This window comes from Protomyctophum bolini (genome assembly GCF_963924005.1).
Source record: "Protomyctophum bolini genome assembly, chromosome: 10".
Lineage (NCBI taxonomy): Eukaryota > Metazoa > Chordata > Actinopteri > Myctophiformes > Myctophidae > Protomyctophum > Protomyctophum bolini.
Window position 1 is genome coordinate 11,219,113 of NC_137871.1, and position 144,179 is coordinate 11,363,291.

The 144,179-nt window shown below is 43.4% G+C and overlaps 5 protein-coding genes across 5 annotated transcripts in view; 2 read left to right on the top strand and 3 right to left on the bottom strand.

Moving 5' to 3' along the window:
- Nucleotides 1–11,713: 11,713 nt before the first annotated feature.
- Nucleotides 11,714–70,296, bottom strand: LOC308323073 (progesterone receptor-like). Its single transcript, XM_080774675.1, has 9 exons — nucleotides 69,278–70,296; nucleotides 61,851–61,993; nucleotides 58,976–59,092; nucleotides 50,938–51,072; nucleotides 44,306–44,524; nucleotides 42,129–42,273; nucleotides 34,770–34,900; nucleotides 32,649–32,803; nucleotides 11,714–13,125 (listed from the first exon to the last, which is right to left on the bottom strand). The coding sequence occupies exons 1-9, from the start codon at nucleotides 70,228–70,230 to the stop codon at nucleotides 12,961–12,963; spliced, it is 2,163 nt and encodes a 720-aa protein (XP_080630801.1). The 5' UTR covers nucleotides 70,231–70,296; the 3' UTR covers nucleotides 11,714–12,960.
- Nucleotides 70,297–72,556: 2,260 nt separating this feature from the next.
- Nucleotides 72,557–102,585, bottom strand: LOC308322488 (moesin-like; the record flags this gene model as incomplete). The annotated part of the gene is made up of 15 exons (XM_080773767.1): nucleotides 102,531–102,585; nucleotides 101,568–101,615; nucleotides 101,077–101,160; nucleotides 100,242–100,337; nucleotides 99,895–100,017; nucleotides 96,422–96,573; nucleotides 94,787–94,870; nucleotides 91,286–91,432; nucleotides 88,001–88,097; nucleotides 86,258–86,421; nucleotides 85,956–86,086; nucleotides 84,345–84,505; nucleotides 81,482–81,574; nucleotides 77,879–78,112; nucleotides 72,557–72,721 (listed from the first exon to the last, which is right to left on the bottom strand). The coding sequence occupies exons 1-15, from the start codon at nucleotides 102,537–102,539 to the stop codon at nucleotides 72,557–72,559; spliced, it is 1,788 nt and encodes a 595-aa protein (XP_080629893.1). The 5' UTR covers nucleotides 102,540–102,585.
- Nucleotides 102,586–115,456: 12,871 nt separating this feature from the next.
- zc4h2 (zinc finger, C4H2 domain containing) lies at nucleotides 115,457–131,541 on the top strand. Its single transcript, XM_080774093.1, has 5 exons — nucleotides 115,457–115,707; nucleotides 117,405–117,576; nucleotides 118,319–118,491; nucleotides 126,183–126,345; nucleotides 130,751–131,541. The coding sequence occupies exons 1-5, from the start codon at nucleotides 115,655–115,657 to the stop codon at nucleotides 130,862–130,864; spliced, it is 675 nt and encodes a 224-aa protein (XP_080630219.1). The 5' UTR covers nucleotides 115,457–115,654; the 3' UTR covers nucleotides 130,865–131,541.
- Nucleotides 131,542–133,391: 1,850 nt separating this feature from the next.
- Nucleotides 133,392–138,015, bottom strand: LOC308322731 (uncharacterized protein). Its single transcript, XM_080774138.1, has 5 exons — nucleotides 137,964–138,015; nucleotides 136,147–136,291; nucleotides 134,681–134,910; nucleotides 134,399–134,551; nucleotides 133,392–134,186 (listed from the first exon to the last, which is right to left on the bottom strand). The coding sequence occupies exons 2-5, from the start codon at nucleotides 136,229–136,231 to the stop codon at nucleotides 134,034–134,036; spliced, it is 621 nt and encodes a 206-aa protein (XP_080630264.1). The 5' UTR covers nucleotides 136,232–136,291; nucleotides 137,964–138,015; the 3' UTR covers nucleotides 133,392–134,033.
- A 3,905-nt stretch (nucleotides 138,016–141,920) lies between these two features.
- The window catches only part of asb12a (ankyrin repeat and SOCS box-containing 12a), a 99,874-nt gene continuing 97,615 nt past the window's right edge, over nucleotides 141,921–144,179 (top strand). Inside the window, exons 1-2 of the mRNA XM_080774092.1 lie at nucleotides 141,921–142,060; nucleotides 143,417–143,766. Coding sequence (XP_080630218.1) covers nucleotides 143,503–143,766 — 264 coding nt within the window. The 5' untranslated portion in view covers nucleotides 141,921–142,060; nucleotides 143,417–143,502. The remainder of the gene's footprint in view (nucleotides 142,061–143,416; nucleotides 143,767–144,179) is intronic.

Sequence of the window (144,179 nt, forward strand, 5' to 3'; positions counted from 1 at the left end):
AGTCGGTACGGTCATATTTTAATAACTCTCTGTGTCTAGGATTATGTGCTGTGGGGTTGTAATATCACACCATCGGGGCAAATCCCTAACAGATTCTCTTAGGCAAGAAAAAAAAAGAAAAAAAAAGAAGAAGAGAAACAGACACAGTCTGGGGGAAACGCCAAAACATTGTTTTCAGTTCTTGCAGCACTTGTGAAAATGTGAGCTCCCACATGATTTGAGTTCAAAGGTACGGGGGGGGGGGGGGGTTCTTGAACGTTCCGTCTGCCTCAGCACGCAGGGCTCTCTCTCTTGCTCTCCTGGCTACAGCCATACTGAGCTCCTGGTTTAATAGGCCTAAAGTACTGTAGTGCACCCCTCCTCTCTCTTGCCTTTGAAGAGCTAAAACGCAACTCACACACACACACACACACATAACACACACAGGCTTATAATACGCACGTTTACACGAACCCACACATCCGAGCACATACACGTGTACAACATGGGCTGTATACGCACAGACTAGTGCTGTGCTCGCAGTAAAACGGTGGAACGGTGGGGCTGGACGGTGCTCTCTCCCTCTCTCTCCCTCTCTCTCTCTCTCTCTCTCTCTCTCTCTCTCTCTCTCTCTCTCTGGCACGTCACAAAGCTGAGCCGAGGGAAGTAATGTGTGGAATGATGTGTGTGTACAGCAAGACCTGGATGCCATTCATGGTTGTAGCGTTGTGGTTTTTACCCGCCCCAGGAGGCTATAAGGCTGTGGGCCAGCAACTTCTATAACAGTAGTTTCTCAGACACTATATACACGCACTTACACGCGCGCACGAGACTGGACACGGCACATGCACATGCATACACACACACACACACACACACACGCATGCAGTGCCCGCTGCAATCTGGAGAACGTTGTTTGTGAGCGTCTTTACAAAGATTGCCACTTCAGAGCTTTTGTCTTGGCTGAACAAAGTGCAGAGAATGAAGCTCGACGCGACGCGACTCTCAAAAGCATTTATCAAAATTGCAGCAATATTTCTCCCGACGCTCCGTGTGGGTACACAGTGTTATTATGCCATAAAGTTATAATGACCATAAACAACGTCGAGGACTCGAGGCACACCATATGTTTGCCAGCATAGAAGGAAAACAGAAAGATTAGATGGAGAGGGAGAGAATTGGGTTGCGTGCGTGCGTGCGTGTGTGCGTGCGTGCGTGTGTGTGTGTGTGTGTACGTGTGTGGCTATATGAGCTATCATATAACACGGGCACTGAAGGGGAAGCAGAGTTACAATTAGACTTCCGCTGAAAGCGTAGCCCCCTCCTATAAGGCGTGTTTAGGCTTTAGTCACGCAGTAATTACATGTGTCTGCTTTTGTTTTCTCTCTACCCATAAAGAGGAGAACATAATGAGGGAAGAAGCAAATTAGAACAAAACAGAGATGCCACACGCGGTACTCTTTTTGTCTCCAACCTCATTTAGGCCTCGGAGAACACGATGGGGTTTGAAATGGATTGGGGTGGGGGTGGTGGTGGTGGTGGGTGGGTGGGCGGGGGGGAGAACAGATTGTAAACAGGGTCTTTGCCTCTCCAGATGGAAAACTTGTGTTAAGCCGTAATGAGCATGCATGATGACGCAAACGATCTTGATGGAGATGGACGTCGAAATGCATGCAGCCCTCCCTTTGCTCTGGAACACACGGAACCAAAACATATTCCGTTATATTTCTTCCTTCTTCTTCCCCCGCCATTCACTTCTTCTTTTAGAATTATAATCTATTATTGCCGGGGGCCAGCGGGGTGGGCTATATACATGTTAGGGAGAAATGTCTCCATTAAATGTTTCATCGAACATGTTGTCTCCCCTTCCTCCCTCCCCGCCCGCCCGCCAACATCCTGTGGTTTCCCAACAGGGAGATACGATGAAAAGGCAAGTACAAATGATAGAACAACAAAGCACGAAGAGTGAACGCTCCTAGCGGACGAGCTTTCAGCAGCTGCATTAACAAGGCTGTTTGAGCTGCCATGCCATGAGCCCATGTTGCCCCTCGCTCTCTCTCTCTCCTGCGCGCCGCTTTTGGAACCGTGGAAAAGAGAGAGCCTTGTGTTTTCTGGCACGGGGCTGATAATGAATGCTAACGCGGTGACCTTACGTCTCTTTTCTCCTCGGTGTTGTTCTACAGTCATTCTCAAAACAGAACCCCAAGAATCCTCCATCCATACCGAGCCGCCCAGGGTCAAGAATCTATCACCGGAGTTTTTACAATAACACACATTTACATACTGTGCTCTGTGAGAAATAAGGCCTGGGGGAGCACCCGGCAAACTGCTGTCGGGCTCTGGTGAACTTCTTCTCTGCAAATATTTTCACATGAACAAAACGCGGCGTGTATTACTTTCAGTTTAGCCTCTTGTGTGTTAAACAAGGTTAAAAATCTATATAGGGGCTCCCCGAGTGTGCCACTTTACATATGTTAATGTGAATTGTCTGCTTTAATTTCCATAATCTGAATCAAAGCGTCTTAGATCATCCCTCGTCGATTTCCTGTAATTGCTCCAAAAAAAACACCCGAAATCCATATACCTGGCAACTGTAAATAAGGGCAAAGGTGACGTCGGTGGCACGCATGAAAGCTAGATTATATGCACATGAAAGTCGCATGCGCTCGGAACGCGCGCGCACGCCACATACACACAATGCACGCGTGAGCAGTGTATCGTGAAAGTATGTGATTATGATTTGCTCCCATCGTGGTATAGCGTTTTGATGAAAACATATTGCTTTGTCCTTGGGAATGTGGGACAGCAGTCGATATTGTGTTATTGGACGAGTAATATCCTCCATTCTGAGAGGCAACGGAGTAAAGATGCTCTCTGCACGATGAAACAATAGAGGGGGGGGGGGGGGGACGGTCTTCTGCAGAGTCGGCATTATTGGATTTGGATTGTAACATGGTATAGTATCAAGTTAGGCCGGGAAGGGGACCCATGAGTATCACGTTGGAATCACAATAGACAAGGGACGATTGTTATTGCGCCACGCTTCCATTAATAATTCAATCATTTGACCTGTGACATGATTTCCAGTAAAACAATCTGATCCTTTGAGGGTTGATAGCGATACATCAAATATCTGTGTGTGTGAGTGCGCGCGTGGGGGGGTCTGTTGACCTTCATAGTAATACGACAACAAAAACCCAAACCCCGAAAGGCAAACGGATACGACTAACAACTTGTATTTGTGGAAGTGTAGAGGGGGACGAGAACAGAGGAGAGGAGGGACAAGCATAGAGGACATTAAAGGGAGAGGAGGTTTAGATGTGAGAGGAGAGGAGAGGACACTGTATATGAGAGGAGGAAAGAGGAGATGAGACGAGGAGAGGAGGACACTGCGGAAGCCGAGAGGAGACAAGCTGAGAGGATAGGATAAGAACAAGGACTGGAGGAGGATACTGGATAGTATATCCACAGGGGAGGAGAGGAGAGGAGAGGAGAGGAGAGGAGAGGAGAGGAGAGGAGAGGAGAGGAGAGACGGAGGGCTTGGAGGATGTGGGTACACTGCAGCTGAAAGTATGCTGCAGTGTTTCTGTAGCTGAGATATGTCTGCCTCCAGGGGTGCTCCACCAAGCACCAATAACACTATGGGAGGCCCCTATACACAAAGTATGGAGTTAAGACTAAGCCGCCACTAAGAAGCTATATACTATAGCAGAGAATCTCTGCACCATGTGCATATACCGACCGAGTACATTCAGTTATTAATGACATAAGTGGATACACTGGTAATCGCATCACACATTCTGCCAGGTATATCACTACTGACGAGAGAATACAACTGGCACTCAAATATACATTTAGTATCCACATACAGTTCTCACAAAGTGCTGCAAGACAGCACTTTTTTACTGTGATTATCCCTGTCAATGTAGATTTAGTATACGGTATAATGGGTCGAGTCTGTGTGGTTCCTTATTGAACTTGACATACTGACAGTCTTTATTGAACTTGACATACTGACAGTCTGTGTGGTTGAATATGAACGTGAACAGGTGTGAGATCTGTGTGACTAACAGGAAATCTGTGTGAGTGTTCTTACTGTTTTATTAGTATTGGGTTGTTTTTTTTCAACTTAAATTTTATTCATTTTTCATGAACAGAAATGACATACACGGACATACAGAAAGCAAAAAGACAAACAATCGAACATTACAATATGTGTTTATTAGTATTGTTTTAATGTTGACCTTGCCTCCTTTTAATTTGTTCTTGATCATGTTTTTGATGTTATTGTTTTTAATGCTTTTATGTTAAGCCCTTTGGGGGTGAATTTGAAAGGTCATGAAAGGTGCCATACAAATACAGTTTATTATTATTATAAGTACATGCCAACACACACACACACACACACACACACACACACACACACACACACACACACACACACACAGGACCCACATACAGGCACACAACAATTCTCACCCATACATCCACAGCATCATGCACTCAACCTACCCCACACACACACTCACACGCGCACACACGCACGTGCGCGCAATGCATGGGCGCCATCTATCAGGGAGCAGACGAGAGCCTGCAACAGGGGAAATCTGTCCTGTGACGGCAGTAAATGAGAACTGTGGCCTGACTGTCACATCACGTTTGGCTGAGCCGCGGGAGCCGCGAGGGGCCGCGGGAGGCCGCGAGGGGCCGCCGCGAGGAACTTGCAAAGGGGGGCCACACGAGAGGCGGTTGTGACGTGCGCAAGGCCCAGGAATACTGTGTGTGGCGGGCGGTCCACTGTGGTGGACTTAATGAACTGAAAGATGGCTGGCAGAGGACACACTGAGTCTGGTTCATGGGATTCTGTCACAGCGACTGGGACTCACGGATGCTATAGAGAAAGGTAGCCTACTGTAGAGAGGGAGAGAGAGAGAGAGAAAAGCAAGGAAAATAGTGAGTGAGGAATAGGAAGTTGCAGAAGCCAAAAGTGGAGGGAAAAATCGATAGGCGGAGAGAGAGAGAGAGAGAGAGAGAGAGAGAGAGAGAGAGAGAGAGAGAGAGATGCATGCATGCCCCTCCGTTGCATGTCGGTGTGTTGCGTGCCGGAAAATAGCACGTATATGTAGCAACACAACGCAGCAGCACGTTCAAGGTCTTTATTAATGTCCCAGAAGGGCAATTATAGGTTTACAGCAAGAGTAGTGTTTTAAAAACATACAAACAATACGTTGTGAGTTTGTGGATATTGCTGTTGTTGTGCAATGTATTCTAAATCAGCCTACAGCGAGGCTATACGCAGGGCGGGAATGAGCAGGGAGGCTCGTTGCAAAGCAGTAGGACCAGCAGCATTCCACCAGGGCAATATTTACTCTAATTAGAGCCGGCTAATGTGTCTCCAGGTAAAGAAAAGCCGCTGGCACTTTCCTTTACGAGTAATTGGAGGCATAGAGAAGGCATTGTCCGGGGCGAGCAACAGAAAGCTCCCTTTGTACATCATTAACAGTTCGGTGACAACAAAAGCGAAACTAATAGAACATAATGCGGTCTCCTCCGCCCGCCCGTTTACTCAAACGGTCATTAAGGAGAGTAACGAAGGCTAATTCTTTCCTGCTGCGGTGTGCAAACCCCAAAAAAACTTGGGAGAGAGACTCCTCCCCGCAACTCCCTGCACGGCCCACACATTTCTGTTCCTAAACTGCTCCGCCGTATTTTCATCTTCACATATTTCTCCCTCGACGGGGACGGGGGGGGGGGGTGTAGTCCCCGAGGACTGAGTACTGTGGATGATAAACATGATTTCACGGTGCCTTACAATCATCACTCTTCATAAAAAACACACCAAATCTCTTATAAAGGAATTAATTCTCTGTTGGAGAGACATAACCAAATGTATGGATTTACTATCTCTCTCCCCCTCCTCCTCCCCGACCCCCATGTTTTAATGCATCATAAACACTTGGTGTTTGCTGCTCTCTGTTCCAATAAAAACAGAGAGCAAGCGGGGGTGTAATATCTGGAGCTGGGGGAAATTAAATCTGAAAGTTGCTCTCCTCCTCGGTGTGCTCCCAGCACGCACACACACACACACACACACACACACACATGGACGGATTGACGCATATACTGTACACACACACACACACACACAGACACACATGGTTAATCAGCAGCCCTAGGAGAAATCTAAGACCACATCTACACCCAGTGGAGGGAACCCGATACAACCGCCTCTCTTTTCCCCTCCTGCCTGCATTCCCTCGCTTTCTCTTAATCATCAGTGCACACGATCTCTCTCTCCCTCCCCTCCCTCCCTCCCTCCCTCTCTCTCTCTCTCTCTCTCTCTCCTTCCTCCTCGGATGGATTTGACTGAAAGGTTCAGAAATCTTCTGATTACACAGAAGTTCATGATGACTGAAATCGATCTCAAACAAGGACATCCGTGCGTGGTGGAAAGGGGCTATAGGGAGGTTTGGGGGGTGGGAGGGTCGAGGTTATCATGAAAACATGAAGGGTGTGTATTATTTAGAAGCAGAATTCTGCCTCTGCCCCTGCTATTTCCACAAGTCCTTTCAGTGTGCGGTGACAAACATAACCCTATACTGACTGGTGGAAAAATAAATCATACTTTCAAGTGAAGACAAATGCCTTATCCGTTGGGAATAGCTGGAGGCTATAGTCATAATGGCCTCTCTCTCTCTCTTTTCTCTCTCTGTCTCTGTCACTCTCTCTCTCTCTCCCCAGAAATCTATCTCCCTCCCCCCTCTCTCTATCTCTCCCTAGCATTGTGTCTCTGTCTCTCTCTCTCTCTCTCTCTCTCTCCAGCTCTCTCAATCCAGTTCTCCCTCTCCAGCAATCTCTCTCCCTCTCTCCACCTCCCTCTCTCTCTCTCTTTCTCTCTCTCTCTCTCTAGTCTCTCCACCCCTCTCTCTCTCTCTCTCTCTCTCTCTCTCTCTCTCTCTCCCTCTCTCCACCTCCCTCTCTCTTTCTCTCTCTCTCTCTCTAGTCTCTCAACCCCCTCTCTCTCTCTCTCTCTCTTTCTCTCTCTCTCCACCCCTCTCTCTCTAGTCTCTCCACCCCTCTCTCTCTCTCTCTCTCTCTCTCTCTCTCTCTCTCTCTCTCTCTCTGGGCAGGGAGTTTCCCTGGAGCTAGTTTTAAGTGTCCACCCAAGCCCAGCCCAGCCCAGCCCAGCACAAAGCCAGCTCAGTACAGTACATTAAGCTCACAGCCATTGCTTCTCCCCTGAAGCCATATTCCATGATGTGGACGCTCGCTAACATCTTTAGAGAGGGAGCCGCCGCTTCTTGGCCGCCATTTTGAATAAACAAGAGAAGTTTTCCCCGACCATTGGGCCAAGCAGCTCTTAGGAGTGTTAAAAGACGAGAGCTGTTTTGAGCGCGCAAAGCACAAGGTCTCGTGTTCAATCTTGTGACTAGGCCATAAAAACATGGATTTCCCAAATAACTGCCCTGAGTTTCTTGGACAGAAGTCAGACGAGACTGGCTGGGCTCATGGCAGGCCAGCTGCAGAGGTCCGTCTCCCATCTCTCTCTCTCTCTCCTCTCCTATAGTGCTATCAGATTGCCACTCCCCCTCCTTTAGCCCATTACACAGGCCTCTTTATGCTGTGCTAAAAGCTGCTCATGTTCAAACACTCCTGGGAAAAGCTCCTTAAAAACACGTCAGGATGAGAGGCCCTGTCTGGTAAAATATTAATAGGAAGTTAATTGGTTGTTAATGGACTGGTGCTTGGGTTGGAATCGCTAGCCATTAGATAGGCCACAGAAACGGTCCCATTCAGGGGTGTCAGCTTACTGCCTACAAGGGCTAATTGTTTTCCGGTCACTGTGAGCGCGGGCTTGTGGTAACCGAGTGTTAAAGTCATTACTGATGTCTGACTTTTATGTATGGGCTTGTGCGGCTTTATTGTCCCTCGTGCCCATGTGCCAACCACATTTCCGTGTAAGCTTGGCATTGTGGGTATTCAGTTACTGTCCTGGCACATTGGCTTTCGTCCACCATCGGACCTTTCATACCATCTTACATATGGTCGTCGTGGAAGATTCTAACGTAATCCCCCTCCGGTTATCAGGATCGAGTATAGTCCTTTGTTGATTAACCCGCGGGTATAGTTTTAACGTTGCTGTTTGCGGGCAGCATGTTTGTGCTCTCTGTGGTTGCTGCTCTGAGGGGGAAGGGGAGGGGGGGGGGAAAGAAAAGCTCTTCTGCTAGAGTAGGCATGTAATATTGATGTGGAACAGACTTGGAGGAACACAGAAATCAAATGGAATCTAAACTGAGTCCAAATGTTGACATCAACACATGCATTTTTGATCATTGCAAATATAAAGATGCCGTTCCTTTTAAAAGGAAAAGCCGCCGGGAATACGCACAATACGAGAAGAATATATTTAGAAATGAGCGATATTTCAGAGATACTGTATAATTCCCGTTATCCATTCGGCTTCAGTTCATTTGTGAGGGACGACAAAGTACTTCGTTCAAAGTGTTTGTTCAGGAAGTGGTACTTAAAATGGCGGTTTGGAGGTTACTCAGCGAGAATGCTTTTTGCAGTTAGAGCTTTTAAATGTTGCCTTGGAACTGAAATAGACCCATCTTTCAAAGTATGTATACTGTATACTGTATGCTGTTTGCTAATGTTGGCCTGCGGACATATGAAGCCAGACTCGACTATGATGGATGGACCACAAAAACAAGATGAACAACTGGTCTGCTAAACTTTTCACTATTAATCTGACCTTCATAATTGTATACAAAAACATTCAAGAGTTAAGGGTATAGGATATAAGTCATTTGTTTATGTCAAATAAATGTTAAATAGCTCTATATTTTGGATAATCCTTTCGACATCCTTCAGTGTTTGTTTGTTCAGTAAAACAGCTCTTTATAGTAAACAGAAAATGCATTTCCAGGTCGGGATACCAATTGCATCCAATTAAGAGATAGAATTCATACGGGATTCAGAATAAACAACTGAAATTTAAATTATATGACACATATACTGTACATGAGCAGACAGAATTAGAACTAGAACAGTACAAATTGAAGCTGATAGATGGGTACTCTCTCCTGAAATTTCGACCCACTTGAAAATGTATTTTGTTTATTAAAGAGTAACAAAAATACATCGCATGGATGCACCTGGGACGTATCCTCAGTGATGTATCCCAAGGTCTTCAGGTGACCCAGCCGGGGTGATAAAGTCCCGATTTACGTCCCAGTAGCTACCCTCGATCAGTCCCATTAGGGAAAAACCAGGGCCACACAATCCGTTCCTCCTGAACTACTCTGCCGGGACTGGGAGGTACCATTCTGGCGCGTGGAAGGACTATAGGCTCTGTGGGTTGACTCCTGTCCGGGCCCCTCCTACGTCTCACCAGGTCCTCTCCTGCTCTCACTAGGTCAGGCCCTGTGCGTTGCACCAGACTCCCAGCACCAGGCACTTTATTCAGGAATGGTGGATTCTCGAGCCGCAATGGTTTCCGCCGGCTCCACCTTGCCCTTGGTGGTGCCGCAGGCTCCACTTGAGGCTTGAATGGCCCTCCTAAAGGCCTCACCGCTCACAGCTAATCTCTCAACACAGATTCTGCTAACAGCATAATCTGTCAGCAGCACCACTGCCCCAAACATGTACTGTAGTGTTGCTCTTAGCAGGAATAAACACAGAAGCACGCCCGTGAGGAAGTGGACTAAGAAATGGGGGAAACTGAGTTCCTGGTTCGAAGGTAGGTGGTGCCTCCAGAGTTAAGAATCACACCTGTGCGAAGTGAGCGGTGCAACTGTACCGTGTGATGGTCCCCCTGGGGGTCCCCGCAATACTAAATAGGTCATAGCTGGGTAATCTATTTTCAGGCAAATTGTGTTTATTGTATTTTATTTTACTCAGCCATAACAATTTATTTTCTGTTAACCAACTTGCTGGCTGGAAGGCAGGCAGACAGCTACTCATAGACAGGCAGACAGACAGACAGCTACTCATGGAGAATTGGACAGGCAGGCAGTCAGACAGCTACTCATAGACAGGCAGACAGACAGCTACTCATGGAGAATTGGACAGGCAGGCAGACAGCTACTCATGGACAATTGGACAGGCAGGAAGGCAGACAGCTACTCATAGACAGACAGACAGCTACTCATGGACAATTGGACAGGCAGGAAGGCAGACAGCTACTCATAGACAGGCAGACAGACAGCTACTCATGGACAATTAGGCAGGCAGGCAGACAGCTACTCATAGACAGGCAGACAGACAGCTACTCATGGACAATTAGGCAGGCAGGCAGACAGCTACTCAGACAGGCAGACAGACAGCTACTCATGGACAATTGGACAGGCAGGCAGGCAGACAGACAGCTACTCATAGACAGGCAGGCAGACAGCTACTCATAGACAGGCAGACAGTAAGACAGCTACTCATTGACAGACAGACAAATAACTACTCATGGACAGACAGACAGGCAGGCAGGCAGGCAAAGAGCTACTCATGTTATGTTATTATGTTATTATAACAGCTACTCATGTTATGTGCAATAATTTGTGCAGTTATGGAAACAGCTCTTTGTGTTTATGCAAGAAAATGTAACACATTTATTTATTTACATATTGTGTGCATGCACATTGTACTTTGATACATTTTGCGAAAATAAAGCAATTGAAAGAGAGAAGTTATCAAGTATCATTAATGTCGTAATTTTATCTACTGGCCCCTGGCCCCTTGCCATTTTTGTAATGTGGCCCACAGGTAAATCTATTTGAGTATCCCTGGTCTAGTCTAACTTGGACTCAGGGGGGTGGACGCCTCTGCCTTGCATAGTCCCCAGTGAATAGGCATGTTGCCCTTCACTGTTAACCCTATTTTGGAATTCTTTTTAGATATATGAAGGTATTGTGGGCTGGGATTTTACAAAAAAGCCCCCCTTTTAAATACATACATACATGCATACATCTCAGAAGTTGAAGCAGTTTTTAAGGACCCACTTTTAGGCCAGTGCAACAGAGCATGGTTTTGCCTTTTTTTAACCCTATACCCATTTTAACCACATACATACATACATACATACATAGCTACATATACCTAGGGACACACATAGCTGCGTAATGGAGCGGAGGCACCACTCAAAAAACTTTTAGTTTTTCTAACAAAAAAATATCACTTACCCTACATTTAATGCTGTATTTATTCATAGGACACTTCCAAACTGAAATGATTGTACTTTATTATTTGGCAGTTACCCAGTCCCATAATTCCACGCCAAGCTTGTTTAAATGTTAAGTGCTTTTGTGTCTGATTACATTTATACGTGGGAAAAATGTCAACACATTCACCAGGCAGACTGACCCGCTGAGCTGGAATTAACCACTATTTGCAGACTACACTACCACCACCACTAGGTGGCAGTAAAACACAGGAAGGGATTGTACGACCTGCAAAACAAGCCTCTTTCTTTCACAGGAGGCCATTACAGTATAGAGCAGGCCTCCACCCATGAGCAGTCAGCCCTCTGTGGGGGTACTGTGTTGGAATCTAATACCCGCTGGGTGGAGAAAGAGATGAGTGTGAACCTAGGAGGCAATTTAGTAGCAGAAGAAAGGCCTGTCTGTTTGTTTGGTGCTTTGCTAAACCTGCCTGTCTGTCTCGCCTGCGTCGGTGGTGGGAAGAAACAAAATCCACTGTGAACTCACTCAATTGTTTCTGAAATGAATCCAAGACACAGAGACGCAGAGACATGACTGTATTATAATTAATTGAGCATTAAAACGAGACACCTTACTGTTCCTTGACAAGTGGGAAGTGTGTGTGTGTGTGTGTGTGTGTGTGTGTGTGTGTGTGTGTGTGTGTGTGTGTGTGTGTGTGTGTGAGAGAGAGAGATTGAGTAATGCATTTCAATCTGCGTACATTATTTACAGCCAAACTTGTACTTTATGTATAAAGCTGGATGATCTAACTAACATAGGCAGTCTCTTAGCTAGACCTTTATGATTTTCTAGGTAGCAAAAAAAAAAAAAGGCAGTACCTAGCGATAGATGTATGATACACAGAATATAGCACTGGTAAACAACACTTGAGTTAAAGTGTAAAAAAATAAAATGCTGTAAAATGTTCATTGAGAGAAAAAACATGCTAGAAATATTACACTCAAAAGAACAAACAAAACAAACAGTAAGAATTACCTTCTGCTCGGAAGTTGGAAACCTAGTTGAGATTTATTTGATGTGTGCTCGGACTTTGAGTCAAATCTCTCTGGACAGAAATGGAGAGAACCCCAATTGAACATGACTTGATTGCTTGATTAAATCAGCTGTCCAGTTAACTGGTGAGATCCACCTGTCGACCGAATATGGCCTTAGCTACAGTAGGCCTCTAAAATCCATTCATGCATCTATAAAAAGTAAAGCATTCCAAGAATGGACATCCACTTGGAGAAAACACTTGCCTATAGTGCCAGCAAACCAAATGTTGAACACCACCCTCCGTTTGCATTCATAGTCCAGAAACCCAGTGCAGAGGTGATAGTGCTGCACAGACAACATTTTCGGACGCGTGGAATAGAATCATATAGGACTCTTTTTGTCTTGTGTGTACATTTCTAGAGTCAAATGACTCATGCAGACACGTACTGTCAAAGGCTGAATGCAACTCACCATGATGTAATAATGCATGTTAAACAGCAGTGAAATAGTTAGTGTGAGAAACTTGAGTTGAGAGGCTATTAGATTACTAGAGATTAGAAGAATGTGCGCTGCTGTCCAAATGTCCATCCGTGCCTAATTTCATCGTCTACAAACGTGAAGAAGTGATGTGATAAAGGTTAAAATTCCGCCTAGCCTTCTGACACGCAGGCCGGTAACGCCGGGTGACATTTTCACTGCACAACTTAACCCCTTCACTCTAAGGCTTATCAGAAAGTGGCCAGAGGATTTATCTGTACAAGTGCCATTATGGAGGTGAAGACCTCGGTTTTCATTAGGATGTTTTGTGGAAGAAGATGGGCCTGACCATGCCTGTGAGGATCTTGGGAACGTGAACGCTGACAATCTCAGCGATCATCTCTGGGAAGCTGACGCGTGTCTGGAAGGACTGGGCCTGGAGGAACAGATCGTATGTGAACTGGTGAAGTTTCCTCACAATCTGAAAAACAGAGAGAGAGAGAGAGAGAGGCGGGGGGGGGGGGGAGAAGGAGAGAGAACAGAGGTTAACATACAGTAACTAGATAAACTGCCCCTCGGGGCACAGGTCTCCACCAGGGCAGGTCAGGTTGTGGCCTCCTGGTGGCGCTATAATAGGCCAATGTGAAAAGGGTACCATTTCTTCTTACGCAATTGGATGATTTGAGGCATTTTGTTCCAAAAATGTGTTTAGCAAAAATCCACCTGTTGGTGGCGCTATAACAGGCCAATGTGAAAGGGGGGGATATATTCCTCAGCCTAGTATGAAAGTCTGTGAAAGATTTCACGTAAATTGCACCCTGCATTCATGATTTGAGGCTTTTTGTTCAAAATGAGCCATTCCTGCAAACTTTGAAAGCCAATGTTAGCCAATTAGGATGGAATATGAAATATCAGACCTATCTGGCTTGAACACATGACTATAGAGATAGTGTGTAACGATTTGCGGGATTTTTGGACAGAATCTGGAGGAATAATATAAACAAATGTGTTTTTTCAAAAGTCGGCCTCCTGGTGGCGCTATAACAGGCGGCTCTGGAGAATTTGGGGCAGAGGTTCATCGTTGGCATCCAGGGAGTGTGTGTGCAAAATTTGGCGTCGACCGGGTTAAAGGTTCCGGAGATTAGCTGTTAACGGACGGACAGACGGACACACACACACGGACGGAGTGCAAAACACAAATACTTCAAGTTCAATTGTCATACAACAACATATCAGTGTAGTAACCCACCCACAAATTATAGGCAGTCAAATTACAATGTTGCAAAAGTATCGCATTGTCTTCCGAGAGATAGTAAAAAAATGTCACTATCAACCATCATCACCATCATGATGAGCTAGTCCACCGCTACCACACCACTGACGGTGCCAACATGAATTACTGACGGCTGGATGGAAACGGGAATTACAGTACCTGTTTTTATTAGTTACGGGACATTCACACGTACCAGATGGTAACAGCTTGTTTTCAAAGTTCAGAGGAAGGGATTCCGAGGGAATTTATTGAGCATCTGCTTACTAAAGTGGTTCAAGCTACTAAATTGCACCCTTCCAATCCCCCCCGCCCCTCACTATCTTATCTTAGTCCATTCTTCTCTCACCAGCAGGTAGTCTTTGGTATCAGCATCAAAATGTACTTAAAGTACTAAAAAGTAAAAGTACTCATATTGCAGGGCCACCATACCACCATGGCCCATCACCATTACTTTTTTTTTAACCGATATTGATAACATCCTGCTTCTCAAGACCGATAACTGAAAATAAATTCAAATTATTCAAATTATAAAGATATAGGCTATTTGTAAATGTATATTAATCTGTGTAGATTTAGCACACCTGAAGACAAATTACTAGTAGTGGGCAAAGATGGATTTAACATAGCTTTGACTTAACCAAATACAGTATATCATTATTCATTATCATGAATAATGACTATTAAAACAAAACCCAGAATAGTTCTGACTGAACATATATATTTTTTTCAAGTCCTATGACAGTTTTCCCCACAAGCAGGATTAAAAACCTATGGGTGCTTTGTCACTTAAAATAAAATGGACAATAAAAATATGGTACTTTCTGAGAAGGGCACTTCTCATTGAGGTTTTTACACACTAAAAACACGAGTGTTCATTTAAATCTGACTCAGAGTTAAATTAACTACTGAGGGAGTGTACGGGAGAGGTGCGCGAACGCATCTGCGATGTATTGTGGCGAACCAGCTGTTGTAAATCACAGATGAAGAGACTCTCCGAATCAAATCTCCGCTTTGAAATTGTTTTTACGGAATAATGACTTTATGACTCTCGTCTTTAAGAGTCTCAGTCACTCGATCTGTCCCAGACTATAGTCGCTGCCTCAGTCAGACAGAAGCAGAAAGCGAACGCAGGCAACAGGCAACATTGCCTGGATCATGGAATGCCTTCAGAGGAGAGGAAACTGCAAACATGTGTTCTCTCTGCAGTAAATAATTAGAGGTTTTATGTTGCAGGCTATAGTTTGTTGTGTATAGCCGAGCTTGACTCTCATTGACTGTCGCCGTCGGTCGGAGATATTAAATTATTAAATGGCCGAGGTGGTGGTTTGACAGAAAGATGGAGCAGCAGGTAGGAAATGGGTCGCCGATCTACTCGCACACGCAAATGTATAACGTGTGTGAGATATATGAGAGAGACAGAGAGAGAGGGAGAGAATTGTAGATCCATAATATAGCGCGAGAGAGAGAGAGTCACACTATTTTATCCCCTTTATTCTGATTGTTATTTATTACCTTTATGGTGAGAAGCCTACTTGTTGTATTTCACACAACAGCATTGGCTACTCAAGTAGGCTTAATAAATCCCATTTTGGCGAACTGAAAGAGCTCTATAGCACTGTGCACTATAAACACTCAAACACCAACTTTATACACTTGATGCAGATCTAATATGTAGGGCTTGTAGGCCATCACAATCACAATGGCGCCGGTAGGCGTGACAGCCTACCGTGACGTCAGCCTTGCAAGGCCTATCATCTTTCCGGTGATGAAATGGCCTCCAACGTAATCCAAAAAAAGTCAACCAAAAGAACAAGATTCCTTTACAGGATCTCCTCACTGGTCAACAAAAACACCTTGAAGACCATAACAGGAGCCCTCGTACAAGGTTTCTTTGACTATATGCATGCACCTCTTGGTACCACAGCACCTCAAAGGCCCTTAAAACAAGGCTCCAGACCTCCCAAAACAAACTGGTCAGGCTACTACTTGGCCTCACTCCCCGAACCCACCTCACCCCTGCCAATTTTGACAGGCTGGAATGGCTTAGGGTTGATGACAGAGTACAGCATCTTGCAATGGGTCTGGTCCACAAGATTCTCTACACCAGGTGTTCCCAAACTTTTTTGGACCAGGTACCCCTTTTGGGGTAGATATTTTTCCAGGTACCCCCTCATCCTCGCAACACGGATAACAATATATTTACAACCACAAGCAGTGTTTCCTGCAGGAAAAAGCTTTGGCATGGTGCTGGGCACAGGCCGCAATTTTAAATGTAGACGTCTAAATGTAGACGTCTAAATGTAGACGTCTAAATGTATACAGACGTCTAAATGTGTACGTCTAAATGTGTACGTCTAAATGTAGACGTCTAAATGTAGACGTCTAAATGTGTACGTCTTCTCTTATGGGGGTCCCTGGCATATCTTTTCAAATGGGGGTCCACAGGCTAAGTAGTGTCAATTTGGGGGTCCTTGACATGAAAAAGTTTGGGAACCACTGCTTTAAACACTTTAGCACTTTATGAACATGAACAAAATAGATGGGTCCCCCCTGGAACTCCCTCAGGTACCCCTGGGGGTCCCCGGACCCCACTTTGGGAACCACTGCTCTACACCACCAAGATACCCATGTACCTGTCTCTAAATACTTCCTTAATGTCAACGAAGTTCACACCCACAACACCAGAGGGAGTTCAACAAACCCAGATTCGGCACAAACAAGGGACTAAATTAATTTCGCTCCTATGCCACCAAAATGTGGAACGCCCTACCAACAGCCATTAAGACATGCAAATCCCTTGACTCCTTCAAAACTGCTCTCAAAAGGCACCTACGGACGGCTGCAATTCCAAACTGGCCCCCATGAAATCTGAATACCCCCACCCCTTTACTGTATAATGTTTCTTTTCCCTTTTTTACCTCCTTACATGATTTCCGATTGTTTTATATACAGAAGTGTATATTTGTACGTCTTTAAATGTTCTGATTAATTGAAAAAGGACCCTGCTGTGGTGTAATGCTTTATCAGTGTGTCGTCGACTGCCAGACTGGATTACCAGCCAACATTCAACTGTATTATTCTTTCAACACCAAATGCCCTGCTGATGTTTTACATGAATGTATATCAGCCATTAAGGCTTGGATGTCGGACAACTTCCTCTAGCTAAATGAGAGTATTGTTACAGTATTGTTACAGTCCCTTGGGTAGTGGACTGTATTGGGCCCCTTAAACCCAACGTGCATTGTGCGGACCAACAATTAGAAACCTTGGTATGTTCAGTTTGATCAATCAATGCACCTTGACGCTCATAATATGAGCGTCAAGTGTGCCGGTTCGAACCTGACTCATATTATGAGTCAGGTTCGAACCGGCACACTTCTACTAGGTATACTACGGATATCATTTGACTTATCCACTGGGCCATTGAGGCACACAAACATGGTGAATTTCTGGGCTGCTTTAAAGTTGTCCTTCTGGAAATCAGTGTGTAAAGCAAAGTTTCACAGTTTTGACTAGGATTTGAACCCTGGACCTGTGGCTCTCTATGACAGCCTCTCATCACAGTGAGCTAACTGCTGGATACTACTACAAAGCTTTTTTGTTTGTTTTCTTCTTCTGAAATCGGTCTTGAACGTAAAGATATGTGACAGGTGCCAGCACTTTGGTCCTCAACTCGATTTTTACAGATTACAGATTATTACCGATTATTAAAGTACAGAATGTAAGCTTTCATATGATGTATCATTCAATGGAATTGGACAATAATTGAAGGAGATATGACCATCTAAAACTTGTTCAAACAGATAACAGATACAGATGCAAAGTAGATCATTTGGCCTGCAAAGATTCATCAGATTTAGCACCTCTGGAATGGGTGTGACAATAGATGCTTGTCCACACCCCTAATGTCTTGCATAATCACTCCCCCACCCACTAACCACTCCCCCACTAGGTTACCTGTCAATAAACCCTTTTGAAAGTACTAAGTATTAAATACTAAGTATAAGTATTCAAGTATTAAATACTAATTTAAGTGTTCAGACAATTGACCCAGTATTTTAAATAAATAAAACCGACGCATCAGGCTATGATGCGTTGTGCGCTTGTAGATTTGCTATTCTTAATAAACAGATCCGTTCACATGCCTGGTTTCTATTTAGTGTGCAAGGTTAGTGTGCAAGGCTTACATTCGGTCTAAAGCCCACCCACTGTATGCGCTGATTTCCCTACACAATACATACACGATCCGTATCCTCCCCTCACCGGATGTTGAATTAACAGTACTAACGGCCATATATTTGACGATAATCTTTTACACAAAATGAATTCCCGACATTTCCTTTTCACTTGATACCGTTTCGTAGAGACGGCCTACACAAACGATCTATATACCAAATGAAAGCCCGAATTTCGTAGTTTATATAGAATTTTTTTAAATGAGCAAAAAATGAGCGAGTTATAATTTAAAGAAAAGACGAGTGTTTTTGGCTCTTTGCGCCGCGGGTGGAGGAGGAACAAGCAGCAACAAGCAATAACTTCCATGGCTATGAAGCGATATAGCACTAACGGGCAACGTTTCACATGTATTATTAGTTTTATACATTTTAGGAGTGAAAACATGTGTTTAGATGCTTATGACAACATCTCAGCAGTTAAGACAATGTCCCTCTGTTAACACACGACAGCTAGCTAACTAGGCTAGCTAGCTTTTAGCCTGTTGTTGTGTGATGGTGGAAGTACGGTAGAAATAGCTTCCAGGCTGGGAAGCGTATTTGAGCGAGTAGCTACGTGGTTTTGTTTATTTTCCTGTAAAGTATAACCCAAAAGCTCCTCCATACTATAGCCATGTAGAATAATTATTTGTTTACAAACACAAGCACGCTAATGGGCGGTGACCAGAGCGTGAAACCTCAGGACAAAGAGATCCCAGGACCAATCGAAAACAACATGCAAATCTCAGAACTGCGCTTCTCCGGTCCCAAAACATTGTTAAAAAACAAGCCTACTTTGACATATAAATGTATACGTTTAATTTGCCCAAATGAACAATCTGTTGGAATAAAAACCTTCTTCAACATTCAAACTGTCTTAATATGAAAAAAAAAACGATTTTATTTTGACCATTTAGACCATTTCGTTCTGGCGAGTTGAGGCACTTTTAGCTGGCACCTGTCACATATAAAAGCTGTTAGACCTACATGTTTCTTTCCACCTTGCCAAACTCAGATCAATTGTATCACACACTGAATCAGAAATGATTATCCATGCATTTGTCTCCTCACGGCTCACGGCTGGATTATCGTAACTCACTTTTCACTTGCCTCAATAAAACCGCCACGGCATGGAGTCATGGACCGCCTCCAACTGCATTTATTGTCGATTTCAGCAAATGTAAATAGGTCAATACAAAAACTGCTACGAGGATAAAACCAGAAAGGCAGTAAAGGCACTTTACATCAGAAGGAAAACGTGACAACCATATGGAAAAAGGGGCAGAAGAACTGGGAGGCGGAGCGGGACAGTGTGCATTGCAAGTCCTCGCGTCCTCCTGGCCTCCTTGCACTGGCTTCCTGTTCATTTCGGGGTCCAGTTTAAAGTCCTAGTGCTCATTTTAAAGCTTTGCACGGTCCAGGCCCGCGGGTTATGTGCCCAGAAGGGCCCTTAGGTCTGCCAAACAGGGTCTGTTAGACCCATCCTCCACTAAACTGAAAACCAAAGGTGATAGATCCTTTCAGGCTGTGGCTGTTAATCTTTGAAATGCACTCGCACTTGTTTTGAGATTTGCACCCCCTGCGGACATTTTTAAGAAGGGCCTTAAAAGTTAAAACTTTTCTACTTGAACGAGCGTTTGTTGATGGTTCATGATTTTCTATGTTTGTATTATTGTCTTGTTGAGTTGAATTGTACAGCATTTGTATCTGCTTTATGCCCGTTTTGTTTGTTTTCTCACTGTATGTAAAGCACTTTGAGAGATCTCTCTGTGAATGGTGCTACTGTATATAAATAAAATGTACTTACTTACTTACTAGTAATACTGTTACTACCATTATTGTTACTACCACTGCCCTGTAAAGCTCTTTGAGAAAGGTGCTATATAAATAAAGTTTATTATCTTGCCACACTAATTGGTGCGTGCCCTTTTTTCTTTTTTTGCGCAATTCGGATTTTGTGAGGAAACAGGACTTGTGCTTGAAGGAGGTGGATTTTGGGGCTATATATCGAATATAATTTAATGTGCAAATGGGGTAAGGAAACACTTATAGGGTTATAGGGTTTGATTGAGAAAGCATTGAATATCCAATAGCGCTTTTGCACAGTTGGAAAAAAATACAAATGAAATAGAAACACACGATGGGGAGCCAGTGGAGTGAACGTATAAGGTTCGTGGCCAGGGTGGGTGTGATGTGGACACATTTGAACCCCTCGAGTAAGACAAGCCGAGCAAGGGCCGCACTGATGGCTGCAATGTCAACTCAGCACCTAATCTGATTAGGATATATTCTGCCAGGTTCCTGGACTACAATTCCCATAATGCTTGGGTGCACTGCTCCTCCTTGTGGATAGGGGGAGGGCTGTCTCACTGAGACAACATGTATAGTCCATGAAGCAAGTGAGCCCCAGTGTCCATGACATCAGAGACACTGGGCTCACTGCTAAAATGTAAAATATCTAAAACCACACATTACACACAGGAAAGTGTTCTAAATCTTCTAAACATATTAACATATATTTTTTGGGCAAAAAGGGTGAAGGTGTCCCTTTTAAAGGCTACCTTTTAAAACGGCTTATGAAGAAATTGTTATAAAGATGACACCAATTTTGCCAGCCAAACTCCTCCGGTATGGCATTCCGGAGTCACGCCAGGATGAAAGATGAAATCCCCCTTTGGTCTTTAGCTTTTGGAACGGGTGGTGTGTGGACCCTGACAGCTCCAGCTAGGCGTGAGACCGGGCTGAACCATGAAGTGAGATTGAGTAAGATCTTCACACTCTATTCTAGAAACGGGCAGCAAAGTCGAGCTAAAGCCGCGGCAATGTGATCCCCTGACATGCCTTTAGTCTTCGTCAGTACTCAAACCGGGTCACTTGGCAAGAGAACAAAATCATTACAGCCGTCAAGTTGGAAACATTATGTAAAAAGGTTGTAAAACACAATGTAAGAATCAATGCATAGTTTGTTTGAGGTTCCAGAATTCTGTGAATTCTGTGAAACCTCGTGTTACTTGAGGTTTAAACTATATTGAATAATAACTATCTTAGAGTCCGAAAAGTACACGTGTGACAAATATATAAGACTATTCTGGCGTGCCGGTGCAGTTAAATATCTATTGCTATCTAACGTTATTAGTACTGCGATAACGGATACTATACACTTGGTATCCTAACCAGGGGAGGATTATCCAACGGGAGAGAGGAGGAGGGGGGGGGGGGGGGGAGAGAGAGAGAGGGGAGTTGCACCACTCGGTTCACACGGGTGTGATTTTTAATTGATACGGAAGGGTCATTCAAAGCTGCTACTGATACACAGTATATATCATTTTTTTAACAAGGATAGATCCCATTGAGATTAGAGATGTCTCGATAGCGATAACAGTCTCGGAAACACTGCCCGATATTTGGTCATATCGGGTCATATCAGGATCTGCGAATATGCCGGTCTAACCACGGATCCGACACAGGGGTAAGGGGTTGTCAGACACTATATGGCAGGTAAATAAAAATGTTTGGGCATGTGGATTTTGCTTGGAGTTGGAGTTGCTCAAACTGCAAGAGCAAGTTTGAGTGAGGAGTCTGCTATAAATACAACACGAGATGCTAGATAGCAAACACAACATGAGATATCCATCTCTAAACAAACACCTCCGCTGTTCCTTCTCTCTCCCTCTCTCCACACACAGTATAACACAGCACACGCACGCACACACACACACACACACACACACACACACACACACACACACACACACACGGAGAGTGGCTCAAACGTCAACGTCAGTGGCTCAAAAAGCTCATTATCTCTACTACGATATATATAGCGGTATATAAAAGAAAACACCCACAGACTTTTGTTGCATGTTCTGCGGTTCCCTACTAGTGCACAATGTGTGAAGAATGCAACGCAGCTTAAAGGAGAATTCCATGCTAGAAGGCTTTCTTGTATACCTTTATTTGTAGTCCCCACCAAAGAGGTCCAGGTGCAAAAGCGCATTATTGGCTATTTCCCATACCATATGCCCTCAATGAATTGCATTGAATTGAATGGGGCTATGGGGTGTTAAGCCAATTCGCTTATTTATGTATATATCCTCTCTTCATAATGTAAATAGTATCCCAAGCGGCACACTTTACTACTTATTTCGATGGAAATAAGCGAATTAGCACAAAAACCCAACCCCCATTGAGGGCTTATGGTAGGGGAAATAGCCACTAATGCACTTTTGCACAAAATAACACTTGGACCTCTTTGGTAACAACTACAAATAAAGGTAAGAAAGCCTTCTAGTTTAACAGTCAAAGCTTAGCATAGCATATGTGTCAAGTTAGACTAATGTCAACCCTTGACTTCCGGTCGGTGGACTTCAAGATTAGTTTTCCTTTCTTTTTCTTATTATAAATATTATTCTCTGGTATCGGTATTCAGTATCGGTATTGGCTACCACAGAAGTTGTGGTAACGCGATCGGATCGGGAAGGAAAATAATTGAGATTAGACTAGGCCAAGATAGGCAGCAGCACAAAAAATGTTGTTTTAAACGCAACAAAAACCAAGACTTGAACGAGCACAGATCTCCACCAGGAAAGTGTGTCCTATCTGTCTGTGTGGTGCATGTGATGACAATGTTGTGGAGGTTGTGAGATATGTTCTTAAATGGGACACTGAGCAGCGAGATGGGCCCGTATGACTTCGGGGCCTTCCGCATCTTTATTTGGCTTCAGCAGAGCTATTACAGAGGCGCGTCGCCAAATCCTCGGGAGCTTTACCTCTGGTAGCATGATGTGAAGAAAGCACTGAGCCAGCCAGATGTCGTCGTGCTCTGGTGGATGATGAACTCCGGGTGGATGTTGTCACGACCCGGATATTTGCCCGTCCTTGCCCCGAGAGGTTGGAATCGACACTGACCGCTCTTGAGATGCATGAAGGCACGTCAGTTGAGCAAAGTCTTTGTCTGCATCTGGGAAGCGACCATTCTTCAGGACGCGATGGCATCTGCTGTGACCGCATGGGCATCTGTGGGTTTTATTTCTGCCTGTAAGCTGGCTGATGGTCTGCCACGCCTCGCGACTGGAGTGGGTGAAGTCGATTGATTGATTGACTCGACTACTTCTGTCCATCTCCAGCCTCTAGAGCAGTCACGTCCACTTCTTCTCTGGAGCTGACTCTTTGGTGGTCATACAGAAGGCGGCTGCACTCCTCGTCCCAACCCGGGATGACGTTCCTGTTTGTGGGAAGGTTTTCTTTGCCGCACCCAGGAGGCCTCGGCAGTAGGCTGCGACCACATTGGCTGTTTCTGGGTCTGGCTGACCTTCTTTCCGTCTCCTAAGCATAAGACTCCCAGTTGGCCTTAAGGGAAATTCCATCGCTTGAAAGGTTTCCCTGGTCGGTGGTGTGAGCGGGAAAACCTGTCCAGGATGTGTCTCTCCGGTTTCGGTCACCTATACACATGCACGTGTTTGTGTTGTCACTGTTGTTCTATCCTACCGACTCACCTGCCAGTGAGGAGCCCCCACCGGGAAGACGTTGGGCCTTCGTCCTACTCCTTCCACCCAACACTCCCCCGCTGACAGGCTGAGTCCGTAGGAGTATGTGCTGCAGCCTTTCTTATCACAGTCTCCACGTATGCTACTCTGTCAAATACTGCTGGAGCAAACCAAGTGAAGGCTACAATTGGAGGGGGTTCAACACTTGCTTTCCTGATGTAAATCATTTGAAAATGGGAAATAAGAGTCAGATCTGTCAAGTTTAATGAAAATCATACCAATATGTTGTGCATAATCAAACCGAGGCATACAAAGTTGTAGATATATTGCCAGAATGAACCAAATGTTCAAATCTTGGCAGAAATAGTTACTTATTGATATTCCAAATTGCTTTATTGAATTCCTTGAACCCCAAAAACATAATTTGACACCAAGATTGACCTTCTAAGAGGCTTGGAGGCCGAAATATTGACACTTATAGATATTACATGACGGCCAACTTTGAACGCCAAGATGGCCGCCTTCTGCCATCTTGATGATGTGGCTCCCCTTGAAATGAAATGTGTGGTTATGGAGAGAATGTGGAAAACATTTGGCGCTTTTGTCCACATTTTTTTGCTAAGCTACCTAAGGACTACTAAAACTGGAGTATATGAATTGGACTTTGGACGATTAGCTCCACCGTTAACTTAAGTCCTCCATAACGAGCTGGCTGAATAGCAGCTGGACCTAACCATCAGTTGAGTTGTAACTGTTACAGCACCCATGTTGTTCTTCGCTATTTTACCTGCATGTCTAGTATGTTGAAATTGTACGAATGCACGTGCACGTGCTCTGCTTTCCAAAACACATGGCACGTGTTTACACACGTTTGCAGTCAAAGATTCACAATGGAAATTAGCTCTTGAGCTTTTTTGTGTTTTTTTGTGTTTTTGGTGGAAAAAGTACTCACATTTACTAAAAGTAGTCATTGTGCAGAATGTCCCATTTCAAGTTTTAAAAATGTATAAAAAAAAAATCTTTTGAAAATAACAGATATGCAAGCTCACAATTTGTCACATGTGTGACTTCTGTGATCTGTTATTTTTAAATGGCCGAAATGTTCATAGGGATGAATGAAGTGGTTAATATATGTTTTGTAATATCAAAATCTGTAATGTACTTGGTTACTTTCCACCACTGCTTTTGACTAATTCTGCAATATGTATAAATATCCAATGATTCCAGATTGCACTGATGATGTGTCCAAGTTTGTGCGGCAGAAGTTTAATTCACTATAAGCAGATTATGTAAACTATGTTTGCAATGCATTATAGACATGGACTTGATGGAAGGAAAAAACCCTCATGGCCTGTGATCCTATATTCTTCTTCTTTTCAGAATGATGCGCTGTTCGTCGTAAGGCCATTTATAGTAATACCATGATTAAAACTAGACTGACGTAACTGTGTTTTTGAACTACTCCCTGACTATAGGTCCACTCACTGCAGTTAAGTGGAAACTTTGTCACAAAACTGAACGTAATGGACTCAGTTGCCCTCATGGAAAAAGAGCTCTTTAGTCTACAGTGGCATCACAATTTCACCCAGAGATATTAGTCTTGGCATTTATGAAATAAGTTAAATAACATAAGCTTGATTTTATCAGCATCGAGCAACAAGTTAATAATAGGGAACAAGTTAATATGTTCTGAACAACATCAAAGGCAAAAGTGGTGGATTCTCACTGTGGGGGGTTTATATGACGGGGCTGTATGAAATCATTTCACAAGTTAACTCTGGAGTTTGGCCTCCAAACATGTACATTCTGGCAATATTCACAGTTGAGGCATTTATTGTTTGTTGCTTGACAGTATCAAATTCACTAAAGTATGCGGGTCAGACGGAAAACAAGTGAAGTGTCTTATGCGCTTAAACCAAAAAATGGAGAAGGATCTGCATCTGACTTTCAGCACGCATGTTTCTGCAGAAAGTCTGCAAATATGTCTAAAGATGTTACACTTTCACCCTTGTTCTATTGGACACCACTCATTTTATGAATAGCTTCATTCATAATGATCTCGTTTCATGAGCAGATTATAATGCAAGTATGTGTTTAGAATGCATAGATATAGGCTTGATAGAAGGAAAAACAAAACTGCATGGTCTGCCGCCTTAAGGGCTACACACACACCGTCTGCGAACGCCGCGCGTCAAAACAGCCGCCTCCGTTATTTTCAATGAACCTATCCCACACCGGCTGCGTTCACGCCTCGCCCGACGCTCCGATACGCCACTGTTCTATTTTCACAGTAACAGCCCTGCGGTTTGATGTAATTTCGCAGTAAGCCCTGGTTTGATGTAAGCAAGCTGCAGCGGATGGAATGGGAGACACGTTTCTTACCTGTCTGCTGAAGAAATAAATAATCATGTATAAAAAAAATCATATATTCCAGTCTGGTTTCGTCCACTCCTTTTTTTAAATGTCTTTTTTTTCCTGAAAAACCTCATGTTTCAGTGGTTCTCAATATTTCATGTCAAGGACCCCCAAAAATATATGAAATTGGCCGCCGACCCCCCCCATCTGAAAATGTGCTGTTTCAGGGACCACCTCCCAGAAGCAAAGATTTGAGTTAAAAACGCTCGCTCTGAAAGAGTATATTATTCAAAGCTTTGCGGCACATGTTCATGATTTTTCAAAAAATAGCAGACCTACAAGCTCGTAGCGCGCCACTCGGTGGCGCGCTACGAGCTTGTAGATCCATCAGAATAATGTGCGGCATCCATCCATCCAGCTAATGCCGGGAGTGACTATCATTCACGCGACTGGGGGGGGGAGGGGGGTGGGGGTCGCCCGCATCATCAGCTCAGAACTGTGTGAAAAGTTGAAAGCAGCTGAATCTTTGGAGTCTTGCTCTTTGACAGATTAGAAGACATCAACAAAACGGAGCAGGAGATCGTGTTTACATTGTGATACCGTATCGGCGAATGTGGTTTAGCGGGAAGACGAAGTTGGTCTGCATATATGTGTGCACGGACGGGGCAGCTCTCGACGTGGGTGTATACAACGGCGTCATTCCTGAATGACGTCAGAGGGCGCTCGGCGGCGATTCCCTCGTACACGTTCTGTGCACAGCCCACAGGAGAGCTGCACCAAGTGAGCTGATTCGCATGGTACCTTAGCAGTGTTGTTTTTGGCAGCAAATTTACATTTTAGTTTTGGTCATTATAGTCTCATTTTAGTCACCTGGAATGTTTTATTGTATCATAAGATTTTAGTCGACTACAACTACGGTTGATTTAGTCGCCTTGTAACATTTTAGTCTAGTTTTTATTTGTTGACGAAATATTAGTCAGTATATTTAGTCTTAGTTATCATAGCTTAGTTTTCATGTAGTTTCCATTTCGTTTGGTGTTGGTGGAAAAAGGTAGTCAACGGAAAAAAATTGTCTTCTCTTTATTTGCGTATAAAAGCAAGCATGGCAAGTGGTAATGTTTCTATATACCTATGTAAGTTGTTTGGATGTGGAAAACGTGACAACCTAGCGGGAATACTGTACTGTACAATACTGTACTGTGCTATTGTCCTCTGTAGTCTGTACTGTACTGTGCTGTTCTTCTCTGTAGTCTGTACTGTACTTTACTCCACTGTGTACAATGTACCGAATTGTAGCATACTGTGCCGTACAGTATCATACTGAACTGTGCCATACTGTATGGTACTGTACTGTACCATACTGTACAATACTGTACTGTACAATACTGTCCTATACTGTACTGTACTCTACTCTACTGTACTGTACCGAACCTTACCATACTGTGCCATACTTTACTGTAGCGGACTGTACAGTACTGTACTGTGCCTTCCCATACTGTACAGTACTGTACTGTATCGTACTGTAGCATACTGTGCTGTACCGTGCTGCTGTGCCGTGTGTGTGTGTGTGTGTGTGTGTGTGTGTGTGTGTGTGTGTGTGTGTGTGTGTGTGTGCGTGCAAGTGGAGGGGGCATTTGTGATGTAATTAGCTTGGTCATAGAAATGTATATTTATTTATATACTGTTTCATTCTGTACATGAACTGAAGACCAAAATAAAACATTGAAAGTAAAAAAAAAACAACAACTATGTGATGAGAATGGCATTGCCTGTGTAAAACTAGGACAGTTTCACAACATTACATGGTCTACATGGAGACAGTTGAAAATAAGGAGACTATTGCCTGCCATTTAAATTCAACTAAAAAAATGAAACAGTTCCGAGCTGTCGGTCTGCATGACGCATCCGGGAAATTGGATTATGTGACTGACCATTTTTATCTTGGACTGTGGACGTGAAGTGAAATGTTTTGTAGGCTACAAGCGATGACAGTGACCCAAAACATGTATGCACAGGAGCGTTTTCACTGTTTCCTATAGCCGACATGCTTGATACTGGGGAGATCTTATACAGTTTCTCTCCCTTCAATTGGGCATAGAGTAGCGCAAACATCGCTCACTCTCTGATGATCGTCTGCACCTTTGTTAAATTGACACACACACACGCACACGTGTACAACTGTACACACACACACACACACACACACACACACACACACACACACACACACACACACACACACACACACACACACACACACACACACACACACACACACACACACACTTATGCTTGACAGTGACGGCAAGTATGGGAAAGAGACTGTTGCAAATGCTGATGCTGACAGGGACAAGATGAATGTACTGAGGGGTCTAATTCAGGAGTTTGAAACCAGATATGATCATATGAATCCCTCAGGGCATGTAATTCAACTTGGCCTCAGGAAATTAAAGACCTCCACAGTTTTGGCAACACATCACTTAGTATAGCCTCCTCTAGAATTATACGAGGCCAGCGAGTCTGTTGACAAAGACTCCACTCTTAAGAGAATGGATGCGTTTAAGGGCTTTGCAAGAAAACATTTAGCAGATGTTTAGTGTATGACTTGGTCAAAATAGTGAAGGCAAACAACCCAGAGACTTACTCCAAGTCTCCAACATTCAGAAAGTCCTTGTGTTGTTACGCTGCCCTTGAGCAGTGTGGATGTGAGAGAGGCTTAAAATCACACCCGTGTGAAGTAAGTGGTGCAACTCCGTGTGGGGGGTGGGGGGCGGAAGTTCCAGACCAACAGGAACGCATCCAGGGTGCCGGCCCGATTCCGGTGAGCCGCCCCGCGTCCGAAACGGTTGAGAAATGACAGAGTTACCGTCTAGGTGTCCCTCTACTGTATACCCTCCTCTACTGTACTGTACTGTATTGTCACTAATGTACTGGCACCCCCAAAAGCATCATACTGTATATACAGTCAATACGTGCATGTGTGTTTGTGTGTGAAAAACAACCATGCTGTTTACGTGCTCATATACCCAGACACCCAGACACCCAGCTATACCCAGGCAGCTACCCAGCCACCCTCACACATACAGTCACTTAAGGAAGTGGTTGCACCACTTAAAAGGTACAGATCCAGGCTGTCAGATTCTGACCCAAAGCCATGGCTGTTGACTTGTGGATGCAAACGGCTGATGATGCAAACGGCTGAACATTCACTTTGAAAGAATATATTCAAAGATTTGCGCCACATTTTCACGATTTTTCAAAAATAGCAGATCTACAAGCTCATAGCGCGCCACTATGAGCTTGTAGATTAAAAGCCAGTGGTTCTCAAACCTTTACCTGTCTACAATATTTTGCTTAAACGGCAAGAGAAAATGATAGCTATAGCACACGATGCTGAATGATAACCTACCTTTTGAATAATGGCCTTTAACAAAATGTGTGAAAGAGTCGCACCAGGTGAATACTAGAGATGGTGACTGTCATATTGTGCACCTTATGTGTGCCTATGTTTACTATTCAATATCCATATTGATTTCCATAAAAGTCTGATATCTAATAAAAACCGACTACATCACAAATTATTCTAAATTGTCAATCTATTTAATCCCACTTCAGTGGAACACTCTCTCTCTCTCTCTCTCTCTCTCAGACACACACACACACACACACATGCTCACTAACAGAACTACAAGCTAAGGCGTCGCATACAGCTTGGACAGACAGATAGACAGACAGACAGACAGACAGACGGAGGAGATGGTCCGTAATTAATTCGACATCTGTCGAATTTTAAAGATGGAGTGATTTATTTCTTCTCCCCTAAAACATGATCATCGGGTACTATGAGTATACTAGGAGGAAGGAGGATTTCGTTCAGAAAAGTGTACAGAAAGTGTTAACATTATGTTTTTATGTGGCCACAGCCACACCCACCAGTTCATTAGGTAGCCTATACCTGGCTTTCACTATAGCGCCACCCACCTGAACTTAAGCCTCGCCAACACACCTGTTGTTGTTGTTGTTATGATAATGTGGGAGGGGTTAGGGTTATGATGTCACTAGAATTGGTTTGACTCAAAGGCTTTCAGCTTTCAGGAAGACACCAAAAATACACAGGGAAGACCTATTTGAATATTAACCACACCTGGGGGTCTATTAGAGTAATGTTAACTCCATAGACACATGCAAAATAGAAAAAGTACAAAAATCACGACACCTAGGTGACGTTTGGGTTGTCTGGGTGACAATTTCACCCAGAGATACTGTACGTCTAAAACAGCCTGCATTTCTTTCCAAATGGTAAGGACTGTTCAAATGAGGGTCAGCTCTCCTCGTGTTTACTCTTGGCATTATAGGAAACAACAAAAACGTCTTCTTCTTCAGCATTGAACAAGTTAATAGGGAAGAGTATGTCCTGGACAACATCAAAAGCACAAGTGGTGGATTCTCACCGTGGGGGGTTTATATGAAGGGGGCTGTATGAAATCATTTCATAAGTGAACTGGATTTTGGCCTCCAAACAATCCTGGCAATATTTACAGTTGAGGCATTTATTGTTTGTTGCTGGACAGCGTCACTAAAGTATACAGGACAGATGGAAAACAGTGAAGTGGCTTATGCGCTTAAACCAAAAATGGAGAAGGATCTGAATCTTTCAGGCAACGCATGTTTCTACAAAAACTCAGCAAATATGTCTAAATATGTACATTTTCAACCATTTCTATTGGAGACCATCAAGGCTATGTCTTAAGAACTACTGAAATGTATGTTTCACTGGGATATTTCACTTTCAAAAAAACTTTTGGTCATTTTATCATCTACTCCCCAGACGGTTTTTAAGTTACTTGATTCAGTAATTAGATAATGTGATATTCATTTTAGCTGCCCTGCCCCGCCCCCTTCCTATACAAACCCATTATAACTCCATAATCCATTTTAACTATCATAGATTCATTGAAAACACCCAACCTTTTTTCTGGTGACTGATAGTGTCCTTCCAATACATGAGGTGGCCTTGCTTTTTCATTTAATGTTATTTATTGTTGAGGGGCGCTAGCCACACCGTTGACAATGGTGCGCTCTGCTTGCACACTAGTAGGCCATTTATGGCCTACTTGTGTGGGGCACTCGACAGGGTGCCCCACACAAGTAGGCACTCGACAGAGTGCAGTTCTAGTTTACAATAGGTATTAGTAGGTATTAATAGGCATTACTGTGCTTAACTGACCAGTCAAGAGGAAGGTGTGAGACGGAGACATGAGACTCAACAATACAAATGCATTTACGGCTGTTATCAAAGCAAACCTGGGCTTCCATAACACCTCAACAGTGCCACAGGCTGATCACCTCCATGCCACGGCCCATTGATGAAATAATTTGTTCAAAAGTAGTCCAGACCAAGTATTAACTGCAGACATTAATATACTTTTCAGATGGTCGACATGTTTCGTATAAATATTAGTGGTCTCGTAAAATATTCTAATATTTTGAGAAAGGATTTTTTGATTTGCATGAGCTGTACGCCATAATCATTAAAACAAAAAAGGTTTTAAAGTTTCACTTTTTTAATTATATTACGGATTTTGAGTGACTAAAAAAACAGCAAAATTGCAACCCGCAAGGTTTCATAGTTAACTGCGACCTTCGTCGCAGTTAACTATGAAACCTTGCGGGTTGCAATTAATAGCTTCATTCAGAATGATCTAGTTTTATAAGCAGATCATAATGCAAGTACTGTATGTTTAGAATGCATTATAGACATACTGTAGGCTTGATATAATTAGAAAACAAAAACTCTGCATGTTCTGCCGCCTTATTGCTGTATTTAATGTCAGCCATTAATAATAAGTTAATGAGTCATACCACGATTAAAACTAGACTGATGTCACTGTGTGTTATTTAAGGGATGCACTACTCTACTGCAGTGCACACGGACGGACACACGGACGGAGTGCAAAACATACTCTCTCCCCATGCCTTCGGCCTGGTGGAGACAATAAGCATATATCTTGAACACGGTTAGCAATATTGCTAACATGCTAATGTGAGATTGTTGTGATGTTATCCCTAAAAACTGATTGAATTCAGGTACTCATCATGCCTCACACAAAGCATATGGTCATTAGCACACTAACTGGCTGAGCTACCAGGCACCCACGGCTGCCAATTAAAAATAAAATAATATCAGATCTTAATTGGAGAAAAAACACTGCGAGTGATTTGTGTACTTCCTGCACAGTAAAAGGTAAAAAGCTAGAGCGAAGAAGACCACCATTTACAGGAACATGAGGACAGTGTTTCAGAGCAGGATGTCATTAGTCATGAACAGCAGCAGTGCTTCATAATGCATATACTGTAGGCAAGGTTCGATATTACTCGCAGAAAGGGATTTAATGGCTTTCCGAAACCTGTTTGTGTCAGCGGTGACAGAAATAAAACTTAAGACTTTGCCTTTGTGATTAGAAAAGCACAGCGAGCCATTATTTATGAAAGGACTAATTAAATAACTCAACTCAACCTGTCTATACGTCTGCATGTACCGTATGAGCCAGAGGCTTCAGGTCAGGAAGTGGGTGAGGTATTGGCTGTTAAAAAAGATATGTCGGCGCTGCTTTGGAACCAGGGTACTAACGGCAGAGGAGTGTTTTGTGTGTGTGAAGTGAACTGTTGGGTCCATTACCGGTTGGAGGGAATCCAGCAGCTGTGTGAGCTGGAACAGCCTCTGAGTGCGGGTGGTCTCCCCTCCACTGTGGCTAGCCAAGCGGTCCAGCTCCTTAATGTAGGAGGTCCGCAGCTCATCGAAACATCGCTGGCTCTTCAACCCGTCTACTGGCACTATGGGGGCACACAGAGCCAGAACACACAACAGTTTAATCAGACGAGCCACGACAGCACACCTAATCAAAATATTACAATTCACCACATCCCCGCGTGCGCCAATAATCAAAATAACGCACACCCCCCTTGTGTAATTATTGCTTAATTGCACTGCAGATTTGGGCAAAAATATAGACTAGGTTATTTCCATATTCTAACTAATTGTGTTTTTCCTATATTAATGCTCTATTATTATTATTATTGAAAGTAGCAGATCTACAAGCTTGAAATGTGGCATCAAGTAATGCGTTTTGAGCTTGTATATCTGCAACTTTTGTTATTTTTTTAAAATTTGAATCCTGAAAAGTAACGGTTTTAGACATTTCAACCGACAGAGACGATTATTGTTGTTCTCGGGTATAATCCGTGTATGTCCAAAACTATATATTTTTATGAAATGAAATATATTCATGAATTCATTGACCCACCTCTTGTTGACTGGTTCTCACAAGCCCATTGCTCAGCCAATTGATGACACAAGTGCATTCAGGGACTGAGTGAAACTCCAAGATTTACTACAGTTCCATGCAAGGATTTCCAGTACAGTATATACTCTGGAACAGGTGCTACAGTATGTACAATTAATTGTAAGCTCTTCCTGATTCCCAACAACCTCCAGCTTCCAGTCAAGACCACTAGGGAATGATACCTGTGAGTTAACGTGTGTACCAGACTTTTCCTCCAGACTGCATTCTGACACTGACTGCAGTGTCAGATACTGTACAGTAGTTTGTACAGCGAATGTGCTTGTGCAATATATTCATGCATGGAGGTACAGTAGCTGCTGTGGCTCAGTATGACCCTTCTGCGATACAGACAAACCACAGCATAGTTTGTTGACTTATTTATTGGCTAACTTCAATACATAATAACTGCTAGAGTGCGACTGCTTCAATCTGTCAGTCGGTGACTGGGAAACAAACCATTCTGTCCCAAGGTTGCCGTTTTCTGCAGCTGTACTGAATCGTCCTTCAACAATTTGAAGTGGATTACTTTTTGACCCTCGCCACAGTAATTCAGACACTGAGAAGTTCCGTTAGCAGTAACTGTATCGGCGTACGTGTAGTCTGATATGCAAAGAAAAGACAATTGCAACACCTAGTGCAGAGAGATCTGACGACTCACCTCTTCAGACTCCACCTCACCACCTAGCACCTCTCCTGATATCCCTCTGTTCAGCTCTTCTAGATAGATGCTAGTTTAGGGAGATATACTGTACGTTTTGCTTGACCACAAATAGTGGTGAACAGATGCTAGTTCACTGTTTACCTGCATCACTAGGGTTCACACTTACACTATGCTGATGCTAGTTTTCTTGGTTTACCTGGGATGGTAGTTTCTTGAGACACGTATTGTAATAGCCTCTGCTAAATACCTAAATTATAAATTTCAATTGTAAATTGTACTCTGCTTACTCCGATCTCACACTTGGTGGCTCAGAGGGTCTTGTAAAATTGTAAAATTTCATCAAAGTCATTTTGAAAGTGTCATCTTATTGGCTGGGTTTCCCCGAACGCATTTAGTGTAAGACTTGTAGTGCCGCACATGCTCAGATTCGTTCGGGGAAACCCAGCCAATAGCACTCTCCAACTCCACTGAGCGACACCAGCTCATTGTTGAAAAAAGAATAGCGCCAGTTCGAGACTCGAGAGTAAAAACCTACGGTAAAAAGTCAACATTAATTTGATTCAGTATAGTCCACTGTCGGGTTCAGTAGTACCAAAGAAACTCAAGGCTGTGTGGGGTGAGTTTAGTGAGTGATATGAGGGGACATTGCAGGGCAACAGCAGTAGCTGCACGATGCGACATCAAACTGGTGTTATTTTTCCCCACGGAACGCAGCGAACCAGGCTATTATATAGACTGGCTGTTTTTGAGGCATTGAGGCCGGGGTTCAAGTGCTTAAAGGTGGCATTGCACTCACTGATACTGAAGAGCAGCAGGGCCTTCATGCACAGGAACTCGTCCTGAGTGACCCGCAACACGCAGAACCTCTGCGATAGAAGCTTCATTCTGACACAGTGGTCGTACATGCTAGACACCTGCATCCGCTGGCTGAAAGGGAGAGAGAGAGAGAGAGAGAGAGAGAGACACACACACACACAGGGCATCATTTGGGGTCCCAGGGGATGACAATTGGTACCCCCTTAACCCATTTAGGCCTGACATTAAAAAAGAAGTCTTCTGAAAGAATATATATTAAAAGATTTTTGACGCATTTTCACGATTTTTCAAAAATAGCAGACCTAGCTATGAGCTTTTAGATCTGCTATTTTCCAATAGCTAAAGTATAACATAAATACATAATGCTTAGTTAAAACACCAAAAAAGGGGTTCCCAATCCCGGCCCGGAATGGGCTAGTGCAGTCAGTGGTTCTCAAGCTCCTTTGTGTCAAGGTCCAAGGACCCCCACATTGATATGCAATTGGCCACTGATCGTGTTGTGCCAGGGAACCCCAGAAGAGAAGATTTATGTTTGGAGATTTTTTTTTTCCAAGACTATTCAGAATGTTCCAAATATCTTAGATATGGTCCCCGTCAAGGACCCCCTCGGGGTCCCCAGACTCCACTTCGAGGAACCACTGCATTAGCGTTCGCTTCTCAAATGAAGTTATTTTATGGATATCTTTTCCACCTCTGAACATTTTCTGTGCAGATGAATAAGATTTTAGTGAGTGGAGCTCAACCCACGCCTGTGTCCATCCCATCTTCATGTGACATGTCGTGACACACGTTATGGACAGTCAAGGTGCTTACTGTATACTTATCTGCAAACATACATTAATTTGCCACTTTCATACCTATACTGTAGTGTCCCTATTTTGGGCATGATGTTATTATAGGCAGACAATGGACATTGAAAAAAGAAATCATGGCGTAAATAACAAATCTACCAGCGCATCACAATGAGTTGTAGATGTGCTATTTTCAGGTTTTGAATAGGGCTTATGTTATGTGGTAAGTTTTCTTGCCACCCTCTACTTTTTTCTTGAAGTCTGGGGATTTAATCTTGCTCTGGGGAGCAAGAAAGAGAGAGCGAGAGAGAGAGAGCGGAGAGGAGAGGAGCGAGAGAGATAGCAGGCAGAAAGAAAGACAAGGATGGATGGAGTAGATGGATGGGAGGAGGAAAAGAAGAATTGGAAGGCGAGAGAGTGGAGGGGAGAGGGGAAAAAAACCTGATAGGGAGGAGGGGCCAATAATGGGGGGGGGGGGGGGGGTAGGAAACTTGGAAAGTGAAACGAGAGGGAGGGGAAAAAAAAGGAAATGAGTGAGACGGATAATGGAGAAGGGTAAGGGGACAGAAAGACGGGGAGACAGAGAAAGATGAGGGTCAGAATGTGGGTCAGGCGTATCCATTACCATGCAGGTCAGCAGCATAGCCAGCCAGCCAGCCAGCCAGCCCGGAGTGGCAGCAGGGGCCTAATGCAGACTGAACGAGAGTTTTACTAATGCTGCATGGAATATCAGCCAGATTGTAACCTGCTCCTTTAGCATTCCACGCTAGCTCCTTATCGACTTGTCTCCTCTCCCGCGAGCGGCCCGGCGGCGCGCTGCCGTCGCTGATAAGACGCGGCGGGATTGCGCTTCGTGTATATATCGTCATCATGTAAACGGGATGTCGCTCCCGGCTGAACTTATACGCTTGTATACAGCCACCAGCGTGACAGTGCGATAAAAGACACTTGGGATTGTAGTAGGGGAGGTATGTGTTTGTGTGAAAATGTGTCTTATTTACAATTTAGGCATTTTTTTTCCAATTTTCTCTGGATTCTCAAAAAGCTCAGGAAGAAAACCCATTGAGTATTGACCGATGATGGTGATAAGATGGAAATGGGACATTGTGCATCTATTGAGTACTTTTACATTTGGTACCTTGAGTATATTTCGACGCCAATACTTTTGTAGGCTGCTTTTGCAGTGAAGTGATTCATTGTGTCATTTCTGCTACTTTGAACTAGTAATGAGTAATAGACAAATACGTGATTTCCCCACCACTGAGCAGATGTAAAGCAATAGATAAGAAAAGTGATTGTCCCCACGATGATATAAATTCCTAACCTGACTCCGCCAGAGGGGGCAGCAGAGAGGTTAATACATTCCATGGGAGGATATCAAAACCAGATTCAGAGGCATGGAATCACCCCACCCATCCCTCCAGCAAATCCGGTACAGGCTTTAGTTTCCGACTGTCGGATCTGCGAGTGCATCACAGAAGTTGGGAACATTTTAAGTCGGGAATACTTGCCCACCTTGTTGTACAATACTCCTTTATCTGATCTATAGTCATTGTCTGACATGTTTGAGTCTCATAGGGGGGTAATACCGTCAAAGGATTAACCAAATTGTTACTTACGCGGCGGATAAAAGCAAGAAATGTATGTCCCTTGGGTCATCCTAAAACATTCTAGAAGGGGTGCCCAAAAAAACTTCAACTTGTAGCGTGGGCAAAGTATTTCCGCCGCTTGACACCCCTGTCTACACCACTGCCACTGGTTAGGTAGCCGCACGGCTGTTGGTGATTATGATTATGATTACTATCACACGCGTCAATAATGTGCTGCTATGCTCCGCAACCTGTTTACAGCCTGTGTGTGTGTTCCACTTAAGACACCCTAGAAGGGGTGAGTTATTGACTAAATTGAAAATGACCGCCTACAGCGTTGACAGATGAGGGAAAAGACACCTGAAGAATCTCTCGGCTAATTGGTCTGGGTCATCCTATAAGACATTCTAGAAGGGCTGGCCGAAATAATCTGAAACAGCAAGTGAGTTAATGAAAACAATTTAAATGACCGCCTACGGTGTTGACAGATGATGAAATGGACGCCAGTAAGACGCCCCCCCCCGAGGGAGAGAAGCGACCTCACCCTTCGGGGCGAGGTCGCGTTGAAACGGCTTCTTAATACGGCACAGTTAACTCCTTTTCTGCTAAGAGCAAGATTGGAGGAGTTATATTTATGGTCACAGATTCCCTAGGACGGGATCGAACGAGTCCTTAGTTTATAATGTTTAATTGCCTCCACCAGACCAATCTTTATCCCACGATTTTGCAACCCATTTTTGACCCAGTGCCAATTATCTAATGTATTCCTGGGCGCTACACTTCCTCTGCCAACCTGGGGGGGGGGCAGCGGACTGACCTCATGCCTCCTTCTATGCATGAGGAGTCCAAGCTGCTTCTTTTCACCTGACAGGGGGGAATTTCCCTGGCCGGAACACGTTATTGTTCAGGGGGAGGTCGTTTTAGAGACCAGGATTACTGCATGTTTTTGTGAGGGCACCGCCACCTACCCTAGGGGACACGGGGAGAACTCCACACAGAAAGGCCCTTTCGCCAACCCCGCCTCGGGTATGGGGCACTGATGACGCGGAGGAGGGAACACGCCCCCCCAGCGCCCACAGTGTCCCCAGCGGGAATTGAACCCAGGACCTTCTAGCTGTGAGGCGACAGCACTACCGACTGTGCCACCCGTGCCCCCTCTGTTGTTTTTAAATGTGCTCTATAAATAATAAAATCGGTTTGGATATTTATTTGCACTCTATCTTCTTATTCATTTTCCTCCAGTAACTGTGCAAACTCCTAGAATCTCTCTCTCTCTCTCTCTATGTCGTTCTCAGACGAGCCCTCATCGTCCGGCTTCCAGTCATCACGGTTCTCCGTGCATCTGGCCAGCTCGCCGGTGCTTTGCGCTCCCACGCCGTTCCCGAGTACAACCACATATGTTAAATTAATGTGGTGCGTCCCCGTCGTGGCCGGTGCCCGTGTGTTGGTCGGTTCCCACCACAGCACTATAGTTTGCTGGCTGGCAGCTCTTGGTGTCTTTTTGGCAGTGTCCTCCTGCTAGTCTCGCTCTCCTGCGGCTGGCCATTTTCTGGCTCACCCTTTGGCATTCCATCATGCAGATTCTTGTTGGTAACGTGTGCTCTCGCTGATGTCACGTACTGCAGCGCAGCATTCTGGTGTGGCGCCCGTCTAGAGACTCTACCGGCGCATAGAAGAAGCCGAGTTTGGTTTGACGAGGGAAGGACGGAGTTCCATACGCTGCAGGCCATGCCGTTCAGCTAGGGCCCTCCTCACGTTAAGATCTTGCTCATTGTTGACCCATTGAGCGCCCCTCAACAATTATTATGCCAGGCTGTTGAGCATAAAGGTGCAAATATAGGAGCCAACACGGTTTCAGAGCCAAAAGGTGTGTGTGCTTTTTACTCTTTAGCTTGAATATGTATACAATATTTACATTTGGACAAACTGTGTGCAGGGCATACAATAAAGCAAAAACAATTAAGCCACTACCAAGGGACACGGGTGTTAAGAGAAAGCTGTGATTGGATGAGGGTGGAGTCAGGTAATGGGCTGATTGTCAGATGAGGTGATTGGTGACTTCAAAACTGCAGAGAATAATAGAGTGGAGAGGGACGGAGAGAGAGAGAGGGGATGAATACAGAGAAACCCAGACAAACCTACACTACGTGGCACATAACACCAATCTTCGGCACACTCTGATTCCACTGTTCAGGAGCTCCTGAGCCTTTCTGTGTGGAGTTTGCATGTTCTCCCCGTGTCCCCTAGGGTATAGGTGCCCTCACAAAAAACATGCAGTAAGCCTGATGGAGGGGAAAGGAACTAGTTGGAATAACGTGTTCCTTCCACGCGCTACGTCCAACCAGGGAAACTCACCCCTGTCAGGTGTAAATAGGAGCAACTTGGACACTCGTGCATGAAGGAAGCATGAGTTCCAAGTCTGTTGCTCTCCCCAGGTTGGTGGAGGATGTACATAGAGCCCAGGATCACATTAGATAATTGACACAGGGGGTGAAAAATCGTGGTATAAAAATAAAGAAAAAAAGAAAAAAAAGAAAGGGAGCTTGTTACAGAGAGCAAGCTGATGTAGTCCAGGTCTGTCAGGAGTCAGGACTACTGTGGGGTGGCACCTCGACCTCCGTGGTGTTAAGAGTAAGGCCTTCCTTAACGCCTAGTCCAGGACTATGATGAAGAGGAAGGGGGCTAGGGTGTCCCCCCTTGCAGTAAAATATCATTTTACCATCTGAGAAACATTTCCAAAGTCCGACCATTTCTGTCCCAAAATGACACCGAAAAACTCATACACTGTTTCATCACCAGCAGGCTTGACTATTGCAACGCTCTCCTGTCTGGCTTACCCAAAAAATCCATTGGACGGTTACAACTGGTCCAAAACGCAGCTGCCCGCGTGCTGACAAAAACCAAACGCAGAGCACACATTACACCAATTTTAAAGTCCCTGCACTGGTTGCCTATACATTTTAGAATAGATTTTAAAATTATTTTACTTGTTTTTAAAACACTAAATGGAAATGCACCTATTTATTTTTCAGAAATGCTTCCTAAATATGTGCCAGGCAGACCACTTCGTTCATCGAGTGCTGGTCTCCTGGAGATACCTGAGACCCCAAAAACAAAAAAATATGGTGAAGCCGCTTTTAGCTACTACGCCCCTGTGCTCTGGAATAGCCTGCCAAGGGATCTACGGTTCTCTGAATCTGTTGACATTTTTAAACGAAATCTTAAAACACACCTTTTTAGCATCGCTTTTACCTCCTAGATCATGTCCTTTTCCTGTGATTAGTCTCTCCTTTTTACTATTGTTTTTATTACTTTATAGTCGATGCTTTCCTGCTTTGTTTTGCTCCTTGTGTGATATGTACATGTGTATATTTGTGTATGTGTATGTGTATTTATATATATACATGTATGTATATGTGTATATATATATATATATATATTATTTTTTATTATTATTACTTTTTTGTTCTTACTGTAAAGCACTTTGAACTGCACTCGCTGCCTGAAAAATGTGCTATATAAATAAAGATTGATTGATTGATTGACAGTACCCCAGCCAAGATGTCAAACTCCTCACTGTTGCCGTCCGGGGTCCTTGTTCCTGCATACATGATCTCTATTGCCCGGAGTAAGTTGGGAGGGACACCATAGGCCTAATATGGATCTTCACCATCGTATCTACTACACTCTCTCGAACAGAGGGGCTCTGCTTTACAGCCACACTTGAGGAGATCTCTCTGCACACGTTGGCAACCTCTGGCAAGAGTGTCCACAGAAACTTTAAATCAGTCCATATTTTTCAGGAGATGGTAGAGATTGCACATCTTTCAGGCTTCTGGACCAAAAGCCTGATTTTAGTAAACTGCTCAATTTGAATGTTGTAACAGTGCAGCATTGAAAGACATTTTTGAGCAAACCGGTCCTTCCTTAGATCATTGACATTTCCAATGTAAAATATCTTGCCATACACGGGCGTATATGTCAAGCACTGCTAAACTGTTTGATTCAATGACTCCTGCTTAAGCGCCTCAAAGGGATATACCATCCGTTCTTTTGTATCACATGCTTTAGGTGGACATTTTGAATTTAGCCCAAAACTCACTTCCAAGGGACTTTTGTACCACATGTCATGCCTTTATGAGATTATTTAGGTGTCTTTTGCATCATCTGTCAACACTGTAGGTGGCCTTTTCAATTTAGTCAACACATTTCAACACGTTTCATCCTTCGAGGATGTCCTAGGATGACCCAAGGGATACATACGTGGCAAATTGTATGCTTTTGAGATTCTATAAGCTTTTTGAGTCAATCGCCAACACTTGTAGGCAGCCATTTTCAATTGAATCAATGATTCACTTTGAGATTTCTTTGGGCACCCCTTTTCATTTCCCATGTCATGCTTTCATCCGCCGTGTAACGGATTTAGACGGTATTACCCCCTACTATTGGGCTAATATCTCACATTGTCTGTCCTGTCTGTGTCTCTTTCAACCGACATCGACAACTGAATTTTGCCCGCTGAATCAATATAGCTCTGTCCGTTTGCCTACTGTAGCAGGGAGAGGTAATGTTTGTTTTGCATCATCATTACATCACCTAATCATAGCAACATGAGTTAGACTTTGATATATTGGCGCCCCTCACTTCACACAGGGGTGATTTCTATTTTTGCACACATCACCAATATAAGTGCTTATATTGGTGATACGGTACAAACCTAATGCAAAGCTCAGCCAATCAGTGAAGCCAATCAGATCTACAAGCTCATAGCGCGCCACCGAGTGGCGCTACGAGCTTGTATAGGTCTGCTATTTTAGAAAAATCGAAGAACGGCGTAGAAACATTTTCAAACAGACATTTTTAGAATCTGATCTCAGGTCAAAATGGGCTAATAGATTGATTCAGAGATGAGGGCGTGGATCGGATTCTCCAGAAACATGCTATGATTGTGATACTTACTCGTTGAAGACCAGGTCTGGGGCAAAGTAGAGCATGGCGCCGTTGGTGAGCGTGTAGGACCTCCAGCCCAGGGCGAAGACCATCACTCCCATCCATGACGACTGGATCACCGACATCTGGTCGTCCACGTGGAGTTCACGGAAACCTGCATTAGGTTTGGGTGAAAAAGAGAGGGAGGACATTGTGGTGATTTTTTTAACTAGGCCTATTGTACACTCTGGACAAAAAAAAGGTTCTGGAATTTGTTATATAATTGTTATCAAGTACATTTATCTGGAAAATAAATGACATGGTTCTTCATGAAGATATGACCTTGTTATAGAAGCACATTATTCCATTCTAGAACCTTCATCTGTAAGTGTGTGTGGTGTGGTATGGATGGATCAGAGCTCATAGTGTTGCCTTTGTCACCTGAGTTAAACATGAAGATGTCTCCCTCTAGTGGTGAGCATCTGAACTGGTAGGTTTAACACAGCATGGGATATTTTCTCCAGAAGTGCTGACTTGCTGACAGTGTGTGTGTGTGTGTGTCTCTCACACTAACACTAATGGTGTTTGTTTGCACACTGGTGCGTTTGTGAAGCCAGGACTCGATATAAAACTGTCTTGCACGTTTAACTTTTTCAAAAATAATGATCGGATCAGGGGATCGTCTTCACCGCTGCCTGCTCCACTCCATTTCTTTCTGCGAAAACAGTGCTACGAATATACAAAAATAATAGGCATCACACTCGATGTGCAAGGACGTGTCTTTCTTTTTTTTGTGGATTTCGGATCCGCAAAATGCAGCCACCTTAACCCTTACTACGTAAATGGCCATGAATTCTTTATGGCTTTGATCCATGTGGGGTTCGAGTCACCTGGCAGGCACTTCTTCTAGGACAAGTTTCTTATCTGGCAGGCAAGGCCCAGGGCTAGTCTTGCTAAAGGCTCTTGACCCAATGACACTGACCTGACCCGCTTTACCTGGCATTGGCTTTTTTTGTGTGTGCGTTATATTTAGCATTGCCTTGCTCCCTGTGGGTATAATTTATTAGTATTCATGCAAGTGTGTGTGTGTGGTGTGTACATAAGGTACATCGTGTACCTTAAGTTTATTTATACATTAGTGCACAACTCGTTTGACATAAATGGACTGCACAGTAAAAAAAATCCTGTGTACAAAAGTGTACAAATCTAACCAAAATGGACCCATAATTTGGTTTCAGACGGTGCTGGTTAAATGGTACCCTTAGCATTATGATGAGCCATAAGAACTAGGCCACCTAGTTGTAAAAGCACTATAAATGTCTAGTACGCATCTATGAGATATGACTACACATTTGGGCAAGGTTTGGGCAATAGCCCCATTGTCTTCCGTAAAATTAACATTAAATATTTCAAAACGACACATAATGTCACACACACACACACACACACACACACACACACACACACACACACACACACACACGTGAATGCGTGTGCACGCACACACACACACATGTGAATGCGTGTGCACGCACACACGCTCAAAGGTAGGCTACACTAAGTAGCACTCTGCATTACTAGTCAGTTGAATGAAACCCAGTCTGACATGTAAATAACACACAAGGTCATGTTTACGATCTACAGAGGGACCAGATGGAAACACAGTCAGCACGCACAGACACGCACGTGCATACTCGCACACACACACAAATAGGGCCTCCTTTTTTTTTATACTATTTTGATAAACGTTTTTTGAATAGTTCAAATAGCCGATCTACAAGCTCACAACATGTCGATAGATCAGCTATAGTTGAACGATTTTAAAATGTTTATCAAAATAGTAAAAACAAAGTCAAGAAGTGGAATAAGGCAATAATTCTTGCCTTCTGGGCCTCTAATTCAGCCTGGGAAATGGAGTTGGAGAGGCCCTTGGCCGCACGCCGGAAAATAATATTGCCCTGCGGCGGCGCAGACCCATATACTGTATACTACTAACCGAGGAACGGTGACAGTGATTTGGCCTCTCATTCAGCCTGGGAAAGGCACAAGGCCAAATTATATCACAGGCCTATATATATAAAACACACACGGCACACACAACAGCTAGCACCTTGCAGAGCCAACAGCAAAATAATTAACATTATCAGGGGATTTACTGGTCATAACTTTGGCGCTGCGTGGCTTTGCTATGCTCCAGACTGGTTTACCTGGTAAGCCCTTGGCCCAGCGCACCACATTGACCAACTGCCTCTCTCCCAGCTCGTTTAGGCTGGTTAGCAGCGACGAGGAGCTGTCGGGCAGGGCCTGGTTGTGTCCCGCGTTGACCACGGCGGGTTCGATGGAGTGCAGGATGCCGAGCAGGGACAGACAGGAACGCATGCTGGGAGTGGGAGCTATAGTCATCACCTGGGACTGTGTCGCGTAGTCTGCAAATCAGGAGAACACCACAATGTCAAGTTAAATACGACTAAAAAATGACTTACGACTTACAATTTTTGAATTAAACAAAAACTAACAAACAATATTGTTTGCATACCAAAATACAACTAAAACTGCATTGGTGCAGCTGATGAAAGTATTATTATTTTTATTTTTTTACTGAAATAAGTCAAACCCACTATGGGAATAACAACAACAACAAAATACAAATGACCTTGGTGAGTACAGAAGTTATGAATACAGTACAGCTAAGATAGGACAGCTGTTACTTCACCAACACAGGCAGCGTGCTATTTAACGTTACTTATGAGTTATGAGCCATGCATCTACTCTAAATAGATGCTCGCTGAGGATTAAATTCATATGTGGATTAGTGCTGGGAAAACAGCAGGGTTTTACTGGAAGTTCTTCACTATGACCCAAATAACAGATGCCAGTTCCGAACAAAGTTTTCTGTCTGAATACGATATAATAAATAGAAAAGAACTAAATTGGCGTGTGTTGCCTGCCTTTGTTCACATTGTACCCCTTGTCGGCAACGAGTATGATTAGTGTTGCCAGATCTGGAAAGAGAAACAAGCGGCCAGGACTATGAAAACAGGCCCAAAGGAAGCCACTCTCTCTTTCAAAAAAAAAAATGAGAGAAAATGCCAAAGTGAGAGACACTATCCCTCTGGAGTGCATTTGGTCTGGTGTTTTTTGAGTTCTTTATCACAATTAGATCCAATTAACTTTCAGAGACAGTCAACAGAACTAACTAGAAAAAGTGCCCTTCTGGGCGTTTTTTTATGAAAGACAAATGGGCTGTGAAGAGCTCGATCACCATCCCGACACGAAGAAATATAGCCTAGTGCATGCACGTATATGCACTGTTGCACTTGCACACAGTAGCCTACACACGCTCTTTATTTGTTTCTATTGAAAAACACCAGTAAAATAACGTTTATTATATTTTATTTCATTCAAGTCACGACGAAGGAATGAGTTGAATGCGTGCTGCGTAATGCTGTGGCCCCGATGGTATGGTCTTCGCTCGTAGCATTTTATTGAAGAAGACTTGAATCGGGTGTGATACAGCGCATGAAAGCAAACTTCCCAAGGATTATGGAGATGTTTTTATTTATAGAGAGCGCTGTTGCCATGTCTCATAGAAACAAGTAAATAGGTCTATTAAAATAATCCCAAAAGAAGCGCATATAACAGGGGTCTGTAACCTATTTTAAATGAAGTGCCATGTTTTTATTTTCTAGATAGTGAGTCTGCCATATCCAGATTAATTTTAATGACACCACATTCAAATAAAAAAACATATTTTGATTGTCCACAAATATAAAGTTCTTCCTTCTTTTTAAATATGTTCTTGCACATTGTTATAATGATCATTATATACCCCCCTGCAGTCAGAGTTCATAGTTTTAATGAATGAATGTGATGCATTGTGAGCTGGTAGATCTGCTATTTTCAAAAGTAATCTTGGAAAAAAGTGACAATTATTTTTGAAACATTGTATTGAAACATTTTAAAACACAAATCTGTCATGGGGGTCACTGGCCCAAAATATTTTTGGATTAGCCGTCCTTAGTTGGGCAAATGCATTCATCTGGGGGTCCTTGACATGGGAATGTGCTGTGTGAGGATCACTGGTTTAAACAACATTAGGAGAAAAGCCCAAATAACCACTTTAGAAACAAGAAAAGCAACCACAACTACCAATATTTACAAGCAACTTTACAGAAGAATGAACAGACATGGCAACACTCCAGCAGAGCCCAGAGCCGCTCAAGTGTAAAATCAAACAGTGCTTTTTGCATTTAAGAGGTGGTCAGACCCACGTCGAATCGTTATGCCCTGAGTGTTTTTAGGTCAAGGGGCTTAATAGCAAATTGCGCAAAGCGAATATAATTAACATTTGGACACTCCCACAATGCTAAAATATTCAGGAACGCCGTATGCCATATGTGTGTGCGTTCAACACGGGCCGATACGGCTTCCATAATACGAAAGGGCGCAGAGCGAGGCCAATTTATGTATTACCACATGGGTTTAGTAATACTGTTCCACTTGCATAATCGACCTATATGACTCATCATGAATCACATTGGTGCGTTCACAAGGGCAGATGAAAAATTGCAAAGACGCGCTGTGAGTTGATTTGGAGCAGCTTACAAGCATCATTCCGTCTTTGCAACGTCAGCGCAACAAGTCCTTCAGCCTCACTGGCGAGAAAGGTGCTGCATTTATTTCGTGTTCATCTGTGAACCAGATCTGCATGATGTTTCCGGATTTCACAGTTAACAATTCCCTGAGGAAGACCTCCTAGGTCGAAACGTTGGGTAACAATAAACATACAGCATCGTGGCGACGTGTGTGCGGCCTTTTTCTCTTTTTTAACAATCTGCACAGTGCCTTGGAATTGTCCCCACATGAGGTTGACTTTAATCCAGCTCTTTTTCTGCCACGTCATGTTGTTTAATTTCTCACATTGTATTCCATGGCTTCATCATCAGTACGATAGTTAAACAAACTCCAATTTCAATCCTGCAAATATATTGTGTTGGTCATGTCACTGAATCGTTATGTGACTGTGTGGAAAACCTGCAGTAATGCAAGGTTTACTTGTGTATATGGGTCGTTGTTTTTGACAATCTTAAGGAAGCAAGCCCAAATAAGAATCTATACTTTAGTTTAGAAACACTTTACAGCCAATCAAGCCCCAAGGTCTTAAAGGTTTTAATAAGCAACTATTATGTAGAATTCCACAAGTAAGACGCAGGAGAGTCTCACGAAACGGGCTGTCGGCTCAAATGCTTCTCTCTCTGAAACGCAGCAGAAATGGAAGCGGAAGAAAAATGGAATCTAAAAATGCATTCAGTCAACCTGTCTGGGATTTTTCAAAAATAGCAGATCTACAAGCTCGTATAGCACACCACCGAGTGGCGCGCTACGAGCTTGTAGGTCTGCTATTTTTTTTTAATCCCAGAGCTATTAGCTATTTTTCAATAGCTAAAGCATAACATAATGCTAACACCAAAAGGGGTTCCCGCCCCAAAATGGGTTAAGACCTGTGACCAATTCTACAAATAACTAGTTCCCCCCAGAAGATTATATTTGTTTATAGATAGCAGATGTACAAGCTCGCAGTGTGTCAGGAATATCACATGTATCTATCTATCTATCTATCTGCTAACAGTTTTCTGAAAAACCTTATGCTGTTCTTCACCGGTTTTACTGGGTATAACAGCCGGGCTACACTGCAGGGGGCGGCATTGGCCCGGAACCGCTCAGTCCACGGGAGTCTGCAACGGTACGCTGGAACTATAATCAATATTCTTTCCATGTGTCTGCAGGGCTAATATGGTTTGTGCCTCGGGTTCGGGTTCTTGGAAACGCCCCCCAGCCACTGCGTTAGTTTTACTGGGGTTAGGTTTAGGTATAGTTTACTGAGGTTAGGTTTAGGTATAGTTTACTGAGGTTAGGTTTAGGTATAGTTTACTGAGGTTAGGTTTAGGTATAGTTTTACTGAGGTTAAGGTTAGGGTTAGGTTTAGGTATAGTTTTACTGAGGTTAAGGTTAGGGTTAGGTTTAGGTATAGTTTTACTGAGGTTAAGGTTAGGGTTAGGTTTAGGTATAGTTTTACTGAGGTTAAGGTTAGGGTTAGGTTTAGGTATAGTTTTACTGAGGTTAGGGTTAGGTTTAGGTATAGTTTTACTGAGGTTAGGGTTAGGTTTAGGTATAGTTTTACTGAGGTTAAGGTTAGGGTTAGGTTTAGGTGTAGGCTGTCAATCACAGCGACTGGCCAGTCACAGCGCACCCTTTACTAGAAGGAAAAAAAACACAGCAAACAATAAATACGGAATAAATAAATAATAAATACGGAACAGCTAGGTTGCAGCCACCTAGCTGCTTCCGTTCCATCCCCAGTGTAGGGGGACCGTTATAGGACCACTTCACCACTTTTCAACCTATCTTCATATACCGGTAATACTGTAGGTCCTCACTAATAATCATGAAAAAATGGCGCAATTTTTATCCTACTCTGTCTGTGTCTCATAGGAGGGCTGTGGGCAGTTCAGAAACCGTCTTCCAGTGACATCATCGATGGGGAATCCAAGCTAATAGAAACCGCAGGCTTTCTAGTCCTGAAAAGTTGCGATGCGAAAATGGAAGCCATCGTTCTCACGATGATGAAAATCTAAACATTTTTGTAAAGAAAATCTTGTTTAAAAAATAATCTGCCTAATGATGACTGGAAGACGGATTCTAAACTGCCCACAGCCCTCCTATGAGACACTGTGGCCCAATCCCAATCCACTCCCTTGCTGATTTAGCTGCGCGTTCATGTGAAGTCTGCGAGGGCTTGAGGGATGTCCCATTTGAAATGGGTAAGTATAATAACGTGTTCCTTCCACGCGCTACGTCCAACCAGGGAAACTCCCCCCTGTCAGGTGTAAAGGAGCAACTTGGACACTCAGGCATGAAGGGAGCATGAGTTAAGTCCGTTGCTCTCCCCAGGTTGGCGGAGGGTGTGTAGAGCCCAGGATCACAGTAGATGATTGGCACAGGAGTGAAAAATGGGTTACAAAATCGTGGGATAAAAAATATTAAAAAGAAAGACATGGGTAAGTCAGTGAGGGCTCAGCCCCGCCCCTTCATGTGCCCTTTGCCAAAGTCAGCGTCGATGCTGACTTTGGCTGACTTTAGCAAAGAAATTACCCACAGTTCATAGCGTTACCAGGGGAATGAGGGGGATCCTCCGAACGTCAATTATTTAAGTATGCAAATGAGTTATGTATCGCGGTTAGAATGTCAACAGACACAATAGTGCTTTCTCACTGTTCTCAAAAGGATGGAAGGATATAGGCTATATATTTAATAACAATAATAATAATAAGGGAAACATGATGAGAAATGACTAATGATCAAAGTAAAAGAATATGGAAATGAAATGTATAATGAATATTATTATATATGAATATTACAACCCATATCACACAGGAAAGTCTATTTATGAAACTAATAATAAATCGATCAGCTTAAATACTAAAATAGACGTGATAGACATGTATAAATAGACCAAGCATGTAGGTAGGCACTGGCTGTGAATAAGGACAGTTTTTATAAAGTGATGCAAAGTGTCATGAATGGCGGACTCATCTTCAAAGTGCTGTCCCATTTCTTTCACAACAATTTGGAGCCCTTGCAGCCTCTCACCCTCAAGCACTTACAGCTGACCTGATTAAAGTCAATGAGGGTCCAGGGCTTCAGGGCTCAGGGCTTGAGGGAAGCAATTGGGATTGGGCCTGACAGACTGAGTAGAAAAAGATCGTGCCATTTTATCATGGTCATTAGGACCTATCAACCACGTAGAGTCTGTGGGGGCCACGGGGCCACAGCCCCCATGAAGACTCCCAGGGCCCCTTTAGGCCCCCATTTACATTACAGATTTTCTGGGAATTCCGAACATTTTGGACCTCTCCGCCGGCAATCTGAGAATCCCATCGTCAAATATTCGGGGAAAACAGCGCCTCCCCTGTTTGTTCCTCAACTGTTGCGAGGCAACAGTATGTCTTGAGAGACTACTCCGCCGGCCGTCCAAGAGGTGTTAAAAGTGTTGGGTGCGGCCACCCAAGTACTCCAATGCTAATCGGGTTTCTTTTGTTTTCACCTAGCCAGATGTCCACAACATCAAAGCGTGTCAGAATGTCATGGTAGTTGTTCTTGAGTCGTGACATAATAACACTGATCAAGAATTCACCAAAGAGACTCGCCTGGTTCAAGGAGCACCAGGATGAAAATGCCCCGTCTTTGAGAGCAATTGTTTCCAACTACACTACAGTGCAATCGTGACATTTCTCGCAGATTTGCGTGCACAAAAAAGTGATTCAGCGTCTCTCTCCCCTGAGTGACCGGCTGCCGCCACCACGCAATCAATCAATCAATCAATCAATCAATCACTCCGCACCGATCCCATGACCTCTCTCACTTTCCCTCTTTCTCTCTCTCTCCCCCTCCCTCCGTAAGTCCGTATATATATATCTCTCGATTATGGCAAGCCGTTTTAACATTTAATCGCTAGACTGGATATGTATTCCAGATATCTGTAATTCAGTTCTTCCTAGTCAAAACTAACGTTGCCATACTCTCTCTCCCTCCGTATCTCTCTCTCTCTCTCTCTCTCTCTCTCTCTCTCTCTCTCTCTCTCATAATAATAATAATAATATAGTCCGGACATTGGCCTATAGAAGCTGCTTTAAAAGTACCAGCGAAAACGGGCCCCCTTGAGGATTGATCAAACTCTTCGGCTCTGGGACCTATTATAATGAAGATAGGTTGAAAAGTGGTGAAGTGGTCCTTTCAAGAGTGAAATACTCCTTTAAGTGGTTTAAGTAACACAACAGACCTTGAGCGGGTACGCTGCTACTGCCAGGTTCCTCCATCGCGGGCCTCCTCGCTGCCCCTTCTTCCAGGACCCACGCAGTCTGGTTCTGCTCTTCCTCTCCGCCTCTCGTCTGCCCGATTCCCTTTGGTCTCCGGCCTGGTTAGCGGCCGCCGCAGACAAATAGGATGCAGGGGAAACACGCAGCACGCATGCCAAAAACCAGATGGGTGGAAAAACAAAGTAAACAAAACAGTTTTGTACTCCAGTTTTGTACTCAGGGAAAAAGGCAGAGAATCGGTGACAATGAGCTCAACTGAGAGAATTAATTTGAGCGGCCATACATGGATATCGGTGAATACTACTTTACTTAGAAGTATTTTTGTTCATTATTTTTCATTTTGTAAACGTATTATATTCAGTCACTCATTGGTGTCTGTAAGCAAAATGTACTGTATGTGGCTGGGACCCACATATATTTTGAAACAAAACAAATTTGAATACATATTTAAGTATTAAAAAAGCATGCACTTTTGAATTCTTAAGTATTTTTTAAAAGCAAGTAGTCCAGTACAGATTCTAAAAAACACCTTCTAAATCCTCACTTAAGTTTTCCGAAAAACTTCAATTATTTATATAGCAGCATAATTATTATTGAATACCGTACATACTGTACAGAACCCCAAGAGTGGTTCCCGTCCAGAAGACAAGGGTTACAAAAAGGAGTTCCCGCCTATAATGGGTTAAGTAAAATAAAAATAATTGACCGAGCAAATTTCACTTCTGTCATATTCAAACAGAAATATCTATATCACCAAGGGCGGTCGGCCACATTTATGACAGTGTATCTGAGCTGGAACATTTCATTAGTTAAGCTCACATCCACTGCATCTGAGGTATTTGACCATCGTGACCTCCTCTGTACTGCACCACTTTTTTGAACGTACACCAAAAAGCTTCACAATTAATTATGTCTCTCCCACGCACGGACACACGGACTCACACATACTGTACACGTGCGCGCACATGTATGAGCAGTGAGCACGCACACACAGGAAGGCCGAAGCTTATTAGTAGGTATAGAGGCAGAAAGATAAGATTACCAGGCGGCCTGCCGGTTCACCTCCCGGGCCAGGTCTGTTATGTTTGTCAAAGTGTCCCATGTGCAAGATACTTAACCAATGAAGTCCTAATAAGCTGCTCACAGATGATTGTGATGAGCACCTGTAGTCCGGGAGCGATAGTTTTTTCTCAACTGATTCTTGTAGCTTGGGGTCACCTCTTAAGAATTGAAGAGGGTGCCCAGTGTTATCCCTTGAGCATTTTTTGAGTTGTGCAACCACTCCCTTATGGAGCACATTAACTGTATTTATGATGATTTCGGGTGTGCCCGTACAGTACAGTACAGTACAGTACAGTACAGTACAGTACAGTACAGTACAGTACAGTACAGTACAGTACAGTACAGTACAGCAGTGATTCCCAACCTGTGTGCCGCCTAAAATGCCGGCAAAGAAATGGAATGAATGTAACACCTCCCCGGACAACAATAGCTGGGCTGCGTTCCATTGACAACTCGTCCATCACGGACACACAGACAATCGCCTGTCCATTTAGTGAAGCTACCCTCGGCTGTATAGGAATGCTAATTTATGGCTTTGAATGGGGCCCATCACGACGAGGCCTTTTCGTGGAGGGGTCAGAATTAAATTTGGACTGTGGTACTTAATTATTGAAGTTTGCCAAACGTAAATTCAAGTGAAGTTTATGGAAAGGAGTCCTGCCTGACTGCACTGAACCAACGGGTTCACCGCGCACACACACACACACACACACTCACACTCACTGAGCGAGGTAGCAGTGTGATGACGTTCTTAGTGTGTGTGGATATAGATATATGGTGTAAAAATAATAATGATATAAGAAAGGCTGGGAAACACTGCTGTAGAGGGACCGGACCCCACACGGTAACCGACCCGGCCCCCTATGGGCGTGTTCCTGGGGGTCTGGATGTTCCGGGGACCCCCCGCATGCATGGTAACTCTGTCATTTCTCTACCGTTTCGGACGCGGGGCGGCTCACCGGAACCGGGCCGGCACCCTGGGTGCGTTCCTATGGGCCTGGAACGTCCGGGGAGCACACGGAGTTGCACCACTCACTTCACACGGGTGTGATATTTGTTATTAACCCCTTAATTAATGCCCGAAACACTGAAAATCCACCCAAAACAGAGTTTTATGGTATTTAATGCAAAATACTTGGTCTAAATGCATCAAATTGGCTTTCTACAGTGTTTATGAATGTGGAAATGCACAATGAATTAGATTTATGATTACAGGTAATGCATTATTAATTAATGCATATTAACGCCTTCGTGCCCGGAAACCCCAACATTCCATAAAATATATATATATTTGGAGATCTAAATGCATCAAATCTGCTTTTTGAAGTGTTTATCCATGTACAATATCAGAATAGGGCATTTTTAGATATTAACCCCTTCATGCTTAAAACGGCAGAATCCCATCAAATACGATAATCAATGCAAATGCAACACATTTTCATTTCATTTCGGGCCTATCGTGAGCATTCTACACCAAAACACCAACGGAACATTGTGTGCATGGCAAACCACATACACATTCTTTGCTTACAGCACGCAACCTTTATAATTGCACACATGTCATCTGGGGCATGTTTTGTATTCTTCAGGGAGATTCTTAGGGCTCAGTGGCTCAGTTTTTCCATCCAAACTGCTCTGGGTCCCATCGCTGGTGGACGTGGCTTTCTGAATTTGCATTCCATCCTCGGTGAACATGGCAGTTAGAACTGGTGCCAGCTCATAGGCGAGGGCATCCTCCACATGGACATCACGGTCACTAGACAAGGAGTATGATGACGAGGACCCTTGAATAGATAGCTCACGGACTGTCATTCATCCAACATTCAGTTTAGACATACTGTACCGTACGCCTGACTGAGTACAGTAGCTGCAGATCATTGATAGGGCTCTTTGAATGTATTTTTCTCATAGCCTGTATCTGCTTAAGCTTTAAAAAAAACCACCATCTTCACTTTAGATGGGATGGTCTTGTAAAATACCTTTTGACCAGGTCTTTTCTAAATCTTGTAAGATTGTGTTCCCACTCTTCATAGTGTAGCCTCGCAGTGGCCAGACGATAAAAGTATGGCCAGGCCATCTTTACAGCACGGTTTACATTGACAACTGATGATGTTCACAATGCTCGTTGTGTCTGATGACACTTGATTTAGCTTCCTCTTTGTGATAGAGATGTAGGCCTACTGTTGCAGTATCCCTGTTGTCCTCTTCCACCTCTTCCATGTCTGGCTCAATCTCGGAGCAGATGTGACAACTCGGGGCCAAAGGTCTTCGCGGTCTCTTGCCTCAACGGTTATTCAAATAATCCATCCTGCACTGTGGCCGCACCTCCTGAAGGTGAACCCTATGAATTGGTTGGTCCACCGACCATTCCATGGTGTCACATAAAAATACCTTTGAACACGTGGAGGTACTTGTCAGGTAGTAGATGAACATGTGGAGGGACTTGTCAGGTAGTAGATGAACATGTGGAGGGACTTGTCAGGTAGTAGATGAACATGTGGAGGGACTTGTCAGGTAGTAGATGAACATGTGGAGGGACTTGTCAGGTAGTAGATGAACATGTGGAGGTACTTGTCAGGTAGTAGATGAACATGTGGAGGGACTTGTCAGGTAGTAGATGAACATGTGGAGGGACTTGTCAGGTAGTAGATGAACATGTGGAGGTTGCTTGTCAGGTAGTAGATGAACATGTGGAGGTACTTGTCAGGTAGTAGATGAACATGTGGAGGGACTTGTCAGGTAGTAGATGAACATGTGGAGGGACTTGTCAGGTAGTAGATGAACATGTGGAGGGACTTGTCAGGTAGTAGATGAACATGTGGAGGTACTTGTCAGGTAGTAGATGAACATGTGGAGGGACTTGTCAGGTAGTAGATGAACATGTGGAGGGACTTGTCAGGTAGTAGATGAACATGTGGAGGGACTTGTCAGGTAGTAGATGAACATGTGGAGGGACTTGTCAGGTAGTAGATGAACATGTGGAGGGACTTGTCAGGTAGTAGATGAACATGTGGAGGGACTTGTCAGGTAGTAGATGAACATGTGGAGGGACTTGTCAGGTAGTAGATGAACATGTGGAGGGACTTGTCAGGTAGTAGATGAACATGTGGAGGTACTTGTCAGGTAGTAGATGAACATGTGGAGGGACTTGTCAGGTAGTAGATGAACATGTGGAGGGACTTGTCAGGTAGTAGATGAACATGTGGAGGTACTTGTCAGGTAGTAGATGAACATGTGGAGGTACTTGTCAGGTAGTAGATGAACATGTGGAGGGACTTGTCAGGTAGTAGATGAACATGTGGAGGCAGCTTGTCAGGTAGTAGATGAACATGTGGAGGCAGCTTGTCAGGTAGTAGATGAACATGTGGAGGCAGCTTGTCAGGTAGTAGATGAACATGTGGAGGCAGCTTGTCAGGTAGTAGATGAACATGTGGAGGCAGCTTGTCAGGTAGTAGATGAACATGTGGAGGCAGCTTGTCAGGTAGTAGATGAACATGTGGAGGCAGCTTGTCAGGTAGTAGATGAACATGTGGAGGTACTTGTCAGGTAGTAGATGAACATGTGGAGGTACTTGTCAGGTAGTAGATGAACATGTGGAGGGACTTGTCAGGTAGTAGATGAACATGTGGAGGCAGCTTGTCAGGTAGTAGATGAACATGTGGAGGCAGCTTGTCAGGTAGTAGATGAACATGTGGAGGCAGCTTGTCAGGTAGTAGATGAACATGTGGAGGCAGCTTGTCAGGTAGTAGATGAACATGTGGAGGGACTTGTCAGGTAGTAGATGAACATGTGGAGGCAGCTTGTCAGGTAGTAGATGAACATGTGGAGGTACTTGTCAGGTAGTAGATGAACATGTGGAGGTACTTGTCAGGTAGTAGATGAACATGTGGAGGTACTTGTCAGGTAGTAGATGAACATGTGGAGGTACTTGTCAGGTAGTAGATGAACATGTGGAGGCAGCTTGTCAGGTAGTAGATGAACATGTGGAGGCAGCTTGTCAGGTAGTAGATGAACATGTGGAGGTACTTGTCAGGTAGTAGATGAACATGTGGAGGTACTTGTCAGGTAGTAGATGAACATGTGGAGGTTGCTTGTCAGGTAGTAGATGAACATGTGGAGGCAGCTTGTCAGGTAGTAGATGAACATGTGGAGGTACTTGTCAGGTAGTAGATGAACATGTGGAGGTACTTGTCAGGTAGTAGATGAACATGTGGAGGTACTTGTCAGGTAGTAGATGAACATGTGGAGGTACTTGTCAGGTAGTAGATGAACATGTGGAGGTACTTGTCAGGTAGTAGATGAACATGTGGAGGGACTTGTCAGGTAGTAGATGAACATGTGGAGGTTGCTTGTCAGGTAGTAGATGAACATGTGGAGGTTGCTTGTCAGGTAGTAGATGAACATGTGGAGGTACTTGTCAGGTAGTAGATGAACATGTGGAGGTACTTGTCAGGTAGTAGATGAACATGTGGAGGCAGCTTGTCAGGTAGTAGATGAACATGTGGAGGTTGCTTGTCAGGTAGTAGATGAACATGTGGAGGCAGCTTGTCAGGTAGTAGATGAACATGTGGAGGCAGCTTGTCAGGTAGTAGATGAACATGTGGAGGTTGCTTGTCAGGTAGTAGATGAACATGTGGAGGTACTTGTCAGGTAGTAGATGAACATGTGGAGGTACTTGTCAGGTAGTAGATGAACATGTGGAGGCAGCTTGTCAGGTAGTAGATGAACATGTGGAGGCAGCTTGTCAGGTAGTAGATGAACATGTGGAGGCAGCTTGTCAGGTGGTAGAGTAACATCAGATGGAGAAGGCAGTCATCTCATGTTCAGGCTAGATGTATGACATCAGCAATTGCAATCTGATCCAAGGCTCTAGCTCAGCCGCAGGGCACCCACACACATTCTGAAGGAACTTCTTGGCAAAAACATCTGACAGAACACCAGAGAGCCCACTTTCAGCTAATAGTTAACCTACTGTATATATATATATATATATATATATATATCAGATATATATAATATATATATATATATATATATATATATATATATATATATATATATATATATATATATATATATATATATATATATATATAACAAAATCATCAAGGCATGCATAGCAAGAAAATGCAAGATGCTCGAGATAGACGGCCTGAAACGGTTATTAACAGGCTCACACACAGGCAGCGGGCACCGCTTCAACTCAAGACAGGACAGACTTTTTTGAGTCGTGCAACCACTCCAAGGAACAGCAATGTCCGTGTTCACCTGTTCACCTACGTTAATGAGCACCAGTATATGACTATGAGTACCAGTAGGGGCGCTGTTGTGCCAGAAACAGAGAGAGGGATAGTGCTGCACTGTTGCCTGCTAAGAGAGAGAGAGAGAGAGAGAGAGAGAGAGAGAGGTGGGGGGGAGTTGCACCACTCAGTTCAGTTTTTTTAGTTTACCAAACTATAATCCACAAGATAGTGACGGTGTGAGCGCTATAGTGAATACCCGTGCGCAGCGCGAGGTAATTAACGCCGGCTGCAAACAATCAACGGTCTTTATTTGTGTGATTAACGGATTATATATATTTTAAAAAATTGGGCCGAATAAATACAATACTGGGCGTTGGGGGGGTGCGTCAGCTCGGTCAACGTCAAAGTCCTCCGCATCCCCAAACATAATCATTCGTGCCACAACCGATTCATGGGTGTATAAGTCAAAGAAAGGGGAGAGATGGTAGGGTAAGCACTATGCCCTGTTAGCCATGCAGCCTATATATTTCATGAGCTGCGGTGGCTTGTTAGGCCTGCACTCTCTCAATTAGGGATTTTCCCAGCGGTTAATTTCACTTCAACCTTTATTCAAATAGTTGCAAATGTATATTCATTCAAAAGCTTAATGTATTTTTGATCTATAAGGCCCAAACCTCATTTGAAAGAATATATTCAGTATAGTATATGACAGCCTTTTAAAATCTATATGACGTTAGAATTTTACACAGCTGTGCTACCAGTCTGTTTGCACGAATCCGGGTCGAATCACTTCAGCAGCGGTGACTGCCTATATAAGCTCCCCTATTCTCAATAGTAAATCGAAAAGACAAAAGACTTTGCCTGCTATGTATGTTTGTTTATCATACCTTTTAATTTTGCACTAAAAAAACATGCTCGACAGGAACTGTAGCCAAATAATGGCCCGGTGAAGACCGGTGCAAAATAAATAACGGCTAGATTGTTGTTTTTTACAGCTGTATCGGTATCGGCCAAGAATTTCCACATCAGCGCACCCCTACTTAATATGCAACCACCTGAAAAGAAATATGCTACCGTTGCACTAATTAATACAGATTGCAGAAAGCAGATTTGATACATTTCACTTGATTATTGTGCATACAATCTCAAAATATATCTTTCATTGGACTTTTGGTATGAAGGGAATAATATGCATTAATTAATAATGCATTTTAAATCATAAATCTAATTCAGTGTGCACATCCACATTCATAGACACTACTAGAAAGCCAATTTGATGCATTTAGACCAAGTATTTTGCATTAAATTCCGTACAGCTATAATAATGAGAACGATTTGAAATGGAAAACTCTTAAAAAAGGCCTAGAAAGGGCCTCATCCACCACCTTGCTCTTTTTCCAATGCATCGAGGCTGAAGGGGAAAGCAATGGAACACGGAGCTATCGCTCGAGGGGAGCTTTGATTAGTAGGGAAAGCAAACTTTATAGTTTTATCATTAATTAGAGCGCTAATTAACACGTTAAAGGCGTCGTTGGCGGTGCGGGATCTCATTAAAAAGACGTTAAAGGAGTCCAAGTTACAAGAATCAGTTGAAAAAAAAAATAACCACGTTCAGCCCAAAAATCACCCTTTCGCTCCCGGACTGTGGGGGGCAGCAAAACAAAAGTTAGCACATTCTACGCACACGCACTCACACCTTTGAGGCTCATCCCTGACAGGAAGCATCTCCTCAAGCGACATGAAGCACAGTTTTTCCGTCGCAACTTGTCGATGGTGCAGTCATTCCGGCTGGCGCACAGGTGGTTCTGTTTACCTGAGGACACACACACACACACACACACACACACACACACACACACGCGCGCACACACTGTGGATGAGGGCAGTGCATTAGCAATGCCAGCGGCTATTACTCATAAGCAACAACATGTGGGGCGTGAACTGATAACAAATTCGGGGAAAAAAGTGCTCCTCGGAGCTCAGGTCGAGAGATAATCATGATATGTATGTACCAATTTGCATGATGTTTGTACGAAATCTATATGAGTAATATCAAGAAATGTGCTTTGCAAAAATCGGTCTCCTGGTGGCACTACTATAAAAGACAGATGTGAAAAATGCAGGGCAGAGGTTACACGCCGATCGGTCCAGTTATATACGTAGGTAAAAACGTGAAATGGCCTGTTATAGGGCCACCATTGCTGATTTTGAGGCCGGAGATGTCCACAGACAGACACACACCCACGGACGGACGGACGGACAGACAGGGTGTATGAAACATAGTCTCTGCCACGCCTTCGGCCTGGCGGAGACAATAATTGCTCTTGAGGTCACGGTGCGCTGTCACAGTCAACCGATCGCGTGGGAGAATGTGGTGCTGTATACAGTACACCCAATGTCACACAAAAATTATTAAAACAATAAGCCCCAAGAGGACACGGTTTACTGTGACTTTAGAACCTGCTAAGCGCTCCCAGCTGTTCTACAATCACTGTAAACCATGGCCTCAGGTGGCTTATTGCTTTTATAATACGGTAAACCAAATACGGCAACATGAAAATCATAGACATGTCCAGGGGCAGAGCGCGTGTTGAATGGTGCATTTATATTAGAACTTTTATCCAAAACGTTTTAGATTGTGCAATACATTCACCCATTCATATACACCGATGGCGGAGGAAACCATGCAGAGGCACCAACCTGCACATCGGGAGCAATAGACCTTGCGGTAAGCCCCACCCACCCGCGCACCTGCCCCGCTACGGTTGCTAAGCAGGACAAGCAGGACTCCACTGAGGACCGTGTTGTGTCGGCGGTTTTTCCGAAGAGGAATAGAAGCATTCATATCAACAACATCCATACTATAATAACGCCATGGTGAAACGTTGCTGTTGGGTATAGTGCTTCGTAGGTACCCCCAGAACGTTTTCTTTTTATTCCTTTCCCCGTGGGTGCGCACATGTCAATGTTTACAATATGGAGGTGGAGGAGGCAGCAGCGGCGGTGGCGGTCACTCGTTCACCCTCCCTGCTACTAAATCATACTATTAACCTCTTAACTTTTACTAAACAATGGTTAAATCAATCGTCTAATAAACAACAAACAACTTACCTTGGTGAAAATGGTGTGCTTTTTTAACTTTCTCCTGTCCACAGTGAGTGGACGGCCACATAACTTCGCCCACAGCCAGTCTGTCTATCCCAAAAAGAACGCTGCTTACCCTTTTCTGCACATTGTATCCAAAAAGTGAAGGTCCGCTAATGGTCTAAACTAATTTGAATTTAGGAACAGCAAAGAAAATCCAACATTAAGCGGTTAAACGAGCGTTTAGATAGCTTGTTTAGTGAGCCTTACTGGGGGCTTGGGATAGACAGACTGGCTGTGGGTGAAGTTATGTGGCTGTCTACAGACTTCACACAAGCAACTGAACGTGCAGAAAGTTACAGAGCACACCGTTTTCACCAAGGTAAGTTGTTTGTTGTTTATTAGACGATTGATTTAACCATTGTTTAGTGAAAGTTAAGACATTAATACTAGTATGATTTAGTAGCCTACAGGGAGGGTGAACGAGTGACCGCCACCGCCGCTGCTGCCTCCTCCACCTCCATATTGTAAACATTGACATTGACATGTGCGCACCCACGGGAAAAGGAATAAAAAGAAAATGCCCCAAACGTTCTGGGTACCTACGAAGCACTGTTGTTGCAGGACGCCCAACAGCAACGTTTCACCATGGTGTTATTATAGTATGGATGTTGTTGATATGAATGCTTCTATTCCTCTTCGGAAAAACTGCCGACATAACACGGTCCTCAGTGGGGGATCACAGATGTTTGTCCTGCTTAGCAAGGGTATCGGGGCAGGTGCGTGAGTGGGTGGGGCTTACCGCGAGGTCTAATAGGGTTCAGAGTCTTCCTTAAGGACTCTAACTCTGGCCATTCTATCGGCCACTCTCTACCCCTGAGCCACTGCCGTGTTGGCGGGGGGGGGGGGGGGCGTTCATGTTTTAAACACTTAACACTGAACCGACTTCCAAAGAGGACATGTGCAAGCAAACTGAACTGTCAGTAACCGCAACATAGCCTAATGTTAAAATACTTTGACCATCAGATAGGGTACTCTGTGTGCACATAAAGAAGTTGCAAGGCAAACTCTGAATGGTACGCAATATCTATATATACATTTAAAGAGTAACGCATTCGTTGTTAAACTCTTGACAGTGCCAGGGGAAGTGCCAGGAAAAGAAAAATGCGAATGGTAATCCACTACACGTGGCCCAGGTGTGTGCTTATATAGCTAATAGTATTTTACAACGGCTTTGAAGCACCAGGAAAGGCAGCAGGTGAGTTTTCAGTTCTGTAGGTGCCAGGCCATGGAGGGATGGAGAGGTTAATTATCTAGAACCTTAAAAACAGATGCTTTATATATAACTGGCAGTGAAGTTAGAGAGAGAGTGTGTGTGTGTGTGTGTGTGTGTGTGTGTGTGTGTGTGTGTGTGTCTGTGTGTGTGTGTGTGTGTGTACCTACATAGTGTCCCCAATGTGTATACGTGTGATACATTTCGTACACACCTGCAGCAGCCCTCTTGAAGAACACCTTGCAGCTGCCACAGGTGACCGCACCGTAATGACAGCCCGACGCGTCATCGCCACAAACCTGGCATACTCTCCTGTCGGACAGGTACACACTTACACCTGGATACAGGGAGTCGTACCTTGACACACACACACACACACACACACACACACAGAACACACACACACACACACAGAACACACACACATACGTTTATTATTGAAGTGTTATCCTGGTATGCAGCATAGCAGGATAAACAGGGTCACTGATTTTTGTGATGGACAAAAGACTTCTAGTCTCTCTATTAACCAATTTAAGCCTGAACTCAACATTTGAAAAAAAAGGAAAAATCGAAAATTTAGAATTGTTTTTTGTGAAAATATTTATTTAGATTTAGAATCTAAATCCTCCAGTTTTTTTTAAATAAATATTTTCACAATTTAAAAAAAAATAGCAGACCTACAGCTCGTAGCGCGCTTGTAGATCTGCTATTTTTCAATAGCTAAAGCATAGCGTAAAGCTAACACCAACAGGGGTTCCCGCCCAACATGGGTTAATTACTTAGCGGCAACAACACTTCAACAAAGGGGGATCTGGAGCACACATAGTCAATTTGGCATCTTCCGCTGTCTAGTGTTTCGCCGCATTACAAATCGCCAAATTGACCGTGCGCTTCCAAGTCTAGAACAATGTACTGGATTTATTCATATCACCGTCCCATTTCAGAACCGCTTCACAGTTTTACAGGTGCTTTCAACTTTCAGGTACTTTCAACAGTGAGTGACATTTTGTTTTTGTGCAAGCTCCATCGTTTTGATCTTGAGCTTGATGGAGTTTTGATGGAGTTTCCCAGGAAGAGAGAGGAAAGTCATAATTTGCGACCGAAGGTCTCAACTATGGAATTGTGCATTTCCCGTGATTCAGTATTTTAGCCGTGACGTGAGCGCCCCCCTCCAGAGATACTTACGGGTCCTACTTTTGTGTCCCCATAGAGTTATACTGTGTCCCTCCGTCGGACTAAATCAGAGACTAAAACAACCACGAAAGTCACATTTTAGCGCTTTCCTCGCAACAACAAAGCTGCTGCTCTCCTAAATCTGGCTGTGGCAGGCCGTCTGCCCCACACTGGATACTATCGCCATTTTATTTCATTGTGTCAACTTAATCCTCATTAATTGCAAACTATAGATTCCTCAACCCTGCACACATTCTAAATCTGCCCCCGAAATATTGTACTGAGCAAATGGACTGTTACCACCTTCAATAGTAATGATAATAATAGTCTTTATTGTCTCCACATCATATATTTTCATTGTCATGGACACTCATTAATAATTCTACTCGAGTTGGAAGCAGTTGGACCCATTTTAACCCTCATTGGCTTTCTTTCTGAATAATAACGTCATTGTAAAAAGACTCACGCGTTTAGATATTCTATTTACAATGAGATGCAGACGGGAGCTGGTGCCACTTGGACCCGGACGTAACGTAGCGCTACAAAATGACGGACTTAAATACAGAATTGTGTTGGTCGGGCACCGTCAGTGTGTTGGTCGAGCACCATATATGGTGGTGCCCAGGTCTCGTGACATCATGTGACATCATCAGGGATGGAGATGTTGAGACCCTGATGTCATAGTAAAGGCGACCTGCTGTCGCAGTTAAGCCCATATATGGAGATCCCTGATGTCATCAATATTGGCCAGCAACCCTTAGATCTCCACATATGGATATATGTTCTCAACAGGCCCACCTGTCCATTCAAACTCTAGCCCGGGACTACCCCAAAGTTATTAGTGCAGCCACGCCCGGCAGCCGGCGAAAACGACAGTTTTCAACAGGCCGGAAAATGAAGGCCCGTCCCGGGCCCTCATCAAACCATACACTCACTGGGCCGATATACCACCCATAGACGTCCTCAGGCGCCCTCAGGCGTCTTACTGGTTTATAGCAGCTTAATACTGCTAATCACAATAATCTCATCTCAAATGGGTACCGGTATAGATCTACGATACAGTATTTACCAAGCATATCCATCCAGCAGTTTATGGGATGGCACGGAAGTACATCTTTGTACATGCTCCGATACCGATACTGGTATCGGTTATACTCGGGCCGACGATACCACCCTCAAGTACTCATACTCGGTACTCGGCCCCCGATACTCTGAACCCGAGTACCAAAACATCCAGTTGACACTGGGCTGAACGAATGCAACGGCAGTAATTCTGCCCCGAGCATAAATGACAAGTGACAAGTGTCGGTGTGACAATGAAATTAAACCGGAGAAAAAGGGGGTAAAAAGAAGTGGTTACTCAACGGAAATAAAAAAAGTACTCGTATCGGCGAGTACTAAAATTTAAATACTTCGGACACACAACGTGTTATCCTGGTATGCAGCATAGCAGGATAAACAGGGTCACTGATTTTTGTGATGGACAAAAGACTTCTAGTCTCTCCATTAATACTAAGCAGCAACAACACACAGTTCAACAAAGGGGGATTTGGAGCACACAGTCAATTTGGCATCTTCCGCTGTCTAGTGTTTTCATGTTTTGCCGCATTACAAATCGCCAAATTGACCGAACATTTTAAAAAAGTACTCGTATCGGGTACAGAAATTTAAATACTTCGGTATTCGGTCTGGGGGGAAAAATGGCAACGGGACACACAATTACGATAAAACTCCTCAAACAAAGAAAGATGCACAGATGGTACACAGTGAACACTCCTTGGCCTAAAAACTGCCATAGCCATATGGATATGGCCGAATTTAGGCTAAGGAGTGTTTTTCATGCAAAACTAAGTTTTGCCCCTAGTTTGACATGCTGCATGCTACTTAAAGAAGAGTATGATGAAATATTTTTTGTTGTCTATGGTGTGTGGGTATACAAAACTTTTTTTTCGCGATATTTCCGGCAGAGCAGACCTCTCATTCTGTTGACCAAGTGAATAGAAAAAAAAAACACAAATAAAAAGTATGTCATGACATCATTCACAGGTTAATCTCTATTCCCTTTTGAGCCGCCCTGTGGCCGCCCCATGGCCAATTCCGTGAAAAATGCGTACGGGCGAACATGCTAATCCATGCTAAATTCTGCTCCCTGCTCAGCTGCACCAAATGGCCCTATAGGGTTAGTGTTAGCCAGGCTCAGGCTTAGTTAAAATGCACACCATCGGACCAATTCACTAGAATGGGCCTCTTGGATTATGGCATGGCAGCGTGCCATTAGGCACAGTGGAGGTTTTGAACCCCAGGAAATGTTAATGGTTGTTGAATCAACACTCAGGATTTCACTTAAGAGGTCCAGTGTGACGAATACAGAGAGAGACAGACAGACAGAGAGAGAGAGAGAGAGACACAGACAGACAGACAGACAGACAGACAGACAGACAGACAGACAGACAGACAGACAGACAGACAGACAGACAGACAGACAGACAGACAGACAGACAGGACGTCTGCGTCATGCCAGACACAACATGGCGATTATAATAAGTATCAGATTAATGATGCTAAGTTTGTCCACTGTTTCAAGCCACCTAATCTAACTTGGTAATGCAATGTTTACCATCGGTAGAGTGCAGGGGATGAAACCGTAGGCCGATTTTTGTACTGCAGTTTTGCTTTCCAGGTCAGCTTAACAAGTACAGCAGGGGGGGTACATGGCAGGCTCTGACATGACCTTATGGGTGCATTCGGAAATATGCAGAGAGAGAGAGAGAGAGAGAGCACTGTGTGATCTCTGGCCGTTGGTAAATGCTGTGCAGTCGGTGCATTTAACGCTCAGAAATACAGTGCACTGTGCCCCAGAAATACAGTGCACTGTGCCCCAGGTGCATGACATCACCCGGAAAACTGTCTAGGACGATTTCATGCCCCTTTAAGCCCTATATTTTTGTCACGGTGTCTACACAAGCTTATTGTGAGCTTGTAGAACTGCTATTTTTTTCCTCTTCAAAGAAAACAAGAACAGATAATTAGGGACACGTACGTACCGCAGGGCTAATGTGATTAAATATCCGATTGGCAAGCATGTTCTTTCGTACAATATTGAGCTGACCATGAATTCAGCCCGTGAACAAGATAGTCTTTGGTAGTGGCTGTGACTCTGTTAACTGAGCATCAATCAAGTAAAAATCCAGTTCATTTTCTCACATTCTTGGCAGTGAATCTACAGCAGGTGCTTTATCTCTTGTTTACAGTGACACTTATAGAAGAAGTCTGAACGCGTGCAAGGTTATAGCCACAGCAGGAATAAAGTAAACTCATAAAATGTTAGCGGGGAGAAGAAACATACTTTGATTCAGTCTAGTTCTGTGTGAAACACTATACCTCCCAAGGCCATACGGCAAGACAGCTTTAGGAGTGCAATTGATTTAAGGTGGCCCATGTGTGAGTGCAATGTAGCCTACCATGTCTTCCTTTTGCAGAAAATGTTTCTCTCAAACTCATTAGACAGACTTCACTCATGTCTCCATATGTCCATAACTAAGCCTTAACTAAGGGTCTAACTTTACTAAACCCTTCCATTGACAGGTCTGACAAGGACAGACAATTTAACCCATTTAGGCCTGCTGTCGATTAAAAAAAAAAAGGCTTCTAAATCCTATCATTTTTCTGAAAAACCCATGTTTCTATGTCAGTTGTGCTCAACCTTTTTCATGTCAAGGAACCCACATAACTATCTCTATTGGGCCACACGGACCCCCATCTCAACCCCCCCCCCCCCCAGAAGCAAATATTTTAGTTAAAAATGTTCGCTCTGAAATATATATTCAATGATTTGCGTCACATTTTAACGAAATTCAAAGTCCAGCCAGCCGTCTGCTGTCCAGCCTCTCCCACCCCTCACTGGGGAAGATTCTGGGAGGAAAACAGACACGGGGCGAGTCTTCTTGTTACCATCTGTACAGTGTACACACACTCTCACAGTACGTTTTAACAGCGGGCGACAGACAGCCAGACGAATTTTCCGGGAAGTGCATTATTTGTCTATATGGGGGACCCGGCAACTATACCGGCGATATCAGGCGAACGGCCCATAGTAAAAAAAGAAAAGTGGGCGGAGGCGCTGCCATGTCATGTCACCACCATCACAACAAGGATTACGTGTTATAGAAGGATCTGTATTCTGAAACTGGGATGTGCATAATCGTTTTCCTTCTTTACATAGGACGCAGGACCACGTTGGTTTCATTAAGCTTTTATGTGTATATATCCTGTGTTCAAGTTATGATTATGATTACTTGCATTACCGAAATAAACCCGAATCAGCGTCGACAGTCTGAGCAGCGGGGACCTCAATGTGAAAGTGGCTATTTCTTACTTCCTAAATGTGGAAAAAGTAAAGAATCAACCTGAGATCAGATTCTAAAAATGTCTTTTACATTCTGACAGTTTTCTGAAAAAGCTATGTTTCTATGTCAGTGGTTCTTCGATTTTTCAAAAATAGCAGACCTACAAGCTCGTAGCGTGGCGCGCTATGAGCTTGTAGATCTGCTATTTTTCAATAGCTAAAGCATAACATAATGCTAACACCAAAAGGGGTTCCCGCCCCAAAATGGGTTAAAGTTATGTTCTGGAAAATGGTATGAAATAATGTAAAGTATACATGATTTGAACATGCACTCACTGTACACCATTATCAGACATACATTTACCCTTCAAGTTGTTTCATGCCATAACACAGGTTTCGCAGCAATTTGTAGCAATTGTTGAAATAGGCCATAAACGTCAAATATTCAAGCATGTTCAAATCATGAATAGGCCCACTTAACTTTGCCTTATTTCAGACCAAAACTAAATACATGTAGCCTATTTATTTATTTTTTTGTTACATTTTGGAAAGAATAATTAATTTAGCATTAAGGTGCCCAAACTTCTCAGGTGTCTTCCGGGTACCACTCTAGAGAGATGGTGCTAAAGGTGCTGCAAGTATAGCTCTGGTCCATAGCTCTAATGCGTTGCATTTAGAGCTATATATGTTACTCTCGACTTCCGCCGCTCGCATGAATGCAGACCAGCCTCTACTCTTTGGCGTAAATAAAAAGAACGTTTTTGCTACTCACCAAAACAAAGGCGGTTTGTGTCATTAGAAAGCCTACTTTCCTTAGTGGTAGCACTCTGAGCCCCCCACCACACGTATAAATGGTACTTTTTTGGCAAGAAAGGGATTTTTTTTCACCGGAGGAAAAATATTCTCTATGAGGCAATTCTCTGGGCAATATCGGTAGACGGCGCAGTGGAGTAACTAAAAGTTTTTTTTCTTTTCCGGTGGAAACAAAATCCCCTTTTGGCCAAAACGTACCGTTTATACGTGTGGTGGGGGGCTCAGAGTGCGTCCACTAAGGAAAGTAGGCTTTCTAATGACACAACCCGCCTTTGTATTGGTGAGAAGCAAAAACTTTCTTTTTATTTAGGCTAAAGACAAGAGGCTGGTCTGCATTCATGCGAGCGGCGGATGTCGAGAGTAACATATAGCTCTATGGACCAGAGCTACTGCAAGTAATACTTTTTTGTGTTAGTGTTATTATAGTAGTTAATATTACCATAGTAATCACTGTTTTGTGTGTGTGTGTGTGTGTGTGTGTGTGTGTGTGTGTGTGTGTGTGTGTGTGTGTGCAGTAATACTTTTGATTTTTTTAATAAGTGTTATAGTAGTTAATATTACCATAGTAATCACTGTTTAATAAGTGTTATAGTAGTTAATATTACCATCTAATCACTGTTTTGTGTGTGTGTGTGTGTGTGTGTGTGTGTGTGTGTGTGTGTGTGTGTGTGTGTGTGTGTGTGTGTGTGTGTGTGTGTGTGTGTGTGTGTGTGTAATTGAGACAAAATTGGAACTGGAACACTATACATTTTGAAGCTGCACGATAGATGGGTTCTCTTGATTGGATGAAATTGGTACAGCCAATTAACCAAAAGCACATGTTTAAGTTGTGTCCAGTATAGTCTGTAAAAAAGTAGGTATATGTAGTCTAATCTATAGGCTATGATACCTATACCAATACCGTCACCTATCGATGCAAAGAAGGCATGCATGTACGAATTTGTACATATGCCTACATAATCTAAAAACTAAGATTCCTTTCAGCCCTATATTAGTTAAAGAAAACACACCACTTGGAATTAACTGGAGTATAGTCAGTAGACCGTAAAAAATATTGTACTGGAAAACTATAAGCAAAGCAATTATACCGTTTAGGTCTACCGTCAAACGCGAGAAATGTATATTATTGTTAATTATTATTTTTGACATTGTGGTAACAAATAGGGTTATTTGTTACAATAATTTAGGCCTATACCGAATTAGAAAGCAAGGTATGAAAGTGTGAACTAGATGTGAAAACCAAATATGAAAGGAGGAAACTATATATAGCAGCCTATGTGGCATTATATTTATATTGTCATCATTTTTACCTGGTCATATCGACCCAGCCAACGGCTTCTCTCTTGACAGGAGAATAGGCGTGATGACTTGGATCTGGATGGATCTCGATCATCTCGCTCGGGTAACTTTCCACTTGGCCGCGTCCCATCATCATCAGCCCCGCATGCAGGGCACCTTTCGCCCCGACGTCCTGCCCGCCTGCAGACGGGACAACACAGCGGCAGTGTTGTTGCTGCTGCTGCATGGAGGTGGAGGAGGAGGAGGACTGTCCATAGTTACAGTGTTTGCACAACGAATTACATGCTGCGCCCGCCGGCGGTCCGCCTCGCTCCGGCTCGAATCGGTCGCTGCGTGCTGCTATGCTGTCATTCACGCACCACACGCCGGCGCCCAGGTGACAGGCGGGGAGCGAGGGGCCGAGGAGCTGCTGCTCCTCGTCACTGCAGGCGGTGCCCGCAGCAGTCATGAAGAAGTTGGACTCCTTCCAGGTGTTGGTGTACCGCGGCACGGCGGCGGTGGTGGTGGTGGGACACACGCTCCGTGCTCCGCCGTCCGCGTCCTCCTCGCTGGACCTCAGGAGATCCATGCAAGAGGTCAGTCGGTACATGTCACCGGGACTCACCCCGGCTGCGAGGAGCGACGACGCCGCCGCCGCAACTGGCCGCGGTGGTGCCGCGGAGGAGTCGCCGCGGACGTGGTGACCTGGCGAGGCCGGCGTGCCCGCTGTCGCTGCTGCTGCTGCTGCCTCGTCGTCGTCGTCCGGGGAACTTGTGTCCTCAAAAGCTCCGTTAATATTATAATTAGAGCAAATAGTGATGTCGTTCTGCTGAGCGCCCAGAGCCAAGGACACGGAGACCGCGTTGCTGAGACTCTCACAAGTGTCTGGAACAATATCTGTAGCAGGACCGCGTTTCTTTATTGTTGTTAATAAAGTGCTAGGAAGTTTATCCAACTCGGCGGCCGCTCTCGACCGAAGAGACATCTTCTTCTTCCCCCCTCGCTTAGAATTTCAGTAATTTTTATTTAGTGGCAAATATGCACGAGAGAGAGCGAGAGAGAGAGAGAGAGAGAGAGAGAGAGAGAGCGCGTGTGAGTTGAGTGAGTGTGTGTGTGTGTGTGTGTGTGTGCGAGAGAGAGAGAGGGGGGGGGGGGAGAGATACAGACAGATGGGGGAGAGAGAGAGAGAGAGAGAGAGAGAGAGAGAGAGAGAGAGAGAGAGAGAGAGAGAGACACGGAGGGAGGGAGCAATACAACATTTCCCGGGGTGTGAGCAAGCATTTGCCCAATGAGAGTTCGGTCATGTGTTTGTCTGGTTGCTCCCCGCTCTCACTAGAATAAAACCAGATCAGATATATAATCCAAACCAATCGCCATAGAGGCGAGGAGGGAAGTCCTGAACGAACGAAGTGTTGCAGTACATCAATGTCACCACTAGTGGGCGCATGTGAACGTTCTCTACCAGTACCTCGAGTGGTTGTCAAACTTTTCATGTCAAGAAGAACCCCGCAAATTAATAATATGCATTTAATTTGCCTGCGGACCCCCCCTTTTTGACAATATTTGTGCACCAGCTTAATTAGGGTGACCAGATGTGTGGGACATTCCCTCATTTCCAAGACTTTTCAGCTGTCCGTCCCACAAATCCGTCCTGTACAAGCCGTTTGTACTTAGACATGCATGCATGGCTTAATCTTTGAGACAAGCATAATGCTGCATGTATACTGGCAGGAAGGATCAACCAGGTATAGGCTTCCTGTTCAGTCACATTGTGGCTCATTATGACTCGACATTGTGGCCTTTGTGACCTTTACTTCCCTCTCTCCCCATTTCCTGTCAGCCTACTGTCTGTCCCTCCATAAAAAATATAAAATAAAAGCGAAAGCCACATTAGAAATATCCCCTAGCAGTCAGCCATATACCACCCATGACCAAAAAACATAATTAGCATTTAAAACTAAATGTGAGAAGCCAGAGGGGTTTAATAACAAAATGATAGGCAATATTGGGCCTATATAGTCGAATATCAAGGCATTTAATAGCAACTTAAGTAATGTATTGCTAACCTTGTCCAATTTTGGATCTGGTCACCTAAGGGAAGATTTGTGTTGTTAAAATGTTTAAAATATTCAAATGTTTTCACATTTTGTTCAAGATTCTTTGAAAATAACAGATCTACAAGCTCACAATGTGTACAATGGATAAACTGATCTGGATGCTATTAACTAACATTGCTAGGGGTGCCTTGGAGCCCCCTCAGGGAGCCCTGGCCTGGGGGTCCCAGGACTGCATTGTCTTAATTTTATAAAAGTGCTTTTAGAGTGCAATTTTGGCTTACACTCCAGACAAGATAAAGACTCACTACCGTAAACAAGAAGGTCATCTCTATACTCGGAGGGAGACCGGCTATTGTATTCCTCTCTGTTTTAGGACAGAGGAAATCTCACAAGATCTCACCATGTGCTCCGTGCACGTTCAACGTCTCGGTCTCATTACCACCAAGCAACGCCTTCGTTCACTCCCCTGAGAGATGAGGCGCGGAATCAATGAGTTGTGAAGTCAAGTGGGACTCGAGGGAATAGTTAACAACACAGTCTCCCTCTCAAAGCCGTACTGTAGTGCACGGAAGGAGAACGTGACATCACACCTTTTGAAAGCAACCTGAAAAGCCTCCCAAGATGGACTAATACTGCGACCGTTGAAATGACGAGCGGATCCCGTCAAAATCTGTACCCATCAGTCACCCGTGTATAGAACGGCACGGTGTTGTGTTGAAAGTCGAGACCAATTGCTATGTTATGTCTGCTTTGACCTTGTAACAGGCCACAATATCTCACAGCATAACAGGACAGAGATGAACACAGGATTGCACTGTGCAAGATATCTGAAACTGGTTATTTATTCATGATTTATTTCCAAGAGACCACATTGACAGTTTCACACTTACCCCCCGCTTAGTGCTTACCCCCACACTTTCTGTTATTAACACATTCTCATGACTGTATCCCACAAAATCATATGTAGGCTATAATCAACTTGATACTAGCTATGTGACCACATAATATTGACACTTTAAACACGTCTTCTGTCTATTTCACAGTGGTGCCAGACTGCCAAACAACACTGTAAATGATAGTTATATAAATGAAGGGATACGAGATAACAAAACCTGTAAGATCACACAGGTTTATACACTACTGTAAAGTGAAGGTGTATGTTAGGTTATGTTTTATAGGACGCCAGGGTTAAAGAGGTCAAGCATCTCTTTCTGCTCCTTCGGGGACTGCTGCTCCACCCTACAGTAAACTCTCTCACATGGACTCAAATTCATCGATGCGCTGCTTGGTGTTGCCCTGGCGAATTTGACGGAGCGTCTTGTATTTGTCACGGCCGTGTTTGACGTTCTCGGCGTGGATCAGGTCGTTGGGCGTCATCTTGCTCTCATCCATGGCCGCGGCCAGCTCTGTGCTCAATTTCTTTTGCGAGGAACACACACACACACGCACGCGCGCGCACACACACGCACACGCACACAAACACACACACACACTTTTTAGCAAAGTACCTTTCACACCGAAGGAATTCCATGTGATTGATTGCTCTCTATGTTCTTGCCAATTATCAAAAAGGGAAGAACCCATGGGCCCAATTATGTTCCAAAGCCCCCCCCCCCCCCCCCCCCCCACAGCACTACCTAGAATGGGCAGTCAGATGGGTACACCAAAAACACTTGACGACTACCCAGTTTTTAAGGCGTTAGTGATTCTAAAAAACCATTTATCATAAATGATTTACTGACTGCCTACAGTATTTACATGATATGTGTGCCCTATAGGAGGGACTGTGGTAAAAGGGCCATAGCTATAGGGCCATATAGGAGGGGCTGTGTATACTGTATAGGCTGAGGGGCCTATTATGTACACCCTCAAGGGTCCTTAGTAGTCAAAGGTTTGTCTATAAGTTTAGAATAGTATAGAATATAGAATATAGCAGGAGTATAGCACAATAACAAGCCTTTCATTTTTTATCTTGCAGTTCCACTCATCTAGTGGGTTTTTTTATACGACTGTATTTGAGCACTCACATTGGAGCAGGTAATCAGAGGAAGTGCACCTGATCTGCATCTTAATAGAATATTGCACTGAGACATTAATATACACAAGGCGCTTCAGGGAGACGCTTCAAAATGAAACTACACAAAATCCCCCTCTGGGATAAGTTTTATATTATTAAATTCACCTCTCTCTAGTCTCCTGAATGTTCGGGAACTCTTAAGTATTATGTTTACTCTAGTGATTTAGCCTATTGATACTGCAATGTGGCAGCTTGTCACCCTCGCTGTAGTTTTTATTTCAAAATAGATAATTATGTCCTATGATAGAAACATAGAAGGTTACAACGCATCACAAAAAGAGGAGGCACGGGTTAAAAATGAGAGAAAGACAATATTCTTTTAAATTATGAATACGCATTCAAATATTATTAAAAAAGAAAGGTGTCACTGGGGATAATAATCCTTTGATATTGCGCGGACCAAGACACTCCACTGCAGGTCCGTGCCGTGGCAGTGTTTCGCAGGTCCTGACGCGGCAGCTGCCGATTACAGCCGCGGCGGCAGTGTTTCCTCGGCTTTCTCAACATGCGTGGCTGGTTAAGACTCACCCGTGTCGACCACGGACGGTTAGCTCAACCGTCTGGGCAGAAAATATTCGGCCGAAAATGGCTAAAAACTCATTTTCGGCCTATTCGGTTTCGGCCCAAATAGGCAGATGATATATCACCGAATAGTGTATGCAGTTAATGCATTCAAAAGAGCGGAATAAATGTTTTCTGGACCCATACTAGTGATTATTATTTAAGTTAAGTTTTGCCATAACCATTTATTTTGCCATAAATCAGGTAGATTTAAGGTACGGCCATGACAGCAATGGTAAAAATATATATAATGTAGGAGCCGTAATGTGTGGCATTCTAATGTGCTATTATGATTGACGTAAGGTATGTAATGGGCACTGTACAGGTAGTGGGCGTGTCACCGGGGCTGGGGCGCTGCCACTCTAGTTTTATGGCGTTACCTGTCACTTGGGTGAGGGAAGTTGGATAGAGAGAGGAGGTGAGCGTGGGAGAAGACAATTCTGTTGACAATGTTGCGGCGGTTTATAGGCCGCCGCGAGGAGCTAAACATGAGATTAAAGAGACGCTTGTATGACGCGCACGCACTGAATTCAGGTCCATTCCAGCTGTAGGTTTTACCATTTATTCTTGTCACCACACGTTAAGTTACAACAGTTCCCAGGCTTTAGATATAACTGAAACGTGGTTGTTAAGGTGAATAAGAGGTGCGATTGATACGGTCAACAGAATTGTCTTCTCCCACGCTCACCTAAGTGACAGGTAACGCCATGAAAACTAGAGTGGCAGCGCCCCAGCCCCTGTGACACTCCCACTACCTAGTAGTGCCAATTAAAGTGACATACCTTACGTCAATAATAATAGCACATAGAAAGCAACATATTACGGCTCCTTCATTCCGGCCCCTAATTATGGGAACACAATAATTACAATCATGCATTAGGCTATGTAGGAGACAGTAAGAAAAACGTTAAAGACGAGGTCTTCTTCTTCATGCCAAAAACGACAAAAATCCGCATAATAAAGTGATATAGTCCATCACTCACTGAGTCCAGTTTGGGAAAAACCAAAGTCATAGTTCGTGTGTGCAAAAAATGTCAATCATGTGTGGCAGTGTGTGCAAAGGTCTATGAAGCGTCACACAAGCGTCTCTTTAATCTCATGTTTAGCTCCTCGCGGCGGCCTATAAACCGCCGCAACATATAATATTAATCATATTCGGATATGCGGTATTCGGTTGTCGGCCAACTGTTTCCTATATTCGGTATTCGGTTTTGGCCAAGAATTTCCCTTTCGGTGCATCCCTAGAAAATACTGTACCCTATCAATTAAAAAGGAAAAAAAAAATGATTATATTAGACTCCAGACAATGCGTTGTCGGTGAAGACACACGCATGGCTGGTTAAAACTCACGCGTGGCTTCCCTATGAGGTTCGTTAGGGTTTGGGGGGGAACACTGCCGCAGCTGTTATCAGCAGTGTGTGACGACGCCACATCTGACGCCGCTGCCGGAGAATGCACTCGCTCTATCTCCGCTCTATCTCTATATCCTCTATCTTCAGGTCATGCCAAGATTTTGTGGAGAGGATGACTCGCATTGTCCATTAATGGCCCGCATCTTATATAGTGTGTGTGTGCATCGCACAACAACAGACTCAACAGTGATTCCGGGGCCTCTCCCACAGTACTAACTATAAGCCAGCCTTCCTCACCGGTTCGTGACCTTGTCCATCACGCCTGTGCCTCCCCAGCAGACTGCAGTGCAGAACAAGATACTTGCCACTGCTGACTGGTAAAACATGTATATAGCATGCTGCTGCGCACACCTCAAAGGATCTGAGCCACCTCAGAAATAAGAGCCTGCTCTGTCTTTTTATAGACCGTCGTCTAGTCTGTGTTCAGAGCCCAATCCAGGTTCTGAATCCATGTGAACTCGCAGGTGTACTTGTAGTATAGGACTGTATACTTGTTCGATATCTGTCCCTTGGACATTGACAGGCTGGAGAGGAGCAGGCTTGTTCCTCCGATACAGTCCACCACCATCTCCTTATAGTCTTCTTGGAGGTGTTTATTATTATTATTATTCAAATATATTTTATTGAAGTTTTGCACATTTAAGCACAGACAACAGATACTGTACATGACAGTCTTGGAGGTGTTTAGTAGGAGGCAGTCCCTGTCACTCCATTCCCTGAAGGGTCCCTCTCTATATCCCCTCCTGCCCATCCTTTGACACGCGCCACAATGGCGTGGGTTGATTAGCACTGCAATTACCGTTGGTTTCTCATGTGGTTTTCCCTTATTTTCATGTTGCATGTTTTCATAATTATATTAGATTGATCGGACAGATGAGCTCTCATTTAGACTATCATGACGAGCTACAATATATTTTTACAAATCACACCCGTGTGAGGTGAGGGGCGCTCTTACATCACGTCGTCATACGTCATCCAATAAAAAATGAATATACTTCTTCATGAATTCATTTGTCAACTTATGTTATTAATTATCTTTTAACCAATGTTAAAAAAACCTATCGTGACACTATGATCATGTATAAGATGACAACTGAATGTATATGTAATACATATATACAAGCCCGAGCTGAATTAAAACAGTTGCACTGTTTAGATTTGCTCGTCACATATGACACATATGACATGGCATTTAATGTTTGTGTTAGGACAAAATAGCCGATTTGCTCGTCTACATATGACATTAATTCTCCATTCATTGTCAATGGCATTTAATGTTTGTGTTTCCACAAAAAGCCAATTTGTTGTTCAGACACACATATGACGTAAATTCTCCTTTCATTGTCAATGTGACAAGAGTTCAGGTCAAAAAAAGAGGTATATTGGAATCAAAAATCACACCTGTGAAGTGAGGGGCGCTCTTATACATCATCTCATTCTGGCCAATCACAATTTGCGTCCTCACTATCTTAATTTTTTTATCCTTACACACTTTTGTCTTCGATGTTTGCGCTTACACACTTTTGTCTTCGATGTTTGCGTTTACACAGAGCCTCAAAGCTGTACATAGGAGGGGCTAGCGCCCCTCAAAAATATCTATAAGCCAGTTTGACCTTGCGGAGGTGTTGATATCTAAAAGGAACAAGCTGACCTGTTACTGGACACTTGTCTGTACTGAGCACGAAAGGTCTCTGAATAAAATAAGATGGGTAGGATATATGAGATACTGGTACAACAACAACATGGATGTGGATGCTGGATGCTCCTATAATTGAAACACCTTGTGATAGGCATGTCTTGTTAGGCAAAGGAAGTGGCACAGGATGACTTTGAATCCCAAAATCCCAAATCAAGGACTTTGGAGGACAAAGTACTCACATTTCCACTTTTTTATTGGCACACACACACACACACACACACACACACACACACACCAATACACGCTGAGGGGTTCCGGATATGATCATCCATCAGAGCATTAAAACACCTGTATTCAGATACGTGTACATTGGCTAGCTTTGATTAGCTGAGTTTAGCTCTAGCTTTTTTGTCCATATGCATTTAATAAATCGTTAGCTTGCAAAGACCCGTCAGCCTTTATTGACTGTGTGTGTATATGTATATATATATGTGTGTGTATGTATATATACATACATATAATATTTATTTATATTATTTAATTTAGGAAAATCTGTGGCAGCCTATACATTATTTTATTTATTATTATTATTATTATTATTATCTTTTGAAAAATCTTTGCCTATAATGACATGCCCAACATAGGAATTGCAGGTTGGAAGTGGTTAAAAACACCATCGGGGCCCATGACGTAAATCACCGTCAAGTTCAAGTGCACGGTCATGTGGCCCCGAGAGACGGAGATTGATAATCTCCGTCACATTAGCGCTATAAAAACTGATCGCATCTACCGCCTAGAGGCGCTTGTGGACGACGGGGCACATTTTTATTAATGGATTAAATAGGCCCGGGCCTTAAAACAACATGTCAAAAAGAACAAAGTCTGACCTTGAGGCTTCTCCTCAGCCTCTGGTTCTTCTGCGCCTCCGTCATCCTCTCCTCCTCGCTGCGGTCACGGACCACGCCGGGCGACGTCAGCTCAGCGCTGGCCTCGGCGTTGCTCTCGTCCGTCTCGTCGTGATCTTGCATGTGACAGTGCACCGTGTCCTGGATGTGGACACCCATGAGTTTAACCTTAAGCTCCTCTTTGGTTCGCTCCAAATCGGCTTCCACCATCACGGCCTGTTAAACGCACGCAACGCAACGCACGCACGCACGCACATAGACACACCACTTGCAGTGAGCTCTATATGGTTATATATATATGAACAGGGATGCAAAAGATCTGAAACCTTCCAGAAATTATGGACATTCTGGCCCGGTTTCAATAGATAACATCTTAATTTATAATATTGGTCAGGTCAGAGAATGTGGCCCAGTTTCAAGAGAAAGATCTTTTTCAGAATATTGTTCATTCAATGTCCTCTATCACATTTACAGGTAATCTTCCATCGCATTTAATAGGAATTCAGTAGAATGATTCCATGCACAGACAGTATAGCATTCTCACATCGCAATGTCTAGTGCATTCTCACATCACGCATACACTGTACAGTGCATTTTCATGCATCATATGCACATTGTACTCCTATGATTCTGAGCACCTACAGCACACTAATGCACTGCCACTGAACCCGCGCTACTCCTGCACTGTCTATAAGCAAAAGGACTATACCTGTTTTCCGCCGGTACGTTTATACTATATTAATGATGCGAAACCTGCAGAGCCGGTTCAGGCAGACAATTCAAAGTAGTGCCAAGTTCTCAGGTGATCAGTCACATGCATGCTTCGCTGGACTGGAACGGGCTATTTAAAAATCCCCCATTTACCCCAAGGGTATGGGAGAGGACAGATGTTCTACGTCGTGATGTGCGCCGTACACTCACTGGGTGGCAAACTGGAGCTATGGACGTTTGATGGAATGCATGGAGGAGAGCCAGGTGAGGTGGACGGGCTCATGAATAAACATTAAACAACACTATCTTTTGAATGAACATATCACACCATGTTTTCGGAAATTGGAGGTGTTTAAAAGAGCACCCTTGAACACAGTATTCGCTCTGGCAAATTCAGTCAGTATTTCCGGCTAGACAGCCCAGTCAGAAACGTACTCTATTGCCTTTTACATCCATACACACCGCATGTAATAAAATGATATACTGTGCAAATAAAAAAAACAAGAGACCTGTATGATATGTCTTATTTTGTTTCCCTGAACCCATTATTTTGAACCCATTTAGGCCTAAGGGCAAATCTAAAAACGCCTTCTAAAGCCTGACCTATATGTTTTCTGAAAAACTTCAAATATTTATATAGCAGCATCAATTTTTTTGTATTTTTTGAATACTGTACATACTGTACAGAACCCAAAAATGGGTTCCCGGCCTGAGGGGGGTAAAACACCAAAAGGGGTTCCCGCCCAGAATGGACGCTACCCGCTACCATTAAAAGATGGTGATTATTCATGAGCTCTTGTTGGCTTCAAATGCATTCCACCGCACTTCCAGCTCCAACTTGCCTCCTAGTACCTGACGAACGCCTACAAATTATAGACAGCTGGACCAAGACCAAGAAAGTGACGTCCTCGCCTTATTTACATATCCATGATTTACCAGCTCATTCCTTACTCTGCTGCTGCTTGCTGTGCTGTTCTGAAGCTCAGCGGTTGTGTTTCTATGATCCCCTTTAGGGCGTCCAACTATTTCCTTCCCTGTAATATCTATTGGGCAGATTTTATTGTCTCCACCAGGCCGAAGGCATGGGGAGACGAGAGAGTATGTTTTGCCCTCCGTCCGCGTGTCCGTCCGTCCGTCCGTTAACAGCTAATCTCCGGCACCGTTAACCCGGTCGATGTCAAACTTTGCACACACACACTCCCTGGATGCCAACGATGAACCTCTGCCCCACATTTTCCAGAACAGCCCGTTATAGCGCCACCATGAGGCAGCTTTTCACCATTTGTACCTATAGCTGCACCGATAATTTTTTGTATATTATTACTCCTCCAGATTTTGTCCAAAAATCCCGCAAATCGTTACACAGTATCTCTATAGTCATGTGTTCAAGACGGATCTGTCTGATATGTCATATTCCATCGTAATTGGCTAACATTGGCTTTCAAAGTTTGCAGGATTGGCCCGTTTTGAACAAAAAGCCTCATGAACGCAGCGTGCAATTTACTGTATGTGCAATCTTTCGCACAACACATTTTTGGAACAAAATTCCTCAAATCATCCAATTTCCATCAAAGGCATGAGAAGAAATGGCACCCTTTTCACATTGGCCTATTATAGCGCCACCAGGAGGCCACAACCTGACCTGGCCTGACGGAGACCTGTGCCCCGAGGGGCACTTTTTCTAGTTATAAATATTTTCATGCTTACAGGGAATGAATAAATTGAAACAACGCCTTGATGCGAACATATGCCAACAGTACTTATTATGCTCATAGATTTTGTTATTCTGACTGAGCTGAAAATATGGTATTTCAGTTAAGTAACAAACCGTAGCCTAAAACAACATTTTGCTCAAAGTTATGCTAAATAATTAAATACTGTAAATTAGCACGGGATTCGTTATAGGTGAATTAGACATCCATATTAGACATCTATGGTGCTGCTTGTGGATTCATTACATTGTAACTGTACATGTAGCCCTTTATTTATCTGCATCCGATTTGTTTTCAATGAGGTCTTTATTAATGTATTGTTTTTCTTATTGCCTTTATATTGTACATGTATAAGGTATACCTTTGAAAAAGAGAGGTTGCTCTCAATCATCCTCCCCGCATAAATAAAGGTTAGCGAATGAAATGAATGAACAAAATAGTAAATACATTTCTTGTATGTAGGTGTATGTATGCATGTAAATGCACGGTTCCAGAGCACAGACGTTCCAGATGAATTAAAGATGAGGCTCTTGTGGTAGAGAACAAAACAAAACAATACCAATTGCTCGTGGTTCCATCATCGTCTGCTCACCGAAGGCAGGAACTAACACGTTCCTCAGCCCTCATCACAGAGCATATCACATAAATTTCACATTAAGTTTCTATTAAATGCCCTTTTTTCCGTGGCTGTGATCATGCTTGATTGATGGTTTAGAGCTGAAACCTGTTCGTTTTTGCCCTAAAAAACTGAAGATGATGCACCCACGACTCAGTGCATGGTATTGTGTTTGTTTTGTACACACGCACACACAATGCACACACGCACTCAGGCACGCACTTTTAGAACTTTTAACTTTTTGTTAAAAAAAAAGTCTCTACATTCTGGGTCTCTCCGTGCTCTTTTAGAAAATAAACGACAAACTCTTCCTTGCGTTTCATTTCCCCTTAACCCTGGAGATTACACTGTGCATAAAAAGCACACAATAAACACGCACTGACGTCTGAACGTCTTCTTTCCACCTGCTCTGGTGCCAGTGCATAAAAGGACTGAGTATAACTTCTGGGTATAAGTTCCCAGTGAACATAGTTGGGTGTGACTTCTGTTTTACCCACCGTTTGACTCCTCATCTTTAATTCATGTGGAACATCACCTCACACTCACCCTCTGCTGCCACCTCTTTGCCTCTTCATCCTTTTTCTTCTTGGCTTCCTCCAGTTGAGAGATCTTAGAGGTAAGCTCCGCGAGCTCAGTGGCCTATAAGCACACACACACACACACACACAAACACACAATATTGATCTTAGATCTATAGAACTAACACCGAGGGCCCTATTTTCATCAGTGCCTTATAACCCTTATCCCTAAACTTCTTGACTTTGTTTTTACTATTTTGATAAACATTTTAAAATCGTTCGACTATAGCTGATCTATCGACATGTTGTGAGCTTGTAGATCGGCTATTTGGACTATTCAAAAAATGTTTTTCAAAATAGTAAAAAAAAAAAAAAGGTGGCCCTATTTGTGTGTGTGTGTGTGTGTGTGTGTGTGTGTGTGTGTGTGTGTGTGTGTGTGTGTGTGTGCGTGTGTGCATCTGTGCGTCTGTGCGTGCTGACTGTGTTTCCATCTGGTCCCTCTGTGGATCGTAAACATGACCTTGTGTGTGTTTTTTTGGTCAAACTGGGTTTCATTCAACTGACTAGTAATGCAGAGTGCTACTTAGTGTAGCCTACCCTTGAGCGTGTGTGCGCATTCACGTGTGAATGCGCACACACGCTCAAGGGTAGGCTACACTAAGTAGTACACGTGTGTGTGTGTGTGTGTGTGTGTGTGTGTGTGTGTGTGTGTGTGTGTGTGTGTAGTCAGGGCTACTTAATGTAACTTTAGCTCAGTCATTTTAAAATAGTATAGTATAATTTCTCGTGTTTTCCGTAAAGCAACAAACCCAGACCAATCATTTGTTAATTAAAGTTAATCAATTGTCCAATCAAACAGAAGGTAGTTGATCTACAAGCTCAAGTCACGATGACGTGTCACAAAGCTTGTAGATCGGCAGATTTCCCCAGGATGTTGGCTCCAGGGCTAGGGCTCAGGTGGTTATAAGAGACTGTATTCATGCTGCTCCCACAGCATGAATGCTCCCAGTGAACAGGAGCTTTAATCATATGCTTGATCATGAATTGAATCATGAGCTGGTATGCACAAAGAACCCTAAGCAACCACTTCTTAAACCCTATACACTTACTAAAGTGGACATGAGTTGCCTGTCTAAACTCACAACAACGCATGCAACGTGACACAAGTTGTGAGATTGTAGATCTGCTATTCGTTAACGTGCCAGAATGTTGGAGACATTGTTTCACCGTCTGTTTAAACGTTGTCGAATGTACGACAAGACTAATGAAATATTGATCACGGGACTGTCTGTCTCAAGGTTTTGGGCTGGGCGCCGACTTCTAATATATCACACAAGAAGAGACAAGAGAACAGGACCAGGCCAGGAAATCAGGCCAAACATATAATGTGTCCACTAAATACCTCACTTTAACAGACTGAACAGACTTTAACAGCGTGGTTAGGTTAGGTTAGGTAAACAAACCCTAACCAGGCATGGGTTAGATCTATTATGAAGATCAATTTGCTCGTCCGTCCGTCCGTCCGCCCGCCTGCCCTCCTGCCTGCCTGCCCGCCTGCCTGCCCTCCTGCCTGCCTGCCTGCCTGCCCGCCCGCCTGCCTGCCTGTCCGCCTGCCCTCCTGCCCGCCCGCCTGCCCGCCCGCCTGCCCTCCTGCCCGCCTGCCTGCCCTCCTGCCTGCGGTCGGTGTGCAGCCATGCCCGTATAGACTGGACATACCCGCCGGTAGCAGCACGAAACAGTGTGAGTGAGTGAGTTCTTGAGTTTTTCATCTATAGCACCACCACCATCCCTCAAATACCATTACGCCATATGGTCGCACCAGACCACACCTAATCACACTCCCACACTCAAAGTCACACAGCCATTTGGAATCTATAGACCACACAAGGCCTGTGCGTCGGTGGGGAAAGACACCGAAATGCACTTCGCGCTGCAGCCACTTTCGCCTTGTTTGTTGCGCCAGACAAAGGACAAGGCCCTTCATCTTGTTTTGTATATTGTGACGGATACAGGTCAAGTGGGCACCTTGGACATCTGGGCACCAATGATGTAAAATTGGCTATTTTGTCCAAAATGTTAAATAATATATATATATATATATTTAAAAAATGGTCTTAAGTAATATAAAGTACACATCATTATGAGATTAAATGTTATCCTTCAACTTATTGTTTATGCCCCAAAATGACTGGATATACAGGTCTTGTAGCAATTTGTAGCAATTGTAGAAATATTAGACCTTAATTATTGTCGAATGTGTAGTGATGCGCATAGAAGCAGGGATTGAACCCCAGTCTCCCACTCGCCAGACACGAACAGCACAACCTGTCATGCCAGGAGGGCTGTTGTGGTGGGCCGGGTCTTGGCTGCAGGGTGCTACAAACACCCTCCCTTGTCTTGTGGAGTGCATCCTCGCAACTTCACACTTCGTGCCGCGGAACACCGCACGCAACAACCTCCATCATGTCCCTCCTGCAAGTCCTGCCAACTACGACAGATTGTAGCGATGCGCAGGAAAGCGGGGATTGAACAACCAGTCTCCCATGCACTCGCCAGACCGACACACACAACCTGTCGTGCCAATAGGGCTGAGCCCCCGATTTGCAGGGCTTATTGTGGGGCAGGGTCTTGGCTGGGTGCTACACACATACAATGATCGTGTACTGTATTTTAAGGCCATTTTGACCTGAGATCAGATTCTAAAAATGTCTTCTACACATCCTGACAGTTTTCCGAAAAAGCTATGTTTCTATGTCAGTCGTTCTTCGATTTTTCAAAAATAAGCAGACCTACAAGCTCATAGCGCGCCACTCTACGAGCTTGTAGATCTGCTATTTTTCAATAGCTAAAGCCTAGCATAATTGTTATTGTTGTGTGACTATAGTGTGCACCACGTTCTCCTGGTTCCGCTGCTGGTTGTCGGACTGGTCCAGCAGAGCGGCCTTGGCCTCCACAGCGGCCCGGCAGTCCATGTCCAGCTTCTCCGCTTCCTCCTGGAACATGGTCCTCTCCTTCTCCAGCTCCAGGGCCCTGCGCGTCTGCTCCTCCAGCTCTGAAACACAATTTACAATTTAGGCATATAGCAGACGCTCTTGATCCAGAGCGACTTACATTAAGCAAAAACTAGCCTGGGGTCCACCTATGCTTTCTACGGCATAGGCAGCTCCCGGCAGGATCCGCCGGGAGAATCTAGACACAGCTGCGCGACATGAGACTGATTAATTAGAGCGACAGAGAGAGAGAGGAGTTTGTGTGTGTGTGTGTGTGTGTGTGTGTGTGTGTGTGTGTACGTGTGTGCGTGTGTGCGTCAATTTAACAAAGGTGCAGACGATCAGAAATCAGCAGAGAGTGATGTTTGCGCTACTCTATGCCAAATTTAAGTGGACTCGGACCCAGACTTTGTGGAAATAAAAACGTCTGGGTTTCCGAGGCTAAGCAAAAACAAAAGCATGGCATAGCCTACACATATAAAAAAGTAGTTATCATGAATCATGTATAAACTAAGAACGTAACAGTGGCGTATCTATGTCAACTATACATACTATACTATATTATATATTATACAATATACATGTGTACTGTAAAGTGCTATGACTACATGAAATGCAATTCTAGTGCTGTCTACGTACGCGCACACGCACACACACACACACACACACACACACACACACACACACACACACACACACACACACACACACACACACACACACACACACACACACACACACACACACACACACACACACACACACACACACACACACACACACACACACACACACACACACACACACACACAGACACACAGACACACAGACTCAGTGGTGGAAAAGGTTAAAATGCCCAAAAAGGGACACAAAGGCAAAGAGGGGGTTAGGCACTTTGATTTACAAATAATACATCATTAATTCTTGTAAAGTGTGAATGGAAATAAAACATTGTTTTTCATCCCGCGAGCTGGAAATAACTATTTTACCATGTAGCCTACTAAATTTAGAGTGCAAAGAAAGCCTTTTCCATTTGCATAGCGTGACACATATTAACTAATATTATTCCAAATGTATCGTGAATGGTGGGATGTTTTGTTTTATAATCTAACATTACGTTAAATGTCACAATCATATCACTTTAATCCGCCTACTGGCATACAAATCCTTCTTAGACACTATTTAGCATCACCATAAAGGAGTAAGTAAAATGTATACATAATTACATAAAGTACTCAAAAGTACCCACACAAAACATGCGTGCATGCCAGACACATGACACACATGTGTGAGCGCGTGCAGGTCACGCACACAACTCATTACAAACACGGATGCATAATTAGCCACACACACAACAAAGCCGATCGTGTTATTCTATTATAAACGTCGCGCTGAACCCTGAACTCAGAGCTATATTTCATTATCCTTAAGACATGCCGACTCTGACCTTCAACCAGACACAGAAACTACAGCAGCAGACAAGAGACATTTGTATTCAGATTGTCATCTGACCATCCTGAGCTCTCTTGGTCTGCTCCTCAATCTGCCTCAATCTCTCCATCAGCTCCATGGTCTCCCGGGCAATCTTCTCGGCTTCCTTCTCAGCGTTCTCTCGCTTCTTCTTTTCACTCTCCAGCAAGGCCCTGCAGAGTGAGAGGAGGATCACGTGTAAAACAGACAACTCCATCGACAAAAAAATATTATGAAGTATGAAAACTCAGCAGTTCTCTCTTTTTTTTGTTTTGAGGTTGAGGGAGTGCATGCGAACTGTCAACGGTAACGAGCACAGCTTGAGCTCCGTCTAACCTTCCCACCTTTCCATCTGCCGTTTGTTCTTCTCCTCCTTGGCCTGGGCCTTCATCTGCTGAACCTCGATGGTGTCAGGCTTCCGTCTGCGCATGTACAGGTCATGGTTTCCGATGCACAGCGCCAGGATGCGCTTGTTGATGCGGAGACGAGGGGCGTAGAAGACAAAGTCCTTGAACGCAAAAAACACAAGCCTGTAAAACATCTGGGGTTCCGTCCCATGAACTTTAGCACCGAGTTTTTGCTTCCTTTCGGGTTCTGGGAGCCAGTTGCACCACCTCACACTAAGTCTTAAAACTTAGCCTAGTTATAGCTTAAATGGCTTTTAATTCAGGCCAGTTAAGCTATAACTATAGGCTATAGTTTGAACTTAGTGTGAGGTGGTGCAACTGGCTCCAGAAGTGGACTCAAACCATGTCTGCTGTCCTTTGCCTAGCTGTCTGCTGCTCCCCATGAAGTTTTGCACTCTCCATGCATGGCATCCACCTATCGGCTCTGTTTCTAGATTCCCCTTTGAGGTCTTAATTAATTCGCTGTAATAATTCTATTTGGCAATATCGCTTAATTAAAATATTCATGCTTACGGGGAATGCAGAGAGACAGAGCCCTGACGCCAAACTATATGCTTCAGATAGCTATGCTCAATTATGCTATAAAAAGAATGTAAGAGTTGTCTGACTGAACTTCTTTTGGAACCAATACTGAAAAATAAAAATGTCGCTTTCACATGCAGCAGTAGTACGTACGTACGTACGATCAGAAAGAGAACTCTCTTTCGGATCTAGCTTTGACGAGAAAGAACCACAAAGGAACCTCCTGATGTGGACCGAGTTCAGTAAGTTTGTTTTAGGGTACTAATACCGCCTGGACTCTGGAGTATGTGGATCAATATGCCTTCTCAAAATTTTCAATTTGAAACAAATATAAGTGAAGTGAGTATAAATAGTAGCATAAAAATGAGACAAATGTAGTTGGGTTTGTTTCTCTCTATCTCTCTGTGTCAGTCACGCACGCACGCACGCACGCACGCACGCACGCACGCACGCACGCACATAACCTTGCATCAGATGATGCCCTCTGTAACAATATATTACATATTATATTATTATAACCACTGGACTAAGTCCCTCAGAAGCTGAAAGGAATCAAATGTGAAAACACAATCTTTGTTTTTCCCCTTTAAATATAGATTTAACAAAACAGCCATATTAAATGAAATGCATTATAAGCAATTCACACTGCAGTTCCCAGCTATGTTTTGCTACTTTAATTTATACAATAACATTGCTATCTATAAAAGTAGAAAGTTCAAAGCAGAAAGCTATACACAGCAGTTTGAGTTATCTTTTTGTAGCAGTTTTAATCACTAGCGTCTCTATTCTGGGGGCTTAACATTCAGTGAAAATGGCAGATAGAGAGAGAGAGAGACCGCTGGGGGTCCTTGGGACCGGCAATTTTTTTCATGTCGCTCTTCACTTAGGCTTCTGTGGTGTAAATTACCAGGCAACCAGGCCTGATAACATTATATGCACTTAATGCCTAACTAACAGAAACACACCTGTTTCCAAATGTGGCTAATTTACTTGCAAATGCTTTAGTTGAATTGTGTAGTGTCTTTGTTTTCATAATTTATTCCCAAGGCAGCCCACTCTGTAAATGCAAGTCCCCCCCCCCCCCCCCCCTGATGTGCCCCCGAGTAATACATAGAGGCTGGAATGAATGGCTTGAACGTTAAGAAAGGTTTGCAGTACCGGCGCCTTCTTGTCGATTGGCTTGATGACAAACTTCTTGTCGTTGAAGGAGATATTTTTGATCTCACTCCAGGGAAAGCCGATCTTTGGGGTCATTCTGGTGAGCAGAAAGAAACAGACAGCATGTTTGAAGCTCTGTATAACACTGGCTCTCAACATCAGAGGTGGGGACCACCAGCAGTCCAAACGGACCCCAATGACCCATTAACTCGGAGGGAATACAAATCTACTCTCTCAGAGTTAAAATGAACACTGAGGATTTCACAGTGTAGATTAGCGTCCTCCCCCCCCCCCCCCCCCCCCCCCCCGAGAGAGCAAGTTGTCTCAAACGGGGGTCTGTGTGGCCTATTGCATATGAAACTGGGTTCCGGACGATTTTCGGGGATCCATTGTAAGGTTCTGTTACACATACAGACTACAGAGCCCTCCATAGTCAGGTACCTGCATATTTATGTGACCTATAATGTAGCCTGCAGTGGGTCTCTGAGACCCCATGGTTGTGCCTCGCGCAGGAGTAAAGACTATATGTGGGTGATTGATGAGCCATTCGCCCCTAGGCTATATGGAAGACTGATATAAAGACGTATTACGTGTTCAAACAGGCTTTTTACATAGAGCTGTTTGTGATTACAGCTCTTTGTATTAATTGTGACGTGTCCTGTATTGCGATCGTGTGTTTTTATTTCCTTTTATTTCCTTTATATCATTGGCGTTTGTTTTATTTTGTCTATTTGTTTTATTATTGACATTTATTGTCTGCTTTCAAATAAGATTTGTTATTGAGTCAGGATGGATGTAGCCTGGAACTCACCTATGCTTTCTATGGCATAGGCATATATGCCAGTGTGCGTGTGTGCGAGTGTGCGTGTGTGCGTCAATTTAACAAAGGTGCAGACAATCAGAAATCAGCAGAGAGTGATCGACGTTTGCGCTACTCTATGCCAAATTGAAGTGGACTCGGACCCAGACTTTTTTTTTCTCCCTGGAAATAAAAACTTTCCGAGGCTAGGATGGATGGGACTGTTGCAGTGCCGCACAAGTGAGATGCTGCCACCGCAAAACCAGGTGATATCACACACAAAGGCTTATGTCGTTAAAGGAGCCCATCTTGGCTTAGTAAGAGCCAATTGACATCCAACTGCGGTCAATCACACACTTTGGTCAAAGTTCTGTTGGAAGTTGCATTCCAGGCAAAGCAGAAGATGCACATTTGCATTGGGCCTGCGCTCTTCCTCGCAAATCTTCCTTCTCGAGGCAAATCTTTAAATTGGTCTGCTCTCTCTCTCTCTCTCTCTCTGTTTTTCTGTTTTTTCATGTTCATTAGTGTTTTTTTTTTCTTTAAGATACTTTTTTGCGGATTACGCCTTTTATTGGTTTTTTGAAGGGACAGACAGTAGGCTGACAGGAAACGGGAGAGAGATGGGGGAAGACATGCAGTAAAGGCCGTGTCGGGCTCGGGAGTCGAACCCGCGGCACACTGCGACTGGATTACCAGTCGGGTGCCCAGACGGTTACGCCACCGCCTGGGCTGTAGTGTCTTTCTTATCATTTATTTTAAGTTTAGCATTTGTATGCTTTTGAGTGCCCTTGATATCCATGAATGCCTTTCTGTGTCTTGTGTACAGCTTCAAGGTAAAACATAAAAGGTTCAAGGTGGTTCAAGATTAAAGCTTTGAAATAACTACCACAAATGCATGTACCATTTTACGCCACTCTGCCAATGCAAATGGCAAAACCTTGTCACTAGCCACCCCGCTCATGTTCTGTTCTTTCGTCCTTCCATCAAAACAACATTACGGACGCATCACATCGCACACCAGCCATCTCAGTAACAGTTAATTTCCACGGGCTGTCAGGTTGCTGAACAGCGGACGCACCCATATGAACCACACATTGTTGTTGTGTAATACTGTATGTAATGTCATCGTGTAGGAGAGACGGTAAGTTGAGCCACTGGGTAAGATGAGCCACATGCAGCATGTTTAACCAAAAACGCATGTCGCTGATTGGTCTAGGAGCAGTTGAGCTTATATTAAATCAATGAGGGGAAGAAGGTTTTCCCATAAATAACACAATCCTATTAAAGAAACAGAACATACAAGCTTTTTTTGACAAGGCAATTTATCCCAAACTGGAGGGTAACTTGAATTTGTGAATGTAGGCAAAATGTTTTTGTTTGCACAAGAACAAAAATGTATTCTCATTATTGTACCGAAAGATGGCCGTGACAATGTGTTCTCGAAATGTAAAAAGTGTCTCATCTTACCCCCAGTCCTTACTGTATATTGTGTACATAATATGCACATTGGAGTCTATGTAGGTTGACAGTGTGTTTTGTAGGTTTTTGGATGGTGTATCCACGGTCCAGAAGTATTTAATTGTATTACAATAAACATGACCATAAAGTTGAACTTTTGTTTTTGGACGTGGAGAATATTATTGCCAATTTTAGTGATTATATTGTGTGGACACACTAGGTTAGGAATAAATGTCACCTCCTCTGTTTTAGTTTGGGTAGTGAGAGTATATAGTGAACCACTTGTTTCGGGCATGCACACTGCCGTCCATATCCTTGTTTACGGCCCGACTTAACCGTCTCTTTACTCTAAATCGCTCTCCATGGTTTTGATAAAATGGCAATGTTCATGTCATCATTTCTGACTTAGTAGGTATTGGATGGAGCCCGCACACCACAGGTACAAGAAAGACGTTCTTTATTGAAAATACTGACCGGGGGCAAAATTTTCAATAAAGAACGTCTTTCTTGTATACCTGTGGTGTGCGGGCTCCGTCCAATACCTACTGAAGTTTATTTATAGTCCGGCACCCAGCCTGTCGATGTGCGTATTCTACGTCCGCTCATCATTTCTGACTTAACCAATCATCTCATTTGGAATATAAACGCTTGAGACTAACCTTATAGGGCTGTATTTTGCGTGTCTTAAGTACCAGGTCTTATTACCTAACTTGAGTAAACTAAAGACCTGGAGGCGCGATCAATGCCATTTGGCTATTCTGAGTGGCCAAAGAGCATTGATCACGCCTCCAGGTCTTTAGTTTACTCAAGTTAGGTAATAAGACCTGGTACTTAAGACACGCAAAATACAGCCCTTTAAGACTTGAGATGTGACAGCGCGAAGCAGTAATGGAGGATTTTTACCTCGCGGTTTTGGGGGAAATGGCTTTTCAGAGTAAACTCTGTCTCATCTGCTGGGCACTCTAGCGCCTTTTATTCTGAAGAAAGAAAAAGAGAAACGGCGCACTGGAAGTGTTAAGCTGTCCTACTTGTCTGTCTTCTCATAGACGTTGAGGCCCAGGGCGTCCACCCCCAGCCAAAGCTCCGACCCTTTCTTGTTCTTAATGCTGAAATAGTTCACTCCATACATCTCCAGGTCCTGGGCTATCTTCAGATACTCCATCATGGCATCTTCTCTGTAGAGGAGTTTATAGGACAGTAACAAGTTCATCTTGTGGCCACTCTTACAGCAAATACAGTAGCAGGCATGCAGTATACCACTGTGATCGCTTCTTTGTCTGCAACACTGTACAAACCTATATAGTCAACATCCAACAGAAATGTGTAGAATTTAGTTAATGCAGGATTTACACATAGATATAGATAGATAGCTTTATTGTCATTCAGCCAGGGATGGCTCGTATGTATGGGCAAGGGCCCCCCCTATCTTATGGAGTAAAGATGAGAAATTATTATTAAAATGTTTTAGGATAGATACTTTTATATTCTGGTATAATCTAAGCAGCAACAGCATCAAATAGATACAAGAAAAACACAAAATAGGTCAAAATGGGCTGATTTTTTACAGCCCAAAATGCTTCCATTGGCTTTCATTGCGTTGAATGATTGACAGCTGCCAAGACACGCCTGCTTGGTTGACTTGCCATTGGGGCTAAAATCTCTCAGCCCCAGAGCCAATAGAGGGCTGTGCTCAGCCCTAATGCCCGCCTCAGACCGTGAGGTCATTGGCTATTGACAAATCACAGCACCTGCTCGTGTGTGGTTGTTTATGATGTGAAAGAATGGCGGGTGGAAGTATTTTAAATGAAATAAGTTTATTATTTACTTTATAATCCGTTTTGTCCCGTGTCCGTGGAGGGGAAAATGAAGTTAAGAGACTGGGAGCATATCGTCCATTTTGGAAAGGAAAGGATACGAAGAATACGTTTTGTGAGTTTGAAATTCTTGCTTGGGGCAGACAGCTGACCGCACACCGGACCCACAGAAAGGTAGAGTGGTCTGCTTCATTCATCTCACAAAGTTAAGAAACATAATCGCTGGTTTAATCACATTGAAAGTGGCTCGAGGCGAGCTCTCATTGAGTTGGGAAGAGAGAGAGAGAGGCTGCGTTTGTGTGCGTGTGTTAGTGTTGTTTCGGAGCCGTGTGCGTGCGTGCGCACATGCGTGCATGTGTGTGCATGCCTTGCAAGTTGCAACAACTGTAATTAATGTTTGATATGTGTATACTGTATACGTTTGTATTTTCTATGTGGGTACACATGTATTCATATGTCTTCCTTTTCACATCAGAAATGTTTTTTAGAATTTATAGTGATGTTGTTTCTGTCCTCGGAATGCCGTGTAGTCATCAGCCTTGTCAGTTATAATTTTATTGTTTTTGTCTTTTTCTTTGAGTTATGTTTTGTCTCCTTTTATTGTAAGTCTCTTGTTTGTATGTTTTTTTGCTATTTTTTGTCCGATCTGTAATTTTATGGTTAATCATTACTGAAATGCTTTTATGCCAAAAATCATAATAAACAGATGTTTAAAAAAAAAAAGTTGCAACAACTGTTGTGCGCGTGCGTGTGTGCGTGCATGCATGCGTGCATGCGTGCATGCGTGCGTGCATGCGTACTGTTATTATTAATGACAGTATAAGAGCAGCTATCTGTGCATACAAATACAAACAATGTTCAGTGGAGTGTTTGTTGTGGGCATGCACTTCTGTTGTTGTGGAGCATTTGCTGTAACAAAGTATAGGCCTGTAGTAGTGTCATCGCTGTACTTTGGTATCTGGAATATGATGCTATTGCTGCAGGTTGAACTAGTTGGGTAGCATAGTGTAATAGACTTTCTGAGTAGCACTGCATGGGTACTGGGTTGTTGTGGAATGTGATGCTGATGCTGTTGTTGCTGTAGAGACCAGTATTCTGTGAACATGCTGTAGTATAGGGTGAACAATGGATAGCATGTTTTTGTATTGAGTTGTACTGTAATTCTGCAAACTGTTAATAAATCAATCAATCAATCAGCATATACTATCGTATATTGGGCCCGTAGAATAAGATTTCTTAGGCAGCCCCTCCAACCAACATGACGCTACTGCATTCAGCAGATACATAAAATGCATAAGAGAACGAAATGTCGTTTCACTGGCTTCTAGTTAAAAGAGAGCTAAAATACTATTAAAATCTAAAAATCAATTTTTAAAAAACAAACAAATTAAAAAGCACCATTAGTTCATTGAGAGACAGATATTTCACAACAGGAGTCCTTATAGCAGCACATATAGGCGGGGAACAAGGTTAGGGGATATTGCACTTGTTCAAAAGTCTAATGGCTTGGGGGGAAAAAAAGCTCTTGGAAAATCTTGCCGTTTTACTTCCAATGCTTCGATATACCTTCTGCCAGAAGGCAACAGAGTGAACGGTCCCTGGTGTGGGTGGGCGGGGTCATTCCTGATCTTAAAGTGATCTAGACAGACAGCGGTTGGTTGTGCGCAGTGTCCTTGAGGGAAGGCAGTGATGTCCGCCACATAATTATTTGTCTCATATTTGCAAAGATGCGTACATACATTACCAGTCAGCTGAAGAGACAGATTTAGACAGCGAGCAGCAACGCAGCACCCTGTGGGCCTACTAAAGGGGCGAGGTCGCGTACACGCATACCGCCTGGGTGGCGGGCCGTGCCTTAATTTTCGGGCCTGTTGAGAACTCGTTTTCTCCGGGCTGAAGGGCGCGGCTGCACTAATAACTTTGGGGCGAGCACGTCTAGAGTTTGAATGGACAGGTATCAGTCAAAAGGGAGACATTGAAGAGGAAGGACGGGTTGGGGGTGGATCAACATATGGATTGTCAGAACAGGTCAGCTCCATATATGGAGATCTAAGGGTTTTGACGTTTGAGGCCAGATGTAGAGTTGCTGGCCGGCTCCATATATGCAGATCTAGGTGATGATCCAGTCTTCTCCAGGGTTTGATGAGGTCAGTGTTGTGATCTCCATATATGGAGACGGCCATATGTGGAGCGTATCACGAGGTGTGATGGACAGACGGACAGACAGACGGACGGACGGACGGACTGACTGACAGATTTAGCAGTCTTTCACAGTAATCTGTGACCAACGGCCGCAACTACCACTACTGGGAAAAACAACAGATCTACAAGCTCACAACACATTCGCAACTTATAGATCAGCTATTTTTGGTGAAGAGAAAAAAAGATTGTGTAGAGGGCAAACAAGGAGTGGGCATAGATTAGTATAGAGCCCTTGTCCATACTAGTCTCGGGTCCCCTATAGGGTTTAACCCATTTTGCGGGGGAACCCCTTTTGGTGCTTTAGCTATTGAAAAATAGCAGATCTACAAGCTCATAGCGCGCCACCGAGTGGCAAGCTACGAGCTTGTAGGTCTGCTATTTTTGAAGAATCGTGAAAAGTGACATGAAAGCTTTTGAGAACGACTGACAAGAAAACAGTCAGGATATATAAAGACATTTTTAGAATCTGATCTCAGGTCATAATGGGTTAAGCGGTTCAATAAATAAAAGTACCTGAGTAGTCCTTTGTGCTCCTGGTGCCACACTTTGATTCTTTCCTCCCATTCATCTTTATTCAGCTTGTGCTGTTCCAAAACCCTGGTGTTAAGGGAGAAGAGAAGAGATGGATCAATCAGGACCATGACAGCTAAGAGAGATCCAGCGAGACTGACCCTGCGGTTAATGCTGATTGTACCGTGCATGGCATCCATTTGAAGGAGCCTCAAAAAGCTCTGTGAGTGCTCATTTACTTCTCAGAGTCACGGGGTCCGTCGGGTTCCGTTTGTATAACACACTCGATTTAAAGGTGGTAGAAGTGATACGGTATATCTTTATTTTTGTTAAGTATGGCTCTATATTATGCTGGTTGCTATGGAGTGTTCTGTAACAGCTATCTCTTTTGGTAATGTGAAAATCTTCAACTATTATACCATACAGGATAACAAATTGGAGTGACATAATTGGAACGGGAACACAATTGAACATGATAAATGGCCTTTGGTGGGGTTCTGTCATTTGAGTGGATAAAATTAGCCTCCCGCCCTGAAGATGTATATTTTTATATTTTCTGTTCATTAAAGCTGCTATAAGCAATAATATGTCAAAAATATTAATGACCTTTTTCTTTTTTCTTTTTTTGGTATTCAGACAGGCAGCAATGGGTAGAACGCTCCCAAAACGAATTTGGTCTCATGTGACACATCTAGGGGCCGCAATCTGCATTCAAAGATGTTCCTAGAAGCTTTGTCATTGGTCGGAAAAAAACCCAGTCGCAGTGATTAACCAATCACGAAACAGACAGGCAAATCGACCAAAGACAAAGCTTCTAGGAAAATCTTTGAATGCAGATTGCGGCCCCCTAGATGTGTCACAGAGACTAAATTATTTTTGGGAGCGTTCTACCCAAAATAAATAGGTCATTAAAATGTTGACATATTATTGCTTTGCAGCTTTAACCCTCTAGCACCCAGGGTTGCTTTTTAGCAACAAATTTATTTTAATTAATTACTAAATTATTATTATTTTTTTCTGTTCTTTTTTCACCTGAATGTCATCAGTGATGTTCATTGCAATGCCAATTCAATGCCATTAGTCATGATATTTGCATATGAATACCCCCCACAGAGGCTGAAATTCACACAAATAAAAAATGTTTGGACTCTGTGCAATTTTGAACATTTTTTAACCTAAAACTTTTGACCTTTACCCTAATAAAAGTAGGTAAAATAATTGTAACATATGTTTTTTTGTGATCATTAGAATGTCTAGAACATGTTTTATTCATTATTGTGAAAGATATCCCCCAAATGTAAATTATTAATTTATTATATTATTATATAATTATTATATAATTATTATAAATGTTTCATCAAACTTTATTTTTTTATTTTTTTTAACATCTTTTTTAGTGTCAGTGCTAGTAGTACAAAGTAGTAGTAAGGTTGAAATCTATTTTTTGCAAGTAGAAATTAATGCGGGTGTTAGAGGGTTAAAGAGCGGGACATATACGGGGAGATACCAATGACGGAACCCCATTATTTTTATCCACTCATACAGTTGCCGGTCAGTTCGGTTCCACTTTTTTTAGCACCTACTACACTAACTACAGTATATACTATTTTTGTGCGTTACTATACTTCAAGTTCACACCTCTGTGGCAGCAGCTTCTCCCTGCTGAGGTAGCCGGGTGAATGGTAGTCCTTCCTGAAGGCTCCGTGTTTGGTCTGAACGGCGTACGACGCCAGCAGGACCGCCGTCTCCGGCGGGCAGTAAATGTCGTCGTTCAGAATGCCCTCTTTCACCTGTACACACATGTGATCAAAAAAGGGGGATTGTTTTTCAGCAAAAGAAGTCCTGATGCAGCGTTATATGTATGCGTGTACATGTGTGCATGTGCGCGTATAGCACACAGTGTGCTCAGAGCCTCTGCCTTGATGGCCTCAAAAGTCTAATATCTCCCCCGGTCCCATAAGGGATATCCCTTTGATCTAGTGGTTAGGATATTGGACTTGCACGTGGGAGACCCGAGTTCAAATCCCGGGCGCTATAGTGGCGGCGACACGTGTGTGTGTGTGTGACACGGGGGATATTCAGTTTCAGCTTCCACGGCTCAGATGGTTTAATATGATGTGCCTTTTATCCAAGGCGCTTTAGATTGTGGGGTTCAGCGACACTTCGACAATAATCTCCGGGAGAGCCTATAGGATGGAACTCGGTTCCCAAGTGGCTGCGCCCCTGAGCCACTGCCCCAATACATAGACCGGGGCCAGGAGGAGGACAACCTTCTAACGGCTAGGTGTGCTAGCCATGCTCATTTCAGCACGGCTGGAGAGCCTGTATTTCAACCAATTGCTTGGTCAGAAGACCTGTATTAACATAAATATTACATTCCACTTTTGTCTTTTTGAGTGGTGCAACCACTACGGAGCTTGTGTGTGTGTCTCTGAGTCTGTCTGTCTGTCTGTCTGTCCCTGGCTAGCTGGCTGTGTCTCACTGTTGCACAGCCTAACACACACACATCGTATATATGATGATTTCGGGTGTGACAGTACAGTACAGTGACAGTACAGTAGCCGACAGTCTCTGCACTAATCCATGGCCATGTGCGTGCGTGTGTGTGTGTGTGGACACTATGATAATGTGACCTGTATACAATTTCAGCAACACATCAATGACTAAGTTAATTCACACCTAGATATTATATAATTTCCCTGTTTCGCATGAACCTGTAGCTCCTGTTTCTAGCCTGCAGGTTGTATGCACATGTACCCTCCCCCTCCCAGGGAGCTGCAGTATGTGTTCCTCAAGGAAGCATTTGTTTTATACAATAACACATTGCATTCATGTCTCGTAACGTATACAGTAGTGACAGTGAATCTGCAATGAATGAAATTGACTCTGTCATATACAGTATATGTGCATGGCTTCTAAAAGTCAAAACGATGCTTCATTTTCCAAAAACTATTAAAAAAAACATTTTTTTTTTTTTAGGTCACCGTGACCTTGACCTCCTACCTACTTCCAATCAGTTAATTATTTATATTTATATTTATGTGTCTGACCTGACTGTACGCAAAACTAGATCACACTTGCCAGTGCGGCAAATGAAATTCTGGGGCAAATTATTCTGTGACAATAGCAGTGACAGCACAGGATATCACAGCAGCTCTGTAAGGTATATATATATACCAGATATTATTGACCCCTGGGAGACTCCTGTCAGTCGAGTAGGGTGGTTATACATCTGTGTGCGTCCTCTTCCTCGCTCATATCATACTGGTGGTCTGGCTTTGTTTCGCTCACTGAAAGGCATACCATTGCTCTCAGTCCCGTGAGTCTGTCTGTCTGTCCGTCCGTCCGCGAGTCTCTCTGTGAGCAGCTAATCTCTGGCACCACTCAAGATCAGCCACTTAAACCCTATACACTACAGCGGTTCCCAAAGTGGGGTCCGGGGACCCCCAGGGGTACTTGAGGGAGTTCCAGGGGGGACCCAGCAGCTAAATGATAATTTGTAACCAAATGGACCCTGATGGGTCTGTGACTCTGAGTTAAATTAAGAGTGGTTTTACAATATAAATTGGGGTACCAGAGATAGAAATGCCATTAAATCGGGGGTCCGTAGCATAACGCGTGTGAAACTGGGGGTCCTTGAAATTAATATGTTTCGGAATCACTGCTATAGAGCCGTAAAGATCCTCCCTTATCGGGGTCACTGGCATATATGTTTTCAAATGAAGGGGGTCTGTGGCCTAATAAATGTTGATTGGGGGTCCTTGACCACTTAAACCCTACAGCACTATACTTAGGCCCTTGCCACACAAGAGCGGCTCGGGCTGTTAGCCGCGCAAGTTTGTAAACGATATATAAAACTTTCCTTCGTCCATATTGCGGTTATGTTAATTATTCGTGTAGTCCAGACGAGAGCTGGACAGAGCTCCGGACACCCAGAGAAAGCTGCGTATTGTAGGCTAAATGCATATGTGGCACTGTGGCATAATCATTCAGTATAGGCATAATCAACTGTAGCTGATGTTTTTCTTTCTTTTCGTTACAAATCATTCCAATTTTAATGATTTGACATAAGGCCTACTAATATTCTCATATATCCTCTTCTGCCAGAAGTACTAGGCTACAAAGTATAGCCTACATAAGCATGAGATTCATATAGTTTGCAGATCTTAAAACTCACAACGAGGGCCGGCATGATGCATGAATGTCAGATAATTGCTTGATTCAGTGAAACAGTTGAACGGTGAAAACAGGCCCGTTTATAGAGGAATGTGGACAGTAAACAATGTGTTTATCCTACCTGGGGTTCTCTCAATGCAAAGCCGTTTTGAAGTTACACAAAGAATGTCCTCTGAATGTCAGATAATTGCTCGTTTAGATTGATTCAGTGAAACAGTTGAACGGTGAAAACAGGCCCGTTTATAGAGGAATGTGGACAGTAACTAATGTGTTTATCCTTCCTGGGGTTCTCTCAATGCAAAGCCGTTTTGTAGTTACACTTCAAGAAGAGAAGCACTTTGATGAGTGTGCACTGCAGTCAGACCTGCCTGAGAGGAATGGACGGACTTGTATAGCCTATATACACTAATCTATTCTACACTACACCATTTAATAGTAGCAATGGTGATCATCCGTTTTTTTTCCTTGTCTTTCCAGATTGGTAATATTATTTTCAAATATAACATAGCTGTGAGTGATACTGGAGGGCTGCATGGAAAGCCTGGTGACGTGAGGTTAGTTTGGAGGGGGTCGAGGGGACTATTGCGTCAACGTTTCAGCAAATAGGCGGTAGGCTATTCTCTCTGTAGCCTACACATACTGTATGGAGACGACAAAGTCTCCGAACTTTCCCACTCTGGAAGATGGTTTCAAAATTAGCCGGTTAAGTCCCCCAAAACGCCGTCTTTGTGACAAAATGGGCAGATCGGCTAAATACTTGACCGGAGTAACGCAGAATACGTCCTCGTCTGGACAGCACCTTAGTTGATCGGGTCCCCCTGGGCTCCGTACTCGATTATTTTTGTTGTTGTGTACTGTTATTTCTGTCAAGCATTCACCCCAGAATAAGGGATCGCTATTATAGCATCCATGTGTTCACACCTCCACCCACTAACCTGCAGGAAGAAGAGTCGCTGAGTCGCCTCCTGGATCAGTTCCTCCGCCACCTCCTCCGGGTAAAACTTCCCCCTGAACTTAATGAGTAGAGGGTTCTCCCGCTTGATATCCTGTGCCGTCACCTGGTGGGTCCCCGGTCGCATTAGGAGAACACATGAGAGTATAGGGCAGTGGGCTAATTAGCCTCGGGGGAGAGTGACACCAGAACACATGAGCGGCTCATAATCAAAATCATAACAATGCATGACGTCGGCCAAAATGCAACTGTGTCCCACCACGCAAAACGCTGGGGATTATGAACGCACGTTACATAAAGGTCTCCATGGAGAGTGTTTCTCTTTCTCACCCTCTTGTTGAGCTTCAGCCAGGTGCAGAAGCCCTTGCTGTCCTGATACTGCAGGCCGAAGAACCAGGTCTCCCTCAGCCCGATGGTCTTTACGATCTGAACGCATTGGACGACGCTCATGCATTTAAATATGTCAACAAGAGCTGAAATGTGGGCACCAAAACAGAGTGCCCACCTTTCCCTGTATACTTCTACAACAATTCAGTGACTATCTCAAAGTCAGAGCATACCTCTTTACACGCACCTCGACAGCAGGCAATTATGGAAGGAGGTATAGGGCCCGCACACCATTCTTTTGGTAAAGAATGACTTTATTGAATCGACAACGTTTCGATCTTCACCGATCTTCGTCAGGTCAGTATACAGATGCAAACCTTTCATCACTTTTTATCAAGTTCCTTCAGATTGAGTCCCTCCCCCCCGTTATGTGCCACCCCCACAAAACACAGCTGAGTCCCATTACTCCTGAGGAGCCAGAATTGTGACGGTATACAAAATATACTTATATATACACACACCATTTACATAGAATACATCATATTAAAAACATAACTTAACATAACATTTCTCTCTAGTTGAGACTCCAGTACCACATTATGAGTGTGGACATAGAACAGTTGAGCGTAGACACCATGAGCACAGAAAATACAGAATAACTAGTAAGGGTCCATTTGCATATGGGTTCATACTTCATATAAGTATTAAGTGGAAATGGACCCTTACTATTACTATAGCACTTCCCAGGTAGCATGTCACTCACTAACCAAGGTATGTATAGTAGGCCTACATGTCCATTGGTCTGTCTGTCTGTGAGAGGGGAGTGGGCAGTGTATACCTGGTCAAAGAGCTGTTTGCCGGTTGTGCTGGGCAGGATGGCAAATTCCAGCTCTGCATCCATGGTGGTGACTCGGACATTGATCTGTGGAAGAGAAACGGGACAGGAGAGAGTGACAATATGAGGGGTCGTTCATCTGTGTCACTGAGAGGTCACATTTGTCACATGTTATCAGACTGACGGCCCAAATTAGATTATTGGCCTATCCAGATTGGCTTCATACTTTCATAGCTCATAGTTGGTTTAATCAAGTCAAAATAACAGTGTGGTCAAGTCAGTCCTAAAGATCAGATTTGCGAAACAAATCAGATTTCCCTGCGGTCTGAACAAAGCCTTATGACACATGAGACATTAAAATCAAAAGCAGAATGGAAGAGCACACTAACATTGTTGATTCATTGTGTTGCTTCTTTGAAATGATTGTAAATGCATGGGGAGGTTCTCGGGTATAAAGCAAAAAGACCAAGGAGAAATACAATGTGTTTTCTTACATTCTTCTGTTCAACCAGCAGCATCCAATCACAAGAGGTTGGTGGGGACTACAGTCAAAACATGAAGCCGATATTGTGATTTAGTCTTTGACAGAATAAGTGACAACGAGGTCAATTTCATGAGGCACATGATTCAGTGTTAACGTAAGCATGAAGGCACACAACTAATTAGGGATATAGCCAGGGTCGGTGCTGCATGTGATCACAATTTCACATTACATTAGAATATTCCACCATCAAATAAAGTCAAGCAGGTGGAGGAGAGATCGTATGCTTTATACATCATTAATTCCATCCCAAATAGTTTGAAAGCTTAATGTGTTAATAATGAAAAGTATAAAATATATATCAAATAAATTAAATAATATAACAATAAATCCTGCTAGTTGGCTGAGTGTGCCACTTGCACATGACATAATTGTTTTGGTTTTTTTGCTCATGCAGCTAAGGGGATTTTTTTTATTTTTTTTTAAATTACGTAACAATGTAACTAGCTCTTGGGAAATCTAGGACACGAATGCAACAAATACAGAACAGCTGACAACAGGGCATAAAGTGATAGCCACAGGCACTCTGTGCCAAGAAACAACAAAGCCATATTGCAGGATAACGCAAAACTGTTTAACCACTTAATCTGTTTTTTTAAATATATATATATATATACACCGAAACACACAGTGTGTCGCATGGCAGCATATTGCGAGCTTGTAGATCTGCTATTTATTTATTTAATTTTTCTTTATTTTTTTGGGAAGGGGGCCCCCCCCCCCCCTTCCCAAAAAAAGGAGAAGAAGGAGTTCCTGAAACATTTTGCCTAGAGTTAACGTGGTTAAACACAGAAGAGGGAAAAAGTCCTCAATCTCAACACAGAATTCTACGCCTGTAAATCAAAGCTTGTCAACACGTCAAAGACAGTTATATGGTGAGATTAAAATCAGTGTAATGAAAAGCAGCTATACTTACAGCAGACATTTGTATTTCTTTCCTGTTTTATCTGTTATTTCTTCCTTGAGAGAGAGTCGTTCACAGACCCAGTAACCTTTTCTCCACGGAGTCATATGAAAGTGCTTGCAATACCTACTGGGATTAGAAGACTGAATTAAAATGGACCATTGTATTGCTCAGAAGACTTTCTCTCGGTTAATCCCACACCAAGCCGCATGTATGTCACAAGAGCGAGACATGTCTGATCCGAGACCAGATTGCCCATCACGTTTCTCAGATCACGTGAGTTTACTACTGACCCTGGATCGGTTTTCCTCCTCTTGGAGGCAGTTTGTACATATGTGGAAAAAATGTAGGCCTACCTCATAGCTAAACCCCCATTCCAGAAGCAGTTAAGGATGCTACAACAAATGTATTATTATTATTATTACATTTAATAATAATAATAATAATAATTTTACCCCAATGTATTTGTTAAGCCCATTGATACCTCCCACTGATTGCCACTGCTGTTGTACCCTACTGGCTCACGTGCCAGTGAGTATAGCCCCCGCTGGGAGGACGTAGCATCTCTGTTCTACTCCTCCCATGCATTCAACAATCAACACTCCTCGCTGGCAGGTGCAGCTCCGGCCTGTAGAAGTATATAGGCTACACATGCAGTGGCAAAGTTGAGCCGTCATGGAAAACAACATTAAATGATGATGACAGACAGTCAACCACTTTGGTATCCTGCCCATTATAGGTGCTTCCATTCAAGAAACGGATCAAATGGTCTCTCTTTATCTTGTACCTAACATAAGTACTATTATTACAATGAGGACGCACGAACGCACGCACGCACGCACACACACGCACACACGGAGGGACACAGACAGTGAAAACATATGTTTTCGCTCCTGTCGAATTATTATCTCCACCAGGCAGAGATGTTGCAGTCTGCTGTGCTGTGTGTGTGTGTGTGTGTGTGTGTGTGTGTGTGTGTGTGTGTGTGTGCGCGCGCGCGCGCACGCTGTGTCCTCATTGTAATGCCATGTTAGTCCTGATGAAAAATGTCACTACTTTTGGATGTGTTGTTCACTGTCCAAATATTGGTCTCCATATCCTGTCTACTCTGGTTGCATTCTAATGAAAGTCCTTTGTTGTAGCCCTTCCCCCCCATTGCTCTGTGCCTTTTCATAACCTTACCCCGGCTTTGGTCCACTTTTGGTACCCTCTCTGCGTTTAAGGCTAGACTAAAAACCCTCCTTTGTGATAAAGTCTCATAACAGTTATACTGTACCTCCTATGGCTCCTCTCTCCCGCCCCCTCTCTCGTCCTCCTTCTGCATGACTGCATTCCCTCCTCCTCTCAATCTCCACCCTCTCTCTTTCCTCTCTAGTACCTCTACCTTTCCCTGTCCCTTTTCACTGATGTTTCAGCTCTCCCTATATAGTCTCTCATGATACATTCAGAAGTAGAGCAATAACTGCACAAAATCAGCATCTAACGGACATCGTCTCTCCATCTTGGCCAAACAGAGTCAATACTCTTTGAATCTAAAAGCAAAGCTAAAGAAGACTTTGATGGTAGGTGACTTTGAAGCAGGCCCGGCACCACAGGGGTGCCAGAGGGTGCCCAGCACCCTCCGTTCCAAATTCTGCACCCTCACTTTTATGTACATACAGCATAGTTTTACTATATAAAAATTAGATGTGCACCCTCGCCATTTTCAAATGCCCCCTCAGTCATTTCATGCTGGAGCCGAGCCTGCTTTGAAGTTCTCTTTATACACTGGCTGGCTGGGGCACTTGTTCAATGTCCTTGTGATGACATGGAATCCCTAATAAGATCCGTTAAAATGAAGCCACAGACCTGGTGGTACAATAAATAAGTTTGGTTGTTCCATAACCACTTGAACCCTATATAGCAGCATCCCCATTCTGGGGATCGAGGACCTTTATCAAAAATTTGATAGATCTGCAGATCTGCAAACCTTTCAACACAATGCGTTGTGAGCTTGTAGATCAACTATTGTTGGCGATCAAGTCGGAGTAAAGGAGGAGAAAGAGCGTCAAGAACGGAACCGACCTTGGTAAATGAAGTATTAGTTTACTCTAGGGGTTTAAGTGGTTAAACTCTATCCAGGGATACTTTCTCCCTGCTCAGAGAGAGAGGGTACCACATAATTCTGCAGCAGTTATTGTCAAATGGGTTACCTGCAAACCTTAAAGAGGTAAACACCATGTTCAAGGCAGATGGCTGCACACCCTAGACTAGAGCTTGGTTCTGCTTAAGGGTTGTTTTAAAAGGGGTGTTTTTCCTTGTCGTCACATTGCAAAAGGAATGCATGCACATGTTTTTTGGGGGGGGTAGGGTCTTTGTGTCTTCGACACTAAATGGAATTGAAATGAAAGAAAGACAGAAAGATGGAGTGAGCTATGCGCCTCTTGACAGAGGTTTGAGCACATGCTTTTTTTATTGTGTCTATTGTGTCTAGTAACTATTCATGCATTCATTGATTGAATGCAGTTGTCTTTGGGAAGAAAGGGAGAAATAAGCACTTTGGTAATTTACTGTGACAGTGCATGTCGATGTGAAACAGTCGACATTTTGGCACATCAAGATTCAAGAACGATATTCACACTTCACATTGATGCTTCACACGGACATGCACGGACGTAGGCTACGCTGATGTCCACTATTGCGCCACTATTGCATCACACTTGCATAATTCTTTTGAAAGTTCCAAAAACAAATACAGTGTGGGGTTTGTTGTCATTCCAGTCTGGCTGTGGCCAGGGACTGGAACATATTGATATCCTTGACAGAGAAATGTTGTTGTTACCTATTGGCCGACCATTGGTTTATGTTTTACTTCATTTATGCTCAAGAGGCACTGCGGTTACCCTAATTCAGTGGTCAGCAAACAATATACAAACAACAGGAAACATCAATAAGACGAACATACAGGGTATGAAAATAGCAACTTATCCAAACAACTAAATACTAATATACAAAAGTTTGGTCTTTTTTTATTGGTCTAAAATATTGTCTATATACATTCATGAATCCACTTGTTGACCGGCTGTCATGTGAACCATTAACATCCTTTAGGCAAACATAATTTCCCATCTCAGGCATTCAATAAAGCAACGATAGATTTATATGTGAATGGCATAATTTATGGACTTTTGTACATTTTTTCTTGCATCGAAGGCCATTGGGGACATGAAAAAATGAACAAAATAGGGGTGTCTACTGAAAGAAAGCAAGATCATTTCTGATATGACGATAAAATCCATCATATCCATGTAATTCTTACACAATATTAAAGGGAACATTTAAAAATTGATGAAAAAAGCGTTTAAAAATACATTTTGGTGACTGAATAAAGTACACCTTAAAGGGTCAGAGGGACTGCAAATTGTACCGGTTTTGTGAAATGACTCACACATCATATTTTTGGCCAATAAAAAAGACTATAATAACACATTTTGCACTTTAAACGGAAGAGGCCGATTGGCTGCCTGAATAATATATCTCAATGAGGGAAAGCTTCCGCGTTTGGTGCCATAATAGAGTGAAGTAACAAAAAAGGAAGGGACATTAGTCACGTGACTGGACGCCGGGGATGGTGCCATGATGACGCTCATGTCCGGCGCACTTCCGCCCTCACGTGGATAGTGGATAGTGGATAGTGGATACAGGTCGCTCCAATGAACTGCAGCGGTGACTTAGGCATCTATGGTGATATACATGTAGTAGCACTGCCCCTTTAAGGGCAGTGCATGAAAGGGGTGACAGGGTTGAGGCTGAGCAAGTTAAGCCAGACAAAGTAATCATATGCTCTGATTCAGCTGCTGCCTTGATGGCCTTGAGGAGTAAGCCCATACGTGTACAAGACAGAGAACGTGGGGTGGCGGAGGTTTCCTTTGGGTCCCAGTCCTCCAGCCCTGCAGGGCATGCAGGTGTAGAGGGGGGAACGAAATAGCCGACAAGATGGCCCAAAATGTCACTCAAGAGACAGTAGATGTGGACATTCTAGTTGGGCAAACCTGAACTCTATATAGTTCCATGAAGGAGGCGGGGTCTGAGAAACAGTGGCAAGAGGAGTATATAGAACAATGACGAGAGAGGGAGGCTGTATTTCTCAGCGCAGGCATCTGTAAAAAGAAAGGGCATGTATATGGGGAGGTGACAGAAGAGACTCTGTCAAACTGACACGGCTGAGATTTGGACATTGTGGGCTAGACGGTTGCCTGAAAACAGTGAGGACTGTGTGTGTGTGAATGTGGAAGAGCAGAGAGTGTTGTTCACATTCTATTTGCGTGTGAGATATAATAATAATATAGGGCAGAAAGAGCACAGTTATATGTGAAGAACTGGATAACATTGGGATTTCCAAAACTCTGTTCAGTCGGGGACAGGAGCATCGAGCTGTGGAGAGGAGCGCTTTGGCTTTTCTCTGCATTATATCACAGGTCATAGAACTCTGAGCGGAATATCACCCCTGAACTGTGGAGGGCAGTGATACGCAATAAAGTGTCAACACTGCCGGAAAACCCCAATAGAAGAAGAAGAAGAAGAGGCCTCATGGTTGCATGGTAGCCTGGGCACCATTTCATTTCGGTATATGATCCGAGAGGGAGCGGATGATATGGTTACGTTATGTTGTAGTGTTGTTTTGTAGTCGCCAGACAGGAACAACAGGCGGCGGCAACCTCCTTTTCCCTCTCAATAAAAGCTACAGGCTACGAGAGCTTTTATTAAGAGGGAAAAGGAAGTTGTCGCCGCCTGTTGTTCCTGTCTGGCGACTACAAAACAATACTACAACATGACGTAACCATATCGTCCGCTCCCGACAGGATCATACGGACTTTTGAAACAGAGACCAGGCTTTCCTCCGAGGTGGTGGAAAGCCTGGTGAGGCGAGGTTACATGTTTGGCCAGAAGCCTGATTTGAGTGTTTCTTGGGGACCATGGAGGCATGATGGTCTACGTTTACAAATTACAGCCTGGTACTTGGCAAAAAACCTCAGAGAAATGTTGATGCTTTGATAATATGGGGATATATTTTATTTTAAGTGGCGGTGATAAGTACGGGATGCAGCTTGGCCTGGCAATACCCTGCAACATATAGTTACACAGTGGTGTGTAACCATGGATTTGAACTCTGCAAAAGATGGCATCGAATCAAGTTTTTAAATGTGTTGAAGGACATTCTAGGAGTCATGGGGCGTTCAAAAGAAAAGGATTTGCCAGCCTCAGTGTAAACCCCGGGACGTGCAAGTGCAAACCTTACACCTATTTGTTCAAGGGTAAATCAACGTGTACCAGGTTGAAGGGGCAGAGTAAGGCCTTTTCTGTATAGAGTCAGTGTTGATTTTGTCGATTAAGCCATGATGAAAATTGTTCGTTGACTACCTTTTTTCACTGATGTAAACTAAATAAAAACTAACCTGCACCCTCCCTCCCTACCTTCAAAGCCTTAGAAAGATCTTATTTACATCATAATTGAAGCTTTTAAAGGTGATACCACTAAAAAACTAATATCAAAACTATATTCGAATACACAGTCTGCTAAAAAGCTTAAATGGGAAAAGGAGGCAAATCTAACCATCGCAGAGGAGGACTGGCTGAATATATGTAATATGATATCCACAACCACTAGTTCTGGCAAAAACATTTCATGGAAAAACATGATTAGGTTCCAACAATATAAAGCCTACAGAATGGTACACCGGAATCAGGAAATTGTTGGAGAAAATGTAATAATACAATGGCTGACCACTTCTGGGTATTCTGGGACTGTCCAATAATACAAAAAATCTGTCTAGAAATAGTATCAGATATCAACACAATAATGGGTTTCGAGATTGAATTTGAATTTACAAATATGTATCTGTGTAACATACAAGAGATAAATACCTTCTTAAAATACTGCTAGTGGCAGCTAAAAAAGCATTATAACCAAGAAGTGGCTGGATAGAAGCCCGCCTAAGAAAGGAGAGTGAACAGCCATTGTACGGAACATGTACGAAATGGAGGAACTTACTTTTTCCGTTAGAATATGTACAGAGAAATGTAACAAGTACTGGTTGAAATGGATAAGGGAAATACATTGTGTATGTGAAGGATCTTTGTATGAATGAATAAGAGTTGAACATGTGGTATATTTACTTACTCAATTGGACTGTCATTATTCTTTGTCATTAACAATGTCATGGATGTATTTGTTGTGCTCATGTTGTTATTTTTTTTTTTTTTGCTTATTTTCCCTCTGTTTTCTTTTTCACCTCCCTTCATTATTTTTCCATTCAAATAGGGGACTGTATGACCCGTAACATAATGAATGTTAATTGTAGAAATGTAACAAATGACTTGTAACAATTACGAAATGTACTGTGATGCCCAACACGACCCACTTTGTTCACCAGAAAATAAAAATAAAAACAAAGAAGAAAGACAAGACATTTTATGTTTGGCTGCAGTCGGGTTTTGCGCTCTGAAATTAGCAGATCTACAAGCTCAGAACACGTCGCAGCGCACCACGTTGTGACCTTGCAGATCGGCTATTGTCAGCATGCAATGAACCATGTAGGCTACTGTACTGTACTGTACTGTACTGTTGTACTGTTGTTTGTAGTTGACTAAACTCTTAGGATATTAGTTGACTAAACTAGATTAACACTAAAACATTGCAGATGACTAAAATAGGAACTAAATTCAATTTTATTCAAAACACGACTAAAACTAAATCAGAATTGGCTGTCAAAATCAACACTGCTGAGGGGTGGAGAGATAAGTGATGAATCCCTGGCTGGGAGCGTAGGCTGTAGCCACATTGTTTATGTGACATGTACTTAAGTGGATAGATACTGTACCTAGGCAGCAGTCCAAGGATGGATTTATAAATGAAAACATACCCGTGTACAGTGGATAATGAAAGGGGTTTTCAGCGAGGACAAACGCTTGAAGGCCGCGGTTTTCTAGTCCCCATAATCCAGGAGAGGCAAGTAGGTGGTTTCCTAGCATTAAAAGAAAATCTGGATTTTAGTAGATAAGATAATAATAATAATATCTGAAATTGATATATAGCGCTTTTCTAAGTACCCAAATGGGGGGAGATGATCAATATGAGATTTAAAAGAAAGGTTGGCACCATATTTTTGTTAGAAAAGAACGTGGTCTGCATTCATCACGGCTTTAACCACATGAATCCTATGCGTCCATATGTTAGTTCAAGCATTTGGCGAAAGTAGTTGATCTATAAGCTCATAATATCAAAATGCGACTCTGGGGGACACCTTTCATTGGTATAAGTAGTTAAGATTGGTTGGTGAATGACTGAGTGGTGTTGAATGTAGACTACAGATGCACAATAGCATTATCTGCGTAAATATGTACAGAAGAATTAACAGTATGGCCAATGTCCATGAACATAAACAGTAAAAAGCGTGGGACCTAAAACCGAGCCTCGTGGCATCATTTTAGGTCTCACGCTTTTTTAATGACAATAATCTTGTAGAATAGCTTCCATTGTTCCATGACAACATCTCAGAGAGATAAGAAGGAAGTTTTCATCTCATAAAGTGCACAGTGATAAGTGACATATTTATTAATAGCCTAAAGGCATATCTGAATTCCTACAATCTGATGAAATCTTCTAAATGGGAAAAGGATACAATTTAATGATACATCAAAATGGATAAGAACCCAACCCTTTTCCTACAACCTAGGGGGGAACTGGATATGTTTCTGTACAGGAAGCCGATTTTTTGGCACAGCTGGGAGGCGAGGTTTTTCAACGAGCCCCACCCAGATATTGTATTCATTGAGTCTCTCAATGCTAGACCTATCACAATTAGAGACATAGACATCTTTGGGGGGCATGGTGGGGCCGTCGGTAGTGCTGTCGGTAGCGTTGTCGTCTCACAGCTAGAAGGTCCTGGGTTCGATTCCCGCCCGGGGATGCTGTGGGTATGTCCTATCATACCCTATGGTGGGGTTGGCAAAAGGACCTTTCTGTGTGCAGTTTGTATGTTCTCCCTGTGTCACCTAGGGTACGTAGGGCATGATTCTAAACCACGTCCGTCTATAGACAAAGACAAAGACTCGCCCATGGTAACGCGCCCCACCTGCCTCTGGTCTTCATTGGGTCTCAGAGACTAATACATATTGCACAAAGTTCTTAATTTGTCATTACTGTTTGATCTGCAGCACTGATTAATGTAATATTCATGTGTAAACTTGAAACATTATTGTACTGGAAAAAGGTCTATTTTCCCTTCACCTTTATCCTTTTTAGTATAACAGTATTAGTTTACTATAATTAGATTGATACACGGTAATCAACACAAACACTTTATTTAGAACACACCCAAATCAAATCATATTGGCGTATGTGTTCAATCAATTATTCAGTCAAAGGCCAATGGCATAAACAATATTAGTTTGCCTCTTCTACAAAACTAAAAGTTACAAATTACAATGAAGGCTGCCCTCTGGAGCATCATCTGTCGTTCTCTGTGCCTAATTGTATATTATACCGTATACTTGTATAAGTTGTATTATTTCCCACCACGGCGTAACCTCGCGTCAGTGTCACGGATGTCACCAGACTATCCACCATAGCTCTCCACGTCGGAGGTCTGGCAAGCTGGTAAGACGGGCAGTGTCGGTAGGCCAATCAGAGGCAGGCGGGGACGTTACTATGTCTATAGACAGACGTAGTTTAGAATCCGGGTCTCAGTAAGACAGTGCACCAAAGCATTATGGGAAGTGTAGTCCAGGAAGTAAGTGAGCCCAGTGTCCATGACATCAGAGACACTGGGCTCACTGCTAAAATCTAAAATATCTAAAACCCACATATTACACACATAAAGACCCCCAGGAAAGTGTTCTAAATCTTCTAAATGTCATTAACATGTTTTTGTTTTTTTGCAAAAAGGGTGAAGTGTCCCTTTAATGAAACCTTGCAACACACACATTTATTACGTTATTGTCAGGAATTCAGCTTTGACTCAACCCAATGTCACACAATGACAGTCAAGTGCCCCTGAACAAATTTCACTGCGGTAACGTGTGTGACAAATCGTATGACTTTGACTTTGACTGTCTGAAACCAAGCCTAAGCATGCAACAGCCAACAGATTTTGACAGATCAATAAAAAAGTGCAGGACAGTGTTGTCTGTTGACAACTGAAGATCAGATGGGCATATTTCCAACAACTAGAGTCTAGACTTTTGCCAGAAGAAATGGAGCGATTAAAATGAGCATCAGAGGCTCAGTAAGAATTGGAGCAGCCAACTTTAGAAAAGGTTGATCTAGATTATCCTCACCAGTGTAACTCCTTGGGATGAATTGATATCAAGGCAACAAATGCACAATTAAATTGTGAAAATAAGTGATATGGTCCTGGTGGTGGATTCTCAAATAAATGCCCTGCGCAGCTTTGAAGTGGAAGACAAATGTCGTTCTGAGAAGAGATCATATTTGGGTAAAGAACTGTCGTTTTTATTCATGAAAACTGCATTTTAAAAAAAGGGTTTTCGTGTTTGACTAGGAGCAAGTAAATAAACACTGCTGCAGTACATTTATTTGTGAGCTGTAGGAGAGACAATGTTGTGGCTCTCAGCACGAGACCATGTACTAATCCTGTCAAACAAAGCTGAGAGTTCCTGTGTGAACCAAGGTAGGCCTACAACTCTGTCTTTGATTCTACACGTCTTAAAAGGTGCACTGCATGTTTATTAAAACATGAAAGCTTTTTCATTATTTCTTTGTAAAAACCATCTGGGTACCGAAATATTATCCAAAAAAGGCATATGTTCGTCAAAGTGCTTAAGATTTAACCCTGCCATGTGTAGCCCCCAGCCAAGACCCAGCCTGCAACAGCCCTGCCAATCGGGCTCATAGCCCTATTGGCACGACAGGTTGCGCGTTGGTCTGGCGAGTGGGAGGCCCGGGTTCAATCCCCGCTTTCCCGCGCAATGCTACAATCTGGCGTAGTCGGCAGGACGTGGAGCGTGAGGGACATGAGGGACATTGTGTGCGGCGGTCCGCGGTGTGAAGTGAGAAGCACGACTGGGGGGGGTGACTGTAGCCCCCTGCCAAGAAGACCCAGCCCACAACAGCCCTGCCAATCGGGCTCAGCCCCATTGGCACGACAGGTTGCGCGTTGGTCTGGCAAGTGGGAGGCCCCGGGTTCAATCCCCGCCTTCCGTGCAATGCTACATGCATGCACATGGGGCAGTGATCACCAATTCCTAAATCACCTAAAGTAGAAAACAAACCTTTATCCACAATATTTTCTGCCCTATTTGAATAAAATAGATTCATCCTTTATCCTTCAAGTTATGTCTATTCACCAGAGTTAACTTGAAGCACTATAGCTCATCATCAGTTAGGCTATTAGCTGAGTTAAATTAATTCATATTGCTTGTTGCTGATGTTTATAATAGTGTGTAAGCCCGTTTATGTTTCTAGGAAGGCCAACATCAATTATTTTCTTGTGAGTGTGTTGTGAGCTTGTAGACCCTGGGGTGGGACATTTGGTATAGTCTTTTTTATTGGCCTAAAATATTGTCTATATACATTCATGAATCCACTTGCTGACCTATCAGACGCGCTCTAGTGATTTCTTAAGGCTCAAGGTTCCTCAGGCCCAGACAGAGTTGGGCAAGACAGCTTTTTCTGTCAATGGCCCAACTTCGTGGAATGAATCAATGAACTCCAAAACTCTTTAAAACTGAGTTCCCTGGCCTGGCTCAGCGGTCCAGGCACCTTGGCTGGTAATCCAGTCTGGCAGTGTTGCTGCGGGTTCTACTCCCGATCCCGACAGCCTTCACTGCATGTCACCCTCCCATCTCTCTCCCCATTTCCTGTCAGCCTACTGTCTGTCTGTATAAAAAAATAAAAAAAATAAAATGTAACTGCGCTCCCTGCCATCCTTCGGTCAGTTCAAAGGAATGCTCCAGAACATTTTTCACCATGATTGCTCCTGCTTCAATTGATCTATTTTACTGATGGTTGTTCTGTATAATGTTTCTTTGTAATTTATCCTGATATATAATGTTTGATGTATTGTTTTTTTTACTGTATTTTGTGTAGGCCTATTGTAAACCTTGGCTACATTGGAAATGAGTGCTTGCCCTCAACTGTATTCCAAATAAAGGTGATTATGATGATGATGACTGCTGTCAGTATTAAGCAATTTTTTTATAGGGGTTTCTTGTGACCCTAACATTAACATCCAATATGAGGCAAAATTTTCAAACTTTTTCATACTGAAATATCATTAAAAACAGTGTGATTTTGAGAAATGTGTAACACTGTTTTTAATGATAGTATTTGATCTAATGACCATGTAGTATTAGTTCCACCCACTGACTAGTAACGTGACCCGTGGGTGTCTATTTAAGTGGGTGGATCACTGACATCTTGAGTTTGACCAGATGAAGAGCCTTGGCTCGAAACGTCGTCAATAAAAGTTATCTTTTGGAGCATACGAGTGTGCGGGTTCCCTTCTCTTTTCATAATGTAACAAACACAAATAATCATAAGGTTTCATTGTAACAGACCCCCCCCCCCCCCCCCCCCCATGGCTAAATGATTCTTCACCATTATTACATTGATGTATGTTTGTATGTATGTATGTATTTGGTTAAAATGGGTATAGGGTTTAAAAAAAGGCAAGAGTTTGCTCTGGTGCACTGGCCTAAAAGTGGGTCCTTAAAAACTGCTAAAACTTCTGAAATGTATGCATGTAGATATGTATGTATATGTATGTATGTGTGTAGTATTTAAAAGGGGGGCTTTTTTGTAAAAAGCCCAGCCCACCAACCTTAATTTATTTAAAACTACTCCAAAATAGGGTTATGTATGTATGTATGTATGAATTAGTATTCGTTGACAATATTCAGTTAGTATTCACTGATTTAGTATTCACTGATTTAGAATTCATTGACTCAGTATTTACATTATGGCCCTGGCTGGCTGCATATATCAGTGGGGGGTGTAACACCCATGGGCATGCTCACTTTCACCATAGAGTCTGGGTTGATATTTTCAGGAGAAATTACAATTCAGAAGCACAGCAGGGGAGATGGTAAGAATCCAGGAGTGTTGTGCAGGTATGCATGTAGGCTATGCATGTAGCCTGGGGTGGTCCCATTGAGGTTTAAGACCTCTTTTGCAAGTGAAAGTGAGGCCTGGCAAAGACAAAGAAGGAAAACAGATAAGCCTGTTTACATACAAAGCACTACGTAAGTTGGCAAGCTACCCCTGTATTTGACAAAACTGCTAGATCCCAAATTCCCATAATACATCAAGTTATGGTACCATGATGATCTCAAGACGTATGAAGGTGCCAATTCTACGCTGGGAGATACTGCCTTCAGGGTGTATGGTCCATGTGGTCCATGTGAATGATTGTCAAGAAAAGTTGTTTGCTAGTTTTAAAACATCCCTCCATTTTTAACTGACCTCTACTGGAAGAAGGCTTATATGCACCTGCTTTTTGTAATATTTGGTTTCAGGTTTCTTTGTATTACCGGTATAGTATACCTTGTCATGTATGTACAATCATTGTTGTAAATGTGCCTTTTAGTAGAGGCCCAGGTGTCAATGGATTCCCCTGAAATAAAGATTTCAATCATATCCATCAATCAAAGGACAAAGCAGTAGGCTATAAAAGCAACAAAGAACAAAACTATTACAGAACTGTGCAAAAAAATACACAACCAAAGAAGATAAAAATACGAATCAATTCATCTACATTGGACTATTAGTACGATACTGTGTGTTAAAAACACTACATGGTCCATTATCCGTGTTAGCCTATGCCAATGGTGATTTTAGTGGCATGTCACATCTGCTCTCTCTCTCTCTCTCTCTCTCTCTCTCTCTCTCTCTCTCACTGTAGTGAACTGTAGTACTACTCCGTCCTCATAGATCATTAGGTCAGTTCAGTTCCACGTAGCCACTATAGTCTAGTCTCCCTCTGCGTGCGCGCTCCCGTCTGCGCGCACACGCCGGCTATTGTGTTTTTCTTACAGGAGAGAGTGAGGAGACTGGAGAGCAGCCAACTGAAGTGAACTGAGCAGTCCCGGTGGCCCTGTCTGTCTGTCTGTGTCGAGAAAAAAAACCCCTACAAACCATGGCGGACGAGCAAGAAATCATGTGCAAATTAGAAAACATCATGGAGATACGGTGAGCTGAGCCTTTCATATTGAATCAAAAAAGGATGCGTGCATGCATGTTGTTGTAGGAAAACTGCAGAGAGGCCGGCGATCGTGCGCGCGCCGCCGCGCGTGTGTGACTTGTTAGCCGGGGCCAACAATAGCTTGTTGGCTTTTTGTTATTGAGCTAGCTAATGCTAATGCTAGCCAGTTAGCTGCATCAACTGTGTTGCGTTTCTGCTGTTAACTTGTCTCCGGTTAGCGTTGGCAACGTTTCTATCGCCAAAGGAAATGCAGAATTAGAATCTCATGTCAAAAGGCATGCTGCTGCATTTTCTAGTCATGCCTTATCGTTCCTTCCAGATGTCGATCAACAAATGCCAGATGTGATCGTGTTAGCCCATTTAGCTGTATGCAGTGGTGGAAGGAACGGAATGCATTCATTTATTAACGGTTTGCAGAATTACAGTACATTTCAAGCACAACTCGATACAAAAACTGTTAACTGTGGGTGGACGACACCATAAAGCATTACACTTGTTTACATTACAAGAGGGTCCACCGTTTTCAATTCATAATCTATTTGTACGTCTCTAAATGTTTTGATGAATTGAACATGGTGGACCCTCTTGTAAACAAGTGTAATGCTTAATTGGGTCGTCCACTCACAGTTAACAGTCTTTGTATTGAGTTTGTGCTTGAAATGTACTGTAATTCTGCAAACTGTTAATACATATTTCAATCAATCAATAACATTTAGAGACCTACAAATATACACTTTTATATAGCCAAAAACAGGAAATCATCATAAAGGAGGTACAAATGTGGAAAAACATATACAGTAGCCTACAGTGAGGGGGAAAAGGGGTGGGGATTCAGATTTTACTGGGGCCAGTTTCGAATTTCAGCTGTCTGTAGTAGCCGCAATTTGCAACTGTAGATTTCTTTTTTAAATAATGGGATGAATCTAGAGTTGCAATTGACTCCCCATTCATTGCTTTTGCGATCTGCTTGTATTAAACGACGTTAAACTCACCAACATTGCAGCTCTAGGCCAAGCTTGATCCTCTTTCAATCTGCCAAGCTTTTGTTTCATAAAAAGCCACCGTAGAGCTACTTTCTGTCAAGAAATTATCTGCGGTTAATTATTTTTCGAAGTGTTTGGAAGCACTCGTCGTAATTCACGAACGGCCCTGCATAGTGCGTACCACCTGTTTCGCATTTGCACATAATGCAGGAGGCAGCAGCGCGACCCGTTAATAAAAAGTGAGTGCTTCCAAACTCCAACACTTAGAATAAGAATCACCCGCAGAGAACTTCTTGACAGAAAGTACCTCGTAACATGTCTACGGTGGATTTTTATGAAACAAAGGCATGGCAGATTGAAAGAGGAAAATTCAAGCTTGGCCTAGAGCTGCAATGTTGGTGAGTTTTTAAGGTCGTTTAATACAAGCAGATCGCAAAAGCAAATTGGATGAATGGGGAGTCAATGGAGGCGTAATGCAACTCTAGATTCATCCCATTATTCAAAAAAAATCTAGAGTTGCAAATTGCGGCTACCGGCCGTAGGTGCCCTTTGAGAGCGGGTTTTGAAGATCAGTGTGCTGTGAAATTGCTATGAATGATAAATAAATCAGAGAACTGACCGAGTGAATAATGGCTCTGAATGAAATGGCACCGTGCTCAAGTCACTGACCACGACGTCGTGTGTCTCTCTGGGTTCTGTAGGAACAAGACCATCCAAATGCAGAAGATCAAGTCTCGTCTGAAGACGGAGTTCGAGGCCCTGGAGTCCGAGGAGAAGCACCTGAAGGAGTACAAGCAGGAGATGGACCTCCTGCTGCAGGAGAAGATGGCCCACGTGGAGGAGCTGCGACTCATCCATGCTGACATCAACGTGGTGGGTACCGCTATTAGCGTCAATGCTACGGAATGGATGAGACCCAGCACAAACTATAGGCCTTTTTTTCACATCAAGAACCATTTATTATTCGCCATTTGAGCCACAGAGACCACAATTTGATGAGATTTAATCTCTCAGACCCAAAGCGTGGAATATTTTGTTGTTTTCGTCGGATAAGATTTTTGTCCACAGTTCCATGCTGTACTATCGATGTGACCATGGGAGAGATGGCAGGCAAACGTTGATCAAAAATAGCAATTCTACATTCTCTAATTGTTGCAAAGTATGTAATGCAGATGTTTAACAATAATTTAACTCTTATAGACTCTAGAGGTCTATATAACCCATTTTGACCTGAGATCAGATTAAAAAAATGTCTTCTACATCCTGACAGTTTTCTGAAAAAGCTATGTTTCTATGTCAGTCATTCTTAGCAGACCAAGTGGCGCGCTATGAGCTTGTAGATCTGCTATTTTTGCTAACACCATATGCTAACACCAAAAGGGGTTCCCGGCCCAAAATGGGATAAGCGTCCAATTGGTTACCAGCTCTTTCATTTAGCTGGCAAACCACCTGGAACCCCCTCACTGTCACCCTCACATTGTCCACAACAACAAATATCAAATATGGTATATATGAAATATATTATTTGGCCGACATTGTGTATATATATATTTGACGGTACTGTACGTGAAATGTTTATTCTGCTGTATTATATATATTCTTGTGTCGTTTTCAGATGGAGAGTACCATCAAGCAGTCCGAGAACGACCTGAACAAGCTTCTGGAGACCACGCGCCGCCTCCACGACGAGTACAAACCTCTGAAGGAGCACGTGGACGCCCTCCGGATGGCGCTGGGTCTGCACAGACTCCCCAACCTCAACGAAGAGGAAGAGAAACTCTCACTGGAGTCAGTACCACACACACACACGCACACGCACGCCGTCTGGGCACACTTTAGCAGACAGCCGCGGACAGAAGAAGCTGTCTTTTTACGTCATTTCCGAGTTTTTACAGACAGCTGGTGGATGGAAAATAAGCTCCACCGCCGCGGCTGACTGACGCGACGGACAGATTCCCGGAAACGCTCTTTTCCATCCACCAGCTGTCTAAAAACTCGGAAAATACGTAAAAGACAGCTTCTTCTGTCCGCTAAAGCGTGCCCAGACTCTCTCTCACACACACACACACACACACACACCAGTCTTGCTTTAAAAATGCATTATATAGTATCTCCATTTATCCATCCGTGTATAATGCATGGACGAAGGATGTACATGAATGTAGCCCCAACAGCAACAGTTAAATTGGTATTGAACACTATTTTGAACATAAAGGAGTATTGTACACATTTTATATAGCCAGCTTCGTGTATATAACCAGCTTCATCTTGCACAAGCAGATTTAGTAGCGTCATTAGTCATATTCAATTCATGTATTTTGTGTGCGGCGTGCGTCATGACTTCGCATCGGTTTAATCATGGAACACAATTGGTTGAGGAAAAACACACAAAACAGGCACTTCAGAATAATCCATGCAGGTCATGGCAACATAATACCATATTATTTTGAGTGCAGCTTTAGGACAGTTCACAGGTTATGCACAGTGTCCTCATGCATGTGTGTGTGGGTGTGTGACGTCATGACGTGTGTGTGTGTGTATGTCTGGCGGGTGTATGTGTGTCAGAGAGAGTGCACGTGCGCTTTGTCTGAGGCGAACACTGAGCTCAAGTACAGTATTTTCAGTGTTGGACACGTACGACTACTGATAACGTTACATTTAATTACAATACTAACAATAATATTACTAACTTACATGTTACCCCTTTTGGTGTTCGCATCATGTTATGCTTTTAGCTATTGAAAAATAGCAGATCTACAAGCTCATAGCGCGCCACCGAGTGGCGCGCTACGAGCTTGTACGTCTGCTATTTTTGAAAAATCGAAGAACGACTGACATAGAAACATAGCCTTTTCAGAAAACTGTCAGGATGTAGAAGACATTTATAGAATCTGATCTCGGGTCAAAATGGGTTAAGCCTGATGTGCAAACCGACTGTGAAAAGTGGACTGGTTAAGTAATCAATTGGCAGAGGCTGGAAATTGCACAGGTGAGGGGACGTGGGCTCATTAGGTCCACTGGCAGAGCCTGTCTTGTCCAGAGCCTTTTGTGGTATTTCTAACTTTCTAGACAACGGCGTATGCCACAGACTCAAGGCCGGGCCACTGCACTCCCTGTGGGGGTGAGGAAATTTGAAGTCGGTGGGGCAAGCGGTTCTCGAGTTTCGTGCGTTACAACCGTACATACAGTACGCACGCACACACACAGACAGACAGTGACGTGGCACAGTTATAGTTAGATAACACATTTCAACAACAAGGCAATTCAATGTGCTTTACACAGAACATCAAGCAAAGGAAACGGCAATTATACAATGACGATTGACGACGGGGAAAAAAAAAGTTACAGTGCAGGTCTTTTAGTTGTGTTTTTTTTTTTTTAAAGAAACAAAGAGCGGCAGCAGACCTGCAGTTCTCCGCGAGTTTGTTCCAGATATGTTGTGCTATAAAATTAAATGCACTAAATGCTGCTTCCCCCACGTTTATTTTTGGTTTTTGGGGACAGAAAGCAGACCTTTGCAAGATGACCTGAGAGAGAGAGAGAGATCTGGATGGTTCATGAATGATGTAGCACGAGATCAGAAAAGCATTTCGGCCCCGAAAACCATTCAAAGCTTTATAGAGTCTAGAAAGCTGTTGGTCTAATAATAATATAGAGTCGGACCAACAGTAGTATTTTTTAAATCATTTTGTTGATACACAGGGAGCCAGTGTAAAGCTGCGTTCAGACCTGAATATATATATACTGTATATATGTGTGAGTGGCGCGCTACGAGCTTGTAGGTCTGCTATTTTTGAAAGATTAGAAGACTGACATAGAAGACTTTTTTTTAATCTGATCTCAGGTCAGAATGAAAACTGTCAGGATGTAGAAGACATTTTTAGAATCTGATCTGAGGTCAGAATGGGTTAAGGAGTCGAACAGCAGAGTTTAGAGTCTATAGAGACCAGTGTTTCCCAAGCTGGGACCCAGGCCCAAAGATCACAAGGGTGTGGTGGTGTGGGGTGGACCCGAGGTAGTCCCAACATGTTGCACAAACTCATAACTTGCTTTCATTCACTTTATGCCTGCATATGTATCTATTTTCGTCGTCGTCGGAAAGTGGTTGAAAAGTGCGCACAAGCAATTGCAGACGTGGATCCATCCATGCATGTAAAAAATTGTCTTTTGTGGCTAGTAGACAGACCGGTAGGGAGGGAAGGGGCTTTGGTGGGATTGTCAGGGGAGGGGGGGCTGGTTCGTGACAAAGTAAAAGCCAGTATTTTTAATGAGCTGTCGGATGTAGAGCTCTTCACAGGTCTGAAAGGATGAGCCCGGACACTAATGGACCCGTGAAATTCGCTCCCGAGGTCCGATTTGTTCCAAGATATTACAGAACCCGACCCCCGACTGTCGGGTCCATGGATGAATACACGGCACAACAGTCGGGGTCGGGTTCTTTAATATCTCACAACTAAATGGGATCTCGGAACAAATTTCACAGGTCCAAAATGAGGGGCCGGAACCCCAATGGACCCGTGAAATTCATTCCGAGATCTGATTTGTTTCCGAGATATTACAGAACTGACCCCGACTGTTGGGTTTTATTACATGGACGTGACGAACCTAATTATAATTGCTATAAAAAATGCCCTTCTATGCCAGTTATAGGCTACTACATAATGGAATATAGCAGCTAAATTCACCTGAATGGGATTATTGATTATTTCTATTGATTCTTTTATTTTATATATATTTTTATCAACAAATTGATTGTTCCACTTGACTTAAAGGACAACTTTAGTTTTTTTCATTTGAATGTTCGAACATGGGCATTCGAACATGGGGCTAAATATGTATTTTTTTTCTTACAACCTGCTCTCGCAATTAAACCCATATTATGGAGATCCCTGATATTAAGCCCATATGTTAACTATGAAATCTTGCTGGGTTTTTTGTCACTCAAAATCCCCATACATTTTTGTCACTCAAAATCCCCATACATGGGAAGAGCCCCCATATATTGTGCCCAGGTCTCGTGACATCACTATGACATCATCATCCCCATACATGCGGAAAGCCCCCATATATTGTGCCTAACCCTGTACATTCAAGACACTGCCCCCGCTGCCACCCTTAGATCTCCATATACGGAGCTGACCTGTTCTGACATTCCATTATGTTGATCTGACCTCATCACACCCTGTACACTCAAGACACGCTCCATATATGGCCAGTGCACGCAGCCTCGCCCTCATATTTGAATAGAAAAGAGAGGTCGCACACAATGCATCGCGACGCATCGTGAGCTTGTAGATCAGCTATTTTCAAATGGTCGAAATGTATATAGGGTTGAAGTGGTTACAGTAATGTATGTTTTTCTAATCAAAATGTAAATCTCCAAAGTAACTAGTAACTAAAGTTTTCAAATAATTGTAGTGGAGTAAAAGTACAAATGTTGGCTCTGAGATGTAGTGGAGTAGATGTAAATGTATTGGGAATTTGAATAAAGTCAAGTAAAGTACAAATACCTCAGAATTGTACTTAAGTACAGTATTTGAGTAAATGTACTTATTTACTTTCCACCACTGGGTTAACGGCAGGAGGATGAGTTAACAAAACGTCAACAAAGAGAGAAGTATATGACCAAGCTGTCTGTCTGATGACAAAAAAGATTACAAAAGAAAGGAGAGAGAAGTATGACTAAGACACAGAAGTGGTCAATGTTATCCTCAACTTCATATTGACATCTGTTGTCCAGATCATATCTCACAGCAGGGCTGCAGGGCTGAATCATTCAGGCCGCGGTAGTCAAGTCATACACCCAGCCAGGCCACCCTATCCCTATTCCCACACACTAGTACGTTTGGATTACAACAGAGCCATAGAGTATAGACAGAGTTGTGACATTGAGGGGGCAGAAAACAGCCCGGTCACGTGGTTCATGTACTCACGCGAGTCCTATCGACTACAATAGATTCTGTAAACTTCCGTATTTCAAATCTCTGTATTTATGCCAAATATTGCGATATCGATACGATATTACCGTTAAAATTTAATATTCTACATTTTAAGTGTTGCAACACTTATACATACACGCACGCACACGTGTGGGGATTGAAAAACCACAAAACCTGGGTGATCTATTCTACTGTATGCTATCAAATTGTATGTTTATTCATGCAGCATAGTACTGTAGTATATTGGTGTTATAAGATGTTATACTTTAGCTATTGAAAAATAGCAGATCTACAAGCTCATAACGAGGCACCGAGTGCCACGCTACGAGCTTGTAGGTCTGCTATTTCTTTTAAATCGTGAAAATGTGGTGCAAATCTTTGAATATATATATTCTGTCGGAGCGATCGTTTTTAACTCAATCTTTGCTTCATGGGGGGTCCCTGGAACAACATATTTTCATATTTTCAATTACATATATTTTTGGGGTCCTTGACATGAAAAACTTTAAGAATGACTAACATAGAAACATAGGCTTTTCAGAAAACTGACATTTGCAGAAATGTCTTCAGGTCTAAATGGGACCGGACCGCATCTCCATGCATGATATGATCTCTACTGCACCACGGATATGTCAACATGAAGTCGAAATGAGTCATAGTTCTCTCTTTTTGTATCTTTTTGTCATCAGTTTCCTCCTTTTAAGTGAAAGAAAAGTAGTGTCAAAATATCTTTTGTATATTCGGCTTCAAAACAGGCCGTATAGTAGCTTTTCGTGCTGGGGCCCTTTACCGTTTGTCGCACAAACATGAATTTTGGGGGTTAAATCCCCTCCGAATTACTTACACATGATCTAACGTGTGACTTGAAATTGTAATTGGCTGGCAATATTAGTGGGAGGGGCATATGTAAGACACTGCACGGTCGGCAACCACACCCTGCAATTTTTTTTAAATTGCGAATTTTCTAGTTCAGAATATGTAACAGTAAAACCTATTATTATCTAGGCAGATATAGGACCAGGACCTACCTCAGTGATTCCAGGGTAGTGGCACTGAACTCAGTCCTTCTAAAAGACCTTCGAGGGCCTTGTGCTGTACTGTACTGTACTGTACTGTACTGTACTGTGCTGCACTGTACTATCTCTAAGGTTTCCAAGAGTACTCCTGCTACCCCACCTCCCCCATATAGTCTGTCTGTAGGTCAAAGCAGTCCTGGCAAAGTTCAGTGCTAGTCTAATCCAGGGGGTTCTCAACGTTTTTGGCCGGGGGGGGGGGGGGGGGAAATGCTTTGGCAATGTCTCGGGACCCCCGCCCGCGCCCCTCCCGACCCCCAATATAACCCCCCCAAACACCCCGACACCGTTGGCTCCGACGCTGGGATTCTGTTCATTCCAGCTCGCCATTCCAATGTTGTCATTCTTCCAACCGTCCCCACTGTAAATATGCAATTTTTTATCCAGCTAAATTTGAACGTCTCTGAAAAGGCGGGTTAACTATTCACTATGTATCCATATTGGATCCAGGCCCAAAGATCACAACTTGGGTGTGGGGGTGGACCCGAGGTATAGTTCCAACATTTTAAACATGTTGCACAGACTCATAACTTGCTTTCATTCACTTTATGCCTGCATGTATCGATCTTCGTCGTCAGAGAAATAGAGGGAAAGTGGTCAAGCACTTTTCAAGTGGTAGAAAAGTGCGTACGAGCATGCAGACGTAGGATCCGTGCATGTAAAAAGTTCTCTTTTTGTAGCTAGCCAGTATTGGCATTGTTGATGCGATGCAGTTTTTTTTTAAAGGCTCCAAACAAAGGAGACAGACGGGTAGGGAGGGAAGGGCTTCGGTGGGATTGTCAGGGGAGAGGGGGCTGATTCGTGACAAAGTAAAAAGCCAGTATTTTTAATGAGCTGTTGGATGTGTAGAGCTCTTCACAGGTCTGAAAGGAGGAAGCCCGGACCTGTGAAATTCGACTGCACCTTGACCCCAAACACCACCGTCCGACACCCTTGGCCTACAATGCTGGGATTCTGTTAATTCATAACATTTTAAATGATCCAACTATGATAATCCTGCTTTGTGAAACACTGGTGTTTCAACTCAAGACTGTGTCATCACACAGGCAAGACAGACGGATACAGAGATCTCCATATACAGTATGGGCACAAAAGGGACACAGACAGATAGTTAAAACAGGTGCTATGACAAGTTGACAACTGGGTATTATTAGGCCCCCCCAAAGTTGCATCGTTCTCAAGTAGGCCGGTGGTGGCCGACGGGCACGTACAGGTTACAAAAAATCTAACTATTATGTCATAATATGCGAATATTTTGCAAAGCTATGGGTTTAAGTAATTAAGACAGGATTGAGGGTTAACATGTGCCTATTAATGTCCCATTTTAGGAAAGGAAGTGGGGTTATTTTCGGAACAATGAAAATAACTAGGGGGGGATTTCTATCCACAAATTTCCATTTATAGACAACCTTTGTGTGTGTGTGTGTGTGTGTGTGTGTGTGTGGTTGTAGCAAATGGCATATTGGGGAAGGGAGAGCTTGCTGGCAAAGTGGTGTTCTTATTTATTCGTTCACCGTGACTTGGCAACTGTCATGGCCTTGTGGAGATGGCTTCTGTCCAGCCAGCAGCTTTCCTCTTAACCTGCTCTTAGTTCTTCAGTTATTTAGTAATGCATGGCTCAGAATTGTACTGTACTTCCACAAAGCTGTTTTTATTTGGTTAATTGAGTGGTTTTGTGAGCTTACACGCTGCATCATAGGTAACGGGACCCCTTTTAATCTGTGTTCAATCTGACCGCTCCGTTGATCTCTGTTAAGTCATCACATTTCTGCTCTATTCTATTCCAACACAACCCTTTTTGTGAGAAAGCAGGGGAGTAATGAAATTAGATATCATACTACTTTTTGAAAGTGGGCCAGTCAGGCATAAAGTCCAAGGACAAATGCATCTTTCCCTGTGTCTGCCGCTGCCAACACACACACACACACACACACGCATGCATTGCATACACACACACGCGTGCGCACACAGTCACACATGAGTGCGCAAACTAACTCATTGTGCCTATACTTTTTCGAACATGCTAGAGAATGGTGTGAGGCTGACCAGGGTGCACTTTAATTTGAAGCCTGCTTTGTGCTCGCTTTTCTCCCTTCGTTTCCTTTTATACTTCTCTTCCCTTTTGTCAACTAGTAGTAATCTGAAATGTGATTTCATTCTAACCCATTCTGAACGGGAACCCCTTTTGGTGTCGGCATCACGTCACGCTTTCGCTATTGAAAAATAGCAGATCTACAAGCTCGTAGCGCGCCACCGAGTGGCGCGCTACGAGCTTGTAGGTCTGCCATCTTTGAAAAAATCGAAGAACGACTGACATTTTTTTAGAATCTGATCTCGGGTCAGAATGGGTTAATCAGACCAGTGTGTGCGTGTCCAGTGGAAACCTCGTATGAATCTGATCTCGGGTCAGAATGGGCTAAGAGCCGACGCCAACCCAATTCTTCTTTCTTTCTCCTGGTTTCAATAGCTACTTTGAAAAGCAGAAGGCAGAGTGGCAGAAGGAGCCCCACGAGCCCACCATCCCAGAGTCCCTCGCGGCAGCCGCCGCCGCGGCCCAGCAGCTTCAGGTCTCCAGGAAGCAAGATGCCCGCCAGACGGCTACCTTTAGGCAGCAGCCCCCACCCATGAAGGTACCACACAAACGGCCCCGTGCATGCTGGTTAAAACACATTCTGTACGTATCGGAACAGACCGGCACGTCTTAAGGATTCGAACCGAGCTGTATACAAAGAACGTGTGAGGACGTCCTCCTAGCGCATCCTCAATGATACGGGGCGAGATAAGAATATTCTGAATTGTTCCATTTTTTTTGGCCCGTTCGCCTTTCGGCTGCCGTATGCTAACGCTCTGGGCAATTATTAGCTTGCCGTTGACTCGCATGTTAGCGCGGCGGAAAGAATGACTCGTATCTCCTAATCCAGGGCGCTCTCCGTGGTGATGAATAGATCGATATGCTGGCGCTTCATTTCTTGCTCCTCATCCGTCTCTCCCGCAAAATATGAACGCTTTTTGGATCATATATCGTATAAATTAAAATGATCGCAATGTAAGCTAGCAATGTAAAGTCAACTTTCTTTTAGTAATTGTTTCCGGGTTCATGGCTTTCAGAGTAAAAGCGCTGAGACAACCCCGGCACCCCAGAGCTCCTATTTTGAAGCACTTCCGCCACTGGTAGTGTTTTTAAACACTTAGTATATTGCCCACTGAACATCTCCAGGACTCTCTGGGAAACTGGGGAAAGTGGAGTCTATAGAGTAATTTAAGGCACTACTTGAAGGATGCAACACATAGCGACTGTACTTGTTTTTTGTTGTTGTAGAATCCAGTGTATTAGCATTATGTTCTTTTTAATGCTGTCAAAGTTAACGCGTTATTAATGCATTAACGCAACACCTTATTAACGGCACTAATTTATTTTATCGCATTAACGCAACAAAAAAAAAACACAGCGATTGGCAGGCGGGATGTTGAGGAATACTGGTTCCTGCAATGCACTCCCTTCCCAGACCCCTTGTTAGGATGTTTTAAGTGGAGTAACAGCCTTCCATTTACATTTCACAAAGGTTTTGCTCGTGTCGTACGTTCCAGTCCAAAAAAGCTTGAGAAACCTGTGCAATTCATCCATCCAGACCCAAAGCAAAACCCCCGCTGTTAATTTTGCATCGCATTGTAAACAGCTGTGCCTCGTTATAGCCACACACGTTTCTAACTTGCCGTCACAGTCGCGATACTTTTCAGTTGTGTGGTACTTGTTTATGGATTTAACTGTAACAGAAAGTTCTATCCAGGCTATCCACAGTCCCATCTCCCAGTCACGGAGCTGGGACTGACAGTACACAGTAGCCTACAGAGACGAGGCGAGCAGCAGCAGCCAGACGCACCAGCTAGCTAGAAGCCAGAGGTGTTGCCAATATAACTCTATGGCAGAAACAAGCCACCTAGGTCTATACAAAATAAGACAAAAAGAAGCAACACTGGTCGTTTTTGTCCAGTGTTGCCAAATAAGCGATTAGTAAGTAATTTAATTTAATTTATAAGCGATTTTGGGATTATTTTTGTAGATTGAAAAAATATTGGGGGAACCACTGCTCTAAAACAATATTAGACAAAGTTTGAGCCACAAACGCATTGCTCTCTCTATTCTGCTTATAGAGAAGTAGCCTATGTTAGTTTGTTTTATGGAAACAGTTGTTTGTGTTGAATGTGCTAATTGCACAGAATTATTCAAAAGAGAGAAAATGGGCAAGCCATAAAATAATGCACATTGCACTTGTCTTTTCATACGTCATGTGGAAAAAAGGTAAATAAAAAAAGTAACATTAATGTTGCATGGAGCATCTCTACAATACAGCGTTTTCCTTCAGTTCATCATTGAATTTAGAGCAAAAAAGGTTTTGCGATTAATCGCGCGAATAACTACACAAATCATGCGATTAATCGCGATTAAAATTTGTAATCGCCTGACAGCACTAGTTCTTTTTAATTATCATGTGTAATGTTATACATCCCGGGCTTGGCGTCAGCCATAAATGACTGACTTGCATAAATGGGCCCAGCGGCTGTGAGCACGCCTGCAGCTGCTGGGAGCTATTTAGCCCATTCTGACCTGAGATCAGATTCTAAAAAATGTCTATTACATTCTGACAGTTTAATTTTTAACCCATTCTGACCTGAGATCAGATTCTAAAAGTGTCCTACAAGTGACCTACAAGCTCGTAGCGCGCCACTCGGTGGCGCGCTATGAGCTTGTAGATCTGCTGTTTTTCAATAGCTAAAGCATAACACAATGCTAACACCAAAAGGGGTTCCCCGCCCAGAATGGGTTAGTAGGTTCACATAACACGGCCCAAATCGTCCCCCAACACAACGTGAACGGCATATACAAATAAAATATTTCATCCAGCACCTGAAAGCTGGACCTCGAGGGTCACTTGCTAATGTGACAATTTATCTCCGTGCATAACTGCATATGAATGATGGTTCACAAACCATGCATAGCTCACCGTCAGCTAGACTAGAGTAACTTAATCATGCATGTTCAGCTGCCACCAACTGGCTCGTTAACACACGGACATTGACTAGACCTGCACTCTGTCGAGAGCCTATACTTGCGCGTCGCACACGAGTAGTACTAGTGTGCGAGAACTGTCGACCGCTACGAACTTTCAAATCTCAGCCTCTCTTGTAAAACATTGACATTAAATACTATAAAGTCGGGTTATAACTGGCTGTCAATGGTGACGTAATTACGATATGTTTCAATATTGGTTGGGTAACGTATGTGTATGTATACACGTAGGCCTATGTAAGTTGTAAGTACTATACTGTGGTCGGCTCGGCTGGCTTTTTTTATGTGCGTATGCTCGGTAGGTACTATATACTGATGTTGATTTTGACGTAATTAAGATATGTTTCAATGTTTTCCCGTTTAATTCAGCTCTCTCTCTTGGTTGAGCACCAGTCTCTCCACAGTATGACTAGGTGTTTTAGGTGGCAACTCTTTGGTTCCTTGATCCTAGAGTAGAATGACTGAATAGTCCCTCGGACCTAGACTGTTCACATATGTCAATTTGACGACTCTTGTGGTCGACAGGTTCTTGGCAACAAGAGTGCATTTGCCTTCTTTAAGAGGCTGGTTCCCTTCTCCTAGCTGTGATACTGAAAGTGTATCTTCCTTATTTCTCTCTTTTTAAGTAATCTGAAAAGCTCCGGAACGCTTGAATGAATTATTAAGTAATTGGGTATTAACATTGACATACAGCATGTAACCTGCTGTAGTCAATGTTAATACCTAGGATTAATAAACAAAACACAAAAACGTCCGGGTAAAAGGTTAGCTAATTGCATTGCAATAACATTTTTTAAGTTAGCATGGGTATATAAAATAATGTATCAATGCTGTTACTGTATGTTATGCTAAAAGATGAAGGAGCGATGGAGGAGTATGGACAACAACAAACTTGTTAATGAAGTATTCAATCAATGCATGACTACGCAGTACACAAAGACTCGTGACCAAACAACACTTGCTTCTCAAAGACTCGAGACTTGGTTCAGACTCCAGCTCAAAGACTCGAGACTTGATTCAGACTCCAGCTCAAAGACTCGATCGAGACTTGATTCAGACTCCAGCTCAAAGACTCAAGACTTGATTCAGGTGCTTTTTACACGAGGATGGTGTTCATAAAAAACGGCAAAATAAAGTATCGTTTGCTGCTGTCATTTAGACGAGAACCGTGTTCACAGGAGGTGAAAACGCAACGAAGTGAAACCACCTCCCAGAGTGGATATCTTTTAGAACGCCGTTTCCTATGGTCTCCATATAAACAGGCAAAACGGTGGATACGCAAAAATTGTGACATCATGGCTTACGTCAGCTCTGGTCGGCTCACCCGTGTCCTACGTTTTTACATGGTGTCATAGGCATGCGTCAGTTGCTAGGGGAAACGAACAACAACAACCATGCTAGTGATGAGGACGCGAGGACGCATAGAGTAGGACGCAACGTTTGTTTACTTTCTGTGTAGAAGAAGAACGGAAGTAGTTCTACGCATGCGTGACTTATGTCTATGGTTTATATATGCGCTGCGTCACACGGACCCCACAAGGCCACGCGCCACCTAGCGACCTGGCATGTATATGCATGCACTTTGTAGCGTTTTCATTCAAGTGTGCGTTCTCATGTAAATGGTCAATAAAAATGAGAACGTAGCGGGACTTTGACGTTTTATCTGGAGATGGTCGCCGTCTAAAAGAGGCCTCAGACTCCAGCTCAGAGACTCGAGACTCGATTCAGACTCCAGCTCAAAGACTCGAGACTCGATTCAGACTCCAGCTCAGAGACTCAAGACTTGATTCGGGAGATTTCGGTGCAGCGACAACTTTTATCTTCATTGCTTATTTTTCTTGGCCCACAACACTACAGGTGTGTGTTGCGTCTCCTTGGATTCCGTGTTATGTATTCATTCACCAACTGTATTTCTCCCCCCGAGGACAAATAAATGATCTTATCGATCTATCTTTGTTTCTGTCCAGGCTTGTCTGTCATGCCACCAGCAGATCCACCGCAACGCTCCCATCTGCCCACTGTGCAAGGCCAAGAGTCGCTCACGCAACCCCAAGAAACCCAAGAGAAAACCCGACGAGTAATCTCCACTCCACCTCCCAGCTCTGCTTAGTGTCAAAGGGAACTGGTCTGAGATGCTGATCTAAGACCAGCCTAGCACATTTAGCACCAGTGTACTAGTACTAGTACACTACTACACTGTAAAATCTCAGGATCTTACTGTGTAGCCTATATGGTTGACACAGGCTGGGGTCCGATTCGGGATCGTGCTGATCTTAGATCTGTGATTCACAGCAACTTCCATACACAGTCAAGGTGTGGTACACCACTGTTTATATAAGCCGCCCAAAGACCTTTTAAGGTCCGGTATTAATGTCATGCTCTCATTTCTAACCAGTGCTTTGAGTGTGTTTGATATGTATGTAGCCTCTGTATTAGGTTGAATAGACTCCTTACCATGTAACTGCAATAATGATATGAGGAAGAGAAAAAAAGTTGAACTTAAATGTGCCCATGTTTATATTTTGTTACTGTACCCTTTTTTTTAAGTTAATTGTTTGCTCTGCATGCATCTTTCCCTATGGCTGTCTTGTAATTCCTTGTGACAATATAAAAGTCCAGTGGGTTTATTCATAGTGAAATAAACAGTATTGTTTTAATGTTTACAGCATACAGGTAAAAGGAAACCACACTTGTTTGCTCTAATTAGTGTTGTGTGTTAAACTTTAATACAATAATAAATGTTGATTTTGTACTTAAATTAAGTATGGTGCATTGGCTTTCTTTAATCAAAATCCATGTGACACAAGGCATGTTATGTTAGCGACTCTAGCTACTTGCAAAGACCGGTATAACAGTCTGGCAGCCGGGGGGTGTGAAGTGGGAAATTGTAATTTTTTTTGCCTAAAATATTGTCTATATATATATATATATATACACATTCATGAATCCACTTGACATCCCTGATGATGACATCAGTATTGGCCAGCAACTCCACATCTGACCTCAAACCCTTAGATCTTCATATATGGATATATATGTCACCTGTTCTGAGAATTAACCTCATCAAACCCTGTACACTCGAGAGAATGTCCCCGCTACCACTCTTACCTCCGTATATGGAGCTGTTCTGACATTCCATATGTATATCTTGTACACAAGACATGCTCCTTATATGGCCAGTACAGAATTCATTCCATGTTGATCTTATTTTACTTCCTCAGAAATACTTTCATGATGATTTCACGATTGTACTCGAAAGCATTAACTCCCAGTTCCAGTCAGTTTGGAGTTTGAATGAATGCAGGATGTAATTTGTATAATTTACAAATTAGATGTGAGAGGACTTAATTTAACTGACTAAACAAATTTTTTCCCCAAACGTTTTTTTTTCTTTCACAGACGCGTTTAATATCCACCGTACTAAATCGATAGCTAATAGCTTCCTCCAGTGCAAAGTGCAAACCATCAAATACACAGGTTGAATTATCACCCCAAAGGGAAGAAAAATCACACTTGTGTGAAGTGAGGGGCACTTTTATCATCATACATGAGCCAATCAAATCATTACATTCCGTGCTACAGACTCACAAAGCTGTGCATAGGAGGGGCTGTGTATAGGAGGGGCTAGCGACACTCAACATTTTTCCAAAACATACAGGAAATGCAGGTTAAATTAAAAAAGGAGAATAACAGATAAACAGAAAAAGTCCCAACAGTATACATATCCATGACGGATCTTAGCTCCGTTTTTGGAACCTCAATATCTACGCTGCTTTAAGCTCTGAGATGAGGTTTCCGATCACACCCTCCACTGTGCCAATGTTGGCACCCGTGCCTACGGTTTCCTACCCCTGGCCCTGCAGCAAGCCAGATAAGTCTTCCATTAACCCATTTTGTCCTGAAAAAAATGTCTTCTAAATCCTGACGGTTTCCTGAAATACCCTATGTTTCTAGGCCTGTATCACTCACAATATGTCATGTCAAGGACCCCAAAAATGATCTGTAATTGGCCTCCGACCCCCGTCTGAAAACATGTTGTTCCAGGGACCCTCCAGAAGCAAAGATTTGAGTTAAAAACGTTCGTTCTGAAAATATATATTCCAAATTTGAGGCACATTTCACGATTTTTCAAAAATAGCAGACCTACAAGCTCGTAGACCTATGAGCTTGTAGATCTGCTATTTTCCGATAGCTAAAGCATAACATAATGCTAACACCAAAAGGGGTTCCCGCCCAAAATGGGTTAATTCTACCAAATGCTAGAGTCTATCTCCGCCACTCCGAAGCTGTGACAGGCAAGCTGTCATCTTGTTTCTCCTTTCCATTCACACACATTTCTGCTAAGCAGCGAGCGAGAATGGTTTAGACTAATTTGATTTGATTGAATTTGATTGTGCTTACGTGGCTTGCAAAGGCTAAAACGGCTGTGGGGGAAGAGTGGAGACATTAGTGTGAGCCAACAGTCTCCCCTGTGTTCGCCGGGTGCCGTTAGTAATGGCAGCCACAGCTCTAGGTTGGGTGAAATGGAAAGGACAAATCCTACGTTATGTGCAAATGTCCAGTAAGAATTAAGAAATACCCCCCCCCCCCCCCCCCCCACCCAACAACAATAACGTGGAAATGGTTATTTCAGCACGCGGAGGTGAGCGTTTCCGGGAATCTGTCCGTCGCTTGCAGTCAGCCGCGGAGGTGGAGCTTCTTTTCCATCCACCAGCCGTCTTAAAAAACTCGGAAATGACGTAAAAAACACGGCTTCTTCTGTCCGCGGCTGTCGGCCGTTTTCCGCTCGGGGGTGTGGAAACACTGTCTGACTTCCAGAATAAAAGTTTAAGTAAAAAGAATCACACTCGTGTGAACTGTGAAGTGAGGGACGCTTAGAATAATGAAACATGAAACAAAAATGCATGGAGATACTTCCTAGACAGCTCGCCTCCTGACAGTGCCACAAAGAACAGCCATAAAAGGGTCTTAATCAGACTGGATGAAACTCAGACCGTCTGGCTATTAATCATCAGTCAGTATTAATTTCGGTGGTTATTGCACTAATGGAAAAGCTCTCTCTAACGGTACGAATACAGGGATAGATATGTGGCTGTCTCCCCCGCCCCAAAAAGCAGCGGCTCCCCTTCCTCGCATTCATACTTTACTCTGCCTGTCATGTCTGTAGCTGTCGGAAAAAAGCACAACGAGGTCCTGCTAAATGAGTTCCTGTAAGGTTTTTTTGTCAGGGTAACCCCATCTCATCTGTTGTCAGGGCAACTTCACTTTTCCTGATTCGTAGTCATGGCAACCCCAGGTTGCTGTGACCCTCCCTCGACCAATCAGTTCCTCCCAAATCCTGTGAGGGGCGTCGGAGGGCTTAGGGAGGCTCCGCGCCAACTCCCCCAAAAGGCACACGCTGTCCTGTAACAACACAAGAGAAATAATAATTGTCAGTCAGGGCCGTGACTGATCAATAAATGATCAATGAATCGAGTGGAAGGAGATCGGTAGACAATAAGCGAGAGAGATTATAGATACAGAGTGAACGCGCGCGCGTGTGCATCCATCCATCCATCCATGCATGCATGCATGCGCACCTGTCTGTGTGTGTCTTTAGACGACAAAACACATACCCAGTTGCATAAGTGCATGTTTAGTCTGGCCTCCAGTCTTCGGCTATCCATTTGTGTCGTCTTCCTCCTGATAAAAGCGTCCAAGGCCAGAGAAGCCTGCTCCGCCACACACACGCTGCAGACGGAGGGATCATGTCGGTTCACCTCTGCAGCCTGTTGTCACATAAAACAAAAGAAAGAGAGAGAGAGAGAGAGAGAGACACACTAAACAATTCACAACAGAGCCGAGAAGGGAACCGTGCTGTGCTTTAGTAGCCTAAACTAGGACTCCGGTTTCCTCACCCGTTGCATCTCAGACTTGAAGGTTTTGTGCCTCAGCAGTGATATTAGCTGCCCCGCGGGGCCTTGTTGAGACTGCGGGAGACCGGGGGAGGAGGCCGGTGGGTTGCTGCTGCTCCCTCTATATATACATCTGTTCGGTTTTGAACTTGGAACCTCCGGGAGAAGGAGAGGTCGGTCAACCTCAGTCTGACGTCGTCCGAGCAGATGCCTTCCTCCTCGTCCAACTAGGGCTAGAGATCATGACATTTTACTTGGCGACATTTTGAAACATGATCGCGTATCAGACCTACTTCCAAGTTTCCGACGATCAGGCTGCCGGTTCCCGTCATAGTCCGGCAGTCGAGGTGGACGGGTGGGAAATTTGGTATATTAGTATTTTTTTGTGTTGGTCTAAAATATTGTCTATATACATTATATTCATGAATCCACTTGCTGACCGGCTGTCGGTATTGGGCAATCTTTTTTTAAAGGGGTTTCTTGTGACCCTACCATTAACATCCTATGGCAGGCAATAATGACAAACTTGGCCTGGGCCATGGCTCAGTGGTCCAGGCACCTTGGCTGGTAATCCAGTCTGGCAGTGTGCCGCGGGTTCGACTCCCGATCCCGACGGCCTGTCTTCCCCCCCTATCTCTCTCCCCATTTCCTGTCAGCCTACTCCATTAAAAAATAAATAAAATAAAGGCGAAAGCCACAAAAAAACATATATAAAATATATGTCAAACTTTTCTTTTGCTTTAAGTAGCATGTAACATGTCAAACTTCCAAGCATTCGTTTTGCACAAAAACACTCCTTGGGCTAAAAACAGCCATAGCCACTTGCCCAAAATGTGCTGACCTCGTCACATTTGCGCTGACCTCATCACATTTATCGTGACGTCTATGGCTGTTTGTAGCCCAAGGAGTGTTTTTTGTGCAAAACTAATGCTTGGAATGTATTCAGAATCATGAAAACCCCCTAGTTTGACATGTCACATGCTACTTAAAGCATAAGGAAAGTTTGACAATTTTGCCTGCCATAGGATGCTAATGAAAAAAGAAATTGCCCAATAGTGACAGCAAGTGGATTCATGAATGTATGTATATAGACAATATTTTAGGCCCAAAAAAAGAAAGACTATATACCAAATTTTGCGATGTGTATCTTTCTTGCCCCAAACTACCCTATATTACAAAAAACAACCTATAAGACCATTTTTATCCAGCAAAAAACCTGTCTCTTATCATATATCATCTCATTCCAGCCAATTAGAATTTGCGTCCTCATCTTCGTCTTCAATGTTTGTGTTTACACAAAACACTCAAAAACTGTCCATTATCAATGGCATTTAATGTTTGTGTTAGGACAAAGCTAAAAGCTGGACATAGGAGGGGGCTAGGCACCCCTCAAAAACTAGAAACTAGAAAGCCCATGTTAAAAACGAAAATGAATGAAAAACAAATGGAAAATGCAAAACTATAATAACCTTGGGAGACAGGGTGCTGCTGCTTCCTACGGACATGTGAAATCATTCTCCTGCAGTAGTTTTTTAAGGCTTCTTCTCCCTCCATTGTGTGTCGGACTCGTCACACACTGGTGTATGTTAAGATCCCTGTTCCGGGATCACAGATCTGACAAATACATTAATTTACATATAGTCAGTGTTGGACAAGTTACTTGAAAAAACAAACATAACTAGGTATAAGCTACTAGATCAGTGATTCTCAAAGTGGATCCTTGAGGCGGTTCCATGGAGTCTCTAGCTAAATCTGCAACAACTTAAACTTTTAACATAAATCTTTGATGGAGGTCCCTAGCACAAAACATTTTCAGATGGGGGTCCACTCCATGGCAAAATACATAATAGAGAGCTTTATTGGTCCTGTGGGTAAAATTCAGTTGTGGGCGTGGCAGTAGGCCTAAAAAGGACAACTAAAGGCTCATACATAGTCTGGATTTTCGGTGGTGAGGTGACCACCGAACTACAACATGACGTCACTGAGCCGCGGTGAAGAGCAAACCACCGCCCCCAGCCCTTCTCTCTGTTTTTACTCACCACCGCTCAACGTTATTTCAGCTCCGGTGGTCGATCAGCTCACCACCGGAGCGGTGGTCACCTCACCACCGGAAATCCAGACTATGAATAGGCCTTAAGGCCCTTTTTGAAACTAGCTAGTCGTCACCTCACCACTCGCACTACACACTTCCACTCGGTTTGAGCATAGATATAAATAATAGAGACGCAATGCAATGCAAATGGATGGGAGGGGAATTCCGGTGCGTCTCTATTATTCATATACCTATGCTCAAACAGAGTGGAAGTGTGTGTGGCGAGCCGCGAGGAGCGGGCGCAACAAATGCACAGGACCGCGCTCACGTAAATACGCTTGCGTTGTCGCTTCTCCGAGCAAAAACGCAGGTCTCATTGAAAATGAACTACCGGTATTTCAATTTGCAAACAGTCTGAATGGCATAGAACTAATTAATTTGTTTGCAACACCTGTTGCTCCCCCAACATGGCAGATGTAGGACTGCAGTCTGCATTTGAAACTCGTGAATTGGGGGGAAAAGGAGGTAGACATGTTTTTTTCTTTTCATAGTTATAATACACTACAGTAGTGCTGTACAGTACAGAGTACACAAGTTGACCATAACAGTACTAATTACTCTTCATAAAGGGAAACTGAGCTACACTAAAAGCTCTTTCAAAATAAGTAGATATTAAGTTACTTAATAAAAGTATAATTCAAGTTGATTTGCACATGGAGGTGGAGAATTCTCTGATGACAATCTGCACTCATCTATATTGTGGTATTTCATGTTGATGAGCCACTGAAGATGTATAGTCTTTTGCCAAACTACCCAGACACAAACGGCTAAATTACTTGAACGCTACATTCTGAATTCTGAATGAACTACTTTAGCACCTCATAGCTTAGCTCCTTTAGCTTCTTGTTTCACTGCTAGAAACGCACTGTCTACGGCGCTTGTCGCTTTGTGGTTCCCAAAGTGGGGTCCGGGGACCCCCAGGGGTCCTTGAGGGAGTTCCAGGGGGTTCCCAGCTACATGATAGTTTGGAACCAAATGGACCCTTATGGTTCTGTTACTTGAAGCGTAGCAAACGTAGCTAGTCCATAGCTCTGCCTTTGGAGAGAGTAACCAGATCTAGTTACTCATAGTTTAGCTACTACTCAACGCTGTCGCTGTTTATCACCAATGCTAACAAAACTAAGGGTAAAACTAGTTTCCATATTTAAGGAGCTCCTCAAAACATTGATCTCGATGAGCTAGAATAAGTTAGACCTTGGAGAATGGAGATAGTGTAAATCCTTCCAGCTTGTTTTGAATGGCAACGTTCTTCTTTTAGTATTTAATTCCAGCGGCACTCATTCCAATTCAATGAGCCGCTACCGCCATCTAGTGGCATGAAAATACACTAAACTAAGGCAAGCCAACAAATTATTTTAAATGCATGCTCTTCAAATAATGTGTGTGGGGTGGGGGGAGGGGTATTTGGTATTCTTGAAAACGATAAATATGTTTTTTGTAATGTTTGGAAAGGGTGTTTGAACAGCCCCTGACATTCAGTTGAGCAGTTTTGTGATTTGGAAGAAGTCCACCCTGGTAAAGTCATCTAAACTCCCTTAGTCCATGGGCCAAACTAGTCATCAGTACCATTTGAGTGTGCAAAACCTTACCTATATTACATTGATTTGAAGGTCAATACAAGTAAATTAACATTTTATATGTAAGCCTATCCACAGGAGTATACGTACTGGGCAAGATGTTAAACTGCAACCGCAGGCTGTAGAGAGGTATAGAAGAACCTTAGCAAGGGCCCTTTGGCTAAGGAAATATGTCAGACCTGGTCCTCCCTGGTACCTACTACCGTCTTGCCAACGCATCGGTTAGGAGAGGGGAAACTCTGACTCCAAACCACCTGCATGCCTTGTCTGCTATGTGCCTCTCTCTAGTCAAAGGCTTATATAGGAGATGCACACTCCGAGTCCAAACAAAACAAGAAAGCTGCACCTTCTTGGGCTGCCCCAAGACACGTGGCAGTTTCTGCACCTGTTGGGCAATGGCCCGCCTCTGAAGGCAAGAGGGTGGTGATATATATATATGTATATATATACTGTATATATACACACATACACACACACACATTTCTGTGCCACTGTCACTTCTGTGTCACTATCTCACTGACTCCCCCCCCCCCCAGGAGGATGTAAAGCCTTCCTACTTTGCCCATGCCCAAAACAGCCACTGTTGACAGGTGCCCGAGCCTGTAGGAATGTGTGCGGTGCCAGTGACACCACCCTCTCCCCACCCGGCTTCCCGAATCCCGGGCCAATTGTGTTCGTGTAGAGAGTAGACGTTGTAGGTTCTAATTCTTCTTCTTCTTCTTGAAGACTAAATCATTTATAACGGTGATAAAATAAAAAAAAGTGTTTGAATCTGCAACTCTGTTGTGGTGTTTTGCAATACAAAATAAGACAAGCATCTATGTGTTTGTTTGACCGGGCATAATACGTCAAACAGAAATGGTGTGAAATAGTATGACAAGTTAAGAATAACTAAAACAAAACGCTGTCATCAGGACAACACAACACTGTTATTGTGGAGGGGAGGGGTCAGTAGCTGATGTGAAAGTGTAACAGATTAGGAGCACATACTTGTTGTCTACAAAGCATTACTGAGGCTTGCCTGGAAAGGCTTCCTTCTCTGGCTAAAACAGAGGATCACCTTCCTGGAAGAAGCTCTGAGGAGAATTTCACAGCTTCCAACATCATATTCATCTCTCAGAGCTTTTTAGAGAATTCCTCATTCACCCTCATCTTAGACATGTTTCAAGTCTACCGGCTGCATGGACTCTCTCTGAAGCCGACATGGTATTTCAGCTTTCTGAATGTTCTACTTTCATTGACCCATTTAGGCCTGACGTCGAAATTTATAAAATGTCTTCTAAATCCTGACAGTTTTCTGTCAGTATTTGCGCCACATTTTCACAATTTCTTCAAAAATAGCAGACCTACAAGCTCGTAGTGCGCCACTCGGTGGCGTGCTATGAGCTTGTAGATCTGCTATTTTTCAATAGCTAAATTACCGTATAACATAATGTTTAAAACACCAAAAGGGGTTCCCGCCTGCTTCTAGATAAGGCATGGATGTTGCACCTTGCATGCGCCCAAGAGAACCTTCCCTAAAACATCTGGGACACGTCCCGCTCCACACGTCCCAGACTCTTCTCCCTTTGGGCCCTCAAACTGTTAGGACGAACTCTCCATTGCAGTTAGGACTGCAGACTCACACCCAACCTTCCGCAATGATCTGAACAAGACTCAATGATGACCTTGCAGGCTTATGCAAAGGCTAAAATGTAATTTAGATAGCATGTTATGTAGACGGATGCCAAATAAATGTGGAGACCTGGCCTCCAATAGTGTGTATGTATTTCAATGTACAGGTTATTTAGTTTTTTTTTCTCACTTTTTGATGTTATACTATACTAGGCCTACTGTTTAGAGTAGACTGATGATTCTTGGTTCCTATAGATGACTGATCCTAGATGACTATTTCTATGCATTTGATGTATTACCTCGTGTTTACCTTGCTTACTGTATAATATGTAATATAATATGTGTAACTGTATACATATAATAGATAATCACAGTCAGTTCATAAATTCACATATGATAATATTGCACAGCAAGGAGTCCTCAGCAGCATAGTGTATAGAAAGGATAGGATATTGCACTTATGTGGGGGGGAGTATTGTACTTTTTTTGTATTCACTAAAGTCTGGTGGCTTGGAGGAAGAAACTCAGCAGAGTGAACAGTCCATGATGTGGGTGGGTATAGGGTCTATTCTGATGTTATTGGCTTCGGGCAGACAACGGTTGTGAGCACTGTGCTTTGATGGAAGGCAGTGAAGTCCCGCTGATCCTCACCACTCTCTGCACAGAGACTTCCAGTCTGATGCATTGCAGTTTCCAAACCAGGCAGAGATGCAGTTGGTCAGGATGCTCTCTAGAGTGCCCTAGAATGTATAAGTGCGGATGGGAACTGCTGCTACCCAGTTGGGAACCATGTTGGCATGCATTTTCTTGTGGTCATTTCACGTCTCAGAGTTATGCCATTAGTTTACTTCTAATGCAAGGCCCCCGCAGCAGGCTATATTGTGTTTTCTTGGGTCAGAACATTTGCATTAAAAAAGCAAACCTCACCCATCCTATCAAAATGTGGTGCGCCGAATTTAAATCTTTTAACTTTTTATAAGTATTTTCTTCCACCATGCCATTTACAATCAAATGCCAAAAATGTGTAATCGTGTGCCAAATGGTGTATATAAGAATGAGGCGGGGCGCCGCCCTAACCCACCCCCAAACATGGGGCAAATGGAGGTGTGGGGACAGCGGAGAACAGCTGATTCCTGCCTGCTCCTCCACGTCACAGCTTCAGATGTAATTCACACAGCTGCGACCTGCTAAAACAACCCCTCTCAGTGTGATTTAGGGAAACATGCTGACGACACAGTGATAATGAGTAATAATAAACCAAATAAAATACAGTCTGTGAACGGCATTTCATCAGGGATTTGATTTTTTTTATTTTATATTTTGACTATTGGAAAGTCTAATAATACAGTACGCACAACAGACTGTGAGAAATAAAATGGAAAAGGGGTGCTGATAGCAGAGTGGTTGAGGTGCCAGTACCACCTACTGTAGAAAGTCTAAGAAACTGATGCCTGACAGCGAGTCCCAGAGTTTTCCCCGGGCCTGGTGGATCTTTGTTGCATGTCATTGCTCTCTGTCAGTGTTCCCTGTCTCTTACTATATACACTGTGAACTATAAATAAAGGCAAGAAAAGCTGCAGAAACATAACAAAAAAGAGAAAAATTGTAACATGTTAGAAGGAACAACTGCACCCCAGTTGTTCCTTCTTCTCATTAGTCATTCCATTGTTTACTCATGGCCAAAGGACAACAACACACACACACACACACACACACAGCCTCACACACCAGTCAAATCCACCAACAGAGTGAGTGAGAGAGTGTCACAAGCCTATCACCTTTCTAATTATAACGCCTGGCCCCCCGACTCCTCCAAGAATGGAAGTTTAGCCTGGCCCAACTGTGGCCTAAAATTAGACCCCCTGCACCAGAGCACCCCTCTCCACTCTGCAGTGTCAGACATGTAAGTAACACACACACACACACACACACGCTCGCGCACACGGTGAAGCCCTCAGAGATTCACATCACACACACACACACACACACACACCCTGCCCATAGTGTCTCAGTGTGTTCCCAGTGTTCCACGTGACAGATCCATGGACTTATGAAGGAGTTTGGTATTAACATCATTGGCTGGAAACCTACTGTATGAAGGTAAGCAGACGCCACTGTGAACTTCCATTTCTCTGCTGTTGGATGAAAACCTCTTAAGTCCAAATGTGGTGTGTTTGTGTGTGTGTGTGTGTCTGCCTTTTGATGGCAACTGAAAGGTCAGAGGATGTGTTTACATGTATGCAGTGTCAGTTTCACAGAGCTTTGGTCAAGTGATTTGTTTGTTGTGTCTTATAAACATTCTTACATAATGAATTCCGCATCACATAATATTTCCATCCCTTATGGTGGTTCTTTGTCATATCTTTGAGTAAACATTAACAGCATGTATTCTCTTATTTGCTCATACAATTTCTACAGTACACTGATTAAATATTGTGTTGCTGTGACTTCACTCTGAAATATCCTGTATTCTTTAAAATGTATTTTGTCGCAAAGGAAGGAACCCTAAATGAAATAATAGAGACTCAAGGGTTGTCATAGAATTACACTGTCCTCATAACATTTTTTTTTACACTGAAACAATGCATTTCTTATTATTATTGTTTAAAATGAAAATCTTTCCACTCAGCAAACTCTGTGTTGAGCATTGTAGGTTCTGAGGCTGTAAAAAGTTTATCTCAAACTTTAGAAGAAATGGGTACTACTTTAGGCAGTATGCAGTGTGTGTTTAGAAATCCTTTCTAAAAGGAAGCAAAACACATTCAAAATGTGACTATACATCTTTACGGGAATCACAGACAGCTGTTCTCAAAGTGGGGTCAAGGGCCCCCCCAAGGGTCATCAAAGTTTGTAAAAAAAAAAAAAAGAAGAAAATAGCAAAAATAGTTTAACCACTTGTCTTGAACCCTATTTTATACATTGCATTCAAAAATAGCTTGAGATTGTACATTTGCTATATATATATATATAAAATAATTTATATATTTATTTATTTTACGAGAACATTTTTGAATGATTTAGCTTCTAACACAAATGTTCTCGTCTGGTGGTCCCTAGCACAAAATGTTTTCAGATGGGGGTCTTCTGCCAAATAATTTGGTGGTCCTTGACACAAAAACGTTTGAGAACCACTGTTTTGAGTTATGAAATGACTAATCATTTGGCTGACATCCCACTGGAGCGCTCTGAAGGATCCCTGGTGATTTCCGGACACCATGTTGGCAACCGCTGTAATTAATGATCCTCTAATATCATAGTTCAGTTTTGAGAATGCCATGAATGAATTTCCCCTGACGGAGGAGCTTATTGATTGGTGCTTTTAATGCAACAAGAGCTTTGTTATATATCAAAAATGCATTTGGGTTGTGTGCGCGTGTGTGTGTGTCATGTGCGTATATGCGTGTGCTTGTGTGTGCAATCACTTCTGACATGTCTCCATCCCATCCGTCATTCCAGATGGAGAGGATTTGACTTGATTTGACCACGCGCGGTATAGCCAGCCAGCCATCACAGTTCAGGTGGAGTCGCGAGCTCTCTCAAACATGAGTTTGATGGACATTTCTAAGATCTTCTCCCTGCTGCAACCTAAAGAGGACGACGAGGAGGACCATGAACACTGCGAGGCGTTGAACCAGGCCGTGGGCGGCGACGACGCGGCCCAGCTGTCGGAGCTGCTGTCCCAGGAGAGCTACAGGAGGTGTGTGAACTCCCGTAGCGGGTGGGGAATCCCGGTGACTCCTCTGCGGACCGCCGCGGCCCTGGGACACTTGCGCTGCCTGGAGCTGCTGCTGCAGCACGGTGCCGAGGTGAGACAAACGGCTCCTGCTTTGCTTTTACAGTTGTTGTCAGGTGTCGGCTCACATATCAGTGTGTGTTTGCCTCAAAAGAAAACGAGGATCTAAGACTATAGTAGAATGGCGATAACAATAAATGGTCCCCACTCCCCATTATTTGCGTTTAATCACTTTAGGCCCGGACTCCCTATATTTTGGGCATGTCAGTTTCAGTTCAGTTTCAGTTTCTTTTTTATCACCCCAAGTACGTCTCTGTGCACTTCACAACAATATAGGCTACACAGCAAAAAGCAGAAATAAAATACGATAGCACAATAACACAATAATACAATAACAAGCCTAATACGATGTGTCAATACACATGGATGACATAAGTAGCCTACCATACGTTAGGACACTTATGAAAATGCGTTCAGAAGATCTAT

What these genes read in the sequence shown, in the direction of transcription:
- LOC308323073 (XM_080774675.1), bottom strand. Translation starts at nt 70,230, where the DNA reads ATGTCTCTTCGGTCGAGAGCGGCCGCCGAGTTGGATAAACTTCCTAGC. An exon ending in TAGCAGCGTACCCGCTCAAG is followed by an intron (nt 44,525 to 50,937) that starts GTCTGTTGTGTT and finishes CCTGATTTGCAG; the next exon opens with ACTACGCGACACAGTCCCAG. An exon ending in CCTGCTGCTCTTCAGTATCA is followed by an intron (nt 32,804 to 34,769) that starts GTGAGTGCAATG and finishes GTGCCCCCATAG; the next exon opens with TGCCAGTAGACGGGTTGAAG.
- zc4h2 (XM_080774093.1), top strand. Translation starts at nt 115,655, where the DNA reads ATGGCGGACGAGCAAGAAATCATGTGCAAATTAGAAAACATCATGGAG. An exon ending in GAAGAGAAACTCTCACTGGA is followed by an intron (nt 118,492 to 126,182) that starts GTCAGTACCACA and finishes TGGTTTCAATAG; the next exon opens with CTACTTTGAAAAGCAGAAGG. An exon ending in AGCAGCCCCCACCCATGAAG is followed by an intron (nt 126,346 to 130,750) that starts GTACCACACAAA and finishes GTTTCTGTCCAG; the next exon opens with GCTTGTCTGTCATGCCACCA.
- LOC308322731 (XM_080774138.1), bottom strand. Translation starts at nt 136,231, where the DNA reads ATGGAGGGAGAAGAAGCCTTAAAAAACTACTGCAGGAGAATGATTTCA. An exon ending in TCAAGTCTGAGATGCAACGG is followed by an intron (nt 134,552 to 134,680) that starts GTGAGGAAACCG and finishes ATGTGACAACAG; the next exon opens with GCTGCAGAGGTGAACCGACA. An exon ending in ACATGCACTTATGCAACTGG is followed by an intron (nt 134,187 to 134,398) that starts GTATGTGTTTTG and finishes GTGTTGTTACAG; the next exon opens with GACAGCGTGTGCCTTTTGGG.